Source organism: Dryas octopetala, chromosome 3 (assembly GCF_963921425.1).
Source record: "Dryas octopetala chromosome 3, drDryOcto1.1, whole genome shotgun sequence".
Taxonomy (NCBI): Eukaryota; Viridiplantae; Streptophyta; class Magnoliopsida; order Rosales; family Rosaceae; genus Dryas; species Dryas octopetala.
In genome coordinates this window covers 1,573,651-1,710,794 of record NC_141368.1, presented here as the reverse complement: position 1 = coordinate 1,710,794, position 137,144 = coordinate 1,573,651, and the positions used below count along the sequence as shown (strand labels likewise).

Sequence of the window (137,144 nt, the reverse complement as noted above, 5' to 3'; positions counted from 1 at the left end):
ACTCGTCTCCAACTCCACCGCCGAGATCTCAGCATACATCGCCGCCTTCTCAGCCGCCAACCCCTCCATGACCTTCCACCACCTCCCCACCATTCCCTCCCTCCCCGACCTCGACCCCCTCAACCTCTCCTTCGAGCTCGCGCGTCTCCACATCCCCAACATCCGCCACACCCTCCAAACCCTCTCCAAAACCTCCAACCTCAGAGCCTTCATCATCGACATCTTCTGCGACGCGGCGTTCGACGTCGCCAAAGAGCTCAACATCCCCATCTTCTACTTGTACACTTCAGCCGGAAACAGTCTTTGCATGTTACTAAACGTGCCCATCATTCACCGGACCACCAACCATCTGTCCGATTTCGGTGACGTCCCCGTAACCATCTCGGGCATACCGCCGATACCTGTTCCGGCCTTGCCCAAGATAATGTTCCACCGCACCGCTAAGGTCTACAGGAGCTTCGTGGACACCGCGACCCACATGGCCATATCCCATGGGATTCTTCTAAACACGTTCGAATTGCTGGAATCAAGAGCTCTCAAAGCGTTACGGGATGGACTGGTTTTGACCAATCAGCCCACTCCTCCGGTGTTCGCCGTCGGACCGTTGGTTCATTCGGCCACAAATGGTAATCGGCATGAGTGCTTGAGTTGGCTGGACAATCAGCCGAAACGCAGCGTTTTGTTCTTGTGTTTCGGAAGCATGGGCGTGTTTTCGGCTGAGCAGTTGAGCGCAATGGCTCTGGGTTTGGAGCGGAGTGGGCAAAGATTTTTGTGGGTTGTTCGGAATCCTCCAAGAGATGAAGAGTCGGAAGAGAACCAATCAGAGCCGAGTTTGGAGGATATACTGCCAAACGGTTTCTTGGGAAGGACAAAGGATAAGGGGCTTGTGGTGAGGCAGTGGGCCCCACAGGTGGATGTGCTCAGTCACGAGTCAGTGGGTGGGTTCGTGACTCATTGCGGGTGGAACTCGGTGTTGGAATCGGTGTGTGCCGGGGTGCCGATGGTGGCGTGGCCTTTGTACGCGGAGCAGAAGCTGTGTAGGGTGGTTCTGGTGGAGGAGTTGAAGGCGGCTGTGGCGGTGAACGAGTCGGAAGACGGGTTTGTGAGCGCGGACGAGTTGGAGAAGCGAGTGACAGAGTTAATGGAATCGGAGAGAGGGGCAGAAGTGAGAGAGAGGGTTTTAGCATTCAAAAATGGGGCGGTTGCGGCTATGGAAGACAGTGGGTCTTCCATCGCAGAGTTGGCAAAGTTGGTTGAGTTGTGGAAGCAAACATGAGATCATGAGTTCAATGAATGTAGCTAGCTTCATTATGATCAACTCACTCAATCACCATCACTAGTATCTAAAATTGAGGGAAAAGCCAGGAAGAAGAAACCTACGGATCCCAATGTAAACAATATAGACTTAGCAATAAGGGCCCAATAATGTAATGGACCACCAAGAACGTTGTATGGAGCCCAGCCTACTATAAGCTAAATTTTGATTTAGTTGGACACTCGTGAAACGACAAGGTATTTCCATTATTTTTTGGTTGAAACTTGAAATTGAGCATGGTAAAAGTGGCTTTTGTTTTCCCTTTGATAACTTCTCTACGGCTCTACTTACTAGTTACTACTATACACCATTCACTCAGCTAACTAGTTCAAATCAGAGAGGGGGTAAAAGGGAAAAAAGAGCGCAAATACATTTGCATATCTTAATCCACCTTTTGTACATTTTGGGAAACGTGTGATGTCGATGAGGTGGCCCACGGCAATTGCCTGTGGATTGATTGAGCTTGGAGACTTATCACTTATGTGAGGAGCCCAGCCCACAGTATATGACAATCTTCATGTTTTAATCTAAAACGACACGTCGTTTTCTATAACAAGAGGTCGTTTTCTTAGCTGATCCGTGGGTTAATATTCCTCGTGTAGCTAATAGTATTGTGTGGATGGAAGGTTGAGAGGCCAAGAATGAGTTCACGGGTAAAAACAACAAACGATGAAGAACGACCCGTGAAGATGGCGCTGATTCAAGAAAAGCAACCAAACAAACAAACAAACTGTGTTGCTGTCTGTTTTGCATGTCAACTTCTTCAACTTCACCACTACCAGACAAAGCTCTTTCTGAATAACTAGTATAAAAGCCTGATCACAGACTTTGGATTCTTCCCCTACAAAAACTCCCACTGCCCATCGATTCATTTGCTGAAGGGACCCGTGACACAAATTATTATGGGTCCCAAATTGTTCTATCCACATGCACCCTGCCCAATCAGTATCTACCAATTTAACTTTTTGCATGTGTTATGTTATATGATTTAGAGCTAGCCCAAATAATTCAAACAATTCTGACAATGATAGGTTTAGTTCTATAATTCTATCCAATTTCATGTACGTTCTTCAACATGCATTGTCAAGTTTAGATTTCTTGGTTACATTGTTCTGTTCTTCACATTAAATTTTTGCTTTTAACATGGGAATCGAGGATATGTGAACAAACCAAGGTTTCATTTTCAACATAAGAGAGGATACGTACACAAATTTAACAATATATGATCAACATATACAATATGAAGCCAATTAAGGAACTATTATCTTTTTGGCCATGCATGTATGTAGCTAGGAATATTACAGGAGCTAATTAAGTAGCTTCAGTTTATGATGAAAAGGAAAGCAAATTAATAAAATACAGTATAGCAAGACTTGAACACAATTAATACAGTTCTTATTATACAATTGTCAATTATATTTAGAATCGATGATCGATCGGTTTCCCTTGCACTACTTCTTTGATCTGGAGACCCTTCTGATCAAAACCATCAAACAGAGCACGCGATAGAAAACAAAGAAGGCAATAAGGATGTAAACGTTGGTCCATCTCTGCCTCTCATGAAGCCCTCTCTTCTGCAACACATCGCCTCCCGTCACCATGCATTCTTTACTATTTTGATCGTCGTACCATATCAAACACCTTGACACGAGACAACCATACTCGTTGATCAGAAGCGCATCCAGACCATACTTGTACATCGAAAAGAAGTGCATGAACAACCAGTACTTAGGCATGTTGTCTTTGGAGATGAAGTAGCCGGAGAAGAGAAAGAAACCCCCTAAAAGAATCGTCACGAGAGAAGTCCCGGCGATGTAGTTTGGTGCCAGAGAACTCAAGAAGAGGACGAACGAGTTGGCCATTAGAACTATGACCCAGATCACCAGAACGAAGTAAGCGAATGCTTGCCATGAAGAACAGAGACCCACCAAGAAATAGACCGAGACAGAGTATATGATCGCAATTGCGAGCAAGTAAGGCAAGAAAACAAAAGTGTTGGCTATGAGATAGGAGGACAGTCTGTAAATCCCACCTGATGTTTCTCGTAGGAGGATTGGCCTTTCGTTGATGAAGATTGGGAGGGTTTCGGTGGTGGACGAGAGGAGGAAAGTGAGAGTGAAGGCAAAGAGACCGAACCTCTTCTCGATTCCTTGCTTGTCGAATCCAATGTTTATGTAAATGGTGCCTAAAACAAGACCCACAAGAAGTGCCTCCAAGGTGTTTGTTAAAAGTAGCTGTCTAGTTCTGTAAATGATTTTCCAAAACCGGTTGTAAAGCACCAAGATCTCTTGGATTCTAGAGCTTTTGTATTTGATCGTCACTTGGGTTGACTCATTATGATTATCAGAATGAGAATTGGGTGTGGGAGGAAGTGGTAGGGGTGTAGTTGCAATGGGGTTTGACACATGGAGGCGGTTTAGGATTTCCATGGTGTACTCTAAGGCATTGAGTTGTGGAGGGACTGTGAAGCCATTGGAGAGCAGAAATGCTTCGAGAGATGAAAGTGTGCCATGGTGGACAACTGTGCCTTTTGATAGCAAGAGGATTCTATCAATGGTGGAGAGGATTTTAAAGCTCGGTTGGTGAATGGACAAAACCACAGTGCGGTGACGCGAGGTGCAGATGGTTTTGAGGGTCTGTATTACGTTGAAAGCAGAGGAACTGTCAAGACCCGAAGTGGGTTCGTCGAGAAGTAACACAGCTGGGTCAGGGAGAAGGCTTAGGCCTATCGAAACACGTCTGCGTTCGCCACCCGATAGGCCATGGCCGAGTCGGGTGTTGGCCAGATGTGTGAGCCTGAGCTCGGAGAGAAGAGAGGAGACAACGGTTTTGATGTTTGATGTGTTGGGATTTGGGATGAGGAGGCGGGCTGCGAAGGCGAAGGTTTCAAAGACGGTGAGGAGGGGAAGGCATGCATCGTGTTGGGGGACGTAGGCGGAGAGCTTGCGGAATGAGGAAGGGTTGAGAGGGGAAGTGTTGAGGAGGAGAGTGCCGCTTGTGGGGGAAGTTCGGGCGGCTAAGATGTCGAGGAGAGTGGATTTTCCGGCGCCACTGGGGCCGACAATGGCGAGGATTTGAGAGGGGCAGGCCGCGAGAGAGACGTCACGGAGGATGTATGTGGGGGAAGGGATGGTGCATGGCTTGAATAGTAGGTTCAATGGGGAAAAGGTGGTGGTTGTGGTGGTGGTTGATTTGGTGTAGGTGATTAGAGAGGCTGTTAATTCATAGGTTTTGGATAGTGGTGGTGGTGGTGATGCTTCTGCTACTTCCATGGAGTTTTGGTGGTGGGTTTGATGGTGAAAGAGAACTTGGGAGTTGATGAAGTGGAGTGAGACTGTGAGAGAGATGCATGCATATGTAGTACTAGTGGAATATTGTGCTGATGATGGTTATTTCCATGAGTTTGTTGAATAATGTTGGAATATAAGTAAATAAAAGATGTGAATTAAATAGTTTGGGGATTGAAAAAATTTGCGCTCATGATCATACAAACCAAGACAAACTTTATGGATCAATCAACATTATTGCTAGAGTTAACTAATTTTTTACAAAATTTACTTATATTAGTATATATGTTATTTGTTTGGAATAAATGATATTTAAATGAAACACTTTCACATAATTTGGTAAATAAACTTAAAAATATTTTCAATTTGGTGAGTGTAACGATAGTGTTTGTGGATAAATTCACGTGGACTTAACAACCAATCATGGATCGACACGTGGCTGGTCAGGTCCAATTTCAAACTTTAACTTTTCAATGGTCAAATAGGTCAAACTTGGACCTCCATGTCACCATAACCAGCTCGGCAACGTATCCATTGTCAGTTTGGATCGGCTCATCTCAACGAATCCCCCAAATCCGATCCGAGCCGATCTTAGGATTTTCTAAGAAATTGAGTGTTCATCTTTTCTTCGATATTTCAGTTCTGTTCAGTTCGGCGCCTGGTGATCATCTTCTCATAAAGATCCAATAACCAACAAATTGCCGTCGAACGACAGTCGTTACACTATGCGTTGGACCCATCTGAACCAGTTCATCTATGACCGATTCGAACGTGGATATGTTTCATGCCTACATGTACAAAATATGTGATCAGATCGGCTCGGATACCACCGTCGTTCTAAAAAATTGGGCTCAGAACGAACCGCCTTACTCGAATATCTCTGACATAACTCTCTGACAGATAGGACATCCCAGCTCACAGCCATGACTATTAGGGCATCCCACTTGATCTTCTATACTTGCATTTAATGCAACATTAAATGTAAAGGAGATAGGTAGCTGTGCATGCTACTATTCATGGCCGAACGTGTAGCCTTTTCTCAACCTTTCATCCTCATGCAGGTAACTTAACCTTCACAACTTCCTTTGTCTATATAAACTCACTTATATGCACAAAAGAAGGAGACGGAGAATTTGCTCCCAATAGCCCACCCAAATACATACAACCAACTGAGAATATCCCAGAAGATTTTGCATTGTTCTTCTATATTCTCTCAAGTTCATCATTTGTTCTCCCTTGTTTTTACTCAAATACATTCAAATACATTTCAGTGACTTCATCATCGGAGCGTATTTGGTTGGTACCATACGAGTCCTTCTCCTTTGATCTTGTGTTCGTGCAGGAAGATCTCATCAGCTTCAACCAGCAATCCAACAAATCTTGATAATCTCAAGTCAACATCCACCTCATCACCCAACAAAGCTTCCAATCAACCACCTTAAGTTGTTGCATCTCTCTTATGAATTTTTGCATCAACAAATAGTTATCATCAGTTCATCCAAGAAGGATGTGAATTGTGATCAAAATGACGTATTTGACTTTGGAGTAATTAATTAATTTTCCTCTTGATATAAGCACTTCAATTTCTAAAGTTTATTATTATAAATTGAAATAATATTCTTATTTGTACCCTATTACAGTACTACTAGCTAGGTATTGATAATTGATCTCCACCCCTACGAATCATCGACCAGACTTTCTTTTTTCTTGTAAATGATGATCATATTTACATCTAGTACCCACATGGCTGATGGAGTAAGATCACACGTTGATGTACTTGAAATCATGATCATACAACTTGTACGTGGGAGAAATTTGAGTAGTTGAGAAAGTGGAGTTGGCAAATTGGCCAATGTGTACGTTGCGTGAAGAAGCATGTGATCAACAATCCATTTTTTTTGTATACTTTATTCTGCATTAGATGGCCAAAAACAAAAAAGCTATGAAAATAGGAGGAATTTATATGATAAAGATATTGAAAATGACCAATATATAATGTTCTGTCTCTCCGAAGTCGGACTTCACGAGTGTAGTACTGTTGATCGATCCATGTCTGTCATATGCTTTAGTTTGTCGTAGCCTTTGGAGTTTGGATAAAGCATTAAGCTGAGGCCTCCACTTGACGACATGCTTTACATTAAATTGCTGCACGTCCGTGATTCCTACATTAATCCTACCTACGTGCATTTTGCATTTGCATTTGCATTTGCATAGTTGTTAATAACTTAATATGCATGAGAATGGATCCATATGCATATAAACAACTGACACACACGGGTCTGAGGGCAGGCCAACGCACTATTTGGTGCATTAATACATGTGACTTGTGCATGATGAGTGAATCCTACACACTTACAGAGTTACAGGTTAATGTAAGTTTTCTTTTTTGGTGATGTGGGGGCATAGGTAAGTTCTTTTACTGACGAATAGCCTAATATTACCATTTGGTCTAGTGGTGTTATTCAGTCACCTTTTTGTTGAAAGAAAGTTCTTCAAATCTCATAAATGCCAGTTGTTGATATTAATAAAAATCTATATATATTTCTCTAAATTATTTTGTATTGTCAAATTCCTAATCAGAATTTGTTTTAAACAAAAATCATTTAATCAATGACCCATATTAATAATTTCACGATATAGTATGCGCTATATGGTTTGATCATATTACACAGCCTTTTTAATACCAATTTAATTTCAGTCCAATTACAAGCCCAATACAAAAAGTATGTGGCGCAACTGAAACCATGGGGTAGTCAATGTTACAAGCCCAATAACATATTATGAAAACAGTAACTGTGGCCCATTCAAACTGTTACTCCGTGAGCTATTGCCAGACCAGAATGCGATGGGCCTGCTATAAAGTATAAATTGATTTTTTTTTTTTGCAAGAAAATTATAGACTGATTAAAGTCAAGCACATGCGAATAAACAACCATATAAACAATTTCATTCACAGGTATCATATTAAATTATTAACCAATTAATCAATAAAAGAGGAAATGATGTTTTGAAATGTGATACGCATATACTTATTGAATAATGCTATATTTACCACATTCTTATACCACATATTTATACCATCTGACGTGTCATTACTTTATTGGACAATGTTTTTCTTTTTCTTTTTGGGTTTTATTTTTTATTTTTTAGTATCCAATGTATGAATGCAATGTAAGTTGCCACATAAGGTGGTATGAAATTATGGTATAAAAATGTGGTATATGTAGCACTACTGATACTTATTATATTAGACAGCACATCATGAATTTATGGTCATATTTTTGTCAGTTTTCTCCAGAATTGATTCATTAAATTATTTGAGATCATGGTTTTTGGACTTTAATCTTTTGTTTTATTGATGGAAACAGATTTAATACAAACAAACAAACCATGCACCTTAATCTAATTAACCAAGTTAGATTAAAAGACTTGATTGGACTTAAAAGACTTAATTGGATTTGGACCTTCCTCGTAATACACACATAATATATGATGATTTATTTCTGGCATTGGTTAATTTAGAGATTAAGAAATTAATAAGTTTGACAAGGTCAATTTTAAATAAGTAGCGTAATTAAGAATTTCATACACTAATCATATTTAGTCTGAAAGCGAAAGCACATGGCCACATGGGCGTGTTCTACCACGTAAGGCATCGGAAGAGTTGCTTGGACTCCGAAGAGTTGGGACCACCTCAAAAGAGAACAAAAATAACATAAATTTCCCATGAATTAGATTCATTCATTTTATTTTCCAACCGTTGCAATAATAATTATGAATATATATATATTTTTTTTGTATAAACTGCATTTGTCTGTGGACGGGATCGCATGCTATCCACCATTGATTCAATGTATAGTTGACCTGAAACTTGACCTTGTAGAGTTGTAGGCCAATTGTTAGCAACCAACTGAACTTTCAGTATGATAATAAGATATGATAATTTTACTGGCTTCCTCCTCTCTACAATTTTGAAACTAGATCGCCTTCAAAATCTGAAACAAGCAAATTAAAGACCAGAAAAATGGAAGTGAAAATTACACCACATCAACAATTATGATATTTATGATCATAATTTAATACCAGTCACATACACGTTTTGGATCTCTTTTTTCGTTATTGCAAAAGTTTAATCAGCATGTATATACACGTACGTCTTGGATCTCAAGAAACAAAGACCCCATGGTCGTATTCTATTGTGGAAAAATGTCAACCTGATTCATTTTTAAATGATAACTGTCCAGTACTGATACTTGATTAATGTCATGAAGCTAGCATCGAATATTACGTTGATGATGGTAGGGCCAAATTAATTATAGCCGCCGTAGAAGACCAGTCACCCAAATGCCCAATTAAATCATCACAGTGACATAATATTAATGAATGAAAATAACAAATTAACAACTAGCTAGGTTTTGTACATACAAAGCATATATATATATATATATATGATTATGATCTACAATATGTTGATATATATTCTTTAAATATATTGCTTCATCATATATTCATAGGCAATTCCAATTTTATATAATTGTTTAGCCTTTAATTATCTAACACTGGCAAGTGATACTCAACTATCTAAGTTCCCTTCATTAAGTATGACCTTGTTGACGATTATGATGGATTTTGGACATAAAGGACAACTCAGTTGCTTGCATCGATGGTAGGATTTAATAATTAATACCCAATAAAGACTTTAATTCATATTTGTAACTCGCTTTGATAGTTTATATCAAACACATATTTATCTCAATAAGATGGGTACGTAAAATTGATAAAATGACTTTTGATTAACCATCGAGTTTGGAATTTCATGACAGTTTATGACGTCGTATGAGAGCCACCCAATTAAGTCTTTCTATGATCCTATCTGGATGCATGGCAAGCAAATCCTGAATTACGTGTAAAATGAGTTGGGGATCTCTCTGCTTCCCCTATATCACGGGAAGCTTGTCTTTCCCACAAACTGCGAATAGATTTCAAACTTGTGCCACTCAATTTCGTCCTCGCATTTGTTTCCCCTATATCATGCCTTCTGCGTGAAATATTCTATATGTGATTGAAATTTGTTCAAACTCATCATTTAATTCTCTGATCCTCTCTCCCAACCTCAACTCATTACTTAATTAACTTTATATATAATATGTACCTCAACACAGTCTGTCATTTGGCTTAGTTGGCCCATAGGATTAAGGTTAGGTCATTACTATAATTTTGCATCCTAACTCAGCCCATAACTCACTAAGAAAAACCCTAATCCTTGTATTAATAGATAAAACCCTCATTTTGATTCTACTCATATAATTAACTTACTTTGTATTGGGTAATATTTTTTTACCAAATAGTTTGGCAATATAAGTATCTTATGCTACTAGATATATTGTAACTTTAACTGAGTCAAACATATATTCATAATTATAAAAACCAATCTACTCAAAAGTTTAGATTCGATTTCATAGAGATTGATATTATGCTCTCAACATAAAATTTCCACTTATATACCAACTTTCAATTAAGAAACTCCTATAATTGTAATTTGTGTTATAAAGTCATCATCTTATTCCAAACCTAACGGCTAAACATATTAAGCCAATTCACAATTTCACATGAGCTGGAAAGGTATAACAACTAGCATTAGTGTGTAGGGCCACTATTCGAAAATTATAGCAAAAAACCACAAACCCTTACATATATAAACACACTTTCCCTTCTTGCACTACCACACCATCCATATACCACATTGAAACTAAAGCACTCAAAGCCCTTCCTTAATTACCAACCTCAACCTGACCCTGAAAACAAAGAAGCCTTAGAGATCAATCAAGCATGACCACCGATGTGGGCCGTAGGAAGCGAACCAGGTGCTTGGCATGCATAGCTGCCGGGATCATAGCCCAAACCGTAATCATAGTCCTGTTTGTAGTGCTAGTGATGCGTGTCAAAACCCCCAAAGTCCGTTTAGAGTCGGTTTCAGTCTCCTCTCTAACTGCAAACTCTACCTTGAAAGGTTCACTCACTGCTCTTGTCACCGTCAAGAACAGCAACTTCGGCCACTACAAGTTCGATGCCAGCAAGGCAGTTTTGTCGTACAAAGGCACCGAGGTCGGAGAGGGCACCATAGTTAAGGACAAAGCCAAGTCTAAGAAGACCAAGAAATTCAATGTCACGGTGTCCTTGGACTCCAACAAGGTGCCCAGCAATTCTCAGTTGGGTACCGATCTCAGCGCCGGAAGCGTCACGTTGACCGCCTCCGCCAAGTTGGACGGGAAGGTTCATCTCTTGAACATTATCAAGAAGAAAAAGTCCGCCAACATGAACTGCACCATACGTCTTGATACCAAGGCCAAAACGGTCCGCATTGAGTCTTGCAAGTGACCAAATTATTATTAATCTTTATTCTTTTTTTGTTTTTTTTTTTGTTTTGGTTTCATTTTTCTGGGTTTGCAGTTTGGTTGTTGTTGAACTCGACTATTAATTTGTATTTTTAATTTTCCATGGAGGGACAGTTGAAGTCTATCTGTATTCTGTAGTAGTTTAATTTCTCTTTTCATCTTTTTTTGCATATTAATTCTTTGTAGTTTCAGTTTGTAACTTTGTATTGTGTGCTTTACAGTTTACAATATTGGTTTGACTTTCTGAAGTGTACTATATTTGCTTGCAACGAGATCCTTATATATTCATTACCTTCTTCAATTGCTTCAAGCCTTCAAATCTTGGTTGTTTAATTTCCTGCAGTTTTTTTCTTTTTCTTTTTGGAGAGAATTTGCTCAATTTATTAGGTCCAGAAATTTCAGTGACTTTACAGGGAAGATGCTTACAATCTAGGAAGTATTCAGTCAATTCTAATCTATAAATTTTTGAATAATTTTTCAAATAATTTTACGCAACTCTTCCCTCACATTTTTAATTAATTAATTGAGTACCTGCGCTGCAATATTTTTGTTTGCTCCTCCAATCCTCCGGCAACTAAAATTCTTTGTATTTTATGTAACTGAAAATTAAGTACTGTGATTGATAGTGCCACGTTTTGGATAAGTATTGCAATCTAAAATTCGAATAACAAAGTTGCAAATTGAAGCTTGACGTTGATACTAAAGCTTACAATTAACTAAGAGAAAATATAATATTGGCCACCGGTTGAATATGAAAGATATAACATGTAATATCAAAAGGCCCACTGACAGCGATGCTTATGAATGTGGCGCAAAAGTTCATATTCTTGAGGGCTAAATTCATTTCATTACAATCTTAGCCTGTCTTTTGAGACATATCAACATGCATTATGCATATACTATAAGATAAAGGAAGAGATAAACTTTTCTATTCAAAATTTGTACGGTGACAAAGATAAGACTAAATTACACAATAGTACTTCAATTATATCATTTTTCTGAAGTCAGTACCTTAATTTTAAAAAATTGCCAAAATATTTTTCAACTTTTAATTTGTGTTCACTTCATATCTCCATTATGTTTTTCATTATCAATGCGGCGGTTATCTGTTGATGACAATGACATGTTACATATACATGCCCGCAAAATGCTAAGTTGCTAACATTCCACAAAAAAAAAAAAAAAAACTAATAAAACCTTTAAAAATGAAATACAATAACAAATTAAAAAAGACAAAAAAAACTCTCATATTCCCTACATCCCCGCAGCCCCAACCCCATCAACCCCTCCGCCCTCTCCAGTCATCAACAACCCCCCTTCCCATCTTTATTGGTGAGTCTTTTTTCCGGCAACATCTCCTCGCCGGTCAGATCTTTTCTCTCTCTCTCTCTCTCTCTCTCTCTCTCTCTCTCTCTCTCTCTCTCTCTCTCTTTTAACAATGGGTGTCGGTGATCCCAAAAATAGATCGAACGAAACAAACACATATTCAACACCAGAAAGGGTCCATATCAGATTTTGCACAAGCCAATCCAGATCGGACTGAAAATGGCGGCATCGCGGAGGCTCCAGAACCTCTAATCGCAGCCAATGGAAACTATACGGGGTGAGGTGTTGCAGAAGAAGAGGAAGAAAAGTAGTGGGGTCCGTTGGGTGTTGCAGAAGAGAAGAAGGAAAAAGAAGGAAAAAGAAAAAGAAAGCTGGTGGAGTGGGTCCGTTGGGTGGGGGGCTGTTGAGATTTTTTTATAATTATTTATTTTATTTTATTTTAAAGGCTTTATTAGTCTTTTTTATTATGTTTTATCCAAGGAGTAAAATTTCGGTTTCGAGGAAATTTTCGATAGAAATTTCGACGGAAATTTTCATGGAAATTTCGATTAAAATTTCGATTTCGACAAAATTAGACAAAAACGACAAAAATTACTATTAAAATACGGAAATTTTGAATGAAACTTTATTATATGTTTATTTAACATATTATCTACTACATTAATAAAAAAATATTCAAAAAATTAAATTATATAATAGGTTTCATATAATATAAGATGATATAGACTGAATTGTCAAAAATAATGTATCAAATTCTGTCTTTTTTATTTTACTACTTTGATTTTGCCCAGTCGTTTAAACATTAAAAAAAAAAAATAATAAACAAAACCAACTGTTTTGTTACTTTTGTACCTAAGCTTGTAAGCCAAAAATTTGATAATTTTGAGATTTCTAATTTTTATTATTACAAAAAATATGTCTTTTTTTTTTTTTTTTGAAAAAATCACACATGGACAGTACACTTCAATTAATTGGGACCACACACTCTCTACCAAAAATGTATTAGAAGTTAATCACCCGTCCATACATGAATGCTTCTAATTTTAATGGTAATTACTTTCCAAAAAAAACCCATCGTGGTTGCTTTGCTGCTGGTAAGCAACTAAATATATATACACAGTTTAGTGATCTAATTCTCTTACCTAAATGTTGGCATGTTGCAATACATAAATCATCATCAATTCACGCCTACCTACCCCTTACCCCATGATGGCATGACACACTCATTCTCTCTCTTCTCTGTCTTCTCTATCCTCCCTCTCTCTTTCTTTCTTCTTCTTCTTCTCCTTCTTCTTTCTGGCGAATCTAGCTTTCTCTTTCAGCCTCTTTTTTTTTTTTTTTCTTCTTCTTCTCCTTTCTCGCTTTCTGTTTTAGCCTTCTTCTTTTTTTCTTCATCTCCTTTCTTTCACTTATCTCAATTAGTCCATCCCCCGTGGTTCTCTCTCTCTCTCGGCATCTCAATCCCAGCCCACCCTCATGTCGCCCCTGCTGCCAAAATCCAGTCTCTCTTTTCTTCCTCCCTCCTCCACGGCCTCAGCCTCCCCAAAACCCAGAAATCCCACCCAGCGAAAATTTCGCCGAAATTTTAAGGTTTTCGGCGAAATATTTCGAAATCAAAACGAAAATTATATGGTATTGTGATAAAATTTCGCCCTCTCCAAAAAACGAAATTTTCCTCCTTGGTTTTATCTATGTGCCTATTTTTAAAAGCCATGTCAATTAGGGCTGGCATTTTGAACCGCATATCGACAATATCGACCAACTTCAGTTTGTTAGTATTCGTGGTTTTCGGTGGACGTACGATTGACAGTTGGATTTCCTATCTACTGACCTCAGTCGGTATCGAATCTAGTTCTGGTTTCTAGCACTGGCATTCTGATCGAACTGATCGACCGACATCTTCTTCTTCATCTTCTTCTTCTTTGTGTCTCTATTTGCATCTCTCTCAATTAAGTCTCATTCATACATTTTTCATACATTTTTCTCTCTAGTCTATGCATCTCTCTCATCTCCCTTAAACCCTTATGTTTCTACATCTCTTTCACTCTCAGCCTTTCAGGTCTCTCTTACCGAGCACCACCAGGCAGTCAGGCACCACCTGCGAATCTGCGATCTCCACCGCCGAGAGCACCACCACCTGAGGCCCCCCCAAACTTCCCCCATCACCACCACCCGATCGAGACTCCCCTTCAGTCGCCTCCCCCATCGACTCTGACTGCCTCTGACACAGTCAAAAACCGACCACCTTCAAATCAACTGTGATTGGCAGTTTGGTGATTCCGACTGGCCTCGGTAGATTATCGGTTGGGAGCTCTCAGTTCGATCACCGATCCGATGGCAGACCTAAGGTCAATGCTTAATGGTGGGATTCATGTATGCCACCTCAACATATAACATCAATTTTAACGGAAAATGTACCAGATGTATGAAATTGACACGAAATATAAGTTAAGAAATGTTTGTGCAATTTTTTAAAGTTGGAGTACTGGCTTAAAAAAAAAATGGTATAATTGAAGTGCTATTGTATAATTTACTCTAAAGATAATAATGATTGCGAAAAAGTTGCGTGAATTTGATATTTCTAGGTTCTGATTAAACCAAATTTACACATCTGGATTTCTTCGGCTATTGTAAAAGAAAACCAATTAATGGAGGGGTCACCAGCACACTATTGGGCCTTCTGGGCCTACACTCATGAATAATTTACTTTTAAGAATAGATCCAGAGTGGAAGAAATCAAATCAAGCATTGTACATGGCCCCAACTATAAGGTACTTTGTCACCAAACCCATATGGCATCCATGTGGATAACTTTGTTTTGTCACCCGCAAATTAAATTCCCTACATATAGGTTATGCCTAATTTTACTTATAGGTAATCTTTACAATCTTAGTTTAAACAAATTTATACTTATATTTTGCTAAAGTTTTCTATATAACTTGAATTTACATCTTTTATCATATTGGTTACGAAAATGATTGAAAGTGAATACAATTATCATTCATCATATATGATATATATTTTTCTGTCTTTGAAAAAAAAAAAAGCAAACTCTTAATATATGCCAATTCACTCATTTATTCGTAAAAATGTTCTGTGTATGGATAACTGTCATTTTTTTCCTTCATCTAATTATCTAGATTTGGTAAGGCCGTAAGGGAGAATATACACTTTAATTCGTTGTTTCTATAAATAAGCCTTCCTATAATTGCACTCATGCTTTAGGAGGATAACATTTCTCAGATGAATGCTTTTTAATTTCATGTTAAAATTTGATCACTTTCAAGTTTCAACTGAAAAAAGTTCATGCTATGTCAGAGTAGCTAGCAAGCTGGCTTATGGGTCATGGCTGGCCATACCTTGCTTGTTCATCACCTCAAAGCATCTTCATAAAGGCATTGCTTCATGAAGACAAAAGGCCAAAAGGGAACAGTCGGGTCTTGTACTCTACACGACCTTAACGTTTCATCAAGGCTTAGATTTGACTGCTTCATCTTTGATTTTCTTTTTTCCCATTAATTTGAAAATTATTTCCGGCATAGTTTTCTGAATTTTTAAACAATGCCACGTATATGAACAATGGTTTGACTATTCTTCAATCTGGTTATTGACGTTTGCCACGCGTCCAGATAAAAAAGTAGCAGACTTTTGATTTTTCTTTGACTTTGCTTCTGCAGACGACACCGTTTGACCCTCCCAAAACCCCTGACCCTATGCTTTGGCTCTCTCTCCCTCCCATGGAGGCCAAGCTTTCCTGCTCTGCCTTCCTTCCCCTGATATTCAGAAAATCAAAAGCTCCTCCCCACCTCAAATTCGAACCCAATTCATAAATTCCAAATAAATTGAACACAAAAAATTTGTATACAACCATATACTTTATTTATGTGACAAACCACGTACACAAATAAATAAATACATCTGTATCAAAACCAAAATCACATATCTACCGGAGTACTGACACACAAACGAAAGAAAAAGGCACCTAAGTAATACATCCCAAAATCGATCACGAACCACTGGCTTTCAACCCTTGGACAGCTATCCTTGTCATGAGCAAAGCATATAAATTGCATGCATGTATGTGTGTGGATTCATATATATGAATATTTCTACTTGCATACGATATCCCGCACGACCTTGTCGTTGACATTAAGGGTCATGGTGCAGTTCATCTTTGCAGACTTGTTCTTCTTGATCATGTTCATCAAGTACACCTTCCCCTTCAACGTGGATGTGGTGCTCAGCGTCACATTCCCTGAACTTAAATCACTCCCCAAGTTCGAACTGGCCGTACTCACAACCCCTGTCACATTAGCTTTTCTCGTAGCTCGAGTCCTGGCCGTTTCCTTTGGAACAACAGCGTTGCCGACTTGGGTGCCCATGTACACAAAGCTGATGGTGGTCGGCTCGTATTTGTATCGGCCGAAATTGGGGTTCTTGACAGTGACTTCAGCATTGAAGTTGAAATTCAGAGATGGGTTGGTCGTGAGCCCTTCAACTGTGACAGAGCGAATACGAAACTTTGGGCTTTTTATACGCATTACAGTGAGTGCAGCCACGGTTATGACTATGATCTGGAAGATGATGAAAATGCCAACATAAATCAGGCATTTAGTGCGTTTCTGTTTCTGGGATCGAACGGTGGAGGACTCTGCATCGCTTCTGGCCATGGCTTGCCCATTGGCGTATGGTGCAAAAGGGTAAGCCTCTTGGTTCCTCGCTGCCATATTAATAATTAATGCTCTGAGCCTCTGAGACACTTGTATATATGCTTCTCAATTTTTTAAGCCGAACGCTCAATATTTCTGTAAGAATTGGTGTGGAGGATTATGATTCTGGGAAGTGAAGGCTCAAATGAGCTTCTAGTGTATATATACACAAATAGTTTATAGTATTATATGATAAATGTTGGCTTGGTCAAGACGAACACTTTCCTTGAAGATGTGCCAAGCGACCCGTATTGATATAGTTCAGCACTCCATATCTGACGCTTTCAAACGCGTTGGAGGGAATTGGTGAGTTTATTTCACTTTTTTTCTTCTTTTCTTTTTTCTATAGAAATTTCAATAATACTTGAGCCAGATACTCTGAGCCCAATACCCAAATGGGCTGGATATATACCATGTTCTTCTCCCACCATTTTGGTTCGATGTTTTTCTGATCCAAAGTTCCAAAAAATGGATGGGTTCTAACTTCTAACCCACTCAGGCTCAAATTCATGACTTTGAGTTCTTTGTTTTTCTTTTTGACCTAAACCGGGGGAATTCATTTTACATCAGTAGTATACTAGTAGCACTACTCCCGAGTGAGTTTTCATCCCATATCATATTGTAGTAAAAATTGAGAAAGAAGTATTTTTCTTTCCAACATTAAAAAAAATAAAGTATTTCTTATCATTTATGCTGTACGTAGCTAGTAGCTCCCATGTTTTTGCGTGATATTTTGACAGAAAATGATAATAAATTGGAACTTGACAAAAACGACCCAGTTTCCTTGAAGGAGTCCTTTTTTTTTTTTGGCCACGAAATAACATCATTTATTTCCTTGAAGGAGTCAAACGACATATATCCTTATGCGTTATGACTTTGTGTTGTCCGTACACATGAAAATACGCGGCTGAACGTGGAAAGAAAAGTATCCCAATTTTGGCTTTTTTGCCAGCCCTCATTTCCTAATTAAGGTCCAACCTTTTCCAATTGAAGGCTGCATTTACCTAATCAGCTGCCTCTCACGGTGAAAGCCACATACATCAATTACGGTCGATAATTTTTAGAAAGATTTTTGATGAGATGATATATTCTCGGAATTCAACCAGAAGGAAACATAAATGATATTAATCCATGCAAATTAATTATATATTATGAGTATTCCAAGCCGTCAATCATGTTTAAGACTTATATTGGAGGGAGAGGAGCTTCTGCCCATGAATTGTTTTGTTTATATGTAAATTATGCCTCTTAGAGCAAGGCAAAATGAACCATTCGTCATGCCGTTTAATTAATTTCTGTTAATAAAATGAATAGTTTTCCTACTTCCAGAAGTAATAACCGTGTGTTACCAACCTACCGCGTAGCTAATGGGTGTGATTAAAGGCTTGAAACTGTCACTTAAGGAGGCTAACACACCATGGCCTGTTGCAACAATTCAACAAATTTATTATAGTATGTGTAAAGACAAAAACCAAATCCAAAATTTATAAAGAAAATAATTTATTCAGTCCAGAAACAAATAGGACATATAGTACCATCAATTATAACTTTTCTAGAAAACAGTAATGGACAAGTCAGCTTCAACTAATAAAAAAATGACAAGTCAGCATCACAATAGGTCTTGAGAAGTCAAAATTCAAAGCCGCCGTCCGCGTTTGAAATAAGAAAAGCACAAGAAAACAGACCTGCTGGTAGAACATATTTTCAAACTAAATACACTCTTTATTCTCACAAGTCACAACAACTTGCAAATTGAAATGTCTACATTATGCCATTATCTATAAATAATTGCTCAAACCCACCTCCATTTCCACCACCATCCTAGCATTTACTCCTTCACACCCAAATAAAAACCCCAACAAAAAAAAAAAAAAAATACTTTGTGAAGAAGAAGAAGAAGAAGTTGAAATTAAGAAAAATGGAAGCTGAGAAAGAAGCAACATCACCCTATCCTTTGGTGCCATCAAACGGCTACATTCGTAGCGATCAGCAAACGGCATCAGCCCCGCAAGCACATGATCATGAGCTCCGTAAAAAGAAGCGCATGAAGTGCTTATTATATGTTTCTGTTTTTGCTGTGTTCCAAGTCGTAGTCATAACGGTGTTTGCACTCACCGTTATGCGCATCAAGAGCCCTAAGTTCCGCGTTCGATCGGCCTCGCTTAGTGGTTTTAAAGCTGGTAGCTCCACCACAAACCCTTCATTTGATTTCCAAATGGATGTTGAGTTTGGAGTGAGGAACACCAACTTTGGGCACTTCAAGTACGAGGACAGCATCGTTGTGTTTAAGTACAAGGGGGACATCATCGGTCAGACCAATGTGGACGAGGCACGTGCCAAGGCTCGATCGACTCGGAAGGAGGATGCTTCAGTGGAGCTGCGTTCGAACGGGTTGCCTGCTAACTCTGAATTAGGAAGTGATATTAGTAAGGGTGTCATACCAATTACTGTCTCTTCTAAGTTGGATGGGAAGATCCATTTGATGAAGTTGATCAAGAAGAACAAGTCTGCTCAAATGCATTGCACCATGGATATTAATCTTGCAGATCGGTCGGTCCAAAATATAAAGTGCAAGTGATCATATTACTCTAAATATTTATTTATTTTTTGGATATATTTCTGCCCCTGATTTTCTTTTATATGTGTAATTAGCTATATATGGGGTGATAGAGGTTATATTACAAGTGGTTATTAATTAGCATTAATTGTAATTAGTTCAGTTAGTTAGTTTGCTGAGCTGTCAAGTTGATTAGTTTAGCTGTTAGCTTTGTTATAACAGTAACAGTTATGCCTTTCATTATGCAGTGTATATAAGTCCTGCACTAGTCACTGTACGAACATATACTGAAATACATAAAACACTTTCCTCTTCCTTCTTTACTTTCTCTCTCAAATTCTTTGCTTTCTCTGTTCGCTTTCTTCATCATCTTTAACAGTACAAGCTTTGTATCATGGGGCATCTTGTTTCAATATTATAGTCCCTAATTAAGGCATGTTTCATATTTGATTAAACTCTTTCCATTAGTTTGATGCTCCAAAATCAATTATCATGTCCCACTTAACTGGCTCTCCAATCTAACGCTGACTAGTAAGTGGTAACTCACTAGCTGTTGTCTAGTAATATTTTTCTTTACAAAGGTTTGAGATGTGTCAAATTGAAATTCCCGCCCTAAATATTAAAAGAAAAAGAAATATATTTAAATATCAGAAAGGTTGGATTTACCCTCAGCTAGAAAACAGAGAGGAAACCGGAAATGGCCCTTCAAAATGGGATGTCCTTCTGAAATATTGTTGAGGAATTGGGCCTAAGGTAGAGACATAGCAAGGGCATTGACGTAGCCCAATTATATTGTGACATAGTAGGCCTATTATACCTAATCCTTCGTCTTGAGGGCCCATTTTCTTGATGAGCCCAAGAACACAATAGTGATGCTAGAATTTTTTTATTAGTTTGTTAGAATTTTGACACGCTGGAGAATTCAACTTAATTTTTTCATTAATTAAAACGTCCCCGAAAACTTGGCCGATGATTGAGAGTCGAGACGGATCCAATGAACAGCAGCAAAAAATTCTAATTCCAATCTTAATGTTTCCTAAAACTGTTGTTTTTCCCTAAAAAGAAAGCTAACATTGGAAAATGTGCTCACATGATGCCATATACTAGTAGCATATTCTACTGTGCCATAATATGAATGAATCATGATGCAATTGACACAAATTCTGATTGTTACATTTACCTTGCCACCCACCAGACACAATATCAGTGGAGGAAACACAACAAATCTATGGTTCTCGGAGAAAAATATGGTGTCGGGTCTTTGTTTGTGTGGTGTTTCTTTGTGGTGCATTGCATTCATCTAATCAAACAATTTGTGTAACACTTATAATGTTGTCCTTGTACTGTTCCAACTGGTGCAGTGAATGTCAACCTCGTTTCAACTTATATCAATTCATTTTTGTTTTGATTTAGGAGCAATATATTGTTGAAAAATTATAAGTCCACCCAATGAATTAATCCTAAACAGCATTCCTCGCATCCTGTCTCTAGAAATGAACACCCTTAAGCAATCCCAAGAGTCAATGGGACTTAAAGGAAGGGGTTGACAATAGAATTGTGTTGTGTTATGTTTTCGTCTAGCTTGATAATCAATCTTAAATTAAAATCCGATATAATTATTATTCCTATTGTCTTCTAAACAAAACCACACAAGAATTTCTCATAGATCATTTCTATACTTAGGTTTGCCTATTCTCGTCTTAGTTAAAAAGTAAATAGATTATCAAGCAATCCTTAAATTTTAACTATCTACATGAATTAGCTCTAAAGCCAATATGATTTTTATCCTCCTTTGCACATGCATGTAAGTATGTAACATGTTCAATGTTTATTTGGAAATTGAAATCGATTACACAGCGCAATGTTTGTGGAACAAGTTTGGTGAGTTGAAAGACAACTTAACCCAAAGATATTTGGTCCAAAATTGATGTGATAAAGCAGGGCTGCCGCTCACCAAAATTGGCCAGCTACTTTCAATTTCTAGATTATTTCAGCCAGGTTCATAGAAAAGCCAAAATCTCCCTTCCATTTCAAGCAAGCTAGCCTACACTCATTCGTACAGTAATTGCTGATGGTCTTAATTGTGAAGTTGAAACTTAGAACCCCAATTGCTCCCTAGTCTCTAGCTTCTTGTCTAGTAGTGGTGGTGTGCCCCGAGATGCCTGAAATGTGATGTTGTTTGTCTTTTTCATCGAAAAATAGGGTTTCTTTCTCAGCTCTGCAAAATGTGGCTCACCGTGAAGTTTGCATTGGTGTCTGAAATGGGATAAAACCCCAAGCCCCAGGGGCCACAAGTTTTTTGGGGTCTTCTTGAGTTCTTGGCATTTCTTGTCATCATAATGATGTGTCGGAAATACAGTGCTGTAGCAGTGCATGCCTTATTGGAAAATTAGGCTGCATCAAAAACTCGTATAAAAGGAAGGGCAGTTTGTGTAAATTAGAAATTTTGAAGGAGACCCATGTAATAATATCAAAACTGATGGGGGTCAGTATAATTTGAAGAGGGAAAAAAATGTATGACTTTATGGCAGTTCCCAGCTGCAACAAGCAGTCAAAATTGAATTGAATCTCCAACCTACCATCAGCTGATGGGATGGGTGGGCAGAGAGACTAGGAGAGAGCATCTGCTACTATGAAATGAATGCTTTTTTACTTTGGAAGAAAATCAAATTTTTAACAAAAGTAAATAAAATACTTCTTTCACCGTTCAAAAGTACTTTATGAAAAGCAAGAATGCCCTCCAGGTAGGTCGGAATATCGGATAGTGAATTTAAATCCTCTCATAAACACTGTTACAAATTTATGTAAAACAAAATCTATTGGCATAAAAGACTGAAGCAGAAGTTATTTAGTAATCCCTCAAAATTGATTTCCAAACAGCCAGTTTCTCTAAGCTTTTGCCCTGTCATTTTCTCTCCTGGAAAGCAGAAGCCCCAAGAAAAATTAAAGATGCAAACTTGTTGAGTCAAATCAATCTGTGAATGCAGAAAGAAAATATTGTCACATAGCTTTGAATCTTTGATGATGATATAATCAGACTTCTTATACATTTCAAAAGCAACATAATGCTTGAGAGCAGAGACAAAGGGCACACTGATAGATACACAAAACAAAAAAGATCCCAAATCAGAGTTTCTTCAATTTCTCATAATGACACATTGACACATCACTTTACAGACAACAACAAGTGAACGGCATTCACTGGTATCATTGGCTAAGCTAAAATATCAAAGACAACCCTACCCTATCTCAAATTCTTTCTTCTTCTTCTCCTTTTTTTTTCTTCCCTCTGTTTTTACAATAGCACATATCGTAACAGCAACCAAAAAAAAAAAAGACAGTCCTCCAGGCTCCAGCTCTGTTTTCCCGCGTTTTATCTCTCAAAATCCACAAAGCAAAGCTTCAAATTTCAACACCATGGCCTTCCTCAATGGAGCTTCTTGCTGATTTATCATGGGATTCACTTGAAAACCGTGGTAACAGAGAAGAATCTGCAAGTAAATTCCAAATAAATGTGATTTTTTTTTTGTGTGTTACAATCAACTAATCAAGCAATATTGGAGGTTAAAATTCAAAGATAGGTTAACAAGCAGAGTGATTCATACCACTATAATAAGAGTTCAATGACGAAGAATCACTGGTCGATCGTGATAACGAAGAAGAATCTGAAATCAAAATAAAAAACCCAAATTAATATTTGAACTTAACTCCAAAGTAGGCTTCAAAATTCAAGAAAAAAAAAACTAATTTAGCAAAATTTAAGATAATTTTTTAATTTTAGCACCTCTAGAAGAATTGAATGATCTCTTGCAATGCAGAATGGCGCTCTGAATTCCATCATTATGCAGCAACAGCGAATCGTCTTTCCGGTTCACCGGTGGCGCCACAGGGATCGCTGACGTGGCCGATTTGCTCTTCCCCAGATGCTTACACACCACCCGAATTCCCGCCGGAATATTCCCCTGCTTCTCCTTCTTCGGCGAGTACATAGACACCACCCGCTTGCATGGAGACGATGCTGGAGACGCCATTGGTGAGTCCCCAGAAGCCTTCCCCTTCTCACTGTACTTTTTGGAAACCTTCAGGTAAAGAGGTTTGATTAGCTTCAGGTACTTTTGCAACACATCCTTTGAGAATCGCTCTGTTTTTGGGTCTTCTGAGCTCTGGCTTTGTAGTCTGCTTCCGGTTGTTCTCGAACTGTTTTCTCTGGTGAGCTTAGAAGGGTTTGGTGCTTCTCCATCATACTTTTTCAGCTTCTGGTTCTCCATCAAAATGTTGGACTTGGAGTTGGACTCTGCTTCTTGTCCTGTTTTCTTTGTTGCTGTTGCTTTGGGTTTTTTGAACATGAAAGCTCCAAACTTTGGAGCTGATTTAAGGAGAGCAATGGGGGACTGTGGCTTGGAAAAGGGTTCAATGGGGAGGATTTTTCTTTTGGAAATTGGATCAGAAGGAGACAGAGAAAGGGTTGGTTTGGGGGAGTTGTTTGGTTTTGGTGTTGTTTGTTTGGTGTCGACAAGCCTGTTGCTTTCTTGGGTGGTTTTGTCATCTGGGTAAGGCTTGTTTTCGGTGGTGTTGTTTTTGTTGTTGTCAAAATCTGGAACAGTACTGAGCTCCAAGTCGAAGAATGAGTCATCCTCCTCTTCTTCTTCAACCTCATTGTGTGTTTCCACTAAAGGACTAGGAACTGTGAAGGTGGAGCTACTGGGTTTCCAGAACTTGAGAAAGTAGAGAGTTTCCATGATGCAGCGAGAGAGAGAGAGAGAGAGAGAGAGAGAGGGTTAGCACTTAGCTATTTGAGCAAAGGGTTTTGATGGGTTTTATACCAGAAGAGTGAGAGAGGGAAAGAGAGGGGTAACGTGAGGATATGAGTGAAATAAAGAGGGCTTTATTAAAAATTTCACTTCGTTTTATGGTTGCGTTTGCAGCATTGAAAGTGGTGTTAGGGGAAAGAGAGAAAGAGAGTGAGGCAGGCAACAAGCTTTTCTTTTGCTTTAGAGAGAGAGAGAGAGAGAGAGAGATGCTTTTTGTATTTGTAGGTTCGCTGTTTTTAACTACATGACTGATTACGTGGTTGTAAGTAACAGTGGGCATGTGAAAGTATTACTCGCACAGTCGCACACACCTAAGGCAATGGGATACTCTATAGGACTATGAATTAGGCTACACATAACAAATGAATACAGAGACCCTCTTGCAATTTCAGAATTTCTGGTGATATATGCCAGAGCTTTACTCTCTTTCAATTGTTTGGGCCCCACGCGCGGTCCCCTTACGCTCCCTCATGACTTCGAAGTTTGAATTGCAGAATTTGCAACCACCACAACGTGTCGTATACGCACAAGTGGACCAAAAATTTCCTCCTCTATTTAATTTCCATAAGTCAAATTATAATTGTTCATTTGTATACGTGCTTCTCTTTTTTCCTTCTTTGATGAAAAACTTAAATGTGGATCAGAATAGTTTTTGAATTCTGTGGTTTAAAGTAAATTTCATGGAAGAAAATGAACCATTTGCTTTGAAAGTTATAAGTTCATTGGTCAAATGATCTTTATGTCTTTGATAAACATGGCATTATAGGCTTTGGTCCATTTGGATGTTTAAGGAGGAGCGCGTGATAGTGAAATGAGTATTGGGTAGTTCCCAATCTAAGAGATGGATATGGCTATGGAGTAGAGAAGACGTAGGGGGATGCTGAAGAGAAACTTCCAAAAAGAATAGAGAAAGAGAAAGAAAAATTGAAAGAGAAAAGGCCAAAAAGAAAAGCCTCCCACAAAAGAGAATAGCAAAGCAAATGTTACACATGAGAGAGAGAGAGAGAGAGAGAGAGAGGGAGTGAGCTTTAACTTTTTTTTGGGGGGAGTCCTTTAAAAAGATCTGATAAGTCAGAAAATTGGGTTCTTTACAAGGCAAGACATTGGTGCAGCTGGGGCACGCTTCTTCTGCTCTAGGGACCCTCCAGAGCTTTAAAGAGTTCTTTAGTTTTCATGGTAGAAGCAAAGTGAGTCTTCTGTCTTTGCAGTAAAAGGTTTGACTTGTAAACTTGGGTTTGTGTGATCTTGGACTCTTGGCCCTTCTTTTGAATGGGCTGCATTCTGCAGACTCATACACAGAAAGCTCCTTCTGCACTAAATTTATCAAAACCCTCAAACTAATGGGATGAATATTAGACTCTCTCTAGCCACATGAAGAAAAGCTTCTCACTGTGATTGCATATTAATGTACCCGTTACATAAAAGTTTGACTTGTTGTATAAGAGAGTAGGCCAACCCTAAAACAGATTCGTTAAGAGCTAAATTATTTGTCGTGCATGATGAGGACTTGAGAGGCTACCTCTTAATTGCCTATTAAAAGTGGTCCTCAAACTCTAGCTTTTAAGTATGGAATTCATGAATGATGCTTATGCTAGCTGTGGTCCTAAACAGTTTCAGTGAATCAGTCTTTCTCTGAACCGTTAGCTTTTAGGTATGCAAATTTATTCTCTCTTCAACAATAAGCAAACATTAATTTTTTCCTAGTTTATTGTACGCACGACACTGTTTTCAGACCTTCAGCAGTACCCACTTACAAGTTACAGCAGACTTTGCCTTGGTTTTTAAATTCTTGTTTATTTTCTCATCTTGTTTTTGCTTGCCCTTTAACATGCAAAAGGGCTTAATCTGACTCTACACATCATATACAATATTCTGTACATACTAATCATATATTATATATCATCACATCAATCCGTGACAGCATTTTTTGTCATTTACATAATTACACGACGCATATATAGTTTATTAGATTCTTATTCTAATCATGCTGCAGACTGTCCTAACTTGTGAGATTCTGCACCCCCAAATTACCCTCTTTGTGTTTTTTAATTTTAATTTTTCTTTTTGGTGTTTGCTTTTTATTTATTTAAAAGTAGGAGGGGACCCCATCATCATCACTTCATTTTTCTTGTTGTCATCTCAGGTGGATCAAACTAGTCCCCATCTAAATTCCTTTTTCACTCAAGAGCTTACTATGACTTTTTTTGTACTTCTTATGGCTTTGGTAGTTGGGTTTGAGAGTTTAGCTCTTTGTCTGTAAAACATTTCATGAAGGGTTGGCCGGTCAAATTATTCCCCAATGAATTTTGTTACTGGTGGGGTCTTCATGTTTGGAACCAAAATGCTGGTGATGTCAACTCACAAACTTGTTTAGTCTGTGAATCACCAACCTTGTAATAGCATATGAAATTCAGTGAAACCCATGTAACTTGAAGATTTGATGATCCCGTTATCAAATTGCATGAGCTTATAACCATTGGATCATTACTTATTAACCAGTTGATATAAAATACCAATATTCAAGAAATTAAGCAAATAAATAGCTTTTGGTGGGAATGTGGGATAGCAAATACTGGGCCAAGAACATCTATTGAACTTTGAATTTTATTGATAGGCTAGGAAGATTATCTGTAAGCCCAGTCAAAAATGCAAAGCAGTAAATCCATGGGCCTAGCATGCTATTTTGCACAAGCTCCTCAAAGCCATAGAGCCCAACTACTTTAATGGGCTTGGGCCATTGAGACTCGTTGTCAACATATTTTGGAGTAATGAAAAGAAAAAGTGTAGCCCATTTTCAAAAAAAATAAAACTGAAATCCTTCTAAAAACATAAAATTTTTTTTTCCCTAAATTAAGAAATTTGGTTTTTGGTAAAATGTAGCAACCAAATGAACAAGTGGACTAGCTTAGCTAGTAGTGGAGGCTGCAGGGGCAAGAAGGCATATTCTTGTATGAGGTTCTGTTATCCTCTTGACAATTACAATTTATAGGATATTCTGATATCCAGTCCATTTCTCCTACCCCAAAATACAAATGACTCACAGGGAACCAACTCATCCTCAACGCTTTTCCTTCTCAAAGCAAGAAGCCCTGCAGTGGTTTCAAAGCAAGTATTATATGCTTGGCCTACCAGTCATTTGCATTCTTCATCATTTCTTTGCCATGTCACGGTAATTCAACTCTGATCCCTCTTCATCTAGCTTTGCAACTATCTATGTTACAATCTGTAGATGAATTGTTGCATGATTTTCAATTTTTTTTGCACTTGGGATTGAAACTGAAGCACCAGTAATTAATTCAACTGCATGCTAATCTTCTTGTATTTATATATAGGTATTCCATTGCTATATCAAACAAAAATTTGTATATATAGGAATGAATAGTTTGTTTTACCCAGTTGTAGCCTATTGATTCTGAAAGGACTAATTTCTATTAGATAGCATAAGTTTTGGGTCTTGTCCTTGTAATTGAATTGAATTGAATTGAATTGAAAAACGTTGTTAATCTTTTAATACAAATCACATAAAAAAATTGAGATGATTTAAACATGGCGAGTGTGTTTAATTGAGAAAAGTTTGTTGGGCAAGCAAGCAAATTCCTTCCTGGCCCAGATGGTTGTACAGTTCTACGTGTCCACCAAATATGAAATGAGAAGCGGAGTGCAAATAACATTTCCTGCAAACAAATTTTTTAATATTTATATTATTTATGGCCGTATCCCGTTATGCCAACAGCATCAAGTTTGACGTGACGTCCCGTTGGTCTCCATCATGATTTTTTTCCTGGAGCACCGGAACATTGCTTGGATATGGAGCCTTTTTATTGTCACAGGCTCACAGCCGGTGCCTAACAGCTTTTTAATTCATTATTCTTTTCCCCAAAATATATGCACCAAATGGTCCAAATATACACAAATATCCAATTACTAATTTTATTCAAAAAATTTAGTACACGTTTAGGACACACTTAACGTAAGTTCTTCACGTTAGCTCAAATTAATGAAAGAGGGTAAAATATTTTTATTTTACGTCATATACTCATAAATTGAAACTAACAATCCTACATGGCCAAAAAAAGAAACTAACAATCCTACTACCAATACCCACAAAAGTTTTAGGTAAAACATCTAATATTCTTGCCTATTATGGTTATTTAGATTTTTTTGGTATAATTATGGTAATTTAGTTGGGACATCTCATCTTCATTTACCTTTCATGAAACTTTATGGTTATTTGCCATTATTCATCCATTTCTTATTCAGATCTAAGGTGTATTTTCTCTTTTTCCTACAATTTTTTCTCTTTATTATGGTAGGTTGGTTGTTCATTTTTCAAATTTTAGAATGATTTGAAGTACTTCTCAATTAAGATTTTTGAATGGAGCATGCATTGATTTAATACAACCAATTAAAATTTTTGAATTTTAAAGGAAAATTTGTTGGCGCTGAAGATCTTATTCCATCTTAATTCATTTATAATTGGAAAAATAGTAAATAAATTTGAAAAATTAAAAGGAAATAAGGCAAGAGGTTTAAATGTTCAATGAGTTAATTACACTTACACTCCCTGAGGTTTATAGTATTTTTACATACACTCCATGAGATTTTAACAATTACACATACACCTCTTGAGATTTCAAAACTGTTGTATATAACTGCTTATAGTGAGACAAAAAATACTGAGAAATTATACAAAAATGCATGCTAAAAAGTTAAATAGCCTAATAAAATTACTCAAGGTGTAAGGTTCAACCTCAATACAAATATTTTTTTTTTTTCTTTTTTTATTTATTTATTTTTTCTCTTGTAGATGATTATATACAATAATTTTAAAACCTCAAGAAATATATATATATAATTTTTAAAATTTTAGAGTATATGTAAAAAGATGATAAATCTTAAGGTGTAAATATAATTATCTCAATATTTAATCCACAGTGATATAAACAGCATCGTAAGCACCGTAACCCGAGATATTCCCGCCCCGTACTCTTTTCTCCAGACGCCTACGCCCAAGGAACTTTCCTTGATTTCTGTTATTTTCCCAAACCAGTCGGCTCGTAGCATCCGAACCTCAGCCTCGGTCACACCATCACCAATTAAACGGCTGAGATATCATCTCCCCACTTCTCGCTCTTTAAACCCCAGACTCTGATATTAACGCTCAAGCGCAAGTGCAACATTTCTCTCCATTTCTCTCTCTCTCCCTCTCTCTTTCTATTCCATCGGTTGTAGCGGAGCGGATTTCCATGGCGGAGCTTGAGGAAAAAGCAGATTCACTGATGGAAAAGATCCACGCTCACCGCAGCTCGTCGTCATCGTCATCGTCATCGGACTCCGACGACAACAAGCCGGCTAAGCATGATGCCGTCGAAGCCAAGATTGTCGACGACAAGCCGTCTACCCACGATTCCGTCAAATCGAAGATTTTCAGGCTCTTTGGTAGAGAACAACCTGTTCACAAGGTCTTGGGCGGTGGCAAACGTACTGTATTCCATTTCCCCCCTCTGTTTCTTCACATTTATATATGCATATTATTTACATTTATTTTTGCATGCATTCAGTCTATTATATTTGCTTCATCGAAAAAGTTTCGAAAATGTATGAAACTGAATTCGAAATTTAATTTTTGGATCTGATCGAATAAGCACTTTGCTAAATCAATATAATTTTAAAAAAGAAAAGAAAAATTTTCATGTGAATGTTAATCTTCGTATGAACAAGCTGATCGTCGTTTAGTTTTAGTGCATAGATTCCTAATGGTTATGCAATCATGATTTGAATATAATAAGGGGTTTGGAAAGAAATGGTGGGCATTATTCAGATTGTTGATTTCAAATCCTAGTTACTGTTAGTCGTGCTTGTGTTTTCTGATTTGTGTATATGTTGCCAAATGATTTAAGGAAACAGATATTGACAATATTTCTTTGTTGTTCTCCTGATTTCTGATACGTGGTGAATTTTTCATATGGCTATAGGATGTGTTTGTTTCTGTGTTTCTTGTTTTCTTTTGGTTTGTTACTGTGCTGTTAGCTTGTCATCCGCTTCCAATTTTATTGCGTAGCTTTTAAGGTCGGAGTCACTCAAGGCTGTTCGGTTAATTGAATTTGATTTTACCGTTAGCTGTAGTTTCCTTGTTTTGATGATGTGCATGCTGTAATTCTATATTTCTTATGTTGTGTTATGTGCACACGAGTGTGTGTGCGTGCCCCGGTGTTTTTTTAATATTCATTTATGCCTGTGTAGCACCATGCACATGCCTGATTTGGAATTTGGGAAATGGCGATTTGTTTCTAACTACGCCTTAAAAGAACAATATTTTAAACCTCGTTTCAATAATTTCTGGAGTTGATTTCCATTTGTCAATTTCTGAACTATGCCTGAGAGAAGGAACTTGGGAAGAAAATCCCTTTAATAATGATCTAATGTCACTCTGTCATTGCAGCTGCTGATGTCCTCCTATGGAAGAACAAGAAAATATCTGCAAGCGTGCTTGGTGGTGCCAGTGTTGTATGGATTTTCTTTGAGTTGCTTGAATACCATTTAATCACTCTGGTGTGCCATTTATTGATACTTTCTCTGGCTGTCTTTTTCCTGTGGTCGAATGCATCCACCTTTATCAACAAGTAAGGTGTTGGGTATTCATGCTATTTTTTGCATGTTTAGTTTTTTGGTTTAACATCATATGGTATTGAGTCATTGACTTCATTATGTTATGTTATCAGGTCTCCACCACAAATCCCAAAAGTTCAAATTCCTGAGCAGTCTGTCCTTGAGCTTGCCTCTGCACTAAGAATTGAACTCAACAAAGGATTTCATGTTTTGCGGGATATTGCATCTGGAAAAGATTTGAAGACATTTCTTGGTGTAAGTTGATCTCTCCTTTGTAGTTGTTCTGTATGTGTAGGCAGGTTTTGGGATTATGCTCACTGATTACGTGTTTCTCTTCTGGTTATCAGGTTATAGCCGTCTTGTGGGTTGTATCGGTGATTGGGAAATGGTTCAACTTCCTGACCTTGTTCTACTTAAGTAAGGATTTCTTTTATGTTCTTAACTTTGTTACCGTCAGCATTCAGCTTTAAGATACTTTCGAATCTATCGATGACATCGTCTCTAATTTTGAATGACAGGTTTTGTGTTGCTGCACACCCTGCCGGTTATTTATGAGAAATATGATGACCACATTGATGCCTATGCTGAGAAAGCATGGATTGAAATTAAGAAGCAGTATGCAGTGTTTGATGCCAAGGTTTTAAGTCAAATCCCCAAGGGTCCATTGAAAGAGAAGAAGAAGGATTAGAGACACCGTGATAATGTTAAGTGTTTACTGGGCTTGACGTTAAGTACTGTGTTTTTAGTCAACGAGCAACGTGGTGTCGAAATTTTTTTCCATTAGATTACATTTCTCTGCGTTATGTTTTAGAACTGGTTGGGTGCACACAGTTTAATGAATATATGCTTTTCTATATATATTTATCTGGATCCCTGGATTTTTTTTGCTAAAAGGATTGATCTTAAGACCGTAATTTAGATAATATCGACTTGGATTGGTAGATTGGATCCATCGCTTTTAAAGTTTGATAAATAAGTAGTCCGAAAAAGAAGTGTTCTAAAATTGTATGTTCATTAATGAAGAATTTGAGTTTGATTTCCTATCGACAAAGAATTTTGTTTGATTTGAAAATTTGATGTTATATTATTGAAATTCTTATTACTTGCCAGCCATAATCTTGTCCAAGTCAATTTTGAATTTGACTGTTTTTGTATATAATAAAATAAGAAAATTTTGTTTAGGTCTGAACTTCGAAGTTCTTTTCACTTATAAAAAAATAAAAGTTTGATGTATTGCTAATCTTAGTTGAGGAAGCTATGCATATTTGAAGAATTGGATTGAATATTTTTTATGATCAAATCAACGATGCTGATTCCATAAACTCGCGATGTCTCCCAAATGAGCCAAATCACAATAATAATGTGGGCTTGTATCTTCAGTGGTTAGGAACATTTACTCATACTCCAAAGCCAGAGTTGGAATCCCCCTTAAGCCTTTACTTATAACCAAAAAAAAAAAATAGTGGAACATGAAGAATATTATTAATTTTTCTCTTTTTATACGATTAAAAAAAAAAAAAATCCAATTTGGGTGATGTGCTAAAGTTTTACTCCACTGAGCGGAACTATACATTAATAACGAAAGGGTTTTCCTGGCTTCTGCCTAAGGGGCTTGGATAGGCCCATAACCTGGAATTTGAACCTTCATCTGAATCACTATCACTGTCTGAAGAAGATGGTGAAAAATCATCCAACAGATACATTTTTTTTAAGGTGAGATCACCCAACAGATACTCAATCACCTGAAACAGATGAAAATATGTGATAGATATAAGCTCACCAGTTTTGAAAATTCAAAGAGTTACAGTCATGATAAGATGAAAACGAAAACCAATAGAAGTGAAGATATTTTCATTCTTTAAACAAAGGTCTCATTTTGGCAATATTATCGACACTTCACAGTGAGGATAGAGGAAGAGGCCAGTTTACTCTTTATGCGATGCCTAGAGAATGGACGTGGTAATTAACTTTAACTGAACCAATTGAAAATGATTTCTGCTATTATGTTATGCTTGCAGGCTGTAGAGAAGGTTACGACAGCTTAGCATTCAGCGAACCCCTACCAGTATTACAATAACTAAAATGGAAAAACTAGAACAAAGACTAAGATAGAAAATGATAGAATTAGAGCATCCAACCCAAAACTAATTGGCTATGGGTGGAGAGGCCCAAGACTTATAAGCACATATCCTAAGCCTTAGTTTTCCGATGTGGGACATTGCTCCACATTACTCTCAACACGCCCCCGCACGTGTGGCGATATTTTGAGCCTTACACGTGAACAAATTATATTGGGTGACGTGGGAGCACGTGTGGCCGTTTGGCCTTACACGCAAATAACCAAGCTCTGATACTATGATAGAATTAGAGCATCCAACCCAAAACCAATTGGCAATGAGTGGAGAGGCCCAAGACTTATAAGCACATATGTTAAACTCTAGTTTTCCGATGTGGGACATTGCTCCACATTACTCTCAACACGCCCCCGCACGTGTGGCGAGATTTTGAGCCTTACACGTGAACAAATTGTATTGGGTGACGTGGGAGCACGTGTGGCCGTTGGGCCTTACACGCGGATAACCAAGCTCTGATACCATGATAGAATTAGAGCATCCAACCCAAAACCAATTGGCAATGGGTGGAGAGGCCCAAGACTTATAAGCACATATGTTAAGCTCTAGTTTTCCGATGTGGGACATTGTTCCACATTACTCTCAACACGCCCCCGCACGTGTGACGATATTTTGAGCCTTACACGTGAACAAATTGTATTGGGTGACGTGGGAGAACGTGTGGCCGTTTGGCCTTACACGCAAATAACCAAGCTCTGATACCATGATAGAATTAGAGCATCCAACCCAAAACCAATTGGCAATGAGTGGAGAGGCCCAAGACTTATAAGCACATATGTTAAACTCTAGTTTTCCGATGTGGGACATTGCTCCACATTACTCTCAACAGAAAATACCTGACTAGGTGACATAGGCTTGACTTGATGATTTTCAGAATTTAGTCCACTATGTTCATTTGAACATTTCATGTTATCGAGCCAAACAATCATGTTGCAATATCTACAGTATCCCCTGCCGGATTTGAATTTCTCTAATGAATTCCCTGAAATCCAAGCAGACTTTGCAATGGTAAGAATTGAGGACTTTGAATTTGAAATCTGACAGGAAGCAGAAATATAATCTATATTACACATGCGCTTGAACACTGTGCATATATGTGTGTGTATTTACTACATAAAGAGAATTCTTATAGCCTAATTCTTCTGGGAGGATTATGTGCAACATATATTTTCTAGTGACAGTGCATTTTAAGACAGATCCGGAAAAAGCATATATCTAATAAAATACCTATGTAGGCTCTTTTGAAGGCTTCTCTCCAAAATAGCGTATTCCCTTCATCTTCAACCACTCTACTAATTTGCCGCCCCTTAATCTCCAAATCATTAGAAGAATTCCCAAAGAAAGTAGTGTATTGCATCTGCCACAGATGGTTTTCGCTTGCCGCTAAATTCCACAACCTTCATCAAAACAAGCAAGAAGCATTAGAGGTAAATACAGACTAAATGCAGTTTACTAGGATCACAACAAAATTGAATTTGAAGGGAAGAGGGGATTACCAGCAGACAAGTCCAACAGAGACTAAAGATTGCATATCCAAGAAGCTGAATATGTGAACAAGAACATCTTGTGGCAGCTGGGTAGAACCTGGAAAGGAAACAAAAAGTTAAAATGGGTTGCTTGCAGCCCTAAACAATCTAGCAAATTTCAGATGATCCCTGACTTGGAACATGGAAAAATGGTCAGGTATGAGCAAGCATACAGTAAAATGATGTCTACCCTTTTCTTCTTGGCGGGCTTTAGTTCGCCTCTTATGAGCAACTATTGCATTCTTATACTCTGTAACAGCCAAATTCTTCTTTTGCTTCGGCAACGTGGCCTCGACGCTCTGAAGGAGGAGATGGGCTGCCAATACAGCATTGCGGGTCTGCATTCTAGTTTTGTAATAGCCATCATAAGAATCATGGCAAGAAAGAGATCTCAACTGTGACAAGCAGTTCAAAAACCCCATTTGAAATCCCAGAAAGTATAAAATTGACAGATTTTTAACCCAATTCATACCAAATAAAGTTTCATCACCATCATCAGGTTATCTTATACCCAAATTAAACAGGAATTTCAATATGATGGAAGTTCTCAACGAATTAAAGTAAAAAAATCTTAACCTTTCATCCAAACTTTGGGGTTTAGAGCTTCAATCTTGAAAACAAAATGTTCCAGAATTCAAAAAACAGAAACAACCCAGATATCAGAAATATGTTCTTCTTTTTTGTTTGTTTAGTAGTATTCATCAAAATTATGAAATGGGCAGAAATAACAAACCATGATCAAACGAAATTTATAAAATCCGATAAACGAGAGAAAACATACTCAGGAAGGAGGCGAAAGGCGGTGAGGGTATCTTGGAAGATGAGAGATTGGAGGTTCTTGGGAAATTCTTTGTAAACTCTTCTGAGAATTAAGCTCAGCGTTTTGCAGGCAAATGGGTATCTCTGAATTCTTGGTAAAGACTCCTTTAGGCCTAGCTCTTGGTATCTCTCTAATGGTTTTGACATTCTTCATGTGATTCAAAGGGAGACGGCACAGCACAGCGAGAGACCATAATTCTTGATTTCTTTCTGATATACCATAATTCTGATGGGCCATGGCTAATTGGGCTGCTTAAGTCCATATAAGTTACACTTGCCTACCAATACATGATGGGCTACGTACTTATATGATTGGGCAAATTTACTTACCTATTTAGATGACGTGTATGTACCGTGATAGGAATTGTTTATTTATTTATTTTTTGAGTGGAGATTTTATTTTGATAAATTTGCTTGCAAATTAAGTAATTTCGCTAATTGCATTGGAATTATAATTAAACCAAGAAATTTAGACTTGTAATCTAATATTCTCACACGTCTTCTCATTTGAAATGTTGAAATCAAGTTAAACATGTGTACAACTTAAATTAAGTGACTTAAGAAGTGTACAATTTAAATTAGATGACCTAAGACATATACAATTTAAACGGGACAACTTAACATGTTAATACCTTGAATCTGATACCATAAAATTTTTTAGAGAAATTATGTTTCAAACCACAATAATTTGAGAAGTAGTTTTAATATATTTATAACACCATATAGCTGGTAATACAGTCACACACAATTCTCGTGATATAAGAGTACTAATCTAGTTACAACATATAATATTTACAAACTATGGATAATAATATGATTTATTCTCAAAAAGAAAAGTTATTAATCTGATTTGTTTTCCCCTATAAATTGATGTATCAATTGTAAAGTAACATACATGAATACCTAGATCGGAAAAAAGGCTGATTCTGCCCAAGAGATAAGATGGGTTCCCTAGAGTTGGGTCTAGAAGTCGACAGGGATGAAACGGAGGCTCGGATTCTGGAGCTAGCCGGGTCCATACTCATTACTCTCTGCAGCAAAGAAGCAAAACGAGTTGCAGAACGAGTTGCAGAAGTTGATGGCTTCCAAACAAGATCACTACCACGAACGAATTCTAGAAGAACTCCGGCAACTGAGGCTTTCTGGGCCCAAGAACAACAACAAGAAGAACGAGCAGCAGCAGCAGCCATAGATGTCGAGTCTGTATTCCAGCATGAAGTTCCCTGTGTTTCGTGGAGGAGAAGAAAACGCCCTCCCTTCACTTGAAGGGCGATGCGATTCCATGGATAACCTTTCACTCTTTGAAAGACAGCTTCGAGTCGCGGTTTGGGGATGGAGGGAAGTTTGATATCAACAAGGACCTGTGTACGTGGTGTTGTGCAGGAAGAGGAACGAGGATGAATCGTTTGATGACTTCGAGAATGAGTTCCTGAGATTGGCTTGCCGAGCACAGACTTGGGGTTGGACCGATGATCTGTTAACAGCAACCTTTATTGGCGGTTTAAATGAAAAACTCATCCACGAGGTCTTACCCTTTCGCCCCACCTCCTTAGCCTCTGCCATGCACTTGGCTCGCTTGCAGAACCAGAAGCTCCAAGCCAAACTTGAATCGACCACTACCAACAAGGTTTAGAATTTAGGTTATCAAAAAGCCGACCGTACTGAATCGATCAGTTTGTCGGTTTTTGTTGTTTTCAGTGGAAGCTCGGCTAACGGTCGGATTTCCATACCAACGACCTCAATCGGTGTTGAGCCAGTTTTGGTTTCCAGAACTGGCATTCCGACCAAACCGACCGACTTCCCCATCTATGCACTTCTCAGCTTGCATCTCTCTCTCTCTCATTTCTGTCAAACCTATTTGTGTATCTGCATCTCTCTCACTCACACTATCTCTCACAGCTTTCACATTCTTTCTCGTTCTCTGTCGGGTGATCACTAGTCACCACCACATGTGATCTCCACCGCTAAGCACCACCACCCAAGACCTCTCCAGCCCACTTCGATCAACACTCCCTCTAGACCTGCCCATCACCACCACCACCACCCGAGACACCCCTCCAAACCTCTACCTCACTCTATTTCGACCGCCTTCAACACAGTCGATAGTTGACCACCACCACCGTTGGATCGATTGCAGTTGACATTTTGGTATTTCGATTGGCCTCGGTCGGTTGGTCAGTTGGCAAGTTGGGAGCTTTCGGTTTGGTTACCGAGCCGATACCAACCCTAGTATTAATTTACAAGGATAAAAATACATAAAAAGAGATAATACAAATTGATTAAATGATAAGGAAAATAAGTCCTCTAAGATTATGAATGATAATATTCGTGTATCATTAAATTCTAAATTAATAATTTACGTGCAAGTCAAGTACTTGATTCGATTTGCTTTATATAGACCTAATTAACGATCGACGTACGCCTTAAAAAAAGATGTGTTATATATATTGTGGGCAATTTGATTTTGCTTGATTCCGATCGAGATGGGCAAAAAGTGCCATTCCGGCCAAGAAATGGGTTCCCTAGGGTTTGATGAAGAAGTCGAGAACGATCAAACGGAGGCTCGATCGGATTGAGGAGCTAGTGGGGTCCATGCTCTCTTTAGCAAAGAAGCAAAACGAGTTGCAGAAGGAGTTGCACGGATTGATGAACTCCATGGCCTCCAGAGAAGCTCACTTCCAGAGTTCCAGGAAGTAATTCTAGAACAACTCCAGCAACTGAGACTTGCAGGGCCCAAGCCCAAGCCCAACAATAACGAAGCAGAGTTCCTGAGTTGGGCTAGCCGAGCAGTTCCACCCACTTGGACCGAGGAAATGCGAGCAATTCAAACTGCTTTATCAAAGGTTTAAAGGAAGAGCTGCAACTCGAGATCGCATCACCTCCCTAGCCACTGCCATCGACTTGGCTCGCATGCTCCAGGACAGGCTCGATCAAAGCCCACTCCTCAACTCGACAAGGTTAATTTCGACCACCATTTTGCTCCCCGTCTTCTTTTAATTTCCTCCATATTTCAAACTTTTATAATTAAATCCTCGTGTAGTTATTTAATTCGCTCCTAATGACCATCTTGCCATTTGCAAACGATATGAAATATAATATAATAAAGCAAAAGCTCAATCTACATGTGTAGAGCAAAATGCTCTAACCGTACGTATGCGAATGTTGTTGTCCATAAGCTATCTTATCTATACAGCAAATCAAACAAATTCAGTGCATTTTCCTCCCACTACTCTCTGAAATCTCACATGGATTTCCAAATACCACACTCTCCACAGAATGATTCAAATCCCAATAAAACCTGTGGCAATGGGTTTGTAAGATGGCCTAATAAATACCCAGAACCCTCGCTTACATACAAATGCCAAACAGATACATGAGCAGATGTATTGAACACCCATATATATACTTTCATTGGGTTCTAAAGCTTTTCCTTGGGCATGGATCAGAGCCAAGAGCTTTTAATTGATTGTCACCTTGTCGCTTGCCATCAAAAGTTTGTGTTTGATCAGGTGGACCTTCCAGCTTTCCTCAAAACTCTTTCATATCTTTTCTCACAGAACGGAGCTGATGACTGTCTAAGATGCCTGCTTCCCTTCCCTTAGAGGAAATAAGTTAGTTGTTGCTTCTTCCTTGAGCCGCCCTCTCCGTACAATTCATTCCACTGTTTCAGCTCACTCATCACCGATCCCTCTGCAGCGAAACTTGCAGCAACCTGCATCGCACCATACACATGCATAAGCATAGAGAAAACCAAAAAAAAGGTAGTTTCTGTTGGCAAAACATAGAAAAGAAGGTGAAGCTACCTGATTCTTCGCCTGTCTCATGTCTTCCATGTTTAATGGCCTCAGGGTAATTACGCGGTCCTCTTTTTCTTCTTCTTTTGGCTCTGAAGCATCTTCTGTGCTCTTGCCTGCTGCTTCTCTCTTCTTCTTTTCCTGTATTTTGAAGTTTTTGAAAATCATTAAGCATTACTGTCGATGAAAAAAGTTGAAAAACATGAATATGCATGCTGAGACAGAGGAAGAGTGTAAGAGGTACGAAATTACCATATCCTTTAATCTCTCCTGTTGTATAAGCTCCCTCACAGGTCGATAAGCTGCTGTCACACACAAGTTCTGTTTTTCCAGTAGTAAAGTTTCATGAGCTCATCATACTGATCACAACTTTAAATTACTAACGCTATCAATTAGAAAACTAACCTTAAGATCACTTCCACTGTATCCCTCTGTCATGGTTGCAAGCTCCTTAAAGTCTAGATTTTCGACCTTTTCTTTTGAAAGAAGAGTTCTCATGATCTTTTCCCTGTTCTCAACGGAGGGAAGGCCAACCATGACTCTTTTCAACACAAAAAATAGTCAGTTAGCAGACATGAAGCTAAGTCACAATTTGTACTATCATATAAGAGTCACCGATCAATATAAATTCTAAGAAAAAAGAAAAAGAATTATGAGAATCCTGAATGTAACAAAATATGCATTTATACCTGCGCTCAAACCGCCTGATGATTGCTTCATCAAGGTCAAATGGCCTGTTGGTTGCAGCGAGAACAAGAATTCGCTCTCCAGATTTAGTCAACAGCCCATCCCAGTGTGTCATGAACTCATTTTTAATCTTCCTCATGGCCTCATGCTCCCCAACTCTAGTCCGCTGCCCAAGCATGCTGTCAACCTCATCCACAAAGATAATAGTTGGGGAGACCTTTGCTGCAAGTGTGAACAGAGCTCGAACATTCTTTTCATCTTCCCCAAACCATTTTGAAGTGATGGTGGACATTGAGACATTGATAAAACTTGCTCCGGCTTCACTTGCGATGGCCTTTGCCAGCATTGTTTTTCCAGTACCAGGAGGACCAAAAAGCAATATGCCTCTACAGGGCTTAAGAAGCCCACCTTTGAAAAGGTCGGGTCTTCGAAGAGGGAGCATGACCAACTCCTGAAGTGATTCTTTAATGTCATCCAATGCACCAATATCTGCAAATGTTACTCCAATCTCATTTGCAGGGATAACCTCTGGCCTTATGCGCTTTTCAAATTCATTGTCAGGGGGAACTTCCTGCACAAACACCATGATACTTCTATAAGACAAAGAAGATCTGAAGAAAACAGGTACTGTCAACCAGCTGGGTTTTATGCATAGTATTGAAGGATTTGAACTTACAACTTTTGGCGGAGGTGGACTCTCGTTGGCCTTCTTCACTGCAGAACCAGATTTCTCTGCTTCACTTTTGTTTTCAGATGCCCCAGTTTCAGACTTTGATTCAGTCTTTGCACCAACAGCCTCTTCCCCTTCAGATCTCTAAAATTGGAGAGAAATGATAAACCATTGAGACATTAAACTTTAGTGCTAGTTCCATTTTAATCCAATTGTTGAAATGTAAATATGAAGAGGTGAAAACAAATATAAGAAGAAAAACCTTGGTGGAATCAGCATTAGTGTCCAGTCTCAGAGAATCTCTCCCGCCACTTTTTCCCTCCTGGAATATACTCAACCCATGCGACAAACTGTTCCAGGTCAAGAATAGTGATCAGATAAAACTGTATTTTGCAATAAAATATAACCAAAAAACGATCTAATTGAGAAATCATGCATACAGAAACTTGGTATCTACCTCTTTGATGATATAACAAGCTTTCCATTTCGATATTCTGGATCCTTGTTATGCATCAAATGATAAGATATTGCCGACACCACGATTTCTTCTATATAGTTGCTGAGGACCATTGTGTCTGCATGACAAATTGAACCTAGATCATCACATTCAAGATCATTTGCCGCAAGTACCTCAGCTATGTGGTTTTTGTTATCTTGAAACTGGATCATCTTCATGTCCTCTTCCAGTTGGGCTTTCCATCCAAGAAGATGAGTCTCATCTTCAGGGGGTTTGATCTCAATATTGTAAGGGAACAAAACAGCAAGCCTCTCATCAACTTCTTTGCAATCATCTTCTTCGTCTAACATCCGGGAACCAAGTATTAGCACCGACCCTGAAAGTTTCTTCAACATTTTGTTGAACAAATCGTATAACCGTTGTGATTGGAGAAAAAGCTTCTCAACGTCCCTGAGGTATAAAATGATCGAACCAGTTTCTGATATGGAAGCTAAGACCTGTAAGAAAACAAATATTCTTGCCTGTTAGTACTAAACTACCATTTTTAGATCTTCTGAAGCTACAAACTATCTAGTCTATACTGACCAAAGTTCTGCATTCTACGGACAAAAAGAAAAAAGAAAAAAGAAACTTAAAAACTGGTATTTATAGAATGAATTCTGCATCTGGTGGGTAAAATGGCATGGGGTTGAGACACCACTTATATCAAAAGGAAGAAAAGGCCATAAGCCTGCAATTGAGAATTGTACCTCTAGCCACATCAACTAGTATGTATCATTATTCACATCAACTGAAAGTATTATCGAATTATATGTGACGACATTACCTTGTAAAGTGACTGTAGAAAAAGTTTCTCATCAAAACACCAGCTGCTAATGCGCTTGAGAGGAACTGAAAAAACAAAAGAATCACAGAATAGTAAGTATAAATTTAAAGCACTTCCCTACGTAGCTAATGCAAAACAGGTAGATATTTAAACAGCCAATATTTGGCTGTCTGAATAAACCTGAATTTGTGGGAGCAGATTTGGAAGAGATGCTACTCATATCAGATGCAGAGGAGGCATTTCTGTGAAGTGTTTTAGGATTATTTAGTCCTTCAGTGCTCCTGCAGGTATAAGACAGTGACAATTGAGAAACAAAACACTACATATAACCACTGTGGCACATTTAATTCAACAATCAAAACTGATCCATTACTATACCTTGATCTGAGATCTGTAGTACTGCTTTTCCGACGTAATGTGCCTGTAAGAAAATAATTGATTTTAACAACAGTGAAGTGTGGAAATTACCACTTGTCGCTAAACTGAGGACATGAACATGTGATAGGATTCAATAAGAGGAGCTTTAACAAAAAGATTTAGCTTTACTTCCTTTCATACCATTAGTTTCCCCACTCGAAGGGAGGATTGAGAAGGAACCAAACAAACTGGACATTCGCTCCAATGTCACCTCTGAGAAGGACCTCTTAAGATGCTACAAACAGAAACCAATGAATCAGGAAAGATTTGACTTGAGCTAATTGGTCAACTTTTCCATTCAACATAATTTACAATGTGACAGAGATAGATGAAGTGCAGAAATATAAAACATTGAGCTCAAACAATAAAAGCAACCCACTACATTTGGGTTCAGGGATTCATCACTCACTAAATCTAATGTTTCCACTACGAAGTCAGCAAAGATTAAAACATTCTTAATTTCTCATTATGAAGCAGAGAAAGCTTACAGATTCTTTTTTGGCACACCCATATTTACTCTGCACCTGTAACATGTAAAAATGACAGGTATAAGTATTACTATATGACGAAACAAATGTAATGAAGATTAAAGTTGCACATAGTTACCTTGATAGAAAAATCAGTAACATCCAACAACAGCAACTTTGATTCAAAGTAATGTGCTAAGGCCTTGGCAAGCATTTGATGATAAAGTTCTTCGTGAAATAAAACATGCAAAGAGATTAGCTCAAAGCAATGTTAAGGAATAAGTATATCAATGCAAAACTCCAAAAATCAGATATCATTTCCAAATAGCATACCTGCAGGTCCTGAGAGCAAAATAGCTCTACTTGCTGGTGAAAGGTTCCGGGTGTGCTTGGATAAGTCGGAGTGCTTCAGATGAACATATGCAGCACTTGTTAATAACAGCCGAGTTCTCTCTCTGTCATTGCCATCATTACAAAAAAACAAAAAAAAAATTGTAAATATAATGAGAGCAGTAAGATGTTGCATCAACACAAGTTCAAGTATATGGATCATATAAGTAGGAAGATATGGCAGTACTTTGGACTTTCAAAGATGGTCCATCTTGGACCTCCAAAGTACACATGATCACATAACTTTCTTCAAGGGTGTATGGCATGAAAATCAGAAAAGATGCTCCCCATGAACTGAGGTTTTCACAGAAAAATGATATGCCTCCCCTTGCACAAAGGTTTAAGGTTGTTTCACCAGAACTAGGGTTTAGGGTTTACAGTTTGCTGTCATCCATAACAATGCCTTCTTATAAGAATATACATAAGGGTGCCAAGTTTCAGGACAAGAAAGAGCACTTATGATATGCTTTACAAAAAAAGTACTTGTGATTCTACTCTGTAATAGATCTAATATCCAATATGAAACTACAGCTATAGTATATGAAACATGAGATAGCATATAATAGATATCTTATAATTTGGGATGAAGCTTGGATTTAAAAATAGTATATCAATCAAGAGAAAAAAAAAAAAAAAAAGATTTATCCTGGCAATATTTAGAGGATGACAAAACGATTTATGGCATAAATGAACATCTACATCATGATTCTACCTTAGAGGTATGGTCCCAGAATTATCCATAGCTGAAAAAACTCAACGCTAAAAAACCTATTGAGCAAGGCAAAGTATTAATAAAGACAGAGAAAACTACCGAACAAATTGACAAAGCCATCAGATTAAGAGAAAAAAAAAAATCAAACTAATTGGTCACAACTGAAAGGAGCAGAAGATCTTAGCATGGTTAATCATTTGTTTATGAATTGACTTATCACAAAATTGGTTAAAACACTCAACTTTATTAACATTCTACAAAGATAATTAGATATACAACAACAGACCCATCTTCCATGTGCTTGCCTAAATGATTGATAAACAAAAAACTATGTTATTGAACTTATTGGGTAAGAAATTCCCCAATCACCTTAGGTAATAAGGAAAGTCCTCAAATGTAACCTTGCTGTCTCTCCCATCCACCACCTGCCTCATCAACTCCTGTTCAATCTGCTCCGCCGTGACCTCATCCGCCGAGCAATTGCCGCCTACCCATTTGCTCATTGCCTGCCCAGAACTCAATCCCAGCCCCACCCCAACTCCAACCCCAACACTCAGAGCAGACAAGAAAATGTGCTTCTGCTCCATCACCTCAACCAATCCTTTAACCGATCTTGAATATGACTCAAAGCTCTTCTCAAACCCAACTCTTTGAAGAAAAGCTCTGTTTTTTCTCAGACTTCCTGGGAAGATATCAACCAAAATGCGATGAGATTCAACCAACGGTGCAGAGACTCGTGAACTTTGAGAGAAACCAGAAGATGGGTTGGTTTTGGTGTTGGTGGGATTTCTTTTTAGACAATAGGGGTATGACTTGCTTATGATGATGGCCCTCTGCAACTATTTATAGCATGCCATACTAATGGACGTTAATTGAACCCCAAGAAAAGCAAAAACATGAAAACGATAGATTCTTTATTACCTCTATCTAGAGCTGTTTTTTGACTAACTGGTGACCTCCAAATCTAGGGGCCTTTTCTAGTTATCTCTTTGCTTTATTATTATTTTAACCTAATTATTATTTTGTGTTTTGCTTAATTTTACTATTTTTGTATTAAAAATGAATTTTTTTTTGTTATATATTGAACTGTTTTAGGCTGTAGTACCCAGCCTTTTTTTTTTTTTTTTTGTTCTTTTTCTGTATGTTTTCGGCCCTGTTTTGATGGGCAAGGACGCAAGTTCCATTAACAAGGTCCATCTTGTTGTTGTTTGCTTTACTTATTTGCTTTTAAGGATATACCAAATGCACAAAATGGTAATATTATGTGGTATGCTAAAATTGTGTCAAGAATTTATTTAAATTATAGCATGTGTATGATTATTATTGATACAACATAAATTTTAGGACTTATCAGAAATTGAATCATGAACCCATTCAAATTAGAGCATATATAAATTATTAATACAATATAAAGTTTAGAATTTATTAGGGTATAGACAATAAATAGTTATACACCTTATTATTTGGGTGTTATTGTCGTGACTCCTGAATAATTTAGAGCTAGCATGGCCTCAATTTGCAATCAAGGATATATAGCTGTGAGTTGTATTTTGGTTGGCAACAAACAACTACCAAAATTTAGAAGCATTTTTTATTTATTATTTTCTTGGCCATATACAACTGTGCCTACCTTGGTGGGCTCATGTTGTCAAAGTTATAATTGTCAATCGACATTTTGTTATGCATTAATTAGCACTATTAATTAAGGTTGTCAATCAAGTATAGCAAGTTGATGGACTTTTTTTTTTTTTCGGTACAAGCAAGTTGATGGACTTTAGCTCAACGGCCAATATTTTTTTGGAAATATTCATTGAGATATTGAATGGTTTATATATTCTTTCTAACTTATAATTTATGGTAGTTTATTTCTTCTTATGTTTAGCCCGCTTTGATAATTTTTGGGTGTTTCGTTGAAAAACCACTCGATTTTGTATTCTATTATTTAGAAATGTAACTTACACATCAATTCCAAATATATTAAGAAAATAATACACAAAATGCCAAGATGGTAGTTGAGAGTTGAGACTGTCAAAATAACAATACTCAATAAGTAATTAGTTTTTTAGGAGCCTAATTACAGTTTATAATTTGAATTTTTCGTGGTGTTCTAGACAGCCAAAGACGCAAACTTCCAAGAATTACCGAACAATAAACTGTGGTTAGGCCCGTAAGGAACTGAAAGTATAATAATATAATTCTTATCCAAAAGAAATATTATTTATGTTAGACATGGAAAATTTTAAAATTGATATACTTTTTGTAGGGTTGAATTTTATATTTATTTACTTTCGGTCATTACTTTAGAAGTTTAGAGAGCACATGACTCAAAAAGGTATTTTGCACGTTTCTTGTTTCTTTTGAAGAAGTTGGATGGGTTTGCACAGTATCCAAAAAAAAAAAGAGTTGCCACTACTGAAAGACTGAAAGTGCTACAAGACTAAAAAGAGGCGGCTGCACAATAAAGAAAGCTTTTACGTTTTCTCAACTTCATATCCACACACACCAATTAATATCTTGCATTACACGGTGTCACCGCCTAATTATTGTATCAATATGATCAACTTTTATGGAGAATTTGGTTTTTTTTTTATGCTTAGTTGGAAGTTGGAACCCAAACAATTCTTTTGTAATTTTTCTATTATATTCATTGCACTCTTAGTAGCTAGGAATTGAAGTTATCTTCACAAGGTCCAAGATTATACTTGTGAATAGAGTAATAAACTAATCAGTTACTACAAGAAATATGAGTAAAGCACACTCTTTATTAGTGGCACAAAAAAAGATGACAATTGGAAACTTTAGTCCTCATTGTCCAATTGTCACCAATTTTTGTTAAAATCGAAACACTTTAATTTCTATTGCCTAATTGTCACTTCATTTTATGCCACAAATGAGTGTGAATTTTGTTCACATTTCTTATAGTGAGTCCTCTCATAATTTCATCCTTCTTGCTACATTTTTCTCATATAATTATAATCTGTTTTAGAAATTTGTTTAATTTTAACAAAACAACAAAAATATTAAAATAGGCTCAATAATTTGTGCAATATATACCTTCCACGCAAACTATATAATTGACAAAAGTTTTGGCCAAGACAAACTCCAAAAAGAGGGACAATGTTCAATTTTTTATTTTCCAGACGGTAACCCACAAAAATATATATACAAACTTTCCATTTTTCCAACCTTTAGGCAAAATAATTAAAATCGATTGGTTTTGGGTTTTTTTAACATATATTATTAAGGGAAAACAATCTCGAATAAAATAAAAGAATTTTGGTCACCTAGGCTCCTACTTTACTTGTTGGACACTACACAACTTTATTTTGTTGGTTTTTGTGTGATGACTGATGGGTGAGCGGGGATCTACCCATATGTATGCACTATGCAGTGTAGTCAGCATGTATAGATGCATGTCACAAATGGAAGAATTTGTGGTGTGAAAGTGAGACTCAAAGTTTCAAAGGCATGCAAAGAAAGGCAGGCAGTGAGTGTAGGAAAGACTAAACTCTCTATAAAGTGGTGGGTGCATGGCTTTTGGGGTTTACCAATTAGGCAATTAGAGTCGGCGATCGAAAAGGAGTACGTTTATTGAAGAAAGATGAAGTGTGAGCAGTCGGAGCTCTTATCAACTTAATTATCAAGTGGCATAATAAGAGAATCTTCCATCAATCTTTTCTTTTGTGGGTCTCAGAGAATCTTCTATATATCAATATGTGCTTCAGATTTTTCTTTGGTGAAATATTCAGAGAGAAATTGGGCGCAGAGAGATTCCTTAATTTGATGGATCAAATCCACGTATGTTGCTTGTTCTTTGAGTTCTTTTACACCTCAGCAGCACATGCTTTGGTTCACAAATCTTTTGGCATCATTTTGATTGGTGGGCTACACGCAATGCCACTTTCCTAGCTAGCTAGCTAGCTTGTCACTAACTCACTTAGTCACACTCCACACTCCGCACCAAAACCTTCTTTCCATTTGTTAATAATAATCAGGTTAACACTTGATAATATGATTAATTAAATTTAATCTTGGGCAATATATAGGGGAAATAAATATATAAACAGTAGTACTTATGGTGGTCCTGGTCATGGTCAACAGACATTCTTTCCTTCTTTTTATTAATTTAGGAATTGAGAATTGAGACTCTCACTCTCTCTCTCTCTCCCCCTCATTATTGTGCAATTTGTATAGAGAATTATTGAAATAATCATAAGTATACAGAAGTGCATATATGCTATGGAGTCATGACTCATGAATTCATGATTGTGTGTGGAGAATTTTCAATCATGTGCAAATTACTAAACTACTCCTATATATATGATATGTTACAAACGGATATATATGGTTCTTGTCCTCTTTGGGGACAGAGTATTCAAAATCTTGCCGGCCATACCTCACTATTGATCGATCACTTGTGTGTACTTAAATGCTTGCCCCCAAACAGCATCTAATACTTTAGTGTTTTTTTTTTTTTTTTTTTTGCCTTGATGTATGAAAGTTTAATTCCATTACAAATTCACTATAACAAGATGATTTGATTAATTACAAAGTCACTTATAACAAGATGAAAAGGGATAACTTGATTTGGACCTGTCCAATAACTTTCTAAGAAATCCCAAATGATGACACTTTTTAATTATTACTAATTAAAAAAAAAATCATTTTGCCATTCAACATGTACCTTTTATTGCTTATGTCCCTAATTTTTGCTAATGGAGTCTTTTTACCTTTCGAATTAGTTCATACACATTAATTACATGCATCCACAATATTTCACTTTTGCGCGCCAAAAGCATCGATCCTTCCTTTTTCATTGTTGATGTTTTGTTGCATGTCACCCTTGCCAATTGGCTAAGTAAGTATGGTGCTACCCAACCAAAAAGCCAAAAATTAAAATTATAAAAAAAAGTAATAAAAGCTTTCGCTTTGTTAAAGGCCTTTTTGACTAAAAAGAATATATAGTTTCCGTTTACAGAAAGTTTGGATCTTTGCAGATGTGGACGTAAACCGGAAGTTTAACCAACATCAGCCAATGAAGTTGCAGATCTGTCAGCTGTGTGTACCAATATATAAGGAACCCATTAATTCTGGCCTTCCATTGAGATTAGTTCTAGTTAAACAAAAACTACAAAAATCATAATATAGCATTAAAAGAGTCATTGGGTTTGTATGAGTGTATGACACAAAACTAACTTGGAAACTTGGAAAGTATTGGAGATGATAAGGACTACTTTTTGCTCGAGGCCCAAGCTGGCTTTTGGGTGGTAAAGCATATCTTACAATACAATGGTATATGTAGGACTTCATGAGGTCCATCACATGGTTGGTTTAATGTATAAGACATCAACTTTAGAGGGACAATTGTGGAGATTTGACATGTTCTCAAGCATATATATATATATAAGTTATAACCATATATAACTACATAGTCAATACTAAATTTAATAATTATCACATAAAAATTCATACAATTTTATTTTTTGACTCACCGAATATGAAAATTTGGGCATACATACATAAACCCTAACCCTAATTTGTAAGTATATCTCGCACATCTATCTCTTTAAAAAACATAGTCTTAACATTGAGATTAGCAACAATAATACAAATAACATTACTCGATCCTTTCCAAAAATAGACTTATGTGTGCAAGAGAGAAAAACCAGTGCATATATACAAGATACCTAAACATGTATTAATGATTTAATGTGTTATGCATGTGGGTGGAGAAGCCACAAATTAAAACCGACACACAGGCTGTAAGACCTAATTAATCTTAATTAATTGAATAATTAACAAAAAAATTCCAGACCACAATGGTTTGGCCAGGTTGGGCCAGCCAGGAAATGCCGAGTGGCTCTTTTGTTGTTTGTGGTGGTAAGTGACACATCAAATGATCAAAATCCATAGAAAGGGGCTCACTCTAAGACCTAGCTAGGTAGGTCTAAAGGGAGGCAACCAACAATATGACAACAACTATCTCACTTTTATAACACATTGATTCAACTTCAATTCCTAAAAGGTGTATGCAGAGCAAAGCTCTCTCTAATTGAAGAATTGAAGAAAGCCATGTATATATAAATTATAATAATAAGTTTCTTCAAGTATATCAATTTTTATTAGGTCCGTTGATTTTAGGTACCAAATTATAATGTTTTTTCATTTTAACTACCAAAACATTTATGTCATTTTACTTTAGGTACTAAATTTCAGTTTAGGTACCAATTTTAAAAAACATGGTTATATCGAGCTGTGACTATCTAACAGTCATAACTTTTTTATTGATTTGTTGTTTTTTCAATATTTGCAAGGCTTAAACTTTACTGTTTAGTCTTTGAGTTATATGACTTCATCCCCCAAGCCTAAATCAAAAGTATTAAACTCTTAAAAATTTTAAATTTTTATAAATTTGAAACAGTCACAGTTTAATCACAACTGTGATTGTTCGACAGTCACAACTATATAACAAACTAATTTGTGACCTAATCCAAAATGTTTTACTCTAGGTTAGTACCTAAACTAAAAAAAATTAGTGACTTACTGCTTTATTGAAAAATTATTGATATTTGGTATTTAATCCTAATTTTCTAATTTTTATTTTGTTTTTCAATATATACTTACCCATTAATTTAAAAACTTGCCTTTTCAGACTGTGCGCGCGTGCGTATCTGCATGTTATGTGTTCAAAATATAGACCCCACCATACTACATTACGACTACACATCTAAGCAAAGTGGTCATGGCCAAAAAAAAAAAAAAGCAAAGTAGTCGACCCATGCAGTAGACCCGTCCTTGTCACGCTAAACAATTGCACATTAGTCCATGCCAACTTGCTGCTGTGGTAGCTTTCAGTTAGGACAAACTTTAATCTTTATACTTTCAACCCTTTCACACTCCTTAGATCTAGCTATCATTCTCTTTCTAAGATTTTGCTTTGTTTTTGTTTTCATATATTATTAGTGCTTGAGTTATGAATATTTATGTTTGTTTCGGTGAGGAGAAAATTTTTTGTTAATCAATCGTACAGCGTTCAAAACATGCAAAGTATGCGTATATATAATAGTGGATCTCGCATTTAGTATTTACAATATTAGTATTCAAGAGTCCAATACAATTCGTGGATCGGGTGCTTAAAAAACTTTTTTTTTTTTTTTTCCAACTGAGAGGTTATATCAATTAATCATCAATATATTAACATTTTGAATTAATATATTGACCATTTCCTTGGGACAAGTTGCCTTGTTGGTACCCCTTGGATCGATGCAGCTTCACTGAAAATCTTGTCCCACTCTCCCAGTTGTGTGTTGCATTGCATGATTGAACTCTAAGACCCTGTTTTAATTAGGTCATGATAATATACATTATTATGAGTGGTAAGAAAGATGGATGTGACAGCATTGTGGTTGGAACTTGGAAGCACATTATTTATAATACTTTCTTTGTGTAGGGCTTAGTGGCTTACATATTGGGCATGCTCGAACTCAGAAATTGTGTCGTACGTTTCATGTTGGCTTCTTCTTATTTAGTGCTAACTAGGAGAAAAAATAAAACAAGAAAAGACCGACTCCTTGTAGTTCTTAGTGGGGAATTGAAGAAATGATTTGTTTTAGAAAAAATAATGGTAAAGATGCAATTTGACAATTTTGACTAGTAAACTTAGGCCAAGTGCAAATGCAATAGTCCAGTAGTACTAGTCCCACAAATTATGCCAATAATTTTTTGGTTACAGATGTCCACGAAGCCTTGACTCCAAAAAAGTAGGGCCAAGCATGAAATAAATAGAGAATTTAATTATTTATTAAAAAGATTATGCAGCATGTTCCACTCAAGGTGTTAAATTTCGAAGTTTTCGGCGAAATTTCGCCGAAAATTTCGATTTTTTGGGGTGTCGAAATCGAAACCCATTTTTGTTAAGTTTTCGGGATAATTTCGACGAAATTGTCGAAAATTTCGGCGAAATTTCGGCGGTGAGAGGAAAGCTGGGTTTCTGGAAAAAAATGGAAGCCGAGACTGGGGGGGGGGAAGCTGGGCGACAGGCGGTGGGAAGCTGGGCGACAGATCTCCCCCGACTGAGATATGGGTTTTTGGACGGCGGGGGGCGACGGCAGGAGGGCGACAGCGGGAGGGCGACAGCGGGGGGGCGATCGCGGGGGGGCGACGGCAGGGGGGCGACAGCGGGTGGGCGACGGCGGGGGAGCGATGGCGGGAGGCGACGGCAGAGGGGGAGGGAGGGAGGGAGGGAGGGAGAGAGAGAGAGAGAGAGAGAGAGAGAGAGAGAGAGAGAGAGAGAGAGAGAGAGAAAAAAAAAACAGTAGCTGCGTTCAGGAGACTCGGGGGAGAAGAAAGGAAAGGAAAGGAAGGGAAAAAAAAGAAGAAAAAAAAAAAGAAAAGGGAGGAAAAAAAAAGAAGAAAAAAAAAAAGAAAAGGGAGGAAAAAAAAAGAAGAAAAAAAAAAGAAAAAAAAAAGAGAAAAAAATTAAAAAGTTTAGGATTGATTGGAGTTTGCCGGTTTGGGGCCTTTGGACAATTGTAAAGAAAAGAAATGGTTTGGAGTTTTATTTGGCCGTTTTGGAGTTTCGTTTAGTTGTTTTTAAACCATAAACTAGCAAACTATAATATATTTCTATATAAAAAATAATTTAAAATATCCTAAAAGGCCTAAACCCTAATATCATATACCATATTCTAAACAATATAGAATATTGATTATAAAATACATAAGGTTTAGTATACAGATTATAGAGTATAAATAATATACTAATTTTATTTAACAGTATTTGCCTCCAGCGCGCATTATATTCATCACATATCACATGAAACCTACCATATAATTTGGTTTTTTTCAATGTTTTTTATCAATGTAGTAGATAATATGTTAAATAAACATATTGTGAAGTTTCATTTAAAATTTCCGTATTTTGATAATAATTTCCATCGTTTCCGTCGAAATTTAAAAATCTTCGAAATTTCCGTCGAAATTTCCATCGAAATTTCCATCGAAATTTCCTCGAAACCCGAAATTTTATTCCTTGGTTCCACTTGCCTTTTTCCTAATTATTGAAGAAGAAAGTTGGAGGAAGATCCTCAATTCCTCACTGTCACTGAGTGCATATGTAATTCGCCCTACCAAATGGGTTTGGTGCACCCATATTTTGGAGGCACATGTGGCTGTACTGACCATTATTATAACTGTATAATTTTATTTTTTCTTTGGGGTTTTTTTGGGTCCTTTTTATATCAAATAGAACATAATTGGCAAACTTTAATTAGTTAAGAAACCAGAATCTTTTCTATAGAAAAAAAAAAAAAGTCCTTTAACATATATGTATTGGTATCTAAATTTATTAACCAAAACCACCTAAAGCCCCATTCTTTTTTTGCGGGCCAACTACCACAATCTTATTATTCATTTGCAGACACCACACTCACTAGATCCCAAAATACCATCCGAAAATAGACTATACAAAAACATAACATGCAGACATCTTCCAAAATACCAGCATCAACGCATCACCAAAAAACAGAAACTGAAACTGCAAGTTCGCAACTCCAATAAACTGCAGTTTCAACTCTAATAAATTGCAGTTTCTGCAGTTTCAGTTCACTTACAGTTTCATAAACTGCAGAAACTGCAATTTAGGGTAAACCCAAAAAACTGAAACTGAAACTGCAAGTCCGCAAGTCCAATAAACTGCAGTTTCAACTCTAATAAATTGCAGTTTCTGCACTTTCAGTTCACTTGCAGTTTCAGAAACTGCAGAAAGTTCACTTGCAGAAACTGAAACTGCAAGTCCGCAACTCCAATAAACTGCAGTTTCAACTCTAATAAATTGCAGTTTCTGCAGTTTCAGTTCACTTGCAGTTCCAGAAACTGCAGAAACTGAACTAAACAAAAAAAATCAAGAACCTAAACATACTCATGCACAGACCTTGATAAGAAGAGAGAAAAGTCGGGATCTGAATGATTTGATTAATTGATAAATTGGATCGAAATTAGTGGCGGGCAGCGGCAAAATGGCAAAGCTGGATGACGAACAGATTGCGGAGCTGCTCATGGTGGTGGTGTTTGTCCTGGAGGTGCTTGCTCTGCGAAGAAGAAGAACAAGAAGATGATGAAGAAGAAAGAGAAAAGAGACATAATGGGGGGATAAAGAGAGAAGATGAGCGTGAAGAGAGAAGAGAGAAGAAAGAGAATGACAAAAAGGAAATAAAATGGCAATTGACCAGATTTTAAGATAGCAACTTACCTTGTTATTAAAAAAAATTAATTGGTGCACTAGAGAGTAAAAACAATAATTAAAAGGTAGCTTAGGGTAATTAATTCAAAAAAAAATTCAAAATCTTTGGGGTAGGGCTGGACCGGATTTGATGATAAATGGACTGTAATTGGATTGCGCAATATTTCAGGTGGCCCAATATGTAATCCTGGTGAGTGATGAGTGGTGACTTTAACAATATTTGCTGAATAAAAGAAAAAAAGTTGACTAAATGTGACCAACAAAGGATAAAAGGACAAAGGTCCTCGCAATATTCTTATGAGTCTGTCACGTTGAGAATCAATGGAACAGAAGGGCCACACTCCACACCAGCGACACGACTAATCGGATAATCTTTATTAACCTTCTAATTAATCTTAGGGGGTGTCCCCGACTTAGATTTCATTGGATTTTAAAAGTCCAATGAAATCTAGGTGTCCTCAACTTAGATTTTAATAGATTTTAATGAACTTTAGGTGTCCTCAACTCAGATCTTAATGGATTCCAATGAAATCCAGGTGTCCTAAAAAAGTCATAGATTTCATTGTGCATCATCTTATTTATTGAGAATTTAAAAGAGGTTCCTTGCCAAAAAGAAAAAAAGAACAAGATGATTGGGAATCTTTTTGTTCTTGCCTTTTTTTTTTTGTTATTTAGTAGCTACGATATACGAGTCACAAAATCGAAGTTATAGATTTTTATTTGAGGGCTTATATTTCCACTCTTCTGTCCTATTTTTCTACCCACCTTATTTTTGCACTCACCATTAAATTTTAAAAAAAATATAAAAACACTCTTTCCACCTCCAATTATTCCTATAATACTCTTTGATATACAAACTCAAACACCCACCAATCTTTTTCCAACAAGAAGAAAAAGAATCTTATACCCATCCTATAATCAATCATAAATTTCAAATTAAATCCCTAAGATTAATATTCAATTTCTAAATCAAAATAAACATTAAAATATAATGAATTCTTAATCTAAACTATAAACAAACAAAAAGGGTTTATGGTATCGAATAATTATACGTTTTAATAGATGTATGGGCATCAACCAAATAATATCAACGATTTTAAGTTTTGGTGACAAAATAGAATTAGGATTTATGAAAAAAAAAAAAAAGAATTATGAAAAAAGATGGATGAGTGAGAAGATAGTTAAGGGGGTTAGGAATAGTATTTGAGTTGGTATATCAAAGGTTATTATAGGAATAATGGGAAGTAAGAAGAGTGTTTTTATATTTTTTTCAAATTTAATAGTGGGTGTAAAAATAAAGTGGATGAAGAAATAAGATAAGGAGGTGAGAATATAAACACTTTTTTTATTTTTATTATTATACTTTCACAATCCATGGCTAATCCATGTGGCCCATTAGCTCACATTCTAAAGACACAATATCCATTTCAAGTTTTTGGGCTTAAATTGACCCAAAATATATGCAATTAATTGGGCTAAGCAAGGACATAGATTCTAGAAATAATTACTCTATACTACATCTTTGCTATAGCTTTTAACTTCTAATACCATAATTATTAATATATAACAATCAGGTTAGTTTTATTAACAATCAGGTAAGTTTGACTCCACCTTATTCTGTTGACTCTACATGAGTGGGCTGCAATTACCATTTATTTCTTATTTTTGGTATTTCTTTTTCTTCTCGCTTTCTCCTCGAGTCTCTCTCTTCTCTTTCCTCTGCTCTCTCTCTTCCCGCGATGTCTCTGAAGATCGGACTCTCGCCGTCCGGCAAGAGTAGTCGGCGGTGTGGGTCCCATCCCCTTCCTCTCTCTTCCCTCTCCCTTCCCCAACCTCTGATGTCTAGCTCCAAGCAGATCCAGCAGATGGTGTGGTTCATTCGATCTTCTCCTTCTGGAGCTTAAGTGCGTTTCAATTTCTAGCTTGGTCGCGCGGGCAGCTTTGAGAGCCCGAACCTGGTTGCCTTGGCTCTCCACCTCCACGAGCTTATCAGTAGAAAGTTCTTGATTTTTTTTTTTTTTTTTAAGCTCAGTTTCTGAAACTGCAATTTCTAGAACATTACAAGTAAACTGAAACTGCAGTTTATTGGAGTTGCAGTTCCTAACTGCAAGTGAAACTGCACTGCAAATGAACTGAAACTGCAGTTTATTTGAGTTGCAAGCTTACAGTTGCAGTTACTAACTGTAAGTGAAACTGCAGTTTATTGGAGCTGCAGGCTTGCAGTTGCAGTTCTTAACTGCAAGCGAAACTGTAGATTCTGAAACTGCATTGCAAATGAACTGAAATTGTAGTTTATTTGAGTTGCAAGCTTGCAATTGCAGTTACTAACTGTAAGTGAAACTGCAGTTTTTTGGAGCTGCAGGCTTGCAGTTGCAGTTACTAACTGCAAGTGAAAACTGTAGTTTTTGAAACTGCAAAGTGAACTGAAACTGCAGTTTATTTGGAGTTGCAGGCTTGCAATTGCAGAACAATGCTTGTGAGTGAAGATGAACAATTGTCGATTTGGTAAAGTTGAAGAAAGAGATCGATTTGGCAAAGAAAAGAAGAAGATCAGTTTTGGACTGTTTATGTAATTGGTTTGGTTGTGATGCGTTTCTTTGGGAAGGTGTCCGCATGTTATATTTTGGGCTGGTAGATAGTGTCCACAAGTTAATAAAAATAGATTGAGTAGTTTTGGTTAATATTTGCTTTGTTAGTACCTTATAATTAATGGACTCTAGATTCTATTGTCTAACGTACCTATGTAATGTACTCAGAGAGTATGCATTTTAAGTTTTTTTCTTTTGGTCATATTGGAAGAAAGACAACTCTTAATTTATCTTAATTTTGTCAAGTATTCACTTAAACCCAATCCCACTTCTCCTCTACTTTTTCATTTCCAAATATTCATTTTCGGTCCTCTTAAAAAAAAAAAAAAAAAAAAAAAATTTCGCAGCTACAATGTCATTCGCGGGCATTGATTTTGAACAACAATTTATATAATGTAGATGAACACTAATTCCCAGAATAATAGCATTAATTTTGGGACCCTAACAACAAGGCATTTATGAGTCACCAAAGTTTAAGGAGCCATAGTAGACCTTGTACAATCAACTTTATTGTATGACTAATTACTAAATTAATTAATTAATGATATATATCCAGCTACTTGTTGTAGACTTGTAGCTGTATGTGGGGACTACCCTTAAACCTGTACGGTCCCTTTTTTTGCAGAATTTGCAATTTGCATTGCATATTTGACTCATAAATACTGTGGTTTTTGTCATTTTGGCTTCAATATAGATATATAGTCCAGAGGACCAGATCAGAGCAGTTGAAAATTGACGGCCCATGAATCAAGTTGCCCCCCAAATCCGATAGGATATGAGTTTTTCTTAATCAAAATTTTTTGTAAAATTATTTATTGATTTGCGGTTGATCTCAATTTCATACTTATCACTACATGACCATTCGGTCCATTCTAATATATATATATATATATATATATATGAATAATATAGATTACCACTCTACGTTTCCATTCATATAGTTTTCAGTTTGGGTTGACCGTATTTTTTCTTCGTGGTGCAATTTAAGTAATTATTAAAATATCTGTTATATAGTGACATCTTTCATTGTCCTATGTATTTGTTCAATAATACAAAAGATTTAATTGTCACATTGAAAGCAAACCGTGTGTCATGCATGTCCCAATCAGAATTGCCTATATATGAAAAATTTGACAATGTGCCTGACTTTTTTGGCAGCTTCTGATGTACATGTACTTAATATTTTGTTCTGTTTTCAGAACTCTATAATTTAAAAAGCAGTGTCAACCTAAGTGCTTTACGTGCAAGGTATATACTATTGTAATATATCGGATCAATATCTCTATACCGAAGAATATTAGGCATCAAAGACCTTTAATAACTCTTGTTTTCATTCATGAAATAGAGCCATAATAGAGGACAAGAATCAAACTCTTACTATGAGTGTAGTAAATAAGTGTTGATTTGTAACCGGAAAGATAAGTACCCTTTTTGCGTTCCCTAGACTATTAATTTACAGAATGAATTGTAAACTGGTGGTTCTGTGTTCAATATAAATTAATTGCTAGCTGATCAAACTGAAAGGTGGCACTTGTAATTGTTGCCTATATATCTAGCAAGTCAAACCCTAAAGTATAATGTAAGATTCAATTTGAGGGTGATGACAAATCATTCAAGCCTGTCTTAGGCTTGTGCTAGGTTGTCTAGCTATTTTGCATGAGATTACTGTATTCTCAAATAAACTAATTAAGCAGCCGTACTTATTAAAGAGGATGAAGTGCATCTGATATGTAATTGTCTGCAATTTGATTGCCTGCTTAGACGAAAGTGCTGCTTGGCATAGCTGAAAGACGTGTGCTAGTTGTGCTCCTCGTTCTTCTTCTTCATCACCCATATATTTTCTTGTCTCTATATGTATGGTCCTATTCTGAGTTTACTTTCATAGCTAGTCATACTGATCATCTGCTCCAAAGAGTGTACACTAGCTGAACTTGGATTTTGATCTATCAGCAGCCTGAGAAGTATTGAACAAATTTGCTTCCGGTATTATTCATACATATCTTTCGAGGTTAGTATTCATATTCTTTGCATTTGAACTTCAATTTTCAAGATAACATATCCTTACCAAGTGATTTTGTAGTTCAGATTATATGGATTACCAATTATCTTCAGTGCTGAATGCTGATGCATGGCCAATGTCGCTGGGACATCTCAACTGATCAAAATACTTTTTTTAATTTTAAAACTACCTTTAATTAGCAATATTTAAGTTATTTACAAACTATGATTTAGAAGGGATTCATACTTCCTAGTTTATTTAATGAAGGTTGAAATGTGTATAATGCCTGCATCAGAAAAGTTTCAGAGCCTCATATAGTTGAACTGTTCTTTTAATGCTTTTCAGCTGCAAATTTTACTGATGGAAAACAGAAGAAATCTGGATTCTGTGGAACATGATTCCCTTGAACTGCCATCTCTCATCAGATATATATCATCCAATGAAATGGTTGGCTTTGATAATGTTGAGGAGAATAGATTTCTCAATGATAAGTATCAATTACCAAGGGGCCTTCAACCTATCATCAATTCATCAGCTCAAGTAAGTTTATACATCTTCATGTTTCATGCTTGTGAAATTAACAAAAAAACAGCAGTACAGTACATTTCATGTTGAAACTGATCTCCATAACATGTTTGCTTTGTCGTTGATACAAAAAAGGAGAAGAAAAAGGGAAGTTTATAATGGTTCGCATATATTAACTTTTTGTTATGCATTTTTATACCAGGGAATTGAGATAGCTACTTCAGAAAGCGCATATGATGCATCTGAACCCCCAATTCATCAAAGGGTGCATTCCATTTCTATTAGCATGCCACCTTCACCAGTGGAAGTTCATTTACAAAACATCAAGAGAGTTCCCTTCGGTGGTGAACCAATTTTCAACAATGGAATTCCAGATTTTTCTGCCACAACTAATAGTGCTAGCAGCAGCAAACTGCCCAAAGCAGCAAAATTTCACTCTCAGCCAATGCCAACAAAGGAGGCAAATAACACTGGACATTTCCCTTATAATCCAAGCATTGAAAGGCTGAAAGATACGAGGTTTGATTATTTCAAAACATGGTCCAGGAAACTCGAAAGGCAGATAACACTACTGCGTGGAAAGACACCGAGGAAAACTGATGAACAAGAGGATGTTAATCTGCAAAATGCAGAAGTTTTACCTGCAGACCGATACTTCGATGCACTGGAAGGGCCAGAATTAGAAACCCTCAAGGTAATGTGTCTGTCATTCTATGTTCTGTTTCGATATTTACAAGTGTTTGATATTATCTTATAAATTATTTTGGTTTTCTCTCTCAACATTTGAACAGGCTTCAGAGGAAATACTGCTTCCAGAAGACAAGCAGTGGCCATTTCTTCTCCGGTACCCAGTTTCTTCATTTAGTATCTGCCTTGGTGTTAGCAGCCAAGCTATTTTGTGGAAAACCCTGCCCACCTCTGCCTCCATGAAATTTCTCCACTTGAGCTTGACAATAAATATGGTTCTATGGTGCATTTCTGTTGCTCTGGTAGCTATTATTGGTTGCATCTACCTTCTGAAACTGATCTTTTACTTCGAAGCAGTTTGTCGCGAGTACTTCCACCCAATCCGAATCAACTTCTTCTTTGCCCCATGGCTAGCCCTCTTGTTCTTAGCTCTTGGAGTGCCACCTTCATTTGCTGATCAACTGCATCCAGCTCTTTGGTATATCCTCATGACCCCAATTCTATGCCTTGAGCTCAAAATCTATGGACAGTGGATGTCAGGAGGGCAGCGCAGGCTTTCGAAGGTGGCCAATCCTTGTAACCATCTCTCCATTGTTGGGAACTTTGTTGGGGCATTGCTAGGTGCATCAATGGGACTAAAAGAAGGACCAATATTCTTCTTTGCTGTTGGTTTGGCTCACTACATGGTCTTATTTGTAACTCTCTACCAGAGACTTCCAACAATTGAGACAGTAATCCCAAAGGAACTCCATCCTGTATTCTTTCTGTTTGTTGCAGCACCTAGCGTAGCTTCCATGGCATGGGCAAAAATCCAAGGCTCATTCGACTACGGGTCACGGATTGGTTACTTCATTGCCTTGTTCCTCTATCTCTCACTGGCAAGTAACCTCAACTATGTTGCACTATTTAGGGGAAAAATTTTTTTTACCAGACAATCTGTATGATATGTTAGAATGTGCGGTCCTGATTCACTATTTGTTTTTTACTTGTATAGGTAGTCCGGGTTAATTTTTTTCGAGGATTTAAGTAAGATGTCCCTTGAATTTATTTCTCTCTAAATTGAAAGAAATTAATGTTCCTTCATTTGTATGCTTCAATTTTCTAACAATCAATTGCATTTGGGTCTATAGGTTTTCTCTGGCATGGTGGGCATACACTTTCCCAATGACTGCTGCTGCCATTGCAACCATTAGGTACTCAAATGAAGTCACAAATGTAGTAACCCAAACTCTGGCAGTCATACTCTCTGTCACTGCCACACTCGCATTCACTGCTCTGCTCATAACCACCATCTTGCATGCCTTTGTGCTCCAAGATCTCTTCCCCAATGACATTGCAATTGCCATTAGTGACGGAAGGCAGAGCCACACAGGATGTGGTTCCACCTTAGACATGGAAGCTCCGATTCCCAAGACATCGAACATTTCTTGAAGTTGGCAACAAGCTCTGAAAACAAAGACTTAGAAGCTTGTTTTAAAGCCGCTAAGCTGTGAGACTTTTTGAGTGACATTCACTTATGATATTATGTTCACTACTCGAACATGTGAGGAGCATCATAGTTCCAGTGAACATGCGTACAGAGTGCAACATGCATGAAATTTTGTGGAGAAAATTGAAAAGACTCATGTACGTACAAATATGATTGCAGAAATTAATTATTGCATAATATTGTGAGTTTGTGAGAGATGGGTGCTGCTCTCTGCTAGTATTGTGTATGTATGCTAGTCATTATTATTATTTATTTAATTTGGGGAGGGGGACTCATATTTGGATGTCTCCAATAAAGTGAAGAAAAAAACCACTGCATCAATAGTTAATTGATGTCGGATGTGTATGCTAGTTTTTTTTTTTTGGGATCGGGGTATGTATGGCTGTATGCTAGTTAACCTTTCAGAGCCAAAGAAAAACATAAAAAAGATCCTTGATTTTGCTTAGTTCATTGCCTTCTTGAGAATTATAAGTAATTAGCTTCCTCATAAAATCCATATGTCAATTTCATCCACATTATGTAGAGCGTTGACAAAATTACACTTGTTCCGCCAAATGGACCCAAATTTGGTATCAGTTCTTAACTTCTGTGGGCTTTATTTGAACTTGGGCTTAAAATTTGGGATTCGTTTTAGATTCACAGTGGGTTTCATTTTGGGTTTTAAGGCAATGGACAAAGATTAAGCGTAAGGCCATGAAGATAATACGCAGTACGTAGTTGAAGCCCAGAGGCAGACATTGGCGTTTGAGCTGAAACAAGGATCGATATATGCAAAGGGATGAAAGCTACGGGTTTAGGGAATAATCAATGGACAAGAAGGACACTGTATGTTGATGGGTTGTTGACAAAAAGAGAGGCATATATATACTGACATCCATATGGACCATATATGCATGCATGTATGATTAGAATCATCTGTGTAGGGAATAGTGATGCCCTACTATAATCATTCCTTCAATCTTAATGAAAATAATGAGAGCCAAAGTGGTACTACTCCTTGATAAGGACACTGCCCTAGCGGCCTAGCTAGCCTAGCTAGTGCAATGAATGTATACAAACAATACCCAATTGAAGAAAACAAGGTCTCAACATATATTGGAAGTTATATATATGCATTATTCATGGACCTCAAAATTGTAACAACCATCGATCCATCTTATATATTAAGCTCATCAATAGTGTTTATACTTCCGACATACGGCATACAACAAGTTTCTGGTCCCCCGGTCTCTGTTCGCTGCTCAGTTTAGGTTTTCGGTTCCAGCAATATATGCTTAATTTTGTTTCTTTTTATATAATTAAATACGCTAGCTGTCTGCAGTTGCAGTACTATTTCATAGCCACAATTAATTGTTGTTGGTCGGAGCCCATTTTGTTAATTGCTATGGCTACTAATTATCACTGTCCTAGCCTTGATCAGGAGCACTCAGTGACAAATGTGATATACAATACATGTATATTAATTCTAGTTTTGATGACTGTCTTGCATGTCTCTAACATCGATCCATCTCCTATATCTGGCTTAATTAAATGATCAACTCATGGTCTAAGTTTGCTTTAATTTCCACATTGAGACCCCGGGCCCGTTTCTACTAAATATTTTGAGAAATAAAGGCATAAATCATTACCAACTAGTTTTTAATTTAGTAATATTTCTTCTATTTCATTAGAAAATCAATATTCCAAATTCGAATATCTCATCTTTTATTAAAAAAAAAAAAACTGTATAAACATTAATCCATACGGAAATTCTCACATGAGCACTTGGGTCGTGTGGATTTAGTCCAAACTCAGATATTATACGTCCATACATGATACTTATTCTATATAAGAATGTCTATATACAGCAATACATGATGTTCATTTTATTGTTGAGAGTAATGTGGAGCAATGTCCTATATCGGAAAACTAGAGTTTAGTATATGTGCTTATAAGTCATGGGCATCTCCACCCATTGCCAATTGGTTTTGGGTTGGATGCTTTAATTCTATCATGGTATCAGAGCTTGGTTATCCGCGTGTAAGGCCAAACGGTCACACGTGCTCCCACGTCACCCAATACAATTTGTTCATGTGTAAGGCTCAAAAATCTCGCCACACGTGCGGGGGCGTGTTGAGAGTAATGTGGAGCAATGTCCCACATCGGAAAACTAGAGCTTAGTATAAGTCATGGGTCTCTCCACCCATTGCCAATTGGTTTTGGGTTGGATGTTCTAATTCTATTACTTATACATGTATAAAAACGTTCTTGTATAATATTTGTATCACCATATAAAAAAAAATCAGATATGAGAATGTATATAATGTATTGTCATATTGTATCTTGATCCAAACCAAATTTGACGACATGGGTGGTCATGAGAGAACGCCCCTTAATCCATATATATATATATATATATATATATTCTCACAGTGACTATTATGAAACATATTGATGACAAGCGCTGTAGTCATGACTTGGCTAGCTAGTGATATGTCTTGCTAGTTGCTACAGTGTCTAATTAAAGGGCCCAATAGCAGGGACAAGTAGGATGTATGAAGTTTTGGTCCCCACAGACTAGCTAGGCAACCTGCATATGCATATGATACATCATCATGCAAGCTAGCTAGAGTTACCAAAACAAGATAATAAAGCTAGCCACTCTCAGTCTCTCTATATATCTTGTGCTTCATTGGCCACGAAAGGAGAAGATCCAGAAAGGAGGACAAAAGGAAGTAGAAAGATGCACAAATTAAAAGCAATGTCATCCAATTTTGTCATTTCTGCCAACACATTTTGTCCATGTCTCCCTATCCTGATTGTTCACATGTGACAATTAAACAAACTTCTCTAGTACGTAGCTCTGTCTTAGCCAATTTTCTTACCATTCCCAATGGCTAATATTAGGCCACCGAATTGAAATGCATGCCTAGAGCTAGCTAGGCTTGTGAAGTCGCATCTATATGAATAAATGGATCATCGATCTTCAAGATTGAGAGAATGGGCATGCATGTGCTTAAAGCTAGGTAGCTAGGGCAAGACGTACACAGATCACACACAATACATTAATTGGGCTCCCTCTGCTTCATTTGGGGGACCAGCTCATCCAAGTTTTACTGCATGTGGCTATGGCTAGCCATTCACTCTTCACTACGTACTTCTCTGTCTTATACCCAACTCATCTGTCTTTCATAAATACTCAACACATCACTAGAACAGAAGAGACCTAGAGATCCTTAAAGCTTTTGTTTGCATGGTTCATAAATACCCAACTCATCTGTTTTTCGTAAATACCCAACTCAACGCCGATTTTTTCACTTTGCATGATTTCATTCTTAAAAAGATTTTATATTTTAGAATATAAAATCGTAGATCGAGATCGACCTATTTCTTTGTTAAAAAAAGGACAAAAAAATCATATATAAAAGTCTTTATCTATTTGTAAATAAAGAACGGGGGAAATTTCTGGGGAATTAATTAATACTATTTTCTTCAGTTATAAAACTCAGTAAATGTGGATATATATTAAACTGTGTAACATGGCTGTACTTGTTGCTTATTTTTTGGGGTCCGTGTCAATGACAACCTCCAGTTTCAAAATAACAATCCATCAAATTTAAAGCATGAAAATGCAGGGGCAATTTGGTCCGTTTCTGGGCCTGCATCGATCAATCGAATAATTTTTTTTTTATTTTTTTATTTTTACAGTAGCATCAATCGAATAATTAATGTAATTAATTTATAGTTGAGTAGATCGATATGAACAAAATATAAGCTACAATATTGGTACAAAGAGAGAGGTGTATAACATAAATGGGCACAAAGGGAGCCCATAGACATGATTATGTTGCAAACAAAACAATCCATCGGGTTTGGTGTGAACTGTGGAGGGTGTGTACCGATGGGTCGAACATACATAATCGAGCTACGTACTGATTATTACTCAAATTAGGCTAAAAATACATTTTATATCTCCATCTCTAATCAACACATGCACTATATTTCTACGCTATGTTAGATACAAATTTTCTACTTTTTTTTTTAAATTTATTTTTGCTTGGCTTTTAATCCAAATGCCTATATATTACCTTTTCTTTCTGCTAATTAATTCTTTACCTCTATTACACGTTACTTATGGTACCTGGAAATAATAGAGGAAGAGAAAGAATCTTTTGCTTTTGCAATCTTGTGGAAGCTTATTATAACTAAAATATATTCTTAACATTAATGAATATTAAGTTGACAACCAAATAAAAAAAAATATTAAGGTGACAAGAATGTGATAATCTCTAAACTACTTTCTCGTATAATATATATTGCAGGCCTTTTTTTTTCTCTGTTTTTTGGTGGGAAAGGATAAGACAAATAGTCAAATAGCTGATTCTCGACAAGAGTCAATGTATTGGCCGGGAGAATTAAATTGATTTATCTTATTTTATCGCAAGAGGGTCTCTCCCTGTCTCTCTACGGATATATATATTTATACATGTATATAACAAGATTATACCTTCTCAAAAAAAAAAAAAAAGATTATAAAACAAAGGATCGATCTATCTTGATCACCCACCTCTACGGCTCTACCCTAGCCTCATAAGTATTATTAAAGGTTCCTAATAAAAAATTCGTTGGCTAGCTTTTCCAACTTTATATTTATATATACAAATTTTATTGTGGAAATTAATCAAAGTTGTCACGATGAAACATTATGAACATGCAGGCAGGGACCAGTTGTTATAGCCAATCAATTATTCTCATATCAAAGTTTCCATTCGTTAATCGTTACAAATGAAATGGCCCGATAAAGATAATAATCTGCTTGTTGGTTTTTTTTTTTTTTTAATGTGTCCTGTAGCACGTGGAGAATGAGAAGGAGAGAATCAGAGAAAGGTCGACTGACGAGGCACTGAAAGGGAAACAATTAATTGGTTAGAAATGAAGTAGATGGTTTGCCATATCAAATATTGTTATTTGTTAATTAGTCTCTTGGTTCAAAAGGGTACTGCTGGTCTGCTCCATTTTTTAAAGGGTACAAATTAATGCATGCACAGTTGCACACCATGGGAGTCCAGAACTTGGCTCATACATACATACATATATATATATATATATATGTATATATATAATGCAGAATGGAAGTGATCATTTAAATTAATATTACAGGAATAAGGAGGGAGATTCTCTATTGCAGGTGGCAAATTCCCTACCAAAAAGAAAAAGACAATAAGAAAAATTACCCAAGTCTCTACTTTCTCCTCTTCCTAAAGGTCAGAATTTTCATGTTGACCATATTTCCACACAAGTTCTAAGACAAAATTAATTTACATTATCATCCAAGAAAGATACATATATAGAGAGAGAGGAAGATGACAAATTGAGAACAAGTGGCTGATAATCTTCTAGTCATGACCTCTCATTAATTTCCTCTGATCTTCCCATGTGTTTTCCTCTTCGCTAGCTACCTCCTTTATTCTTCTCCCTCTCCCTTTCTTCTATTCTCTGCTTTGTAGCACCACATCCTCATCATCAATCCATTTAATTTCCTGAAATTAACAAAGTTTCAACAAATTAATTAATGTTAGCTAGCAAGCTAAATCTTTTTTCTTTTTCTCAGATTATCAGAGTACTAATGTAATTAATAATGATCATGACCAAGTGAAAATAGCATACCTATGGATCTTTTGCAATGGAGAACTGCCTCATAAATTGAGCTCTCAGAGTCACAAGACCTTCGCCAATCATCGGCAGAGACTGCAGAGTAGGCTACACTTATTCGTGGAGATGTTTCTGATGAATACACCCTGCAGTTCTTCACTGAATGGACCCTTTTGTCAACATGATGATTTCCACCTTTAGAATTTGCTTTGTGATGAGTACCTCTGATCCTTTTGTACAGCGGCCTAAGGAAATTCAAGTACTTCTCAAGTATTCGCTTTGATAATCTTCTGCATCTTCTCAAGGAATTAGAGCTATCGGAATCATTCTCTGTTGGCCGAGCAACATGAGGATCTTTTGATGAATGTGAAGAGTCTGGAAGGTTTGAAGCAGCACTGGAATTTGAGGCCTCATGATGATCTTGACATGCCTCCATGTTCTTCAATGGGTCAAGAGAAAGCGGCAAAAGGTAACCATTGGAGATGAGCTCATCAGCATGAACAAGAGCACTGAGAGAAGATTGTGAGATGGGGAAATCAAATTTGAAGTCCTGCTGGGAATTCGTAAAGAATCTCTGAGAGGGTGACATTGTTGGGTCCATCTCAATGAAGGAAGCTTCATCGGATGCATCAAGTGAGGCCCTGAGAGAGTTGTCAAGGCTTTCCAAAGATGAAGGTTTCAGGTTCACTAACCAACTGTATGAAAAGCTTTCAATGGAAAGAGGCTGCTGAGATGTTTCCATGGCTTCCACCTTGTTATCAAATTTAGGCTTAGCTAGGTAGTGTATATATATATATATATGAGGAAGATATGATATACAGATGTGTACACGGTAGCTACAAAGGAAACTGGGAAAGAGATATACAAAGTGGGCAATTGCTATTTGCTAGCATATCATGAGGCCCTCTTGCATGTGGAACATATATCTACTGCATATATATACCTTAATATCCTCTCTCTCCAACAATTAGGTATGTGGCTGTCTGGCAAGAGACACTGAATTTTGATAATTGGAAAAGAGAAAAGGAGAAAACAAACAGAGAAATGTGAGCCCCCACAAGCATCCATAATGTACTGTTGCAACACCAGTTAACCCCACTTTTCCTTTTAATCATTTTTCTTCCTAAAAAGTTCACAAAGCAGACGGTTTCTTTTTACCTACACTTACTTTGTTTTCTATTAAAAAAAATAATTGCAAACACAACAGAAACAGGTTCATGCATATTCCATTAATTTAATTGCAAATCCAGCCTTAGAAACTTAATTCAAATGAGGAAATATAAATGAAAACGACTCATGCATTTGATTTTCTTTCGAGCATTCTATAAATAGAAGAAAGTAACAATAAGAAATTAGTGTTTAAGGGAAGCAGATTCATGCAAGCTCCATTATAAATCCAACAACTACTGTTCCAAAATGGAGTACGTGCAGTCTTAATTAACAATTCCAAATATTCTATCATAAGTCATAACCTATATAAATATGTATCTTGGCATGGAAAATGCAGTCGATATGCTTACCTTGCTATGGTTTGTCATTGTCTTGTGATGTTAGTTTGTATTTATCAAAAAATTTGGGAGGGGTTAGACCAGTTTGAAAGGGTGATTTCACCATTTGATGCTCACTTCCTAATTACCTCAGCACAAGGCTCAACCTAGATGACATAATATTATTCTATTAAATACGTCAAAATCATTACATGCTGTATGCAAGTGGTCTTCTGAATACAAAAATAATTTTGTGCAGAAGCTATGATTAATGTTGCAAAACTGGAATTAGGTTCAGAGGCTGCAGAGCAAGCATTATGAATGGTACATGAGTCCTCATACTCTGGTGTAATTTGGGCATTAAGATGATCTTACCCTCTTTCAAAAAGAGTAATTTGAAACAATGAATCCAAGTAAACAAATAAAGGGAAAAGTTACAGAACTATTGCAGGGCTGAAATTTCTTGTGACTATATATCTATATATTTATTAGTCTATCATTACTGACTAGTTATCAGACTCATGGTCCTGCAAGCCTATGCATAGATAGATACCTTGGACCATGACTTTGAGCATGAAGAAAGAGAAACCAGAACTTGGAGTGTTTCCTATGTTAGGTTCAATAGGCCACACCTAGCTAGTAAAAAGGAAAAGGAAAGAAAATAAAAGCTCAAACATCATGATTACTTTGACATTTAAAACAAAATGGTTTTCATTTTTATACATTATTAAGTGTAAAGTCACGCCTTTTATGGTTTATTATGATATTATATGGCTTACAAAAATTAAACATTTGGAATCCCGATATTATTATGGCACATGCCTTACATTTGTATGGCATATTATGATACTTTAAGAATGTATGATTTTTTTGTTCAAACTTTAAGAATGTATGATAAAGATAGAAATTGTAATACAAAGAGATTGATTATAATGGTTTTTAAACTTGATTATCAAACCATTTGAATTTTATACATGACATGTAAAAAGATTTTACTCTGACTGTGCATAAAAAACAGAAACAATATTTTACGATGTCAGTCCAGGCAAGGATCCTCATGGTCCTCTAATACAGTACAACGTCAGAACAAACATAACAGAAGACAATGAACATAAATTCTCCAGTTCAGAACACAAATGGATAGAATCAAATAAGGCCCACCGTCATAAATAGCTCTATTTTGTCCTGGGATCAGTTAAACAGTGGTATCTAAAATATGGACTGGAAGAAAAGGAATAAGAAAATATCACGAAGTTTTATTGGTAAGGAAATTTCAGGCTTTCTCATCCACCATCTTCCCAAGCCCAAACTAAATGTTAGAGAAAGTTACATCCTTTTCATTCAAGAAAACTAATTATAGATAGCCTTTAGTACAGAAACAATTCACAAACACAACAAATAGCAGAGACAGGGGTCCCCAGGGTTGTCGGAGAAAGGAATTGACATGAACCCAGGTTTTTGTGACAACCCAGAAAAGGAGAGTGACTTGAAACCAATTGGTCCCCGCTCCTGTCCCCCTTTAAGACAATAAGCAAATGCCATAGATTCCAAACATTCATAATGCACTTCAATTACGTAAAGAATGTTCTTCATCATTCAAAACTTATTTATTATAATATATATATGTTATTATTGAGGACCTATATGCACATCAAGAAATCAACTTGCTTCAATGATATGGACAAAGAAAGAGAGGGGCCTGGTACGGTCGAATATATATAACAGATGACTTCCACAATCAATCAAGAGGCTGTAAAAGGCTTACCCATTGTTTCTAAACCCTGTTATGTGGGCCAAAAATGGAATTATCCAAAACCTTACTAACGAAAATGAGGCAGCAATTCAGAGGAGCATAGAGCTCTTACTTTGCAATAAATTCCATTGCATTTTATGCACATCCATCTTGAGCTCTAACAGCAGAGCGATCAACTAGTTATTTTCTAGGTGGATGTCAAAAAGCAACAGAAACTGTAATTAAGATTTCCTTTTTCAATCATAAACATAACTAGTTCAGGACTTTGTTGAATTTGTTATATACGCAACGCATCCCATACATTCAAATAGTGCCCCTGTCACAGGTTCAGCTAGAAAGCATAGATACTATGGTCTCAACTGAAAGAGGGGCAAAGAATATATCGTGCTCAACCATATAATAGGATATCAGTAGCTGATCTTTCATTCCCAAAACAACTAATAATATATCTGTGATATAAGAATAATGCTTCACCTGTAAAGTGGTCCTTGCTATCCATGGCAATTCTGCTCCAAAAAGTGCATCTAAAAATCACAAAGAAAAGAATTAATTAATCGTGAGAAAAATGACAAAGGGAATATTTAAAAATGGGTATGTATTCTGGAAAAAGCCACTTAGTAATGACTGTAATGCAAAATCTAGCAATGGGGTCATGTACTTCATTATTAAAAACAGACTAAACAATGAGAAGTAGTTTAGTCCTAAAGGCATGAGCTTTAGGTCTGTAAATCATGTTCCACCAGTACACACTAATCAATACTATTAGCTTAGACTACCTCTTTTATGTATGTATGTAAGTAAAAGAAATTACATTGGATCGATAGATTGGGTGAAAATCTGAGGCTTCAGAAAAACCCTAACCCTAAAATTGGGAGGGTGGAAGAGAAAGTGGAAAATTGCAAGAAGGGATTGATCGGAATCCGGAGAATAAACCAGCTTGGGTTACGCATCATCCTCCTGGAGTTACGACGTCGTTTCATTGGCTTCAAAATCGTAGCGGAGAAAAGAGCGCCAAAATGACTGCGTCTTTGGGCCTAAGTGGCCACTTTGGGTCGCTTGTGTCTAAGAGCCCACATTAGCAAGCCCAAGTATTCACTTTTTCATTTTAATAGCCCAAGTGACAACTTGGCCCACTTAAATTAATTGTTGCTTCTTTTGCTAATGGTTTGACTTTTTTTTGGAACATGAGTTACATGATCGACATTCGACACAATAAGAAAGGAGATTTTCCACGTAGTGATGATGTCAATACTTAGAAATCATGTCAAGTAGCTACGAGCCTACGACTACATTATATTTGTCAATTTGGAGTTAATGTGCCTTAAATACAAGGTCCCCCACAAACTCATATAATTCATCAAAGTACAGCCTATTTCAACAGGTGATTTACTTCTCTGTCCATGAAACGTTGAAACCTGATCATATACATATAATCATACATTGCAAAGTGGATAAGATGTTGAAAACAGTTGCATCGAAACTTTCAATATCAATTTAAGCCCATTTACATATATATGAATTACCACTTTATGACTTTAAGGAATTCATCTAATTAAGTTGCAAAGATTATTAAAGCAAATGAACTTTAGCTAGGCTAACTAGTCACATCTATTTTCTCATAAGGATATAGAATCAAAATGGCAAAAGCCCTTATCTTGACCCCATGTGATGTTAATATCACAATGTGAAAGTCTGAATTATTCTCATGCAAATAGTTGGTACTACGTGTCAATGGGCTAGCGCTTATGCCTTTCGGTTGGTCATGAACTCACAGTCCATTGAAAACCACAAGGCATTAAACACGTGGCCCAGTATCCAAATGCACCTCTCAGCCGACCCATTTGATGCAAGTTTTTTCAAAATTTAGCTCACCCACCATTGTTTACACGTGTCATGATCTTTCAATTTTCTCCCCCACATCAAAGTCTCACTCCCTCTCAAATTCTCCTTCTTAAATAAGACACAGCTAGCCAACCTTTTTTGTTAGCTGAATTAGCTCTTCAGCAATAGCACACTGACACTGGCCAGTTTAATTATTAGCTTCCAATGGCCTCTTCTTATTTTTCTACTTGTTTGGTGTTGTTGTTCTTGGTTCTAGTTGGGTTTGATGCATATGCCTGCACGGCTAGACGGATTGGTTTGGGCTCGAGGTTGTTGGCTACAAAGAACCAAACACTGGTCTCAGATAACGGCACATTTGCTTTTGGGTTCACCCCAACGGATGAACATGACAGATTTCAACTGGCAATTTGGTTTGCAGAGCTTCCCGGAGACCGAACCATAGTATGGTCGGCTAACAGGTACTTCACAAAAAATATAGTCGTTTTAGTCCCTTGAGAAACTATATATGGCAATGTACTTGGTGCATGCATGAGCTTGTTAATCTTAATTAGTTTCACCTATGTAACTAGTGGCAGCATACATAATGAGTTTAATTAGTAGGATCATGCATTGATAATTTGACACAAGGAAAATACAGCACACCAATTGTCCATCAATATGGCTAGCTGAGTAGCTGACAATAAATATGATTAATTCTTTTTGTGTTTTATTTTCATTGAATTGTATTGATTTAATGATTTTGGTGTATAATTAATCAAACCTATTTAATATGTTGTTCTTCCATGAAAAGTCTTAATAAGATGCATGAAAATGTTTTGGTTTCTGACTTAAAGAAGAAAGCAAATGAAGTAGTCCATCTCTCTACTTTTCTCTGTTGCATACTTTACTGGAGTTAGAGTGGATGGTTACTGGTTTTTTGACTTAGAAAAGAAAAAGATCACAAACCAATTCCCCATCTCTAGTCTTTCCAAAAGCTTTTGCAGGTAAATATGATCATCAATGTCACCTAAGCCAACAAATTTCATTTTCTCTCAATCATCTAAATTTAGAAACTCTGCTGTCACCAACAATGCAATCCTGGAGCTGGACACCACCGGAAACCTTGTTCTCATGGACGGCGACACCACCACGTGGACCTCAAACACCTCTGGCGCCGGTGTTGAAGGCGCAACCATGTCAGAATCCGGCAACTTAATTCTATACGACGATGCCAACCGCCCTGTGTGGCAGAGTTTCTCACACCCATCTGACACTCTCCTCCCTAACCAACCTCTCTCAGTCTCTTTGGAGCTCTCAACATCTAAATCACCCTCACATGGTGGCTACTATGCTCTCAAAATGCTTCAACAGCGTACTTCTTTAAGCCTTGCTCTGACTTACAACATGCCAGAAACTTACAACGCCTCACCAGAATCATACTATAACTATTCTTACTGGACTGGACCAGACATATCAAATGTTACAGGGGATGTTGTTGCAGTTTTAGATGAGGCAGGAAGCTTTGGAATTGTATATGGGGAGTCATCAGATGGAGCTGTGTATGTGTACAAGAATGATGGAGATGATGGAGGACTATCAGCACCCTCAAACAGATCGAACGGATCAGCTAAACTTCGGAGATTGACACTTGAAAGTAATGGGAATTTGCGTTTGTATCTTTGGGATGATGATGTCAATGGGTCAAGGCAATGGGTGCCAGAGTGGGCTGCAGTTTCAACACCATGTGAGATTGCTGGGATTTGTGGCAATGGGATATGTAATTTGGATAGGACTAAGGCTAATGCTTCTTGTACATGCTTGCCAGGGACTTATAAGGCAAATGGGGAAAGTCAGTGTTCGGAGAATTCATCATTGATTGGAAAATGTGATTCAAGACATGATTATCAGTCATCCCAGTTTCGAATTTCAATGGTGCAGCAAACCAATTACTATTTTCCAGAATTTTCAGTCATAGCAAACTACAGTGATTTTGAGAATGTATCAAAATGTGGAGATGCTTGTCTAGCTGATTGTGAATGTGTTGCTTCAATTTATGGGCTCGATGAGGAAAAGCCTTATTGTTGGGTTTTGAGGAGCATGGATTTTGGTGGGTATGAGGACCCTGGCTCAACCCTGTTTGTGAAGATTAGGTCTAATGGCTCAGTGGAGGGCAATGCAAGAGGATCTAGTAGTCGGCGAGAAAAGGTTTTGGTTATTCCTATTATTCTCAGCATAACCATTCTTATAGCCCTCCTCTGTCTGTTACTATATTACAATGTGCATAGGAAGAAATCCTTAAAGAGAGCCATGGAACGTTCTTTAATCTTGCCTGGTGCTCCAGTGAATCTTAATTACCGTGAGTTGCAACTTCGTACTTGGAATTTTTCACAGCTGCTTGGAACTGGTAAGCATGGACTATAATGGTAATTTATTAAATTTTCTTGTTTTTTTGGTTGAAACAGAGAAAACATTTACAGGGGATATAGCTCTAGTTAAACACCTTTGGGATTTGATTACTAATTTTGTGTAGTCATCCAATGTTGGTTGTACATATATAGTAATGATATGTTACTTTTCAGGGGGCTTTGGGAGTGTGTACAAGGGAAGCCTTGCAGATGGCACTTTGGTTGCAGTGAAGAAACTTGAAAGGGTTTTGCCACATGGGGAGAAGGAGTTTATAACTGAAGTCAACACCATTGGCTCCATGCATCACATGAACTTGGTTCGTCTATGTGGCTACTGCTCTGAGGCCTCACACAGGTAAGCAATAATTCTTGGAAGTCATTTTGATCTAACAATTTGACACTCCCATTTTTAAAAACTGAACATATTTTCTTGTGCTGGCAGGCTTTTAGTTTATGAATTCATGAAAAATGGGTCATTGGACAAATGGATATTTCCCTCAAAATATTCAAGAGATAAACTGCTGGATTGGTCAACTCGATTTAATATAGCTGCGGGTACTGCACAAGGGATTGCATATTTTCATGAGCAATGCCGAGATCGAATTATACACTGTGACATCAAACCAGAAAATATTCTGCTAGATGAAAATTTCTGTCCTAAAGTTTCTGATTTTGGACTAGCTAAGTTGATGGGAAGAGAGCACTCACATGTTGTTACCATGGTGAGAGGAACTAGAGGCTATTTGGCCCCAGAATGGGTGAGTAACCGGCCTATAACTGTGAAGGCTGATGTTTATAGTTATGGCATGCTTCTTCTAGAGATCGTTGGTGGTCGAAGGAACCTTGACATGTCTTTTGATCCAGAGGACTTCTTCTATCCGGGATGGGCTTTTAAGGTATCCTAGTAAAGCAAAATCCTTTATTTTCATTATTTTTGGAAAACTCTATCTACTTATGGAAAATTTTGATTTTCTAACAAATTTCAATCATGCTTGTAGGAAATGACAAGTGGAAACCCCATGAAAGTTGCAGATAGGAGACTAGAAGGAGCAGTGGAAGCAGAAGAGCTCATGAGAGCCTTGAAAGTTGCCTTTTGGTGCATTCAAGATGAGGTTATCATGAGACCTACGATGGGGGATGTGGTGAGAATGTTGGAAGGATCAGTTGACATCAACATGCCACCAATGCCCCAGACAGTTTTGGAGCTAATTGAGGAAGGGCTAGATCATGTATACAAGGCCATGAAGAGAGAGTTCAATCACTTCAGCTCCTTCACCATCAATACACATCCTTCATCTCAAGCTACATGTAGTTATTCCACAATGTCCCCTAGATAGTCAAAACAAATGTAGATAGAAATCGGGTTATAACCGGGCCATAGAAAATCCTAGAGCTAGTTGGTCAATCTTGTATGATCCATAAGCTGCAGAATTCATCAAAGTTGGCATCCGATTGTTGCATTCTTTTAAACTAGATAGATTATATCATTTATAAACTCAAAATAAGATATGTATTTAATTATATAGTCAAGGTACAATGGTACATAAGGATCCTTTTATATTAAAAACTAGACATCATTCTTGATGGAGGAGCTGTATCCAGTGTCATAATACTTGGACCAAAGCATAACACCTCCATACTTAGCCGAATTTTTTATGGCTGGAAGGACTTGTGAGTTTAGATCAGCTGCAGGAATAAACCCACTACCAGCAGCTTCAGGTGCAGCAGGTAGTCCTAAGAAAATCTTAGCTGCAGGAATGGCTGAAGTCCATTGCTTCCAAGAATCTTCAAGATTGACCACATCACCAGAAGTGTACTGACATGGAGGGTTGTTGTAGAATTGAACCCAAACATAGTCAAAGAGCCCTGTCTGAAGGGCTTTTCCAACCCAAGCATCAGGAAAGGGACACTGTGGGGCAGCAGTTAAGTAAACCTTCTTGCCATTCTTGCTATACCCTGAAAGGTACCTTGCAAGGTCATCCCAGTGTTGGCCATTCCCTTGTTCAATGTCAAAGTCAATCCCATCCAAAACAGCATCTCCCAATGGCCTTGAAGAGGACTGTCCTCCCAAGAAGTTGTTCCACAGATAAGTGGCAACTTGCTTGGCATCATCAGATGAAGTTAGAGAGTAGCTCCCAGCACCTCCTCCTATGGAGAGTATGACCTTGATGCCTTTGGCTTGACATGACTTGATTTCTGGGCTCAACTTGGTGCATTGGTTGGAGTACGGGTCACAGTGACCGGCGAGGTTGATGGTGGGCTTGTTGCCATTGCCAAATGATGAGAGAAAAGCTATGTTTACAAATTTGTAATTCCCTGAAGCACATGTTTCTGTTAATGTGCCTTCATTTCCATTCTGACCCCAATAGATAGCAATTCCACCTGCATTAGACCCCACAGCCAGAAGTAGTACTATCACTAAAGATAGAAATGCTACTGAAATTGTGGACTTGGAAGCCATATATCAAAAGCAGTGGTTTGAGAGGCCTTTTGTGGAACTTTTGGTAAGGAATGTTGTGTATGCAATGATATGAAAGACTGGGAGTTGGGATTCTTTTATAGAAGAAGAGGCCTTAAATGAATCCTATTCATATTGCCACAGCTTATATATTGTGCTTAGTTCATTGATCCGTGGCATAACAGTCACGCAGCCCTTTCTTTGTAGTGTAACTATTTTCCATTTGTAAGTTGAAGGTACGCTTGAACTGATATGGAAAACACTGTCAATATGCAGTTGTCCATTTGCATGGTCTAAATTGCTAAAATTCCAAATATTTTTGGAACTATTTGAATGTGGCTTCTTTATGAAGATTATTATATATTTAATTTCTCAAATCTAGAAATGGATTGCGGCCATAAGCTTAAAAGCATATACCTCCAAGAAAAAAAGGCCTTTGGATTAGGGACACAAATGCTCCAAATTTGTGTTCTATAGGAATGAAGATACATGAAAACACTGAATTCACATTCAAAACTCCTCCTTTGACAGTTGCTATGAATTGAATGCACGCCTCAGTTTGGGTACTAGTTTGCCAAAGTTAACTCGATTAATTTATTTCCTGTAGCATTCCTCAAGTCAAATTAATCTAGAATTCCAGTTTCATGAAAAAACGGCACGACTACTTTGAAAGAAAATTAAGTTTAAATAATTCATTAAAATAGGCCTGGTGGGTGAGAGAATTTGCTTGGAAGCCACATATGTCCATACACTGCAATAATACTAAATTTTATACAATAAAAAGGCCATAAATTTTATTAAAAGAAGTCACGAAACCGCGTCGCTCGGACAATTGCGAGGAAGCAGGATTTATAGTTTATAATCTTTCTATGATTCTATATAACTGTAGTTCATCAACAAACTTTAATTGACAAGTACATACGTACGTAGAAATTAATGAAATTCTAACTAGCTGGTGACGATGAATTTAGAAGAGCTCCAGGAGAAGTTCAAGGGATTGAAAGCCATCAATGAAAAACAAGAGAAACGCGTTCGTTACCACGAGACAAGAGCTCAGAATTTAACAATCGCTTACGTTGTATTGCAAGCCCTATTTTTCGTAGGGATTGTACGTTTTGGCTCGTCGTCGTCGAGTAGTCAATGGTGGGTTCCCTTCAGTATGGTACTAATTTCTTGTATAATCTTCTTCATGGCTTTCATAGATGCGGTGAGTATGTTTTATAGGACCCAGTATCAGCTAGATATCAACTATATCCAGCAGGAACTGATATTCAAGAAGATACACGAAGCTAAGCACTCGGCAACTGCAACTTCAGCTAAGACGTCTAAGAGTCATTTCGTACAGATCATGGAACAAAAATTACCTAGTGATCATGATGATCAGCATGAAATTTTAACACCTGATGTTGTTCAGCTCTTGAAGCGCAAGGTCTATATTTACTTCACAACTTTGGCTTTGCTTGCTTTCACAGTAATTCAGTTGTATGCGTGCCGCTTGTTCTTTGTGGGATGATGGTTCGGAGTTCGGACCAAATTATATATGCACAAACTTTGTGTGCTTCAACTTTTTACAAAGTCCATCGATCTCCATCTTTGGTATTCAACGGACCCTTCATCAGAGAGTGAGTTGTGTACACATTGGTTGTGGATATATAAGTTCATCTATACCAAATTAATCAAGGTTCAGAAGGATTTATATAGTCTTCTGAGTATAACATATTTATATATATATAGTAAAGTGTATTTTCATCAGTTTTGAGGGATTTATATATGTATACAAGGTTAGGGAAGGGCTTTTTCAGTTATGTAATCTATCTATTGTCAACACCATCTCAATAAAATTGCAATTTGATTTTGAGCAAGGCTAGGTGAGCAAAATTTCCTAGTTTGTCATTATTTACTATCTAAAATACTGATATTCCAATGAGCAAGAGTAGACTTCTCTTTTCAACGAAAATAAAAACAAATAAGAAACTGCTTTGAAGCATCGTGGCCGGCCTCTAGCAATTTTAATTTTTTGATTTGTTTAATTTTTAAAGAAATTAAAAATCTAAAATGGAGGAGGGTAAAATTGGTAGGAAAAAAATTTAGAAGCTGGATTTGGATAGGGTGATTTTACCGTTAGGAAAGCCTTGGTATTTATCGGCTTATCGCAATGGCGGTGAATGGCCCAATAAGGCAGTAAGAAAACGAACGCGGGCTGATCCCAACCCAACCCAACAACTACAGCAACAGCTAAAAGCTGCTACAACAATAGTTTGTTGGTAATTTAAGCGCGAATCTTATGTCTCTTTGTATTTGTTGCTCCATCCACCTGGGAAAGCTAAATCCAACTTCCCACAGTTCCCTGTAAATTGTAATCACAAAGGACAAGTAATCGATCCTCTGCAATTCCACAAGGTACAATTCTTTCTCACAATTCCTCAAACTTCAATTCCTGTAAAACCCTAGATCTCTTTAAACCCCTTCGTTGTCTGTCTTCTTAAGCTGCCAACTCGATATCATGTGCCCTGGGTGACTCATCACCTTTGTTTGTTTCTCAGGAAAATGTGAGATAAACAAAAGAAAATAGACTTTTTGGGACTCTTGTTTTTATTCATTGTTAAATTAATTCAAGTGATAAATAGTGAAATGCAATTTTTAGTATCCATTATGTGATCTCGTGTAAGACCATGAGATCTTATAGATGTGCTTTTTTATAGGCTATAACCTTGTTTACATTTGAAGAAGGTGAGCACTAATCTTTGTAGGTGTAGTTGGACTTGGACAAGATGGAGAACATGCTGTATGCTGAGGAGCTTGTGAGGGAGTTTCTTGTTTTTAGAGGATTCGCTAACACTTTGCAAGCTTTTGATTCCGAATTATCCACGGATATCGGAAAAGGTTTTCAAGTCGATAAGATAATGGATTTGATCTTCTTGGTATACATACCTAAGTTGCAGGCAGAAAAATTAGTTGGTCTGCTGAGTTTTTTCAAGCAATGTCTCTCTTCGTCATCTGATACAGTACTTTTGACTACTCTTTCCAAACTGGAGGTGTCTATACTTCGCTACTATGTTGTTAATGCCATACAGTCAGGAAGGAGGGACAAAGTATTAGAGTTCTTTGGAATGAATGGGAATGATTTGTTGCAAAGGGGCCAGGACTGGACTCCATGGTTTGGTGGGTTTGTCTTTTCATCTTTCCATTTTGGCATAGTGAACTACTTTCTCCTTGATTTATCTTTTTGTGTGTGTGTGATGCATGCAGCCATTCCCTATGTAAAGAAACCAAGCTCTGATCCAGAGTTTCACATATATTTCTCAAAGGAATGGTACGAGGCCTTGCGTTTATCTGTGAGGAATTTCTTTAGTGAGATCTTCAACGGTACTCATATCCTTCAGAATAAAGTTTCTATATATATTATGTATGTTGTCATTTGAGAGCGGGATGCTTAAGTTTGATATTTTGTTGTCACCTGTCACCAAACACTGTAAATTTCTGATATTATCAGAACTTCACAACTACCATATGAAAACCAGTTTTGCTTAGGTGAACCTTACTCTATTTTATAGTGGGGTTCTGTATTTCAAGTTGAACCAACTAACCACCACCCTCTTCTGCTATTGGTTAGTTTGTCAATTGTTTTTCCCCTTTTATGGCACAATATGACTAAGATTTAAGAATATGCCCTTAACTAAACCACGCATGCCAGCCCTATTGAAAATCAGTTCTGAGAAGACTACTGTCAACCGTCTAAAAAGAGACATAAAGCAACTCAATCTCAAGTTGTCAGAACTTCAGGCTTTATTGGAGGAAAAAGATGGTCAGTTATGCCAGTTAAGAAGGTATAAGTTTTTCATTGTGTCATCTCTTGAGACTATCATGATTTATATATTGTACAGATTTGGTGCAGGCTTTCTTTTCTCTCTTTATCTTTTTGTAATTTTTTTTTTTTTGGAACTCAGTAATACTTCATCAGTAGCGGATGCAAGCACAGAACAAACCAAGAGTTCATCAAGTTTAGTACATGAGGAAAATCATCTTATATTTAAAGAGACTCATGAAACTTGCCCTCGTGCTACTTTTCAAATGGGGGAAATAGAGGTGGACCGAGATTGGGTTGTTGCTGGACCCATGGGAATTCAACCGGAGCTTAACATATCCAAGTCCAATCACGATTTAAATACTCCATCAAGACTTCATGTGGGAGATGGTGGAATTGGTGATACGGATGGTTCCTATTGTGGTAGATAACTGCTATATATCTTACTTCTTTTTCCTTTATGTATTAAGGACAGTGCAGTAGCTGTATCTCACATTGTCTGTTGAATAACTATTGAATGTGATATGGCAGAAAATGGCAGGGAAAGCCATGTAGAAGACTTTCCTGAAGTTAAAGTTGACTTTCAGGTAAATTGCTTCCAAGGCATAATTGGTTCTTGATGTTACAAGCTCATATTCAATTCTGTGTGCTTCTGCATCTTTAGAGCTCCCCTTCTATCTGGGGTTTTCTTTACCTTCACCACTTTATCTTTTATTGGAGACTCCATAACTTTCAGATCATCATGGTTTCTAGGAGACATTTTTGGGCCACACAAGTCCAATCACTCGCTGCCGCTTCTCTGCATCTGGAAACAATATAGCCAGCGCATCTGAAGATGGCACAGTGAGGTATTATTTTCGAAGTAGTAAAATGGTAAACATAAATTGATAGCCTTGGGTATCAAGCCTACTTAATCCCATTTCCTTTTATTTTGTATCACATATCAGCTGCCTAGGTGACCTTTTCACTGTGGCCCTATACATGTTCATGTATCTGCCTATGCCTAGGTGTCACATTCCTTGGGATGCCTATGTTATTGTGTGTACTACGTTTATTGTTCAAGTCCTTGACTATTGGCTGATTTCAAATTTACAATCTGTATTGGTTCATGCATATTTAACATAGGATATGGACATATGACTCATCAACTCCAGCATCTAGAAATGCAACCATCTATTGTGGAGCCAAGATTATGTCACTTGACTGGGAGTGCAAATCTGATCGATTGGTATGTAGATTAGAGTTTTTATAATGAATTTATATATTGTTCGGCATCAAATTATAATCTGATTATTTGAGTTTGGAAATATCTACTTTTAAGTGTTTTTGTTCTTTTGACAAAAGCTTCTCATAGGCACCGCTGATGGAGGCATTAAAGCATGGAATGTTGATGCTAAGAGAGTTGTCTGTGATCTTAGAACAAGTGAAGCATTTCCAAGGTTCTTCCTACTATTACTGTTACAATTGTGTACTTCTTGGTGCTGCTAAATACCTTTGTTTTTTTCCCTGCTGCAGTGTCTTGGATATAAAATGCAGCCCTGTAGAGCCAATTTTTGTTTCTGCAGCAGCATCCAAGGGGTATGGTGTTTCTGAACTCTTATCATATTTTTCATATACCAGACTCTGTTTTTTACGAAATCTTGCCCCTAATGTAACACTCCTATTCAACTGAAGTATGCACCATGCTGTTGAATCGGTTATAGTTTGGTCAATAAAAGATTCTTCTGACAGTTCATGTACTTTACGTTCATGATTATAGTTAAAGTTTCTCATGAATGTCAGAATTAGGAGTTTATTTTCTTTGTAGGCATGGATCGAGTTATGTTGATAGTATGGGGTTTGCTTCGTTAACTGTGTGGAACATGAAGACATGGAAGGCTATGGTATGTGCTTGTTTGTACCAAAACCTCATATATGCATGCAATTGCCACTTTTATTTTTATGCCTTGATAACCTTTTGGGTTTCATGAAGACAGTCCTTCCTCTTGGTAAAGATCCACCTGCAATTACATCTCTTAGTTTCAATCACAATGGTAAGATTTTAGCAGCCGCTGCAACTGATGGAATGATTCACATGTTTGGTATCCTCACAACTATGTTAGGGCTTGATTTAAATTGTCTGGAATTTGGTGGTAACTGATTTTCTTATCAATAGAAAACACCTATTTAACACTTTAGCATTACTGGTAAGGCTTTTTGCGTGGGTGCCCCATTCTGCATAGCTTAGGTTGCCTGCACCTGTACATGCACGTAGATATATGAACACCTTAACAAGCCAAAGATATGTCTGCCTGTCTACAAATAACTGGGTGGCCTGCACATGACTCTGCCATAAGCTCCATTCTTTTTGGGCCTGATGAGACAAGCATATTCAGTTTGGGAGCAGATGGAAAGGCAAGTAATTTACCTTCATTTTTTCATGAAGTTTTATTAGTGCATTTGAAATGTTGTTCACTTTATTATTTGAAGTGCAGATGGTATTATAATTTTATCATCTTAAAAGTATGCGCCTAACAGAATTGGTTTTGTGGTGTCAGATTTTTGAATGGAGCTTGCAAAACCAAGGTCAAATCCTTTGGTCAAGGAACTGTAGCAGGTACTTTATTCTTTGGCACTGCAATATTAACAGTAGAATATTGGTTACACATCAGTCATATCAAACAAAAATATTTGTTCATACATGGTGCACCAGATCAACTAACCAAACTCTGTTACATACTGTAGGTTCTGTGATCCTGAGAGCTCAAAAAATTGCAGACATGAAATGGCTTTAGATGCTAATGGGAGGAGACTATTGGTAACATCTGGCTCAGTAAGAGCGCCCATATATCAGGTTACTCTCCCTACCAATCTTTAATCACACTTGGATTATTGACTTGGAAACCGAGATGAATATATTGGTGGCCTTGGATTTCCCTGATTGCCATGTTTTGAGGATGTTGGTGATGCTACTCTTTTAATACAAATTTTTGTTTGATGAACTTGCTTCAGGTTCAAGGTCATACGAATGGGTTGAGAACTCTCCCACACAGTGCTGCTGTAACTACTGTAGATTGGCACCCGACTTTGCCCATTTTCTTAACTGGATCAGCGGATAACTCTGTCCGAGTAACATCTATTTTATAAAGGTTTCTGATTATATATTTGTTCTTGACTTCTTGGTGCGCTTGAGGTTGAATGAAGTTCACTCCAGGTTTGTTTGAACAGGTTTCACTTGGGCTTCCATATGAGCAGGTTGTCCTGTATTCTTATGTAGGTATAAATTATTGAACATGTTTTGTTTAATTTATAGAGCATAGCCATTTTTTGAGTTAGTGATGATGTCTTGCCTTTTGTGGCAGCGTGAGCTGATAGAATATGTTGTTGAAAGTTTGAGATCTCCATGTCGTGGCTTTCTGTCTGCTTTACTCATCACAGAAAAGTAAAAGATAAAAAACTTTAGGCTTGTATCGGTATATGACACTATGACCTTATAGAATTCAGTTAAAGTTCACGGGAACGGTCCACAAATTAAGAATATGATTTAGTTTCATTAGCTGCAGAAACCCTGTTTCTTGAATTTTATATGATCTTTTCTGGTAACCTCTGCATTATTTATCCCAAAGAACTAAACGTTACGGAACAAGCTGAGAAACATCATGATTCTGACCCATAGGCGATTTCCTTGCAATTTAACTCTTGGAAAACAAATTCACATAAACCAACTTGAAACATATTTAAAATATTATAGAAAATTATAAATGATGCCTCACCAGATTAGCAAAAATATATATTAGAAGAAACAACTCTTCTACACCTTGACGAACAGCCCTGCTTTTAAGACATTCTCATCTTAGCATGTATATAGCCAGAAGAATAGTTCATTAGTCCATTATACATAACCCTTATGACGAACGGTTCATACTAGATGACATTTTGTATTTACACCCACAAAGCTGAAGGAGAAAGCAAAGACGTCTTGCATTCGAAAGACTGAAACCTCCTACACTACCGCTCGAACATTCAGGACCAAGCTTATGCCCCCTCACGCCAACAGCTTCTGAGATCATGGTAAAATAAGATGATGGTCAAATGTTTCCAAGCAAGATATGATAATAAGCTTTGAATTTCTAAAGGCTTAATTATCGATTTACCACCCAAAACTGTAACTCATTCCCATTTTACCACCTGAAAGTTTTTTGTCCCAGATTACCACCTGTAACTTCCATCTGTGTTCCATTTTACCTTGTGCCGTCAACAATTTCGTTAATGCTGACAATCTGGCCGTTAATGCTGACGTGGCGCGCTAGATGTGCGCCACGTGTCACATCTTTTATTATTTTTATAAACTTTGAAAATTAATTAAAAATAGCTCCGAACTCAGAAAAATACACGAAAAATTTCTACGAACTCGTCTTGACTAGCACTAATTTACTATAAGGTTAAATTACCAATCTGGCCTCTAAAAATTTCCAAAAAAATTAGAAAGTCCAAATTTATTTCTAAAAAATTAAAATAAATTTTCTTCTATTAAATAAATTCTAGAAAAAATTCTAGAATTTTCGTAAACTCTTGGACAAATTCTCAAAAATATTTTGAAAAATTACCAAAAGCCTGTTTTAGAGAATTATTTTGAGACTTTACAGAAATTCTAGAATTTTTCTAGAATTTATTTTATAGGAAATTTTATTTTCCTCTAAGACCGAGAGGTCTTTTGGGTAGCAAGTGTTCACGAGAAAGGTATTGTTAGTTTATAGAAGACTAACGGTGCAGACCTCATATTTTTTGGAGTTTGGGAGATTATTCTATGAATTTCCAAAGAGTCTAGAGTATTTTAATTTTCTAGAAATAAATTTAGACTTTCTAAATTTTTTGGAAATTTTTAGAGGGAAAATTGGCATTTTGACCCCATAGTAAATTAGTACTAGTCAAGACAAGTCAATAGGAATTTTCCGTGTATTTTTCTAAGCTCGGAGCTATTTTTAATTAATTTTCAATGTTTATAAAAATAGAAAAAAAAAATCAAAAAAGATGTGACACGTGGCGCACATCCAGCGCGCCACGTCACGTCAGCATTAACGGAATTATTGACGGAACAAGGTAAAATGGGACACGGGTGTAAGTTACAGGTGGTAATCTGGGACAAAAAAACTTTCAGGTGGTAAAGTGAGAATGAGTTACAATTTTGGATGGTAAATCGATAATTAAGCCTTTCTAAAATGCATATTGAACCCAGAAATAAATAAGAAAAAATAAAAGAAATAACAGAACTATACCATTTATCTTTAATGTCTCCCTCTAACAGCAACCTTAATATTATCCAGGAACCGAAAATAGGCGTATCTCCACGAACTCTTAAGCAGTAAAGTACCGCAGACTCCCCAGAATCCTACGATGAACCCAAGCGCCATGCTAACATAAAATCCTAAGCTTATGAGACCATCATTATCTTGTCCCAGCTCATCACCTTCACCACCACTAGTGGAAGCAGGACCTTGAGTGGTTCCATCTCCTGGACATTCTTGTGTTAGCGGCGGTCCGCAGAGTCCCAGATTTCCCATAAACACAGAAGCATTAAAACTCTGGAGTTGGGTGCTTAGCGGAATTCTTCCTGACAAGTTGTTGTATGATAAGTCTAAGACACTCAGATAATTCAACTGCGACAAGCTTGGAGGAATTCTACCAGATATCTTGTTTCTTGACAAATCAAGAGATTCTAACATCTTCAACTGACCAAAGTTGTTAGGAAGCAACCCTGTAAAACTGTTTCTTGATAGGTTTAGAGAAATCAACTTCAGCATACTTGTTATATTCTCTGGAATATCCCCAGTTAAGTAATTGCTTGAAATGTCAATGCTTCTCAAATGCTTAAGATTTTCTCCAAACTCAATCTCTATTCCTTTCCACACCAGTTGTACAAAGCCAAGAATTATGAAATCCTCTACCTCAGAAGACATAGAAGTATAAGCTGTTATATTGTTGAGGCAATGTGGCAAGGCACCAGATATATTGTTTCTAGAGAGGTCCAAAACATGTATAACAGGTAGACTGCATAGACTTAAGGGTATGCTTCCATAGAACTCATTGGACTGAATGCGTAGAACCAGCAACTTTGTTAGGCTTTGGCCTACCCAGGTTGGTATTTTCCCATATAATTTATTGGCTCCGAGATCAACAACCCTTAATTCTGTACAATTCTCTAGAGAAGGCAATTCTCCCGAAAGATTGTTATCATGTAAACGTAATAACACAATATTCCTTAAATTGCCTAAGGAGCTCGGTATTTCTCCGGAGAAATTATTCTTTGCCAAATTCAATGACTGCAATTGTTGAAATTGCATCCAACAATTAGGAAGTTCCCCTGACAGTAGGTTTTCAGAAAGGTCGAGAATATACAAATCTGGAGCCTGTGTTGCACAGAAGGAAAATAGAACTCCTGAAAACATGTTTTTGGAGAGAAACACATTGCTTGTGTTTGGAGGAAGTGGTGGGAGTGGACCAGACAAGTGATTAGATCTCAAGTCAATTGAATAAATGGTGCAGTTTTTTGATGACAGATTTGGAAATTTCCCAGAGATTTGGTTCATAGAGAGATTTAAGTCAAGTATGTTGGAAGACAGATCCCAAAACTTATTAGGTACTGAACCTGATATCCCAGCATTAGACAAATCAATAGCAGTAAGTTTTTTCTGTGTTTGAATCCATTTGGGAAAAGCAGGGCCTACCTTACAAGAACTCATGCCTAATGAAAGAAGTTGAAAAGGTGGATTTCAGTCTGAGCCCAAATTGAAAGACAAAGGATTATAAGAAACATCCAAGGACTTTAAATGAGAGAGGTTCAAGAAGTGGGATTCAGTTATGACACCATTCAAAGAATTCCAAGAAAGATCCAAATATTCAAGGCTAGAAAGTTGCCCGATGCTCTCAGGTAGAGATCCATTTAGTTTATTTTTGGAAAGAAATAATTGTCTTAACGATGAAAGACCTGTAAAATCTGGCAATGACCCGCTCAACTGGTTTAGAACTAGGCTCAAGGATCTTAGCTGGGAAAGTTGATGAAAACTCTTTGGGAGAGACCCACTCACATTGGTACCGTCAATGTGTAATTCTTTCAAGAATAAAAATCTTGTAAGATCATCAGGAAATGACCCCCAAAACTGGTTCCCACTTAAGTACAGAGATTTGAGGGTACCCTCAGCACAAGACAAGTTCTCTATAGAGTCTTGAAGTCTGTCAGAAAAATTGTTTTCCCCTAAGTTCAATGCTTCTAAGTTGCAAAGGTTTCGAAAGGATTTTGGTATACCACCTTCAAGATGATTAAAAGAGAGATCAAGAGATACTAGAGAAACCATGTTTGTGAAAACATCTGGGATGGGACCTTGTAATTGATTTCCCAATAATCCAATATGGACAAGGTTGGTGCTGGCATTGGCTATCCAATAAAATATTGAAGAATTAAGGAGATGATTATCAGAGAGTTCAAGGACTTCAAGAGATTTTGAAGAATTAATAAAGGAAAGTGGTCTCAGATCAACATCAGGAAGATTACATGAAGATAACTGAAGCTCTCTCAGTGAAGGTAGCTTGCTTATTGATTGTGGCCATTTTACAATCTCTGAAAAATTTAGACCTGACATGTTCAGGTATTTCAAGGAAGAAAGATGAGATAACCACTCAAGATTTTCAAAGGTTACAAAAATGTTCTGTGCAAGATCAAGAGTATGCAAATTAGAGAGATTTCCAAGTTGGGGAGGAATGGGTCCTGTAAAACTGTTACCTGCAAGTTTTAGTACTTCCAACTGACTCAAAGAATCAATGAACTTGGGCATCATTCCATCAAAATTATTAAAACTGAGGTCCAAGTAATTTAGATATCTCAGTTGAAGTAGTGAAGGAGTAATCACACCTCTTAAAGGATCTTCATAATTGTAAGTATCGGAATAATTATGGTAGAGATCTAGCATGATGACATGACCTATTTGGTTGTTGCATGTTATTCCTCTCCACTCGCAACAGTCTTTCATGCTTTCCCAAGAGGCAAGGACATTGGAGTCATCCACTAGGCCTTGTTTGAACTGAAGAAGAGCATGTTTCTCTCTCTCTATGCACCTAAGATTGTTGGAACTCCCAGCACTTAAACAACATATAGCAGAGGTAATGACCAGGCATAGAAGCCTAACCAAGACAGAGAGTATGGACCTACCACTTAAGATGGTAAATAACATGATTATGATCGTGCAGGGAGCTGAGATGATGTGTAGGTAGTATCTGAATTCGGAAGTGAGGTGTCTTTAAAGATTGAGAGCTATCATGTGTATTTCCGCAAACTTTTCCTCTTTTGGGAATGGGTTTTTATGCTGAGTGGACTGCTGAAATACAATATGTTGATAGTTTTAGCAGAGCTTATGTATGGACGTACCATTTATTGGAAGTTTGACAACTTGTCATGGATGGGAAGAGGAAAGAACCTTTCAAATAATTTGTTTTAATACTTTTGCTATTACTACTACGAAAAGTGAAGAGCCATTTTTTCCTTTATAATTTTAAATGGCTCACAAAGTCACAGTACAGTATACTTTCAGCTAACAAGCACAACTTTAGTGGCAAACCTAAGAAAAGCGTTTCAGAACTTTTCCACGTACTTTCATTATATAAATTGAGTGTGGGTCGTTATATCGATTGTGGGGCAAGAATATTTTATCAAGATGAAAATACTTGATTTGATGTCTAGTTAATCACTGCTTAGAAAACTTGTAAACCAGTGAAAGTTGTTGACTCGAGGAAGAAAAATCTAAATTGCAGCTTAATCAAGGGTTGAGTTCCTAGAAAGGGTTGATTATATAATAATCTGCACAATAATTATGTGATCGGGTTTTTGTTTTTAAATTCCGGATTATCCAAAGATCGGGTTGAACTGTCAAAGAGGCAATTGTTTCTAACCCAATTTATAATGAGCGGTTTTGCCAAGGCGCGTGAAGACATCGTCCACGCTGCACCCAAGCCGCTTGTGCGTGCAGACACCAGACGGGCAGCACTTGAGATATGTAGTAGACATTTTAAGGAAAATCCAAACAAGTTGATATGCATTGGTAATTTGGTATATATAACTATAGACGCACGACAGCATGAATGTGATAATATGAATCTAAATTTCATCTGTGCATAGTTGTCCAACCTGTACAATCTTTTTTCCCATCCATGCATACTAAACATGTCCCTTACACAATCTACACTCATAGATCAATAACTTGCAAGCAAAATTTAAGACCCAATAATTCAATCAGAGAGATGCAATGACATATTATCATGCTATACATACATTAATCTCTGACCTGCAAGCCGGAATGAATAATGGTATAACAACTCCAGCAGAGACCAAGCCATCCTTCCATGCTCCAGCAGATTGAACCTGGCCATGCTGCCATCTCAGTCATCATCTTCATCCTCAAGTACCATCCTCAGCTTCCTTCTGTTTGCACCGCTCTTTGGAGATACACTATGAGCCACTTCATCCCCTGAATCTGCCAACTCAATGTCCATTTGTTGATCTTGCACATCCTCTAAATTTTTCACAGGTGTAACATCTAACAGATTACCACTGCCAGTGCCTGTGACTTCAGCTTCTGCGGTGCCATTCAAACTGACATGGTTGAGAGCAGCACCTTCATCAATTTCTGCAAGTCCCAACCCAGTCGATTGGTTGCTAACATCCCTGAGGAGAAATGTACATTAAGTTAACAAATACTAAAGATATTAAAGCTCCGATGAAGCAGATATCATTCTTTAGACAGTTATTAGTCAGACTTAACACTCCCAGACTTCAGTCTAAATTTTCTGAGTAAATCTACTATAGTTGAAAGATGTTCCATTACCGGCAAGATGATTTAACACCTTCCTCAACCTCATTTCTCAAAGCATTGCCGCTTACTGTTCCCTGAATTGAGATGGCTGTGAGGTTCTGGTCCTTTGACTTGGAAAGGGATCCCCTAGTTTTCCTATATCCAACAAAAAAATAAACAAATTAATTAAGAGAAATAGTTGCCTTGAGTCCTTGAAAATCAGAATTCTGTCTTAATCATTCTTCTTTCTCTTTCTTTTTTTTTTTTTTTTTTCTTTTGGAGGGGGTTGAGGGGGAAGAGATTTACTTGAGAACAGAGCATAAGATTTCATTATCAGAATCATCTTCTGACACTTTCCGTCCAGTAGTCTCTTCTGCTAACTCCTCATTGAATCTGCTATTATCCTTTTTGCCCCTAAAAGTTCAAAAAATATAGTCATGTTAAGTATTATCAAGTTTGACGTCTGCAGTGCAAATGCCCAAACATTGAAAACTAAGTTGAGAAACTAGTCATGGTGAAATAAAACTTAATAACCAAAAAATGGAACAAGCAATCATGAGCATATATAACCTGTTCATTAATGATAACAATGTTTCATCATCAGAGTCATGCACTTTGTTTGTATCAAAGTCATTAAGATCCTCATCCCTCAACTGCATCTGGGGTGCAGACCTCTTCTTCTGAGGAATATGTAAGCCAAGCTGCTTAAGCTTACGAGAAACTTGAGAAGCTGTGAAGTTGCCATCCCCGTCCATTGCATTTGCAATCATGTGGCTGCACCTTTTATGGTCTTTAAATCTGGGTAGTTCAAAGAAAGGTAATTTTTTCTTTAAGACTAAAGAAAAGAAATTAAATAAATGGATTCCAGCATCTATTTTTCTTCTTTAATTTCTTCAGCATCTATAAGTCGAAGGAGATCAAATCTAATATTTCTACCAAGTAACACTCACTGTTCATACAGAGCTCTAATACTAGCTTCCTGATCTTCATTGAAGGCACGGACTCTTTTTCTTGTGTGCCTATAAAAACATCAAGTTGAAATTAACTAACAGCAGGAGTAGTGAAGCAACAACATAAAACAGCAAGCATGAAAACCAATGGACAAAAATTATAGACTAAAGCGTACGTAATCTATAATATTCAAACATACATTTATTGATACCCATATATACAAATGCCTAGAAAACTAAAAAATTATATAGAAAAAAAAAAAACAAAAAGTATACAGTCTGTAATACTCAGAAGTTAACATTCATCTACAAATACTTACAAAGGCTGACTGTTTGATTCATGGTGAGTATTAGTTGTTCCCTCTACTCTTCCAACTCCATCAGTTTGACTAGGCTCAGTGGAAACAGATTCCTGAGTATGGCGCATCCTTTTCCTTCGTGCAACTTTCAAACCAAGCTGTTTAAGCTTGTTGGAAATTTGAGCTGGTGAAACTTTACCATCAGGATCAAGAACTTCCGCAATAAGATGACTACAAGTCTGGTCATCCTTGAACCTAAATTGGCCATATTTTTCAGGAAAGATTACAGTAAGCTGGATGAAAAATTAAGTAGGCCTACACAGCTAAAAACTAAAGCACAACTCAAAATTATGGTAAACACTGATCATGGCCAATATATATATTTTATGTTTCCGATGACAATAGATATACATATGGCATATTAAAGGCCCAAATAAGAAAAAGATAAAAGGTTTTTCAGAATGAAAAAGTTCAATCACAGCTCCATACTTCTCATACAGTTCCTTAATTTTCATCTCCAGTTCAGCCCCAATAACAAGTCTTTTCTTTTTTCTAGGAACCTTTCCGGCTTCATTTTCCATGGACTGGCCCACACTGAAACAGCCAAATGCACCAAGGTTATAAACATATGAAAATTTAAGTATAATATTAATCATTCAGAGTTGTAAGTATGAAGGACATACTTGTCATAATCTTTTTGCCCATCAATCTCATAATCTGAAATAAATGCAGCACCTCCCTTCACTTTGCCAAAATTTTCTTCATTACTGTACAAAAAGAAGGCATATTTCTTAACTCCTCTTGCAGTATCTTTAATCAGTAAGAGAATTCCCTTCTCATTTTTTTTGGCAACGGGGTATACCAGTGAAGTAAGAAACAAATCAACAAAAATAAACTTCACGACTATCCACTATCAAGCAAGGCCAGACAACCAAAGGGTGGTCTTAGACTCTACAGTAACTTGCTATAGAAAATTCATAAATATATCAATAATTTCACTTAGTATAAAACTGATACCATCACAAAGTAATGAAGACAAAGTGAACATTCAGGTTTCAGAAACATGTCTTACTTCTCATACCCACGCTCGTGAGAGATCACAACATCAGCTTCATCTTCACCAAGTGCATCAGCTATGTTTCTACTAGTCCATCCATTGTCCAGTGATGGACCAATTTCTTCATCCCCTAAAATATTTCCCCAGTTTCTAGTTTCTTTCTTCAAATGGCCAAGCTCATGCAATAAATATTCAGCATTAATGTAATGGCATTCTTTGCGAGTCTTCCAGAAGAGAACTTCCACAAAAAGTAGGGGTTGATTTTTCATTTTTTTTAGCATTTTTCTGACCAAATTTGTCAAAAAATCAACAATATTTTTATATGCCTTGCATGGACATGACTTCTGCTCAACTAGTATGTCATAGTATGTGGTGAGGAGTGATAACTGCAAAAAATTAACCATCAAAACATTAGATGAGAAAAGAAATGTAAATGGCTACTGAAAATGTGATTATGTTATTAAGCTTGACCTGATACAGCATTGGAGAGAGCTCCAGTTCATCACTGATCCTTCGCAAAATGCATACTATGTAGTGATTTGTACTGGTCAAATTACCCTTATAAAACTTTAGCAACCAACACAATTTCTGGATGATGTTGTTGTTTGCAAAAGCAGAAACCAAAGTTGAAACCTTAAAATCAACTTCATCAGTGGCAGCTACCTGCTCATCAGCAGAAGAATCACCTGTGCTATAACAAAGATCACCATTGGCATAGCCAGAATTTTTGCAATCTATCTGTTCCAGACTGCCTTGGAGGTTTTCTGTCTCGAACAAAGATATTTTGCATTCATCAGGCTGAGCAGGGATAATGATATCTTTTATCCCATCAGAACTTGTATTTAGGCTTCTGTTCTCTGTCACACTCATATCTGTTGATTGCTCACTATTGGAGATGCCAATCTCTTTTTGAATGGTAGCATGTTCTCCTAAGGGTTCATTTTCTGTTTCCTTCTTACTCAACATTCTCTTCTTCCTCCCCTTCCTTGATTTTCTAGAAACCTTAACCACAAAAAATAAAACATGGTTTTAGTAAGGATACTCTTATTACTAGAGATCATGCATATACATATGCTTTGACCAATAATCCCAATTAGAAAAATGCGGCAGACTGGCTGGCTCTAACTAAGGCCACTTTGAACAAAATATGTCTCTATTTTATGGCGGTGCCTGTCCAACTAATGTAAAGCATAATACCAAAATCCCTCACTTAAAAAATAAAATTCAATTAGTACAAAACCAAAAACCTTCCCCATCCAAAATTATCAATGCAACATACCCTCAAAGTTCCACATGCTTGAAGTTTTTCCATGAGCTGTAAAACTTTATAAACCATCTCCACAAGATCTGCAAGATCACTGATAAGGAACACTTGTGAACATGGTAACAAGATAAAGACATACAAACAAGGAAAGAAATGTAATTAGTTTTAGAACTTCCTTTCAATCAAGGCCAAAATGGATATTAAATCTTTTTTCCCTGGTATGTATTTTACCAATAGTATGTTAATGTTAAGGAGAAGTGTTGCTTGATGATCAGTTAACATGATGCCCTGCAGAAGGCTGAATCATCTCCCTTTTCTGAAGATTGCATTACTAAAATAATGACAAACAACTTTGACAATATTCCTATAATTGATTCTCTTCCAAATTTTCATTATAACTCTGATAATGGATTATGCTAAGAGAGAGAACCTCTCCACAGCATCTGAAAGATGAAAAAAAAAATTCACCTTCTGGGTTGTTTGTGAGTGTCAAATGATTTGAGCAAATTTAAGAGGAATTGAGTCATCCCCTCATCAGTCTGATCATAAAACAACTTGTACAGAAGTATGCGAACTGTTTGAGGCTCCTTGGTGTCTTCTGGCAATAACTTAAGCACCAAATCTAGCATGCGAATCTGAAAGCAAGAGAAACTGGTTAAGAAATGTGAAGAACTTAAGGCCATAATTATTAATACAGTTCTAGTCTTGACTTCAAATGTGAAGAACTTGCATAGAAGCATAGATTCACTGTTGTCAATCATGTGAAATCAATGCATATTTACCAAGATTTTTTATTTTGGGTCAGATATTTACCAAGATGTCTATGCATTTAATGTGCAGGCACATATGACTTAGGCAACCAGATAGTGTTACTGATTTGTAATTTGTATATTAACGAAGCATTCATTTATTAACATAAGCAAATAATGCACTAAAAACACCAAACTCGTGAAAGAGTGTGATCACCATATTTTTCATAAGAGAACCAGCTGCAGACAGAAACTTGTAGTCATGTGTTTCCTTCAACCCATCAAATGCATAACGCCACTTTGAAATGACTAGTCGGAACATCGACTCATTCATTGATGCCGCAATGGGTCCACATATATCACCTCTAAAGAATGTGCTATCAGTACTTTTATGGGTGGGAACTTCACTTGTGTCTGATTCTGCTCCCATGCTTGGCTGTTAAAGCATAGAAGATTCAGATGAACAATTAAAATTCTCCAAACAAGAAAAGACACTTTTACTAATAATCAGCTGACAACAATAAGTATGACACACAAGTAATATAGAAGCAAAACAGAATTATTTACAATTCATTGGATGTGTAAGTCCCTAACCAAAGCCTAGCAATTTGGTTTTCCTCATCGTGCAGATCACAGAATAGGTTTAACTCTTAAAATTTGGCATAGATGGGCAAAACCATTATTGAGGAAATAAATCATATATGAAATGATGGAATAAAATAAGGATTCAGTGACCTACATAAAGGAAGAATTCAATCAATGGAGGCAAGGAATAAAGATAACATAAATTCATGTGTTCCCTCAGGCTAAAGTTCAAGGCATTAGGGCTACAAAAACCATTCCATACCATGAAAGTCTTTTGTGTTATATGTTCTTTGAACAATATCAACAAAATTAAAAATGCATGCATTTATACATGGGCCATAAGCATCCATAATGAATTCTAAAAAAGTTTGTAAATCTAGAAGCCTTGTGATTCCAAACAAGACCATAACAACATTAGAAAAGATTATGTACCAATGAAAACCAATTAACACAAAAGCCATGTCCATTTAGAAAACAACTAGAATATTTAGGAAAATAAAAATAGTTATCTCAGATATCATATCTCACCTTTGAAATTGAAAACTTGTGATATTGGAAAGAAGTAACAAACTGAGCAACCTGAAAGAAGACATTGACATCACTCTTCTGAATTGTGTGGTGTTCCTTTTCAATATCCTCACGAATTGACTGCATCAGATCTGATACACATGTGGATTACTTTGTAATTATGCAATCTCATGATAATGAAACATCAAAGAAAACCAATTACACAAATGTAAAAGAGAACCCAACAAAGAAAAGACATACCATTGTAACCCCCTGATAGAAACTGGTTCACAAAATCATGAAGCAGTTCCAAAATCTTATCCTTTGTTGGAGGTAATCTCCCATGATCCCAAGCAATCGTTTTTACTGGACCCCGACAATTAAGTGGTTTAAGTAGGGTATTACAAGAAGCAGAGGTAGGTCTTCCCTTGAAAACTGCCTTAGAACCATCCTGCCAAGGAAATCCCACTGGCATTAGAGAAAGATTTAATAGAAACCCTCGCCAGTATCAACCCATAGTGAAACTCCCTACCATTGTAAGTCGGGTAAATGTTCCACCAAAATGTGAATGACGACTCACGTTGTGTAGTCTAGAAATTTTTTTTTTCTCTTCTTCTTCTTCCTCCATAATAGACTTGAGACTATGTACCGAATCTATGGTGTCTTCATCCACCTAATAAATGCATGTTATCAGTAGACTATCAGAAAACAAATTTTAACCTACTGTGTAACTATATGAAAGATCACATCAGCGGACAAACAATTCAAGGCTCATAAGTTAATATAAAAAGGATAATAGTTTCCATGTTGCACTAGTGTCATCAAAACGAAAATAAAACCTACTTCCAGTGGCTCTATCTATGTCTCGTATCAAAGCTTCTTATTTGAGCCTTAAATTTAATTTCCCCCATCATATTTATTTACATTTTTTTTTTTGCTAGCTTCACATAAATTATATTTCTACAAGAAAAATGTCCGAAAGAGATGAAGGGAAACCAACCTTAGGACTTTTTGAACGTGACCTTGCAATCAACTCTGGCTCTTGACCCATAAATATGTAATGAAAAATTTCCAATAAAAGCAAGTTATCATGACAGAGATAGCTACCGGAATCACCGATATGCTGGGTTATGACTAAAACTAAGTCCATCACATTCTCATGAAACAAAAGTTCCAGAAATCTATCTCTGAGTGATACAAAGTGACTGGCAGTTCCCCTAGCCTTCTGCTCCAGTGAAATTTCTTGAATGGCTAAAATGTTTCGGAATAAAGTAAGTACCAGCTGCACCAATTTCCAGTCATCCTCTGTGAACGCATCACTGTCTAGCATAGAATTAGTCAGGAAACCAATGACACATGATTGATTAACCATAATATCAACACAAACCTTACTTGTAACGGAAAACAATTTGGTAGCTTGGCAACAATTTCAATTTACACAAGTATTCAAAGGAATTTGGACATACGAAAAAGCAAAAGAAACCATGAGTGAAGTTTAGTTGCTTTTGAAACTTAAGAAAACAAATGAAATTCATTTCACCCTTTTTTGTTACAGTAAAGGAAATGTCCCACCTATACTAGAAATGAAGTATTATCATCATCAAATGAAATAAAGTAATTTCCCCTCACCGTTCCAAATTTTCTAGTGGGCTTTCCAGAAGCGATACTATAACTGCAACAATGTCACTGCACGTAATTGAAGTCTTCAACTGCCATAGATACTCTAGTTGTTGTAAAATGTCGTTTGATGAAGGCTCGATTGGCATAGTTAGGAACACCAGAACCTTCACTGCAAATTCAAAACAATGAATAATTATACTAATCATTTGGCAGTACTTTTTCAAAAACATGTGGTGAATATATAAAAAGAACTAACCTGCATTCAAAACCAAGTTACGATCATCCTGGCAGTGTTCAATAATAGGGATCAAATCCTTAGATACAATATTCCATTTGCATACTTGCTTAAACACATCTCGATTCTGCGGGTCATCGCGCCTCAAAAACCTCAACAAATCCTTCAAATTATCTGTCAATATATAATAGAAAAGAAAAATCAATATTTCTCATGGTTTCGTTATCATTCCAATTCAGAAATTTTCTTGGCAACCAAACGGAGAGTTCTCGAAGGAATAGGTAATGTACCTAAGCAGTAGTCGTCCTTTAAGTACCCAACGATGTTGCCTTTCTTATCCTCGTCGACAACTCCAAGACTGGAGCAGATCACCGATAAGCCTTGCATGTCCATCTTCTTGGTAACGTTGTGGTTTTCAAATTGGGGTTCAAGAGTTTGGGATTTCTGGAAAGAATGAGGGATAGGGATTTGGAGAGAGCGATCAGATCTCGGGAGAGAGAGGGTTTAATGTTGGGGCAGTGGTGGCGCCAATTTAGATGTGAATTTCCCGCGCTCTTCAGTGCTGGGTTCAGGCCCAAGCTTTTATAGCCGTTATGCCGATTCAGATCAACTTTTTCTTTTAAATGGAATAAGGCCCAAAATACAAAATAACTGACCCAAAACGTTTTTGGGCCTCGCACTCCTAGTAGTGAGTGCATATGGAATTTCTGAAAATTATTTGCAAACCAATCCAATTGCAATGTGTCGACCATGCGAGTGACCCAACACCGATTCCCTTGACAAGCACTCGCATTTCGTGCGAAGATCTCCGCTTGCTTTGAATAAAGTTAGCAACTTAGCGCTACACTATATTTCTTCGATACGACCAAAGCAAAGCCCTGCTGCCAAACTCTCCCTCACTCTTTTGTCTCCTCAAAACCTCCGCCAAAATTAGCGGCGACGTCTACAACCCTCCATATTTAGATTACACCGCACGCTTTTAAACCCTCGCAACTCACAATCTCCCTCTCTCTAAAACTTTGCATTTCAAGACCTCTATCTCTCTCAAACAAACAATGGCTCAGGTGGTGGCTATGCGAACGATTCAGAGCTCGATCCTGTGTCCTAGCTCTGGATCCGTACAAGGCCGAGTCGAGAAGCTGAAGCCTCCGGGCTTCGCTTCGAGAGTACTGGCTTCTGAGGAAAAGAAGAGCTGGAAAGCGTTTGGCAATAGGAGGTCTGAGATCACAGCAAAGCGGCCCTTACAGACTGAGGTCGTTCCGGTGTCACCTGAGGACTTACCGAAGGTTCGTGCTACTTCAGCCTCTTTTTTGTTTTGTTTTGTTTGGTTTGATTTGTTTGGTTGCTGAGAAATTGTAGGAAATCAGAAGGAAAGCATTTTGTTTGTCTTCTATGTATTATTTTTCATTTGTGGTGTTGAAAGCCAATGAAAAGTGAATTTTTGTTTTTGAATGTTAAATTGATGGTAGATAAGCTGACTGCTAGGTGTTTTTGCTTGTTTGAGTACAGTGAGGCTGCTTTTGGTTCTAAATACAACTTAGAATGTCTCCTTACTATATTTGAAGTTGTGTTCTTGATCAGATAGAGGAGCATTTTCAGCACTTACGGGCAATTCAACAATATGATGACAAATCCGTGGGTATGTGGTCAAAGCCAACAGTCAAACGTAAGACAAAGATTGTTTGCACAATTGGTCCTTCCACCAACACACGTGAAATGATCTGGAAGTTGGCTGAGAATGGAATGAATGTTGCTCGACTTAACATGTCTCACGGAGATCATGCATCTCATCAGAAAGTTATTGACTTGGTTAAAGAATATAATGCGCAATCCAAAGACAATGTCATTGCAATCATGCTTGATACCAAGGTAAAGTTTCCCCTATTGTTTTCATTATTCCTTCTATATTAAATCATTACACTAAATTAACTAAGTCAGCAAATTGTTCCCCCATCTTGGGTATATTTGGAATATGTCCGGGTTATTCAATTGATGATGTGTTCTTCTGTATCAGGGTCCTGAGGTTAGGAGTGGTGACCTGCCTCAGCCAATCAATTTGGCAAGTGGACAGGAATTTACTTTTACGATTCGTAGAGGGGTTGGCACAGCAGATTGTGTTAGTGTGAACTATGATGATTTTGTTAATGATGTAGAAGTCGGTGACATGCTTCTGGTTGATGGTATGCAAATTTTACATGTATTTTAAACAGTGAATTTATTATTATATATTTGCACACTGACCCTTGATTTGTACTGTAGGTGGTATGATGTCATTTCTGGTGAAATCCAAGACAGCAGATTCAGTGACATGTGAAGTTGTTGATGGAGGGGAGCTTAAGTCTAGGCGACATTTGAATGTGCGAGGGAAGAGCGCAACATTGCCTTCCATCACTGGTTGGGTTTCTAAATTATTGATTATGTCCTTTTTAGTTCTCTTGTTATGCTTTTTTTATTTTCTTTATAAATTTTTTAAATTAAAGGTGCTGCTGGAGTTATCTATTTTGCTAATGGACTTAATTGTTTAAACTAATTTGTTGCAGAGAAAGACTGGGAAGATATTAAATTTGGAGTGGATAATAAAGTTGACTTCTATGCAGTTTCGTTTGTTAAAGATGCACAAGTTGTTCATGAATTGAAGAATTATCTGCAAAGTAACTGTCCAAATATTATTATCTTACATTCAGAAAATACATTTGAATACCATGTTTTTTACTTAAAGCTTACAAATAATTGTATTTTCTCCTTTTAATATTGCAGGCTATGGTGCAGATATACATGTTATTGTAAAAATAGAAAGTGCAGACTCTATACCAAATTTGCATTCCATTATCACAGCATCCGATGGGGTGATTTTCTGAATCAATGAATATAAACTTGCTGCTCAATCAATGATTTGCATGCTCTTATCCTGATTATTTGTTTATTAAAAACAAATTATAGATAAAATCAATAAATTTCAATAGCCTTTTCTTTTAATATACAGTAAATTACATTAAAACTTATTTGAGCAACAAAATAATATATAATAAACATATTCTACAAATAAAAAACTTAATATATTTATATATTAATCAATTAATTAATGAATTTTAAACTTACCTGATTAAACCAACACATGCTTATCTTATTTTAGGCAATGGTTGCAAGAGGAGATCTTGGTGCAGAGCTCCCCGTTGAAGAGGTTCCACTTCTGCAGGTAGTTAACGACAAACACATGTTAAACAGGGTTGATTTTAACATTTAGTTGAGTCAATTTATTACATTCTCAACTTCGCTTTTTATTTCAAAATGCAGGAAGAGATAATCAGGTTATGCCGCAGCATGGGGAAGGCTGTTATTGTGGCAACAAATATGCTGGAAAGCATGATTGTTCACCCAACCCCAACCAGAGCTGAGGTATCAGACATTGCAATTGCTGTTCGAGAGGGTGCTGATGCCGTTATGCTTTCTGGAGAAACTGCTCATGGAAAGTAAGTTGTTGTGCATGTCAGAATTATGCAATAGCAACCAGTTTTGGACTATACTGTAATCATTTAGATCGTAGCATATTTTAACAAAGTGATTTCATATTCATGTAGGTTTCCACTGAAAGCCGTGAAAGTTATGCACACTGTTGCACTTCGGACAGAGGCAACCATCTTAGGTGGTGAAATGCCAGCTAATCTTGGTAAAGCTTTCAAGGTTAGGGAACATATATGCTGTCATCTGAACTTTTTTATTTTCCCTTATGATTGTTGGAACTGAAGCTGATTCAAAGTCTTGATTTCTGCAGAACCATATGAGTGAGATGTTTGCTTACCATGCAACCATGATGTCCAATACTCTTGGTACCTCAATTGTTGTCTTTACCAGAACTGGTTTTATGGCTATTTTATTGAGCCATTATCGTCCTTCTGGGACTGTATTTGCCTTTACAAATGAGTGAGTTTTCATGTTATTTGTCGCACAGGCATTATTTGTGATACTGTTACTAGAGTTTTCTTTGAGCATAACTTTGCCCTTGATAGATTTTCCTCCCCCCTTACATGCATGTTGATATATTTTTTATGTTAATTTGTTACTATCAGTTAAAAATGTGATGTAGATTCTATTCACTAGCAATATGAATTTTATTATTTGACTGATCAAATACTTGGATCACCGTGCAGTAAGAGGATACAACAGAGACTAGCTTTGTATCAAGGTGTATGTCCCATATTCATGGAGTTCTCAGATGAGGCTGAAAAGACCTTCACTAATGCCTTGACTGTGCTGCAGGTGAGGTTTTGCTGGATATTTCTTTAATATAATTTGAGATGAAGCGATTTAAATTGGCATTTGTTTATATAATGTTTTCAAGTTGGTCATGTTTATATTGGGTGTCTTTTCCTTGAAGGGTCCATTCTTGGATCTACCTTGGCAGGGTCCGAATTTTCCTTTATTTTTGCTTATAGGACATATTTTTGCTGTAGTTTTGGACTACCCAGCAATGTCAACCATTTGAAAGCCCTTGTCAAATGGATTTATAGTTAACCATTTGATCATGTCTCATTGATAATGTATGGTATATCTTATACAGACGCAAGGGTTGGTGAAGGAAGGCGAAGAGGTAGCACTTGTTCAGAGTGGCAGACAACCCATTTGGCGGCTCCAGTCTACTCACAATATTCAAGTGCGGAAAGTTTAAATGCAATTCGAGATGGGAGAGCTCGCATAACTTAGTTTATCTGCCCTTTGCCGCACCATAATATCAAATGGTTAATAGGGTTTTTGTTGTACTTCCAGTGGAATTGACGTGATTTCTTCTTGCTTCGTTTTTTTCAGTCTGTCTTCTATGCTATTTTTGTACTACGATTTTTTCCCCTTTTAATTAATTTGTATGTTTTAACGTTTTATAACTTGTTATTATAAATTTGGCAGTCCAAATGAAACGTAGAGCTTTACTAATCTGTCCGATTCCTTGCTGGTAAGAACTAGTTGCCAACTTGGCGTCATGGTGTCTCAATTTTAAAATAGGGGTTGGAATTCTAACTCTATTTCTTAATGTTATCTTGGTGATAACTTGAAATGGTTGGACTTGAGCTGGACCAATGAATTAAGTAGACCTTTCTTATTTATAATGAAAGTCGAACAAAATGTCCACTGGTGTCTTCACCTGAATTACCAACCCCATAATTCATCGAACCCTAAGGTCCCTAACTAGTGAAATTCCAACATTCCTAATTCCACCAATAATCATAAACAATCATTGACTTTTGACCATGAACAGTAATCAAGTCCACAAGTATCTTGAAAGGATAACGATGTCCGATTTATTTATTATTATTATTTGGAATTTACCAAAGCATGGAACTACAAGGAAAGTCATACACTTTGGATAATGGAGGAACTATAGCCATTTTTATCATCATAATACTTGGACCATAACATCACACCTCCATACTTTGATGACTTCTTTATCACCGGAAGGATCTGAGAATTCAGCACCGTAGCCGGAACATACCCGCTTCCAGCCGCCGCAGGAGCCGCCGGCAACCCCAAAAGTATCTGCCCTGCATTTATTGATGTAGTCCATGTATTCCAAGACTTAATAAGGTTATCAGTATTACCTGAACTATATTGGCATGGAGGATTGTTGTAGAACTGTACCCAAACATAGTCGAAAAGCCCTGTATTAAGGGCACCCCCAAGAAACTTATCAGGAAATGGGCATTGAGGAGCTGCAGCTAAATACACAGTTTTGCCATATGCCTTGAGGGCACGTGCAAGGTTATCCCAATATTGAGTTGAGCCAAGCTCTATGTCAAAATCTACACCATCCAAAACGGCATCACCTAATGGCCGTGAAGCTGATTTCCCACCCAAGAAATTGTTCCACAAATAGTCTGCTACATTTTTAGCATCAGCAGCAGAAGCTAGAGAGTAGCTTCCAACCCCACCTCCAATGGAGAGCAACACCTTGATACCTCTGCTTTGGCAACTTCTGATGCCATTGCTGACAATTTTGCAACCATTGGATGCTGGGTTGCAGTGGCCTGCGAGGTTGATTTCTGGGGTTCTGCCATTGCCAAACTTGTTGAGGAAGGCTATGTTTACGTACTTGTACCTTCCTGTGGCACATGTTTCGGCTAGAGTACCTTCATTCCCGTTTTGCCCCCAGTAGATGGCAATGCCACTGGCGTCACAGACTTTGATTAGAACCAGTGCTGGAATGACGACAAGGAGTACAAGTACTGAGCCTTGGGGATTAATAATTGTAGCCATTTTTTCTACAGATCGATATCAATACAGGACTAGTGTTTTTGTGCTTTTTTGTTATTAAGACTCATCCAGCGGTTGCTCCTTTTATAAGGGTTGGAGTGCTCACGGACTTGAAAATTCGACCAATCACAAGGTTTGCCTCACATTCCGTTCACCTATAATATAAAGACAAGATTAAAGCTGGTCCACTATGTACACTATTTCGGAGAAATTCTTTGTTTTGTGTTAACTGGAATAGGTTTTACTTTGGGAGCTAATTTGAGTGCTCTACTGCTCTTTAATTAGGCCGTCTTGCATATATATAGATATATATATATATACAGGCTCCTTCTGTTGAGGTATACCTCAATTTATTTATGTTGAGGTATACCCTATTAGGGCCCACACGAGTCGTTTTGTGTCGATCCGAACCGTTCAATTTTTACATCTCCGTAGATAGATCATCCTTGCAAAAAATTAGCCAAATCGGAAATCATTTGCCTATCTAATTTTGATCAAATAAATGGACGAACCAAATATTTTCGATGAAACCGTCCATTTGTTTTATCAAAGTTAGATAGGCAAATGATTTCCGATTTGGCTAATTTTTTGCAAAGATGATCTATCAATGAAGATGATCCTTGCGAATGGTTCGGATCGACACAAAACGACTTGTGTGGGCCACAACAAGATCATACCTCAACATAAATAAGTTGAGGTATACCTCAACAGAAGGAACCTGTATATATATATATAAAAAGAGAAAAAAAGGCGTTCTTGATTTACTTTTGCTCTAAAATATTGCTCCATCACAAAGGCAATAGCCAATAGTTGTTCGAGCATAACTTTGTTTGGTACATTAGGGGGCCAAAGGCCCAACACAAATAAACGAACCTAACACAACGTGGGGAAAAGCAAGTACAACATCTGCAAGCCCAAATCAACGCTGAGCCCAAAACTAGCTAAACCCTCAGCCACCCTTAGGGGTGGGCATCAACCCGTCCGACCCGCGACTCCAACCCCACCGCCGGCCGTTTAGCCTCAAGCCGACCCACCCCGATAGAGGCGGTTCGGATGGCGGGTTCCGTCCTCTACCGCCCGCCGAAGCCGAGCCGAGCCACGAGAGAGAGTGACAAGCGAGAGACAGAGAGTTGCAGGAGAGGGTGAGTTGCAGGAGGTTTGAACTTAGGGAAACCTCTCTCTTCTCTCTTCTCTTTTCTCCCTTCTCTCCTCTCTTCTCCTCAGTCTTCTCCTCTTTCTCGGCCAAGCCGTTTCCGACTACTTCCAACTCGTCCCCAACAAAGACCCGAGCAGACTCTCACCGACCCGTTTAGTCGAAGATGGGTTGGGCTCCAAGCCGACCGACCTGCCCGATGCTCAGGCCTAGCCATCCCATTCCATTCCTTATACGCATGTCCCATATACATGTATATGGACCTCTCAAATGACTCATTAAAATGCCTTAACTATGCTGCAGGTGAGGTTTTGCTGGACATTTCTTAAATATACATTGACACGAAGTTATTTATTTTGGGTAGTTGTTACTTGTTAGGGTATGGTAATGTAGTTGTTACTTGTTAGGGTAGCTCAATTAGAAAAATCGTTAAATTGTCCTTCTACACTCAAGTTGGATCATCTTTTCTTAATAATAATAATAAATAAAAAAATGACATTATTTATATGATGTTTTCAAGTTGACCATATTTATATTGGGTGCCTTTCCTTGAAGGGTACCATTTCTTGGAAATCTTGCTCTATTTATTAATGTTAATATGTTATTATTATATATCTAGCTTGGATTCTTGATGATCATCTGTAATGGTGGGGACTGGAACAGGACAAATGGTCTATCGAAGTAAACCTTTTTTTAGTTATTGATAATGAAAGTCAAATAAACATTGTCCAGCAGAATGCCCTACCCCGTCCAGCATTCATAATTACACCAATGATTATAAACAAATTACATTAATTGACTCTCCTAAACAATAACAAATTCACAAAATAAATTTTTGGAACAATAACGATATCCAATCAAAACACCCAAATTATAGGGATAAAATGATCACTTCTGGATCCCCTTTATTTATAGTGCCTAATTTTAAACACTCTACTCACCAAAAAAATTTGTCTAAACCCCCACCCATCTAGAAACTCTTTCAAAACCCCCTAAAACTTATAATTCTAAATTACCCTTCTGACGCGCGCTGACGCATACTGACACATGCTGACGTCACTGTAACTATATTTTGGTGAAACTGTTTTTTTTTTTTTTTTTTTTTTGAATTGAAGTTTTTGCTAAAACTCAATATTTCACTAAAACTAAAATCAAACACTGAAATTGAATTTCATTACACTAAAACTGAATTTCAAAAATTCAGTTACACTGAAACTGAATTTCAAAAATTTTCAAGAATTCAATTACACTGAAATTGAATTTCAGAAATTCAGTTACACTAAATTGAAGAATTCAGTTATGAATTCACTTACTGAAACTGAATAAAGTGATGAAATAATTACACCTCGACTAAAATGCAATTACACCTTAATTAAAAAACAATTACACATTTACTAAAACAATTACACTTCACTAAAACAGTTACACCTTTACTGAATTCTGTTTCACTAAAAAGAACACAGCAACCTTATCAAAAAAAAACCAACAATACAATAAGTCATTGAGATGAGAGGAGTAGCCAACAATACAACGTCGTCCGATCACCTCACGCGCGACGAGTACACGACAGTCGCCACTGCCTCGATCTGTTTCTACCTGCAAATTTGATTCATCATATTTCATAACCATAATTTCATTCAAAGTTCATTTAAAACTCATGTTTCACGAACTGAAACTGTTTCAAGAACTGAAACTGTTTTACGAACTGAAACTGTTTATCAATAAATTAAGTAAATTTGTATATACTTATAAATCAATTAAAAAACCCACATTTCTATCCGATTAACATAATTAAGCTAGAACTGAATTTGGGGTGAAACTGAATTTTCAGAAAGTAAAACTAAATTTTCTAGAACTGAAACTGAATTTACACAGTTACACTAATTAAGCTAGAAACTGAAACTGAATTTGTTGAATTTAGTTGCACTTTTTAATCGCCGAGGTACCTGTTTAAGACCAGACAGTTCAACAAATCAAACAGGGTTCATAAAATTGATCGTTCAACGGCCGAGTCGGGCGGTGACCACCACACACGGTGGCTGCCCAGCCCCAATCAACACACAGAAAATTACATAACTCACCCAAAAATATTCTCGGACCTCGAATTGAGCTTTTAGGATTCGGGGGAGGCTGAACAGCAAAAAAAAACACCCAACCCGCTGCCACAAGTGGTGGATCTAGCGGTTGCAGCGGCAAACCAACCTGAAAACCAAGATTTGAGTTAAAACAACCCAACCAATAGCAAGAGCAGGTCGAAGGGACAAAGATTGATACCTGGATCGACAGAAAACACCACCGAAATCGGCCCAAAAACCGTCGGAGAAGCCGCAGCTTTGTAGCTTCGCAAAAGCCGTGCCCAGTGGTGGTCGGAGTGAGGAAATGGCATGGAGAGACTGAAGAGGAAGAGGCGAGAAGAACCCAACCGGTCCGACACCTCGTCGCCGCCGGAATTGACGGATCGCCGGCGAGAGAGCTCAGATCTGCTTAGACCCAATCTGGCGTCGACGTTTAGTTTCACGGCACGTGGAGGGCATAGGGAAGAAGAGGAAGGAGAGGCGAGTGTGATGGGACCGGTCTCGCCGGCAACCGTCGCCAGACGGCGGCGCACGCGCCGGCGACAGCAGCGGGGAGAGAGAGAGAGAGACGCAGAGGGGAGAGAGGCAACAGATATGAGAGACCGAGAGAGAGAGAGAGAGAGAGAGAGAGAGTATTAGTTGGCTGAAAATGAAAATAAAACAAAAGGGGTAAAACTGGAAAATTAAAATATGGGGAGTCAAAGTTGACTGGGTATTAGTTGACTAGGGGGTTTAGGAAAATATTAAGTGTAAGATTGGGGGTTATAAGAGAGTTAGATTTTGGGTGGAGGTTATGAGAGATTTTATCTCTAACTAGGGGGTTTATAATTATTAACATCTTTATTTATTACTATTATCAAAAGTCATACACTTCTGATAATGGAGTACGTAAAACGACTTTTATTAGCATATACTTATTACATGACATATTCATATTATACTTCCATCTCAACTTATCATCTGTTATTAAAAAGATACATAATTATTTAAAATGGTACAAATTAATAATGGATAACATAATATCCAATTTATTCATTACTATAGTTATTTATAGTTGGCCAAAGCATGGAACTACGACAGAGTCACACACTGTTGATGATAGAGGAGCTATAATGACTTATGTTATCGTAATACCTGTTCCATAACATCACACCTCCATACTTTCTCGATTTCTTTATCACCGGAAGGATTTTAGATTTCAGCACCGTAGGTGGAATATACCCGCTTCCGGCCGCCTTAGGAGCTGCCGGCAGCCCCAAAAGTATCTGCCCTGCATTTATTGATGTAGTCCATGTATTCCAAGACTTAATAAGGTTATCAGTATTACCTGAACTATATTGGCATTGAGGATTGTTATAAAACTGTACCCAAACATAGTCGAAAAGCCCTGTATTAAGGGCACGCCCAAGAAACCTGTCAGGAAATGGGCACTGAGGAGCTGCGCCCAAACGCACACCTCTTCCTGGACGCTTGGCATATGCCTTCAGGGCACGTGCAAGGCTATCCCAGTACAGAGTTGAGCCAAGTTCTATGTCGAAATCTATACCATCCAAAACGGCGTCGCCTAAGGGCCGTGAAGATGACTTGCCACCCAAGAAATTGTTCCACAAATAAGCTGCTACTTTTTTAGCATCTGCAGGAGAAGCTAGAGAGTAGCTTCCGATTCCACCTCCAATGGAGAGGAATACCTTGACTCCGCGGCGTTGGCAACTTCTGATGCCATTGCTGACAATTTTGCAACCATTGGATGCAGGGTTGCAGTGTCCTGCTAGGTTGAGTTCTGGTTTTCGGCCATGACCAAACTTGTTGAGGAAGGCTATGTTTACTATCTTGTATTTTCCTGTGGCACATGTTTGGGCTAGAGTTCCCTCGTTCCCACTTTGGCCCCAGTAAGTGACGATGCCACCGGCGTCGCAGAGTTTGATTAGGAGCAGAGCAGGGACGAGGAGAAGAAGTGAGGGGGCTTGGGGTTTAGTTGTAGCCATTGCTAGTGTTTTGTGCTTTCAATTGATGTCAAAACTCATGAAGCGGTTGCTCTTTTTATAAAGAGCAATGACATGGTTTGCTTAATTCACATACAGTTGACCTAAAGACATTAAGGTAATTAATTAATGCTTATCCAGTACCTAGGAGAAATTCTTAATTTTGCGTAACTGCGGAATATATGGATCTGAATAGGTTTCTCTCCAAAGTTGATCATGAATAGGTTCTTGTACAGGAGCCAGCTAATTTGAGTGCTCTTTAAGTATACAGATAAGACGAAGTTAGCCTGTTTATATTGGATGCCTTTCCCTTGAAGGGTCCATTCTTGGATTTATCTTGGTAGGATCCGAATTTTCCTTTATTTTTTTTTATAAGACATATTTTTGCTTTTAGCCACTAGCCAATGCTGTATTTTGGGACTAACCAGCAATGTAACTATTTGAAAGCCCTTGTAAAATGGATTTATAGTTAACCATTTGATCATGTCACATTGATAATGTAATTCTTGGTATATATATCTTATACAGAAGCTAGCAAGGGTTGGTGAAGGAAGGCGAAGACGAAGAGGTAGCACTCGTTCAGAGTGGCAGACAACCTATTTGGCGGCTCCAGTCTAAATGTAATTCGAGATGGGAGAGCCCGCATAACTTAGTTTATCTGCCCTTTGCCCCACCATAATTTCAAATGGTTCATAGGGTTTCTGTTGTACTTCCAGTGGAATTGACGTGATTTCTTCTTGTTTCGTTGCTTTCTGTCGTCTTCTATGCTATTTTTGTACTGTGATTTTTTTCCCTTTTAATGAATTGGATGTATCATGTATGTTTTAATAGCACAGTGAGTGAACGTTTTATAACTTGTTATTATAAATTTGGCATCCATTGATTCATCCATTGTCTTTTTAGAATGGGAACCGATGGATTCAAAGTAGATGGACGAATGGATTCATCAAGTATAGGGGGACAATGGATTCAATAATCTACTGTTGAAAAGCCGACAATAATCTAAACAATGAACCCAAATAATCTACAGTAATCTACTTTGAATCCATAGTTTTATTGTCCTTGATTTTTTATTTATTAAGTGTGTTAATTAGATAAATTCATAAAAAAAAGTTTGTCAAATTCCATGAGCTCTATATAATTTTGCGAACGTCTATAATATGGAGTCTGTAGAATTTTATAAAAGTTTATATGAAGTCTATATATGAAAGTAAATAAAAATTCATAGCTGGACTCCATCAAAATTTATCACTTAAAAAAAATTTACAAAATTCATTGAATTATTGATTGAATACACCCTCCCTTAATGTTATCTTGGTGATAACTTGAAATGGTTGGACTTGAGATGGACCAATGAATTAAGTAGACCTTTCTTACTGTTATTGATGATGAAAGTCAAACAAAATGTCCACGGGTGTCTTCACTCTTCACCTGAAGGCCCTACCCCATAATATTCATCGAACCCTAACTAGTGAAATTCCAACATTCCTAATTAATACAACCAATGATCATAAACAATAATTGACTTTTGACCAAAAACAGTGATCAAATCCACAAGTATCTTGAAAGGATAACGATATCTGATTTATTTATTATTATTATTTGGAATTACCAAAGCATGGAACGACAAACTACAAAGAAAGTCATACACTTTGGATAATGGAGGAACTATAGCCATTTTTATCATCAAAATACTTGGACCATAACATCACACCTCCATACTTTGATGACTTCTTTATAACCGGAAGGATCTGAGAATTCAGCACCGTAGCCGGAACATACCCACTTCCAGCCGCCGCAGGAGCCGCCGGCAACCCCAAAAGTATCTGCCCTGCATTTACCGATGTAGTCCATGTATTCCAAGACTTAATAAGGTTATCAGTATTACCTGAACTATATTGGCATGGAGGATTGTTGTAGAACTGTACCCAAACATAGTCGAAAAGCCCTGTATTAAGAGCACCCCCAAGAAATTTATCAGGAAATGGGCATTGAGGAGCTGCAGCTAAATACACAGTTTTGCCATATGCCTTGAGGGCACGTGCAAGGTTATCCCAATATTGAGTTGAGCCAAGCTCTATGTCAAAATCTACACCATCCAAAACGGCATCACCTAATGGCCGTGAAGCTGATTTCCCACCCAAGAAATTGTTCCACAAATAGTCTGCTACATTTTTAGCATCAGCAGCAGAAGCTAGAGAGTAGCTTCCAACCCCACCTCCAATGGAGAGCAACACCTTGATACCTCTGCTTTGGCAACTTCTGATGCCATTGCTGACAATTTTGCAACCATTGGATGCTGGGTTGCAGTGGCCTGCGAGGTTGATTTCTGGGGTTCTGCCATTGCCAAACTTGTTGAGGAAGGCTATGTTTACGTACTTGTACCTTCCTGTGGCACATGTTTCGGCTAGAGTACCTTCATTCCCGTTTTGCCCCCAGTAGATGGCAATGCCACTGGCGTCACAGACTTTGATTAGAACCAGTGCTGGAATGACGACAAGGAGTACAAGTACTGAGCCTTGGGGATTAATAATTGTAGCCATTTTTTCTACAGATCGATATCAATACAGGACTAGTGTTTTTGTGCTTTTTTGTTCTTAAGACTCATCCAGCGGTTGCTCCTTTTATAAGGGTTGGAGTGCTCACGGACTTGAAAATTCGACCAATCACAAGGTTTGCCTCACATTCCGTTCACCTATAATATAAAGACAAGATTAATGCTGGTCCACTATGTACACTATTTCGGAGAAATTCTTTGTTTTGTGTTAACTGGAATAGGTTTTACTTTGGGAGCTAATTTGAGTGCTCTACTGCTCTTTAATTAGGCCGTCTTGCATATATATAGATATATATATATATATATATAAAAAGAGAAAAGAAGGCGTTCTTGATTTACTTTTTCTCTAAAATATTGCTCCATCACAAAGGCAATAGCCAATAGTTGTTTGAGCATAACTTTGTTTGGTACATTAGGGGACCAAAGGCCCAGCATAAATAAACGAACCTAACACAACGTGGGGAAAAGCAAGTCCAACACCTGCGCTGAGCCCAAAACTAGCCAAACCCTCAGCCACCCCATTACATTCCTTATACGCATGTCCCATATACAGGGACCTATCAAATGACTCATTAAAATGCCTTGACTACGCTGCAGGGGAGATTTTGCTGGACATTTCTTAAATATACATTGACACGAAGTTATTTATTTAAATTGGCATGGTAATGTAGTTGTTAGGGTAGCTTAATTAGAAGATATCTTCTCTTAATAAAATAAATAAATGATATTGTTTATATAATGTTTTCAAGTTGACCGTGTTTATATTGGATGCCTTTCCCTTGAAGGCTACTGTTTCTTGGAATTCTTGCTCTATTTCTTAATGTTATTATTATATATCTAGCTGGATTCTTGATGATCATCTATAATGGTGCGGACTGGAACAGGACAAATGGTCTATCGAAGTAGACCTTTTTTAGTTATTGATAATGAAAGTCAAATAAACACTGTCCGGCAGAATGCCCTACCCCGTCCAGCATTCATCGACCCCTGACTGGTCAAATATATTCCAACCTTCTTAATTACACCGATGATTATAAACGAACATTAATTGACTCCCACAAACAAACATTAATTGACTCACTTAAACAATAATCAAATTCACAAAATTTCTTGGAACAATATCGATATCCAATCAAAACACCCAAACTATAAGTATATTCACATTATACTTCTATCTCAACTTATCATCTTTTATTAAAAAGATACATAATTATTTGAGATAGTACAAATAATAATGAATAACATAATATCCAATTTATTCATTAATTACTATAGTTATTTATAGTTGGCCAAAGCATGGAAGTACAGATTGAGTCACACACTGTTGATGATACAGGAGCTATAATGACTTATATTATCGTAATACCTGTTCCATAACATCACACCTCCATACTTTCTCGATTTCTTTATCACCGGAAGGATTTCAGATTTCAGCACCGTAGCAGGAATATACCCGCTTCCGGCCGCCTTAGGAGCTGCCGGAAGCCCCATAATTATTCGCCCTGCCTTTATCGATGTAGTCCATTTGTTCCACGACCTAATAATGTCCTGGGTATTGCCTGAACGATATTGGCATTGAGGATTGTTATAGAACTGTACCCAAACATAGTCGAAAAGCCCTGTATATATTAAACGCACGCCCAAGCAACTTGTCAGGAAATGGGCACTGAGGAGCTGCGCCCAAACGCACACCACTTCCTGGACACTTGGCATACGCCTTGAGGGCACGTGCAAGGTTATCCCAGTACAGAGTTGAGCCGAGCTCTATGTTAAAATCTATACCATCCAAAACGGCGTCGCCTAGGGGCCGTGAAGATGACTTGCCACCCAAGAAATTGTTCCACAAATAAGCTGCTAGTTTTTTAGCATCTGCAGGAGAAGCTAGAGAGTAGTTTCCGATTCCACCTCCAATGGAGAGGAACACCTTGACGCCGCTGCGTTGGCAACTTGTGATGCTATTGCTGACAATTTTGCAACCATTGAATGTAGGGTTGCAGTGTCCTGCTAGGTTGAGTTCTGGTTTTCTGCCATGACCAAACTTGTTGAGGAAGGCTATGTTTACTATCTTGTATTTTCCTGTGGCACATGTTTGGGCTACGGTTCCCTCGTTCCCGCTTTGGCCCCAGTAAGTGACAATGCCACCGGCGTCGCAGAGTTTGATTAGGAGTACTAGAGCTGGGAGGACGAGGAGAAGAAGTGAGGGGACTTGGGATTTAGTTGTAGCCATTTTTAATTGCTAGAGTTTTGTGCTTAATTTCTTGATGTCAACACTCACGAAGGGGTACGTTGCTCCTTTTATAATTAAGGAGCAATGACATGGTTTGCTTAATTCACATACCGTTGACCTAAAGACATTAAGGTTAATGCGCGCTTATCCACTACCTGCTGGGAAAAATTCTTAATTTTGTGTAACTGCGGAATATATGAATCTGGATTGGCTTCTCTCCAAAGTTGATCATGATCGAATAGGTTCTTTGTACAGGAGCTAGCTAATTTGAGTGCTCTATAAGTTTATGGATAAGATGAAGTTTGCAGGAAAATAACTTTTATTTGTATCGTATTTATTAACTATATTGTTGATCATATTTCTCAAAGAGATGAGACACGTATAAAACTCATTTGTGCAAGTGGATCTCATGGTGATCAATAAATTAATAAGTCATGTGATAAATAAATCGTTAATGGTTAGATTTACTTTAATAAATTTAATTTTTTTAAATTTAACCATTAAATGTGTTGTCTCTCGTATAGTCATATTAAATACCTTAAGTATGCCTTACTGCATTTGTAATTAATCTATATAATAAAACAGAACGGTTTTTGAATTCTAAAATTTATCTCTGGGTCCGAATGGCTGAGATCATTTCGACTTTCCAATGGTACATTATCTATTTCTCAAATTTATTTTTTACATCTATGAGAATTGGTTTGCCGTCTCTCTTTTCTTAATTAATTTCCCTTTAACATTCAACTTTTTTAATTAATTTTCTCTTAATTAAGGAAATTAATTTTCCCTTTAAATGTGCCACCGGCATGGATTACCCCTAATAGTTTATAAATTGCAGTGACAGGTGTCAATTAATTACTGTAACTTAAGTACCAATTAATTAATTGCGCGCGATGTGAATTTCAAACCTAACATGTACGTAGCACACCTTATTCAATTCCTCGGCCTGCTTTTTGGTAATTAATATACTAATATCTTCAATCCTAGTACCAAACATAGGAAACTAGAGTAATTCTAGTTAATACACAATGAAAAATATTTTATTTTATTCATCTGAAAAATGAGTACATGCGGACATGTTTTATTGTCATAAATACACGCAGTGCTATAGTGTAGACAAAGCTAGCTAGCTTGGCAGCGAGTTAATTAGACACCGTCTATTATGGATGCACTATACCCATTGTCATACTGTTTGCTCCAAAGCATAACTCCTCCATACTTGGGAGAGGTCTTGATAGATGGAAGAACCTGTGACTTGAGAACATCAGCTGGAATAAACCCACCACTTGGTGCAGCTTCAGTAGCTGCTGGTAGTCCCAAGAACAGTTGGCTAATTCCTTCAACTGAGGCCCATTGGTTCCATGAATTCAAAAGATTGTCAACATTCCCATCAACATATTGGCATGGAGGGTTGTTATAGAATTGGACCCAGACATGATCAAATAGTCCAGTTTTGATGGCACCGTCTAGGTGGGCATCTGGGAATACACACTGCGGGGCTGCGGCTAAGGAGATCTCCTGGCTGTGCCCATTGAGTGATTTTGCGAGCTCATCCCAGAATTGGCCATCACCAGCCTCAATGTCAAAATCAATCCCATCCAAAACTGCATCCCCAAATGGACGAGAAGTGGATTGACCACCAAGGAAGTTATTCCAAAGGTAGTCAGCAACTTGCCTTGCATCATCAGCTGAGGTAAGAGAGTAACTCCCTGCACCACCTCCAATAGAGAGGAGGACTTTGATGTTCTTGGCTTGGCAGGCTTTGATTTCGGCGTTCAGGCCAGTGCAGCCATTGGTGGCGGGGTCACAATGGCCGGCAAGGTTTAGGGCCGGGGTTTGGCCATTGCCAAAAGTTGAGAGGAAAGCTATGTTCACATATTGGTAGTTGCCTGTGTCGCAAGTAGCTGTTAGGGTGCCTTCATTGGTGTTTTGTCCCCAGTAAATGGCAATCCCAGCAGCTTGGGAGAACTTGCATAAAGAAATGGTGATCAAGAGGGACAACAAGAAGGCTGAGGTTTGTGTTTTGGTTGCCATGTTGAATGCCTTTAATTTTAGCTGATCTTGCTTTGCTCAAAATGCTGGAGAGGGTACACATATTTATAGGTGCAGGGGCCATGTCAGTCCAGAGCTTTAGGGAAGAAAAGTAGGATAAACGTGTCTTGCTGGTTAAAAATTGTTGCCATTCTTCTGTGGAAATTAAAAATCTGGTCTGCGATGTTTAGTCCAAGTTTCACTTCACAATTTCCACAATGTATATCCCGTTAATCAAGGCAATCAAAACCAGGGACAGGACTTTATGGGAGAAGTACTTCTGGGTGTAGACTTGTATGCTTTCAAGATAAAAGTATATTCTAGCTTGTAGGAAACGTTGAAAGCTCTTTCTGGAAGAAGTTAATTCCAGAGAAGTTGTAGCTAGCATGCAAACTGGGAGATTAACTGTGTACCTCAGTCTAACTTGGTGACAACCGTAAAAGCCATCAAATTTGACAAACATGTGATGAACAGTCATATCTATACAGTCAAGTAAATGGGACAATCTAGAAATAATACGTGGAGAATCAACACTGTCTTGGTGCCTTATCATCATATGAATGTTTGGACTTTGGAAGTTTGTAAATGCATGGCGTATTCAACATTTGAAGGAAGATTTTCCCAGCATTATTCATTAAGATACCAAATTGCTAACTACTTCCTTGATAGCTGTATCTGGACTTTTGCAGATGACTAAGGACTTTGATCTAATTAATTATGAGAGAAGATTTGAGTATTTCCATTTTGTAACTTTTATTCTTATTTTTATATTTTGGTAATTGAATAAATGAAAAGAGATCAAAATCATAATTTGGGATCCTCATTAGAATTAGAGTATCATGATTATCATCAAAGTATCAAACCAGCCCAGAGATTAATAAAAAACAAAAACAAAAAAACAAAATTAGCCCACAGGACATTTCCTGACATTTACTTTTGGCCCAAATCAAGTTTATGCTGGGCAAATTTTTGTATCCCAATTGAATTGGGCCAAAAGTAAACGTCAGGAAATGTCCTCTGGGCTGGTTTACATAGTAGAACCACAAGCAGTTCTCCGGAAACAATACTGAACACCCAAATATATTGGGCCAGATAAATGAGAAAAATTGGTTGATTGGCAGTAGTAGAAATTGACAAATATCAAGAAGCAATAATATATCACTCACTGCTTTCTGCTTGCCCACTCAGAAAGAAGTTGGCCCAGATAAGCTAGAGGATCTGTTTTTGACCCATTGCTAAGCTAGAGGATCTGTTTTTGACTCATGAACAGCCTTGCAATATCCTTGCAGCCAGCAAGGGTTCTCTACAATCATCACATAATGTGCTATCATTGCAGTTCACAGTCCTTCATTTAGTTCCCTCAGAAACTACTCATGTCTTTCACCTGAAGGCTTTAAGGAGTCCCGAGGATGGCAACATGTTGCGAGTGGTGGGTGGAGGCTCACCAATAATCTCCACAAGAGCATATACCATCCTTGAAATGGTGAAAACGATTAGTATCCCTGACAAAAATTTCGCGTTCAGCTATTTTAGAGATGAGCTTAGCAGCAATATGACAATCACCACAAACACGAAGATTCTTGGTAATTCTGATTGGTGTCCCTGGCTCTGTATTCAGAATGGCAAAGACAATTGCCAACTTCTCACTGTGAACTGCAAGATGGCATTCCTTCTCCTCCTCCTCCACATCATGAAGAGCGGAATCAGTCTCGGGGACATAACCCAACTCCTTCATTTTCCCTACCAATATATCTAACTCTTCAAATATCTCTTTAGACTGAGGATGTGATCTGTCACCAGCAAGGAAAGTGTGAACCCGATCTTTGAGCTCAACATTGCTGACACCAGGTATTTTCTTGATTCCTCTGCTCTTCATTATTGATCGGACAGTTGTGACATCTTGCCATCTACCAGCTTTTGCATAAATGTTTGATAACAAGACATAATAACCTGACTGCTCTGGAGCCAATTGAAACAGGCGATCAGCGGCTATAAGTCCAACATTCATGTTAGAGTATACCCGGCAAGCACTAAGCAGAGCACCCCACACTCTTTCATTAGGCTCTAGTGGCATCTGTTTGACAAAACTATAAGCCTCTTCCACTCTCCCAGCACGCCCCAACAGATCTACCATGCAAGCACAATGCTCTATCCTAGGATCTACCCTGTACTCTTCAGTCATAAACTTAAAGTAATACTGCCCCTCCTCCCACAATCCTGCATGGCTGCAAGCAGCAAGAACTGATACAAAGGCAATTGAATCGGGACTCAGGCCCGATTCTTGCATTTTCTCAAAAAGTGCCACAGCATCATGACCTTGTCCACACCTACCGTATGCAGACATCATTGAAGTCCACGATATAACATCCTTATATTTCATTGCATCAAACACTTCTCGTGCATCTTGCAAACATCCACACTTAGCATACATGTCAATCAAAGCATTTTCCAATAACAAATTTGGCCTAAGTCTCTTCCTCTCAACATATTCATGAATTCGCTTCCCTAACAACAGAGCTGAAAGATCCCCACAAGCAGGAAGAACGCTTGCAATTGTGACTGAATCAGGTTCGATTCCACTCACCTCCATCTGAAAGAAAATATCAACTGCTTCACCCGGCATTGAATTATTAACATATACTGCTATCATCACATTCCATGAAACCAAACTCTTTTTAGCCAATTGCATAAACATCTCCTTAACATACAAAACATTGTCTGATGAAGTGTTGGTCACAGCTGGGAATAGGCTTGCCATGGTACCAGCATCTGGTTTAAGCCTGAATGCCGCCATTTCCCTACAAAATTCTAATGCATCGTTGAACCGTTCATTTTGTGCATACCCAGCAACCATAGAATTACAAGAAACCACATCTCTGCACGGCATCTCATCAAGGACGCGCCGAGCCTCTACTAAACAACCGCATTTCCCATACATAGCAATCAGACCATTCCCAACAAACAAATTCACGTCAAGCCCAGCTTTCACAACAGCACCATGGATTTGCAATCCGACCCACAAATTATCTGACCCAGAACATGCCTTTAGGACACAAGGGTATGTATAATTATCAGGATCAAACCCATTGCCAGACATAGTTTTGTAAACAACAAGAGCATCGTGGTACAAATGGTTGTTCACATAGCTTCTGATCATGACATTAAAGAAGACGACATTCTTGTCAGGAATTTTATCGAATACGTGGCGTGTGATTATGGGTTCTCCGCAAGCAGCATAAGCTCTCATGAGTTTGATACCTAGAGAAGCGTCCAGGTGGAGATTCTGATTGACAACGATGTTTGAATGGAGTTTCTTCAATGTCTTGATATCTGGGTATTGATCCAATATTTTACCAAATAATTCTCCTGCAAGAGCTGGGTCCCGAGGGGCAGATTCAGCTTTTCCAATTGATGATATAAAGGCTTGTAGCTGTTTGCCTGTCGAAAAATGGCGGGAAAGGGGAGCGATGGCCTTCATGAATTGGAGCGGTGTTCTGAAAATGGGTTTAGCTTAGACCCGCACTTGTCTAATATTAGGCGCATCTCAGGTCCGGCCTTGGCCTACTTGATGGGCCACCACTCTCTTTGATTGCAGTCTGACCCAAAAAAAGATTTAAAAAAAAAGGAACATTAAGCAGGAAAGAATAGCACATTTTTCTTATTAACTTTTTTTTCTGTTGATTTCATTGCTCAAAATTCAGAAATGTATTATGCATGGACCTGAGCAAATGAAATATTAGCTCAGTGATAGAACACCTTCATGTTACATATCACAATAAAAAAATATTGAGGACATTTTACAGAAATTTGGTAATTCAATTAGATTTACAAGAAAAATTACACTTGTGATGGTTTATCTCAGCAAGAAAGGGTGTAGCTCCATTTCACCAGTCCTGAAACAATGCTTTAGAAACCGAACGGGATGACTGACTACCATAGTCTGACTCTTGGGAGTCTTTATCATCAAAGCAGCTGCGTTTGTTTCCTGTCATTGGGGTTTCACATACTGTGTCATCAGAACAGGACCCTCTATGGTCCTTCCTTTTAGATAGCTTTCGATGAGGATTTGACTTTGGTTTCAATGGCTTTGGCTGTTTTGAGGCCCAAACTTTGTGCAAATCAGGCACCCAACTTGTAAAAGAAGCAAACCTTCGAGCCTTCTCCCTCCTCTCTTGAGCTTCAATTAACTTTCGAGCATGCTCCTCTTGTTTTATCACTTGGGCGCTTGGTCTTCCATTATCCATTTTCAGCAGATGAAGGGATTCATCTTCTGCTGATACATCTCTCTCTGGTTTTTCTCTATAGGATTGATTGCTATCCTCACTGTTGAGTAAATGACCAGGGAGTTCACCCTTATCAGAAAACAGCAACAAATCCATTTTTTTATAGATTCTGTGAACCACGTCTCCAAGAGTCTGACAGTACCTGAAAATTTGGGAATTCAGACATTAGTCTATCTGCTTAATCTTCCCCCTTCTAACAAAAATTGAGTGCTTGCACATGTACTTGGGAAAAATTAATGATAAAACAATAGATTATTTAAGCTCCGTCATTTCAAGGATCATATTGAAGACAAATATGCTATTGCAAAAGTTATATAAGTATTCCCACTCAGTCAGAAAAACATGGGTAAAATGTACATTTATTAGATGAGTAACAATATGCCACAGAAAGGTAGAACACTAGGCACAGGAAATGTGTATTTGTTGAAACATGAACCATAGATTGAATGTAGTGTGCTCTAGGCATTTACGGAAAACCATGAAGATTCAAAGCATTCATCCACTACTCAAGGGAGGAAAATCTCAACAAAACATTCCATAATCTCAGTTAGAGAAGGTTAAGATTACAATTTCAAAGGTAGGAGTTTTCAACTCTGGTGCAGACTCATTTACCTGCTTTGTATGATCTTTCCAACATAATTATCTAGGCTCCAGTCACCAAAGAAACCTCCCTCCAGATGGCACTGAATAGTCTCCAAAAACAAGCAAATATGTTTCACAAACTTCTGTTTCATAGACTCTGCAACACTTGCTCCAACCTCTGATTGTAGTATCTCCATTCGGAAAAATATCTGCAATTCATATCTTTGTGCTTATGAAGGAAAAGTGTAAAAGTAACCGGAGACGAATTGTTCACAGTATTATAGTAATAACTGGATTAATACTTAATACAAAAAAAAAGGTAAGTGATAAATGAGAAAGGATACTCTCGAACTCTTTTTTCTGATGTAAACCCTTCAGATCCTGGATCATAGCTTTTGTGTCTTGCAACCATATCCTTGGGATCTCTCAGTAAAAGTTTTAACAGCTCAGCAGCAACCGGATCAGTATCATCGGATTTAACAAGAGGAATTTGACTCTCTGAAGGGGTTTCTGTGCCACACTTTTGATTCAACCAATATATAGATGAATTCACAAGCCGATTTGCCAAAGCCCCCAGGTCCACTGCTTCAGATTCAAGTCCTTGTTGGATCTTATTGGATAGATTACTGAAAAAAGTTTCCAAGGTTTCTAGTCTTGATTCCAGAGCAGCTTCATCCTGTATTCCAGAAGCCACAGTTAAAGAATTTTCTCCAGCTGAAGCAGATGAAGGAATTGGCTGTTCACTTTCTTGCTGCAACTTATCCAACCTGTTGTCCATCTCTTTTTGATCGTCCTGGTGTGCCTCGGATTCTTTCTCCATTATTAGGCTGCGATAACTAGATTTTTTAATCTGTTTCATCCAGCATTTCAGAAATTTCAACTTTTTTGAGTTATTACTTTGCCTGGAAAAGTAGACCTGTTCCAAACCTAGCTCTGAGTGTTCAAATGCTGCCTTACAGAAGGCACTCCATGTGAGGTCCTGAAGTGAAGGTGAATTTCCTTTGCTATTCTTCTTCCTTCCATCCTTGTCTGCAGAGTGCTTATTAGATGGTGAACACCCAGTTCGGGACCCATTCAAGTGGTTCAAATCAGCAATAAGTTGGTAGACCTTATTGTCCATATTTGGATTAAATTGATCCACATTTGCACCAATTTCGTGCACTTCTTTGTGAGGGTGATATCCTTCATCCAGAATAAACAGCAGAGCTGAAGAAACCATGAAAGGCTTAAGGATTCCCATATTTGATACACCACTGTCATTTGAAAGAGACACTAAAGCCCAGTAACCCTCCCTATATAGAAAACTCAAGAAAATCTGCCAAATGGGTGCCGATTTTCTCTGCACCCACTCACCCAATTCCATTGCTAGCATTTCAAGAACCTTATCTGAAAAAATTTCACCATAACTTTCTTTTTCATCTTTTCCAGGTTTTACAGAAACTTCGCGGACAAGAAAAGGATCAGATAAGTGCTTCTTGAAGTTCAAAAACTCATTGTAGTTATGCAAAGCCTTAACCTGGAATTTTGTCACTCCATTGCCAAAACTTCCCCAGAACATTTTCTTTAGTTCATCACCTCTTGTTTGTGAATTCATGATTTCCAAGGAAAACAAAACATCATTAACTCCATTTCTAGACAACATCTTCAAATCAACCAATTCAAGATCACAAAGCTTGCATTCCAAAGGCTTCTCACTTACATCTAATATCTCAAGGTTTAATTGCGCGTTAACTTTCTTATGACAATCATTACAACTGAAAAACTTGGATGAAACCCCAATCTCTGGATAAATCAAACCAAAAGGAACAAGAGCAGAACCAAGAACAATCGAATCCGTGGAGCAAAACCCCCATCCCAAACTCCTAATCCCACTCTCAAAAAAAACAAATTTCAATTTATCCTCATCACTCCCAACCTTACCCTCACCACATTCTAATTCATACCTAACATCAACCCAACTCAATTGGATATCTCTACCAACAAATGCATCATTCACATTCTCAAAGAAACTGCGGAATCTCTGGCAAAATGCATTCGCATTTTCCATAGACTCATCATCCACTCCCACATTGAGGAATTCAGACAAACAGTTTACAGACCTACAAACCGGCGAAAACAGAACAACTAAATTAGACCTTACAGCAACAGAATCACAATTCGAAAACGTACCCGTTACCGGATCGCAGATCACAGGGTCCCAGGCATAGTCGTGCACGAGCTGGCGCATGGAGGCGGCGAGGCACGAGGCCCGGGGCAAAGAGGGTTTCGGCGATAACGGGTTGTTGTGGTGGCGAAATGCGGGGAGGGAATTGAGGGTTTGGGAGAGGGAGAGAAAAGTGGGGATGGGGAGGTGGAAGGAGAGGGAGAGAGAGGAAGTGGGGAGCTTGGAGGAGGAGAGGAGGGGAGAGAGAGAGGAGAAGAAGGTTCTGAAGGCGAAGAGAGAGGAAGAGAGAGGAGGGAAGGAGAGGAGGGTTTTGGTGGAGGAGAGGAGAGAGGTGAGAAATGGGGTTGGGTCTTGGAGGTGTAGAAGGGGGTTTAGGTCTATGAGGAGGACTATGCGCTGGGTTTGGGTGTAGTCTGTGATTGGGTCACTGAGGTATAGATCAGATGCCATCGCATTCGCACACAGTCACAAAGAAACCAGAGAGAGAGGACTTGGGTTGCAGACTTGCAGTTGTAGAGAAAAAGTGAGATTGACATGGGGATTTAAGAGAGAGGTGAAAGAAAGAAGACGATGGGAGATTGAACCGGGTATGGAAACGATGTCGTCTCCAAGGTCAAATCGACGAGAGATGTGCGTGGGCGGGAAATCGAAACTTGGCGGTATGCAAGGGCTGTTTGATATTTTATTTAAACATTTTTTTTTAAAATCAAAAAAACGTGTTTGATACACCATTTTCCAAAATAATTTTTAAAAAAAAATTCAAAAACATATTTCTTTTTAAAAATGATAAAACATTATTTTTTTCAATTTTTTTTTTTACATTTTATTTTTTCTTAGCCGCCATTATTTTTATATTTTAAAAATTGTTTTCAAATTTCATACCAAATAAGTTTTTAAATTTTTAAAATTAATTTTGAAAACTCACATTTAAAAACAAAAAATCTTAATTTTTGAAAAAAAAAAATTTGAATAGGATACCAAACAAGAATGTTTTTTTGTTTTTGGTTTTTTTTTTTTTTCAAGAGAAATTTCATTAAATTAAAGTGAAAAAATACAAAGGATTGCCCATTAAGTTAAGTTTGAAGAGAATTGGACGGTATACCTTTTAAAAAGGTAAAGAGTGCACGGTCCAGTTTCACAAGCCACACTTAATAGATCCATTCTAACACAAGTTATAAAAGTCTAGTTTTTTTGTTTTTAGTTACACATGAGAAAATTGAATTCTAGATCTAGCATAATCCTAACCTTTACCTCATCTATCCTCAACCACTTGTGTTAACCCCAAGGGCTTCTAGTTAACATTTTTAAAATCTCAAAAATGTCCTTAGTTAACTAAAGTAATAAAAAAGAAATGAGAAATTCTTAGACAAAAACGCTTTAGATGTGAGAAAAAAAACGCCTCTTTATACGAGAAAACTTCCCTTATATAAGAAAATGTCATTTATACGTGATAATATCACTTATATGAGAAAATGTAACTTATATGGAAAAGCGTTCCCTATACGGGAAAACAAACCTTATTCGAAAAAAACGCCCGTTATACAGGAATACATCCATTATATGGAAAAACGTACTTGATACGAGAAAATACCTCTTTATACGGAAAAACACCCTTATACGAGAAAATGTCCCTTATACGAAAAAGTGTCACTTATACGTGAAAATGCCCCTTACATGAGAGCATGCCCTTTATACGGGAAAACAACCCTTATATAAAAAAACCAACCCTTATACAGGAAATTGCCCCTTATATAGGAAAAACACCCATTTTATGAGAAAACCCCCTTTATATGGGAAAACACCCCGAATACAAAAAAACACCTTTTATACAAAAAACGCCCTTTATACGAGAAAATATACTTTATATGTGAAACACTCCTTATACGGAAAAACACTGTTTATATAAGAAAATGCCTTTTATACCGAAAAAAAGACGCTCCTTATACAGGAAACTCCCCATACACTACACGGGAGAACGCCCCTAATGTGCACGTAGGGAAAAACGCCCTCATACAGTCATACGGGAGAGCGAAAAATCGCCTTCCTTCTTTTATACAAAATAATCATTTTTTATCATTAAATTTTGTTTTCTTTTCTTTTTGGGCTTTTGGGTGCAAAGATTGTTTTAATTTGGTTGCATCAGCCTATTTTATTCGTGCAACACAGTATTTGATCTCTAAGCGCTCCTACTCTATACTTTCCCCAACTCAAAGTTGAAGTGTTGAAGATAATGATGAGTTTGGTCTGCTCTGGTTAAAACTCTCTCTTGAAAGTTGAAAGCTGCAACTTCTCCCTCTAAAATCTGAAGTCAAAAATTAGAGTAGAAAACATGTCCACCATTCATGTTTCTAATTTCATCTTCTCTTCCATGCCTTCTTCAAGTTTTCCAAAATACCCCACTCTTTATCCTTCACTTATACCAAAATTGACTCCATATCCCCTCACTCACTCTTTAAGAAAGCTCTCAGTCCCAGTATTTTCAAAGTCATCTGAAGCAGAAGAGCTCTCAGTCCCAGAGGACGAGTGGCTGAAGAGGCTACCAGACAAGAAGAAGCCCCTCTACTCTCACAGCCTACCTTGCATTGAGGCTTGGCTGAAAAGCTTGGGCTTTTACCAGAGCAAAGAGGACCGGGCCGTTTGGCTGATTGAAAAGCCCGAGTGGCATGCCCAGCTCTCACTCGACGTCACCGATCTCTATGTAAGGTTGGTTTTCTGTTTTCTCATCTGGGATTTTGTTATTTTGTGAATTCTTTCATCTGGGTTTTTGCTAATTTGAGTTTTGGATGCTTTTGATTGGTGTAGTTAGGGACTTTATAGAAAAAAAACCTGAATTTAATAAGATTACAAGTTAAATTTTCACAATTTACAGTTTGTTTTGTTGGGTTCTCGCCTGCTTGTTGTAACATGAGTCGGATTGAGTTATTTGAATGCCAGAAACAATTGGATTGGATATTGGATTTTAACTAAACCAGTAATTTTCGCTGTGAGCCTTGTCTGAAATGGTGTAAATGCTACCTAGTTAAAGTAGACACTGGACAATTTGTGGTTGGTGGTGGGATTGCTCTAATGCTCAGATAAAAAGCAGAGTTTATTTAGGGCTCTTTGAGACTTTCATGTGAGCTTCCAATTTCTGTGAGTGAGTGGCTTACTGGTTAACTTGACCCAGTTGGCCGATCAAATTGGAGGTGATGATGGTGGCTGCGACTGGAATTGCAGGCAATAGTGACTATTCACAGAAAAATGGGAAAGAAGCAGTCAACATGTGGTGACAAGGTTCCCTGAAACTGTAGAATAGGAATCATATAACTCTTATGTTCAATTTGTATAAAGGTTTGTTTTAAGGCTTCTTTAGGATTGGACATGCTGTTAAGTCCCCTTATCACCTCCAAAGTTCAAGGAATAGTCCATTGGTATTGTGCACTTGATTCCATTAGCTAGTTATAGAGGAGAGGAAGTGGTGGTGATGGTTGAGAGTGGGAGCTTGAGGTTATGGGCAAAGATGGAGGTGAAAATGGGGTAGAGGAATGACACTTGAAAGTGTCCTAGTTACCCTAACCCTGCATCAGCTCTAATTTTTCCCATTCACATGGCTGTTTGTCTCCTTGAGGAAAATCTCTCCCCTTTTTGTTCTTATTGATTAAAATTGATCTTTTAAGCCTTTTGTTTATATGCTGCCTTGGCCACAAAAAAAAAAAATGTTACCAATGCTGAAGATTGCACTGGTGATGTAGGTATCTAAAGACCGGACCTGGGAATCTTGAAAAGGATATGGAGAGGAGATTTAGTTATGCACTGAGCAGAGAGGACATCGAGAATGCAGTGCTTGGAGGGCCATGAGGACAACAAAGATTATTACTTCTATCATGCGGTTTGCTCCTCTGAATTTATTGACCTCCCCGAAGGCACTGATTTACCTCATGGGTTGATGGACTAGTGTGGGGCTGGTTACTTTCTAATCTTGTGAAATTGCCTAGCAGCCTATCCATAATAAGACTTTGAGATTCATAATGGGCTTTTGATTAGTTGTAAAAACTAATTGTATCATAAGAGCTGTCATCAGAATAGGTGATTTTTGGTTAGAGCTGGATGATAGGGAGGTGCTGACTGGTGCAAATGTTTGAGACAATTTTCAATTAAATGTGTACTTCTCTTTTTTTAATCTTGGATTTTTATTTTCCTTCTCTTGAGTTTGACAATCACTTCTGTAAGAAATGACTTTCAGTGGGCACAAAAATATAGAAAAAGAAATGACTCTTTCAAGTCCCCAAACCATGATACATAATATACAATCCATCATCCATATTTTAGATTACATTCATTACTGTGGCTGGTTATGAATAACTGCAAGCATATGCAACCCTGTTGTGCTACTATTGATCTCCGCTAAGGCGCTAAGTAGCCGATTATTTTTCATTGCCTTCCAGGAATAAGGAAAGCGAATAGGGATGGATTCTCATACTCAGAATATGATCTTCCAATCCTCATCTTCCTATTCCCCCCACCTTCTCACTTCTTCAGTCTAGCAATTGTTTTTAGAATTTCCATTGATCCTACTTCCTGCTTCACTATTTTTTCATCTCTTTGCTACTAGCCATAGCAAAAGGGTAACATAAGAAATACTGTTACATTCAATGTGATTCTGCAGAGTGGAGATGAGACCAGTATTCCTTGACAAGCTGCCCAAACAGTGAGCCTTCTCTTTTCATCAACTCCATTGGCTCATCATACTCCATTATTTTTCCTGAAATAGAATCAAAACATTTCCTTTAATGTCTTTTCTGAACAATTATCAATGAATAAAACTAGTTGAATATTTCCTATACTTGAATGAGAAGCATATTTAAAAGAGATGGTGGGAGTGAGAGTGAGTGCCTAGCATCAATAAAACAAAAAGCATCCCAGGAAAGAAAATAGTGTATAGAAAGATATGGGGTTTCATAATATGAGCATGTTAAGCTAATGAAACTCACCATCACTAATGGCAAGAACCATGGTGCAATCCATCACAGTCGGTATCCTGTGAGCTACTGTAATTACTGTACAATCTGCAAATTCAGTCCGTATAGTTTTCTGCAGAATCATATCAGTTGCATTGTCGATTGATGCGGTTGCTTCATCAAGCACCAATACCCGACTTCTCCTCAAAAGAGCACGCCCCAAACAGAACAATTGCCTTTGCCCCATGCTCCAGTTTGATCCATCTTCCACAACTGAATAAACGGGTCATTAGTTAATACTGCTCACCACAATTCACAAGTAAAAGTGCACACTGCATACTGATATACCAGAACCTTACCTAAGGAGTCTAAGCCTTCCTCTTTCTCCTGAACAGCTTCTCGAAGCTGACACTTCCCAAGAACCTTCAACATGCACAGATAACTCTCAGCTTAGTCCAAATTTGCAACCATGCTCAAATAAACAACCAAAAAGGAAAATTGCAGAAAACAAGCATTACAGAACTTGAGTACTACCTCCCATATTTCCTGGTCTGAATGTTGAGATAAGGGATCCAAGTTGTATCTCACAGTCCCATTAAAGAGAGTAGGATCTTGAGGTATTATTCCAAAACGTGACCTCAGATCGTGAAGTCCAATTGTAGAGATGTCAATGCCATCAACTATAATCTTCCCTCCAGCTGGCTCCACCAGACGAAACAGAGCACCTATGAGAGTAGACTTCCCACTGCCCGTACGACCAACAATACCAATCTTGTGTCCTCCTTCAAAAATGCAACTGATCCCACGAAGAACAAGTGGTGTATCGGGCCTATATCTGATCTGTTTTGACATCAAAATTCTCAGTAACCTTCTTTAACACTAACCTTGGTTAGTTTTAACACTAGAGAAACCAATATTTACCTGCAAATTTTGTATCTCCACTTTACCTACAACTGGCCAATTGGACGGGGGACGGCTTCCTTCTACTATTTCAGGGGCTTCGCTCGGTATATGCATGTATTGATTTAGCCTTTCTACAGAAATGATGTAATTTGCTATAGTGCACTGGTTCTGAATTGAAAATATCAGGGACACGTTTAATGAAAGACCATAAGAAAGTGCCATTCCAACAAATCCTGCAGGAATATGAGTAATTGATATAAGACTATATAGCTTAAAATCATACTACAATACAAGTCATCTCTAGTGAATTGAAGTACAGAGCCAAAAGTTCTGAAAATCTACCAGAGCTAAAAGTTCCAGGAGGAAGCAAAACCATGCAGAGTGCAGCAGAGGCAAGAACAGCTGCACTGATTATTTCTAACCGTTGGATCAGCCACTCATTTGCTGCAAAGCTATGAAAAAAAGGACTAGCATTTGTGTCAATGAGGTCAAAATTTTTCGCCAAGAACCGCTCTTCTTCATTGAAGGCTCTTATTGTAATGGCTCCTGAAACGGACTCCGCTAGATGGTTTGCTACGAAGGACTTAGTTGTGCCATTGATCCGCATCAACTCTTTTGCAGTGGAAAAATAATATTTCTGAAAATAAAAAATATTGTATCTAATCAAGTTATTTTCAGAAAAATGAAAATTGGTCTGCCTGGTATAACATATAAATGAACCTCATATATCACATTACCTGTAGCCGAATTGCCATATAGACCATAGGTATGGAGACAAACAGGACTTGCCAGGTAACAACAGCCAATACTCCAAGATTGGAATAAGCATTTATAGTAGCCCCACAAGCAAAGACTAGGCTGAATGGAATATCAAGATCTGTGATACTGAGATCAGATGAAACCTATACAAGAAAAACACAATGCATAAAACACTATTAGTTCCTCGAATTCCTCCTAATCTATAACCAAAGTTTTTGTTTGAAATGCATACCCGACTAAGTATCCTTCCCAGAGGAGTTGAGTCATAAAAAGACATTGGTGCACGAAAAAGGGAGTTCAATAGCTGTGAGAATATAGACTTTGATGACTCAAGACCCAAAACAACTGTTAAAACCGATCTAAACAGTAACACAAATGTTGCAGAAAATCCAATCACCAAGTAAACCGTGATCAACCGCAATGTGCTAACATCGGGATTATCAACATTAGCAGCCATCCAAGAGTTCTGTGCTATCTGACTACCAACGAAAGTCAGGTGCAAAATAAAGGCCATTGATAAGTACAAGAACCCTTTGTTCTGTTTCAGATACTGTACGAATGGCTTAAAACCCACATCTCCTATTTCTCTCTCTTCTTGTTTAATCAATTGATCACCTTTAGATGCTTTAAATTGCTTCTCCACATAAGTCTTCTTAATCTCTCGGGACGATGTTCCACTTTGGGCAGAAGGGACATCTGCAAGCCTTTCAGAACCAGCAGTTTCTTTGTGTGCATTGACAAGGTTCTGAAATTCTTGGCTTGAGGCCAAGAGCTGATGATAAGGAGCTTCTTGTAGGACTTTCCCATCTAACATCAACTGTCAACAAAATTTAACTTCAAATTATAGTGTTGGCCTAACAGCTTCTTCTAATGATAGCCTAGAGTTGAAAATAGACTAACCAAAACAGAATCAAATGCAGGCAGGAAATCAACTTGATGGGTCACAAGTAAGACTGTCTTCCCTGAAAGTGCTTCCATAACATATTCCTGCCAATGTGCAAGTTAGCTTTCACTAAAAGCCAGAAGTTAATCAAAAAACAGGCACTGCCCATGTGAGGAAAGTGTATTTACATTAAATAAGTTTGTAGCAGTGTGTGCATCAACAGCACTGAATGGATCATCCAAGAGATATATATCAGCATTCTGATAGAGAGCACGAGCAAGTTGGATTCGCTGTTTCTGACCACCACTCAGATTGACCCCTCTCTCCCCTATTTCAGTAAGGTCTCCATAGGGAAGTAGATCAAGGTCCTTTACTAGTGAACATCTCTCAAGTGTCTCTCGGTATCTCTGACTATCCATGGCAGAACCAAATAAAATATTTTCCTGTATCGTCCCTGTCTGAATCCATGCTGTTTGAGAAACATAGGCAATCTTCCCAAAAACTTGAATCTGAAAGTCAAACAAAGAGAATTATATGATGATGACGATGATGATATATATATGTTTCAACGAAAGATGGGACTAGATTGACCCCATTTAGAAACATTACTATAGTGATAGAATACAAGCCTGTGGGAATTAAGATGCAAGGTGATGTCTGTTGAGAGTTCTCACAAAATTTAATTTTATTTGGTACTAATCAAGGACAAAAGACAAATAGGAAGTTACATTTCCTTGAACATTTGGAAGTTCTCCAAGAATTGCAGCTAGAAGGCTTGATTTTCCTGAGCCTACTTCTCCACATATAGCCACCTTTTCACCAGGTCTAACCTCTAAATTTATGTTTTTCAACGTAGGCTTCGATACATTCTCTTCCCATGAAAAACTAGCCGACTTAAAAATAATGGAGTGGGCTACATTCTCCATGTTGCACTTCCGGACATTTGTAGTCTGCAGCTCCGGTGACTCAAGGAATTTTACAATACGTGTAAATGCAACCTTTGCTTGAATGACAACCCCAATAACCTCAGGAATAGATCTAATGGGGTCCTGAACAAGGCGTAAAGTTGCTACAAAAGTGAAAACGTTATTAGCATGCAATGGAACATTGAGAAAATAACATGCTCCGAAGGTTGCAGCAGAGACCAAAACAGGAGATGACCAAAAGAGATAGGAATTATATGCTTTTCTTAACTGCACTGCAGATAACCATTTGTGCTCCTCCTTCCTTAAACTTTCTATAGCATTCTTGAAATGGGTTTCCCATGCATATAATTTCAATACCTTCATGTTCACAAGAGCCTCGGAACTAGCCTTTAGTCTTTCATCTTGTGCCACCATAAGCTTACTCTGAAACTTATGCTGTAACTTAGCAAGTGGAGCATTGCAAAGCACAGTCAAAACTATCACCACCAAGGCTGCAATTGTAGCTAGGCCGACTGCACGGAAGAGAATTATCAATGCAAGACAGAGCTGGACGCTAGTCGTCCAAGTCTGATGGAACCAAAATGGAAACTCTCCAATCCTATAAGCATCCACAGTGACATAATTCATTATCTCACCACCTGAGTGTACCAACCTAGCAGCATTAGATAATCTCAATTGCTTCTTGTAAATGGCTGCTGTGAGCAAAGACCTAATTTTCAAACCAATAAGCCTACAACGGAAGTACCACTGCCTTTGTGTTAAGGACTCAATGGTCTTTGAAAGGAAAAGTGATATGGCTAGCACATAACCTTCATATCTGAAACTTTCATTTCCCTCAGCAACCAAAATGAAGGCATTAAGAAGCATAGGACCAGCAGAGATAGTGAGTATCTTAAGCAAAGCAAAGAAGCCAGACAAGAGAATCTCTTTCCAGTGACATATGATTATTGTCTTCAATACTGATGGTTGAGAAGAAGGTTCAATTTGTTTCTGCTTGTTCAGTTGCTCCAAGAACAGCAAATAACAACTTTCTGCTCGATCTGCCTCACCCAACTTGGGTATGTCTTTGTCCTCAAGAGTTTTCTCCCTACCCCTTTTCATCAATGGATTCAACCACCAAAATGATGCTTTGCTGAAAAATCCAGCTTTGGAAAATGGGGTAACATGATCACTTTTACTACTGCCATTGGACTCGCCATTCAGAGGCGTGTAAAGGCCATTTCCATTGATTCTCTCATCACCCTCTTCATATTTATACACCTTATAAACACATAACAGCAACAATGTAGCTCCTGGAAAAGACAGTACATCTAAAACTATCTTTACCGACAATTCTTTTCTTAAAATGACAGCAAACAGGGATGGAGCGCATACAATTCCAGAAAACATGAATGCAAGGATGGACAACAGTCGCGACGGTTGTTTTGGAAGTTGTTTTCCCCTGATGCTTAGAGTTAAACCCACCAACAACCATGTCAACCCTTGAAACAAAGTAAGTAACCACCGATTCACAGGCAAAGCAGAACTCATATTCCTTAGCTTCTCTTCTAAAATCCAGATTCCCAAGCCCAAGTACACCAATCCAAGACAGCCATTAACAATCGCAGAGGCTATTTGCAAGCTCGAAAAGCCTCGAAATCGTGATGGGATGTGAACTGTTTTTGATGATGACTTCTTGAACATATTGAACAAGAGCATCACTAGAAGAACTATGTCAAAGCAAATTATCAACGCGTGATTGATGCATGAAGAAGGATGAGTCAGAAACTCGAAATTTGAAGTGGGTGGCTCTCCAGCTGCAGATTCCCCACAAAACACAGTCCACAAATCCTCCATCATCCTCTTCCTTTTCTGTTGTGCTCTTCAAATTGACTAACTCTGTAAGGTATGCAATGCAAGAAGATATAATAAGAAACCTTGTCTGACAAAATTTTGAACAAAAAAAAAAAAATTAAACCACCAAACAAGACATCAACACAGATGAGACATAAAGCTTCAAAAACATGATAGGTTCCAAAAATGAAAGGGCATACCTGAACTGGCCCAAGAACAGGAGTTACAGGACGTCCTCCTCCTCCTCCTCTTAGGCCTGAGCTAGTTACCCAAAACTTCCCACAAAACACCTCAGAGAAAATGATCCTATAAAACACACAATTTCATCACTAAGCAGTTGAAGCTCAAATGCTCAGAAATTCAACCACTGCATTCATAAGAGGGATTCTGTAGGAAACTACAAAATGGGAGAGAGAAAAAACAGAGTTGTGCAACTCTATTATAAACCCACATTGGACACGTGAAAATATAAATTAAGATCCATTCTGCATTAAAATATAAGAAAACAAACAATCTCGTGTTTGTTATCTCTCTGTGCGCTCAATCTTGAACCAATAACTATAGCGACGCCAACTTAAACAATTAATAAAAACAGAGGAAGCATTCAAAAATCAAAACCAATCAAACAACTTTCCAATATAATAATATGATAAAGAAAAGAAAGAAAGAAGTAACAATGAGGTGGACTAACCAGGAAACCCACGACACCTGATGTCTTTTACGAGGCAAAATTTTCTGTCTTTTCCAAACCCGGAAATTATAATTTATAAATTTATAATTTTTTTGTTTGTTTATTTTCTAAGAAGATGAAGGTTTTTGCCGTTTTGGTGGTTTCAGTTCTCTGTTTCTTGAAAACGAAGTTGGTTTCCCATTGGTGAAAACTGAAAAGGTTCTGCTTCTGCGTTTTGGGTCCTCACTCCTGCGCTGTGTTAGAGATTGAGATTGAGAGAAACAGAGGGAGAGAGTGATGGAATGCGTTACGTTGTTCTGTCGAAGACAAAGACCGTAGGCGTGCTTGCAACTGAGACACAAATACATACATTACGTCCTTGTCCTGGTCGGAGTCGGATGTCGTCATGGCTCACGTCTCGTATCGACATCTTGTAGACACGTGGCTTTTGGTCGTCGTCTTTCTGACTTCTCCCTTCGGAAATATGTGGGCTTCGTGCATTCGTGTTTCTTTCTTGTTTTTTTTTTTTTTGTCAGAAATTCGTGTTTCTTCTCAGGTCTCTCTGACAATTTTCAGCCGTATAACTAGTAACTACACACAGGTTGCAGGCTTGCAGCCCAGAATTTAATATTTTACTTCAAATCATTAAATATAATGTACATACGTGTAAAACGTAATATAAAATCAATGTCGATAATATTTTACTCGGATCTGAAAAATACAAAAATTAAGATGATTTTTTTAGATCGATAATTTATATATTATACTTAGATCCAATTTTGAGATTTGTGAGAAATTTAAGCTTTTTTTTTTTATTGGAGCAAGTCTTAAAGCTTGCACATCTCTAAGATTGTAAAAAGAAATATTCTTATTGAAAGAGGTATCCAATGTCTAGCTATCATATGAATTTCGACAAATTTAAAATTAAACTTATGAAAACTTTTTTTTTTTTATAACTAAAAAACTCGTAGGTGAAGCATGTATTAAGATTTTATCCTAAATATAATTAAAGAATATAGATGTACCACACAAGGCTACAAATTTTAAATTTCAATTTCAAATAATATGTCAGTATTTCATTAATTTATACATATTTCATCTTAAGAATTATTTATTTCACAACAAGTAAATACTAACATATTTAATGACATATTATTTTAAATTCAAATTTAAAATTTATAGCATTATTGAATAAAATTAAATATAATTAAACATCAATTATAGTTAGTACTTGATAAGATCGAGTACTTCCTCATCAAGAGTCATACGAACATAGTTTTCCTATTGTAAAATATCTTCATATTTATATCCAGCTGTACTTTATAATTTGTTTACTCCTCTGCTTGTTTTAGTCGATCGGTTTAGGACTTGTGTACATTAGGGTTGTAATTCTTTATAAAAAGCAATACAACGGACTCCTTAAATACTAAGGTTTACAGCATAAATGTCTCTCCAAAAGGTTTTATGGTATATTATCAGTGCCGGCATTGAAGGGGGGCACCGAGTGCGACCGCCTAAGGCTCACCTTCAAGGGGGGCTCACAAATTTTTATATTATGTATATATTAAAAAAATAGCTATTTGGTCTATTTATAATGTCTTCACTATAACTAGGTTTTTTTACTTATTGTGTCAGAATTGTAATTATCTAATTTTTTTTTTTGGGCTTAGGCCCCCCCCTTTGTACCAAAAAAAAAAAAAACTAGGCCCTTATAAGATATAAAATTTGAATTCTGCAACCTATTTTTCTTTGATTATTAGTTGAAAGCTACCTTTTTATTTTTTTTTTATTTCCTTAATTTGTGTTTGGCTAACTTGCTTCATTTTTTCTTTGACTTTTCATGTGAATCACAAGAGAAGCAAGCCAACATCCTCATCTGCATAGCAGTGGGTCCTTTTTTCCCTTGGGTTTACGCTTCTTTTTTTTTTTTTTTTTCATCAAAAGTACATGTCTTCATGTACTTCTTTTTGAAAAGTTGGATTCAAATAGCATGTTTACTTTGAATTAGCAAAAACGGATCTCTATCTCTCTATATAGTCTTGTGGAAAAATAGTCCTATAAAAGAAAAAACCAATAAATAAGAACATGGTTGTAAAATACAACCATTAAAATATTTTATTTTTTAAAACAGCCCACAAAATTCTTTAATGCAAGTCGTGGAATTGTGAGCATATATGTATAGAAAAAGTAAAAAAATTAAAGTTGTAGACATCTATCTATTTGACAAAAAGATTTGAGAATTAATATATGCATGTATAAGTTGACCTGTAGTTGTGCATCCACATTTGAATATATAGCCTAGCTAGCACAAAGTTGACCCGGCAGTCGTATACTCTAAATAATTAGAGTGAGTTTGGTTCACGTCCAATTCCACCACCCAAATTATATATAGTTTAATGTACATTTGATCAGTGATATGTAAAACCTAGCTATCTGGCTGGATTGTATTAATTATTATTTTTATTATTTTTTTTTTTGTAATTGAAAGTGTCCTGGATCAGTTTTTGTGTATCAAATTAATTTCTTTAACCGATTAAAGATAGATAATTCACACTAAATATTAGAGATTCACAAAAAATTTTACATATCTTTCTGGCTCTTTTGCATTAATTAATATTAAGTGTACTTCTTGGCCAAAAAATATTAAGCCTACTTGTTCCAACATTTTGTAGTATAAGTAGAGAAGAAATAACTGTATTGTATTAAACCCAACTTTTCAGCCGCATGCAATATCTATATCACATAGCTAGGTAGGTAGCTTCAGGACCAATTCTGTTTTTCTTTTTTCTCCACCGAGTGAATAGAGTGGAAGCATATATTCTGTTTAACAATGGGATTTAGGGGTTAAATTAGTTAATTCACATTGTCGAATTTGTGAATTTTTCACATCAGAAGAGATCGATGGAGAATTTCACTTTTTTTTTTTTTTTTTGTCTTTCTGGTTTCTTTTGGAATAAAGTAAAGTAAAACTCTATTTCTTTTTTTTGGCCATGAAAAGTAAAACTCTCTTTCAAAGTCGTCATTACCTCTGATTAATAATATATATATGTGTGTCAGTATT

At 37.4% G+C, this 137,144-nt stretch overlaps 26 protein-coding genes and 1 pseudogene across 29 annotated transcripts in view; 9 read left to right on the top strand and 18 right to left on the bottom strand.

Moving 5' to 3' along the window:
• The window catches only part of LOC147289333 (anthocyanidin 5,3-O-glucosyltransferase-like), a 2,016-nt gene extending 528 nt beyond the window's left edge, over positions 1–1,488 (top strand). Inside the window, exon 1 of the mRNA XM_086235402.1 lies at positions 1–1,488. This exon is cut by the window's left edge and continues 528 nt beyond it. Coding sequence (XP_086091528.1) covers positions 1–1,276 — 1,276 coding nt within the window. The 3' untranslated portion in view covers positions 1,277–1,488.
• A 1,191-nt stretch (positions 1,489–2,679) lies between these two features.
• On the bottom strand, positions 2,680–4,697 carry ABCG8 (ABC-2 type transporter family protein). The gene has a single exon (XM_086238123.1). It carries the CDS (start codon positions 4,585–4,587, stop codon positions 2,767–2,769), a length of 1,821 nt encoding a protein of 606 aa, XP_086094249.1. The 5' UTR covers positions 4,588–4,697; the 3' UTR covers positions 2,680–2,766.
• A 5,620-nt stretch (positions 4,698–10,317) lies between these two features.
• LOC147289331 (uncharacterized) lies at positions 10,318–11,300 on the top strand. The gene has a single exon (XM_086238097.1). It carries the CDS (start codon positions 10,432–10,434, stop codon positions 10,978–10,980), a length of 549 nt encoding a protein of 182 aa, XP_086094223.1. The 5' UTR covers positions 10,318–10,431; the 3' UTR covers positions 10,981–11,300.
• A 4,879-nt stretch (positions 11,301–16,179) lies between these two features.
• On the bottom strand, positions 16,180–17,086 carry LOC147289330 (late embryogenesis abundant protein At1g64065-like). Its single transcript, XM_086237849.1, has one exon. It carries the CDS (start codon positions 17,048–17,050, stop codon positions 16,433–16,435), a length of 618 nt encoding a protein of 205 aa, XP_086093975.1. The 5' UTR covers positions 17,051–17,086; the 3' UTR covers positions 16,180–16,432.
• Positions 17,087–18,842: 1,756 nt separating this feature from the next.
• Positions 18,843–19,733, top strand: LOC147289329 (late embryogenesis abundant protein At1g64065-like). The gene has a single exon (XM_086238480.1). The coding sequence runs from the start codon at positions 18,951–18,953 to the stop codon at positions 19,608–19,610; it is 660 nt and encodes a 219-aa protein (XP_086094606.1). The 5' UTR covers positions 18,843–18,950; the 3' UTR covers positions 19,611–19,733.
• A 2,975-nt stretch (positions 19,734–22,708) lies between these two features.
• Positions 22,709–24,750, bottom strand: MAKR5 (membrane-associated kinase regulator). Its single transcript, XM_086237056.1, has 3 exons — positions 23,374–24,750; positions 23,195–23,254; positions 22,709–23,080 (listed from the first exon to the last, which is right to left on the bottom strand). Exons 1-3 carry the CDS (start codon positions 24,326–24,328, stop codon positions 22,992–22,994), a joined length of 1,104 nt encoding a protein of 367 aa, XP_086093182.1. The 5' UTR covers positions 24,329–24,750; the 3' UTR covers positions 22,709–22,991.
• A 4,807-nt stretch (positions 24,751–29,557) lies between these two features.
• Positions 29,558–32,118, top strand: LOC147289327 (reticulon-like protein B5). The gene is made up of 5 exons (XM_086235059.1): positions 29,558–29,881; positions 30,843–31,023; positions 31,123–31,264; positions 31,357–31,426; positions 31,528–32,118. Exons 1-5 carry the CDS (start codon positions 29,647–29,649, stop codon positions 31,695–31,697), a joined length of 798 nt encoding a protein of 265 aa, XP_086091185.1. The 5' UTR covers positions 29,558–29,646; the 3' UTR covers positions 31,698–32,118.
• A 341-nt stretch (positions 32,119–32,459) lies between these two features.
• On the bottom strand, positions 32,460–35,664 carry LOC147289326 (F-box family protein). The gene is made up of 6 exons (XM_086238095.1): positions 35,449–35,664; positions 34,858–35,012; positions 34,638–34,725; positions 34,369–34,538; positions 33,978–34,123; positions 32,460–32,751 (listed from the first exon to the last, which is right to left on the bottom strand). Exons 1-6 carry the CDS (start codon positions 35,631–35,633, stop codon positions 32,575–32,577), a joined length of 921 nt encoding a protein of 306 aa, XP_086094221.1. The 5' UTR covers positions 35,634–35,664; the 3' UTR covers positions 32,460–32,574.
• A 2,582-nt stretch (positions 35,665–38,246) lies between these two features.
• On the bottom strand, positions 38,247–44,725 carry LOC147289325 (P-loop containing nucleoside triphosphate hydrolases superfamily protein). Of its 3 annotated transcripts, none has more exons than XM_086236227.1 (16): positions 44,276–44,723; positions 43,138–43,259; positions 42,944–43,032; positions 42,826–42,861; positions 42,479–42,572; positions 42,299–42,341; positions 42,101–42,201; positions 41,921–41,985; positions 41,095–41,591; positions 40,900–40,987; positions 40,644–40,781; positions 39,970–40,538; positions 39,686–39,821; positions 39,533–39,601; positions 39,290–39,421; positions 38,247–39,198 (listed from the first exon to the last, which is right to left on the bottom strand). In XM_086236227.1, the coding sequence occupies exons 1-16, from the start codon at positions 44,491–44,493 to the stop codon at positions 39,085–39,087; spliced, it is 2,511 nt and encodes an 836-aa protein (XP_086092353.1). In that variant the 5' UTR covers positions 44,494–44,723; the 3' UTR covers positions 38,247–39,084. The 3 variants fall into 3 exon arrangements, with proteins under 3 accessions (XP_086092353.1, XP_086092354.1, XP_086092352.1); XM_086236228.1 differs by lacking the exon at positions 44,276–44,723 and adding an exon at positions 43,907–43,950; XM_086236226.1 differs by having other exon boundaries at positions 39,970–40,781; positions 44,276–44,725.
• A 14,368-nt stretch (positions 44,726–59,093) lies between these two features.
• Positions 59,094–61,438, top strand: LOC147289324 (S-type anion channel SLAH2-like). Its single transcript, XM_086234798.1, is given in 6 exon segments — positions 59,094–59,273; positions 59,461–59,952; positions 60,050–60,823; positions 60,940–60,971; positions 61,076–61,296; positions 61,299–61,438. Coding segments are annotated over 6 exon segments (1,839 nt in total).
• A 5,039-nt stretch (positions 61,439–66,477) lies between these two features.
• On the bottom strand, positions 66,478–67,989 carry MAKR6 (membrane-associated kinase regulator). The gene is made up of 2 exons (XM_086237529.1): positions 67,081–67,989; positions 66,478–66,953 (listed from the first exon to the last, which is right to left on the bottom strand). Exons 1-2 carry the CDS (start codon positions 67,805–67,807, stop codon positions 66,946–66,948), a joined length of 735 nt encoding a protein of 244 aa, XP_086093655.1. The 5' UTR covers positions 67,808–67,989; the 3' UTR covers positions 66,478–66,945.
• Positions 67,990–72,351: 4,362 nt separating this feature from the next.
• LOC147289322 (Protein kinase superfamily protein) lies at positions 72,352–75,975 on the top strand. Its single transcript, XM_086238102.1, has 5 exons — positions 72,352–72,605; positions 73,197–74,530; positions 74,706–74,886; positions 74,974–75,427; positions 75,530–75,975. The coding sequence occupies exons 1-5, from the start codon at positions 72,352–72,354 to the stop codon at positions 75,866–75,868; spliced, it is 2,562 nt and encodes an 853-aa protein (XP_086094228.1). The 3' UTR covers positions 75,869–75,975.
• Positions 75,976–76,098: 123 nt separating this feature from the next.
• LOC147289321 (hevamine-A-like) lies at positions 76,099–76,992 on the bottom strand. Its single transcript, XM_086235125.1, has one exon. The coding sequence runs from the start codon at positions 76,990–76,992 to the stop codon at positions 76,099–76,101; it is 894 nt and encodes a 297-aa protein (XP_086091251.1).
• Positions 76,993–79,121: 2,129 nt separating this feature from the next.
• On the top strand, positions 79,122–84,245 carry LOC147289320 (uncharacterized). Its single transcript, XM_086238772.1, has 16 exons — positions 79,122–79,389; positions 79,740–80,151; positions 80,239–80,361; positions 80,675–80,816; positions 80,937–81,217; positions 81,326–81,381; positions 81,548–81,642; positions 81,920–82,022; positions 82,139–82,233; positions 82,310–82,372; positions 82,602–82,677; positions 82,767–82,875; positions 83,076–83,188; positions 83,332–83,390; positions 83,519–83,627; positions 83,786–84,245. Exons 2-16 carry the CDS (start codon positions 79,761–79,763, stop codon positions 83,918–83,920), a joined length of 1,950 nt encoding a protein of 649 aa, XP_086094898.1. The 5' UTR covers positions 79,122–79,389; positions 79,740–79,760; the 3' UTR covers positions 83,921–84,245.
• A 1,813-nt stretch (positions 84,246–86,058) lies between these two features.
• LOC147289319 (receptor-like protein EIX2) lies at positions 86,059–87,528 on the bottom strand. The gene is made up of 3 exons (XM_086234793.1): positions 87,428–87,528; positions 86,457–87,352; positions 86,059–86,384 (listed from the first exon to the last, which is right to left on the bottom strand). The coding sequence occupies exons 1-3, from the start codon at positions 87,511–87,513 to the stop codon at positions 86,059–86,061; spliced, it is 1,308 nt and encodes a 435-aa protein (XP_086090919.1). The 5' UTR covers positions 87,514–87,528.
• Positions 87,529–87,543: 15 nt separating this feature from the next.
• Positions 87,544–88,998, bottom strand: LOC147289318 (receptor-like protein EIX1). Its single transcript, XM_086234792.1, has one exon. The coding sequence runs from the start codon at positions 88,996–88,998 to the stop codon at positions 87,544–87,546; it is 1,455 nt and encodes a 484-aa protein (XP_086090918.1).
• A 1,002-nt stretch (positions 88,999–90,000) lies between these two features.
• ATIM (timeless family protein) lies at positions 90,001–98,271 on the bottom strand. Of its 2 annotated transcripts, none has more exons than XM_086238002.1 (20): positions 98,169–98,271; positions 97,900–98,052; positions 97,653–97,812; positions 97,024–97,342; positions 96,556–96,696; positions 96,285–96,474; positions 96,045–96,175; positions 95,149–95,367; positions 94,651–94,817; positions 94,198–94,276; positions 93,390–93,920; positions 92,934–93,304; positions 92,545–92,628; positions 92,351–92,455; positions 91,883–92,116; positions 91,563–91,631; positions 91,183–91,410; positions 90,919–91,026; positions 90,646–90,768; positions 90,001–90,485 (listed from the first exon to the last, which is right to left on the bottom strand). In XM_086238002.1, the coding sequence occupies exons 1-20, from the start codon at positions 98,269–98,271 to the stop codon at positions 90,200–90,202; spliced, it is 3,801 nt and encodes a 1,266-aa protein (XP_086094128.1). In that variant the 3' UTR covers positions 90,001–90,199. The 2 variants fall into 2 exon arrangements, with proteins under 2 accessions (XP_086094128.1, XP_086094129.1); XM_086238003.1 differs by having other exon boundaries at positions 90,001–90,435; positions 90,665–90,768.
• A 426-nt stretch (positions 98,272–98,697) lies between these two features.
• Positions 98,698–102,806, top strand: PKP-BETA1 (plastidic pyruvate kinase beta subunit 1). Its single transcript, XM_086235677.1, has 12 exons — positions 98,698–99,164; positions 99,460–99,747; positions 99,893–100,058; positions 100,138–100,272; positions 100,419–100,529; positions 100,636–100,724; positions 101,012–101,074; positions 101,173–101,348; positions 101,457–101,559; positions 101,651–101,799; positions 102,027–102,135; positions 102,437–102,806. Exons 1-12 carry the CDS (start codon positions 98,934–98,936, stop codon positions 102,542–102,544), a joined length of 1,728 nt encoding a protein of 575 aa, XP_086091803.1. The 5' UTR covers positions 98,698–98,933; the 3' UTR covers positions 102,545–102,806.
• A 336-nt stretch (positions 102,807–103,142) lies between these two features.
• On the bottom strand, positions 103,143–104,165 carry LOC147289315 (hevamine-A-like). Its single transcript, XM_086234775.1, has one exon. It carries the CDS (start codon positions 104,119–104,121, stop codon positions 103,222–103,224), a length of 900 nt encoding a protein of 299 aa, XP_086090901.1. The 5' UTR covers positions 104,122–104,165; the 3' UTR covers positions 103,143–103,221.
• Positions 104,166–108,428: 4,263 nt separating this feature from the next.
• LOC147289314 (hevamine-A-like) lies at positions 108,429–109,331 on the bottom strand. The gene has a single exon (XM_086235186.1). It carries the CDS (start codon positions 109,329–109,331, stop codon positions 108,429–108,431), a length of 903 nt encoding a protein of 300 aa, XP_086091312.1.
• Positions 109,332–110,886: 1,555 nt separating this feature from the next.
• LOC147289313 (hevamine-A-like) lies at positions 110,887–112,035 on the bottom strand. Its single transcript, XM_086234723.1, has one exon. It carries the CDS (start codon positions 111,869–111,871, stop codon positions 110,972–110,974), a length of 900 nt encoding a protein of 299 aa, XP_086090849.1. The 5' UTR covers positions 111,872–112,035; the 3' UTR covers positions 110,887–110,971.
• A 1,164-nt stretch (positions 112,036–113,199) lies between these two features.
• LOC147289312 (hevamine-A-like) lies at positions 113,200–114,112 on the bottom strand (annotated as a pseudogene).
• A 1,022-nt stretch (positions 114,113–115,134) lies between these two features.
• LOC147289311 (acidic endochitinase-like) lies at positions 115,135–116,182 on the bottom strand. Its single transcript, XM_086235267.1, has one exon. The coding sequence runs from the start codon at positions 116,144–116,146 to the stop codon at positions 115,259–115,261; it is 888 nt and encodes a 295-aa protein (XP_086091393.1). The 5' UTR covers positions 116,147–116,182; the 3' UTR covers positions 115,135–115,258.
• Positions 116,183–117,276: 1,094 nt separating this feature from the next.
• LOC147289310 (Tetratricopeptide repeat (TPR)-like superfamily protein) lies at positions 117,277–119,621 on the bottom strand. Its single transcript, XM_086238302.1, has one exon. The coding sequence runs from the start codon at positions 119,619–119,621 to the stop codon at positions 117,585–117,587; it is 2,037 nt and encodes a 678-aa protein (XP_086094428.1). The 3' UTR covers positions 117,277–117,584.
• A 318-nt stretch (positions 119,622–119,939) lies between these two features.
• Positions 119,940–123,660, bottom strand: LOC147289309 (LIM domain protein). The gene is made up of 3 exons (XM_086235265.1): positions 121,353–123,660; positions 121,039–121,230; positions 119,940–120,568 (listed from the first exon to the last, which is right to left on the bottom strand). The coding sequence occupies exons 1-3, from the start codon at positions 123,620–123,622 to the stop codon at positions 120,028–120,030; spliced, it is 3,003 nt and encodes a 1,000-aa protein (XP_086091391.1). The 5' UTR covers positions 123,623–123,660; the 3' UTR covers positions 119,940–120,027.
• Positions 123,661–125,329: 1,669 nt separating this feature from the next.
• On the top strand, positions 125,330–127,349 carry LOC147289308 (tRNA dimethylallyltransferase). The gene is made up of 2 exons (XM_086234754.1): positions 125,330–125,875; positions 126,904–127,349. The coding sequence occupies exons 1-2, from the start codon at positions 125,502–125,504 to the stop codon at positions 127,007–127,009; spliced, it is 480 nt and encodes a 159-aa protein (XP_086090880.1). The 5' UTR covers positions 125,330–125,501; the 3' UTR covers positions 127,010–127,349.
• Positions 127,350–127,408: 59 nt separating this feature from the next.
• On the bottom strand, positions 127,409–134,395 carry ABCC10 (multidrug resistance-associated protein 14). Its single transcript, XM_086234753.1, has 12 exons — positions 134,105–134,395; positions 131,383–133,458; positions 130,843–131,163; positions 130,672–130,758; positions 130,004–130,588; positions 129,750–129,914; positions 129,355–129,649; positions 129,031–129,245; positions 128,644–128,949; positions 128,469–128,532; positions 128,143–128,382; positions 127,409–127,913 (listed from the first exon to the last, which is right to left on the bottom strand). Exons 2-12 carry the CDS (start codon positions 133,417–133,419, stop codon positions 127,801–127,803), a joined length of 4,428 nt encoding a protein of 1,475 aa, XP_086090879.1. The 5' UTR covers positions 133,420–133,458; positions 134,105–134,395; the 3' UTR covers positions 127,409–127,800.
• Between the last annotated feature and the right edge of the window lie 2,749 nt (positions 134,396–137,144).

Coding starts and splice junctions, on each gene's coding strand:
- ABCG8 (XM_086238123.1), bottom strand. CDS start 4,587: ATGGAAGTAGCAGAAGCATCACCACCACCACCACTATCCAAAACCTAT.
- LOC147289331 (XM_086238097.1), top strand. CDS start 10,432: ATGACCACCGATGTGGGCCGTAGGAAGCGAACCAGGTGCTTGGCATGC.
- LOC147289330 (XM_086237849.1), bottom strand. CDS start 17,050: ATGGCAGCGAGGAACCAAGAGGCTTACCCTTTTGCACCATACGCCAAT.
- LOC147289329 (XM_086238480.1), top strand. CDS start 18,951: ATGGAAGCTGAGAAAGAAGCAACATCACCCTATCCTTTGGTGCCATCA.
- MAKR5 (XM_086237056.1), bottom strand. CDS start 24,328: ATGGAAACTCTCTACTTTCTCAAGTTCTGGAAACCCAGTAGCTCCACC. Junction 23,255..23,373: donor ATCATTCAATTCTTCTAGAG/GTGCTAAAATTA, acceptor TTTTGATTTCAG/ATTCTTCTTCGTTATCACGA. Junction 23,081..23,194: donor ATTGAACTCTTATTATAGTG/GTATGAATCACT, acceptor ATTTACTTGCAG/ATTCTTCTCTGTTACCACGG.
- LOC147289327 (XM_086235059.1), top strand. CDS start 29,647: ATGGCGGAGCTTGAGGAAAAAGCAGATTCACTGATGGAAAAGATCCAC. Junction 29,882..30,842: donor GGTCTTGGGCGGTGGCAAAC/GTACTGTATTCC, acceptor CTGTCATTGCAG/CTGCTGATGTCCTCCTATGG. Junction 31,427..31,527: donor CCTGACCTTGTTCTACTTAA/GTAAGGATTTCT, acceptor TTTGAATGACAG/GTTTTGTGTTGCTGCACACC.
- LOC147289326 (XM_086238095.1), bottom strand. CDS start 35,633: ATGTCAAAACCATTAGAGAGATACCAAGAGCTAGGCCTAAAGGAGTCT. Junction 34,726..34,857: donor AGCCCGCCAAGAAGAAAAGG/GTAGACATCATT, acceptor TTTCCTTTCCAG/GTTCTACCCAGCTGCCACAA. Junction 32,752..33,977: donor AGCCTATGTCACCTAGTCAG/GTATTTTCTGTT, acceptor CATCTGTTTCAG/GTGATTGAGTATCTGTTGGG.
- LOC147289325 (XM_086236226.1), bottom strand. CDS start 44,493: ATGGAGCAGAAGCACATTTTCTTGTCTGCTCTGAGTGTTGGGGTTGGA. Junction 42,862..42,943: donor TTACTGATTTTTCTATCAAG/GTAACTATGTGC, acceptor TACATGTTACAG/GTGCAGAGTAAATATGGGTG. Junction 39,199..39,289: donor TGAGACAGGCGAAGAATCAG/GTAGCTTCACCT, acceptor GGTGCGATGCAG/GTTGCTGCAAGTTTCGCTGC.
- MAKR6 (XM_086237529.1), bottom strand. CDS start 67,807: ATGGAAACATCTCAGCAGCCTCTTTCCATTGAAAGCTTTTCATACAGT.
- LOC147289322 (XM_086238102.1), top strand. CDS start 72,352: ATGGCCTCTTCTTATTTTTCTACTTGTTTGGTGTTGTTGTTCTTGGTT. Junction 74,531..74,705: donor TTCACAGCTGCTTGGAACTG/GTAAGCATGGAC, acceptor GTTACTTTTCAG/GGGGCTTTGGGAGTGTGTAC. Junction 74,887..74,973: donor TGCTCTGAGGCCTCACACAG/GTAAGCAATAAT, acceptor TTGTGCTGGCAG/GCTTTTAGTTTATGAATTCA.
- LOC147289321 (XM_086235125.1), bottom strand. CDS start 76,992: ATGGCTTCCAAGTCCACAATTTCAGTAGCATTTCTATCTTTAGTGATA.
- LOC147289320 (XM_086238772.1), top strand. CDS start 79,761: ATGGAGAACATGCTGTATGCTGAGGAGCTTGTGAGGGAGTTTCTTGTT. Junction 80,817..80,936: donor CAGTTATGCCAGTTAAGAAG/GTATAAGTTTTT, acceptor TTTGGAACTCAG/TAATACTTCATCAGTAGCGG. Junction 82,678..82,766: donor TGAAGACATGGAAGGCTATG/GTATGTGCTTGT, acceptor GGTTTCATGAAG/ACAGTCCTTCCTCTTGGTAA.
- LOC147289319 (XM_086234793.1), bottom strand. CDS start 87,513: ATGAGTTCTTGTAAGGTAGGCCCTGCTTTTCCCAAATGGATTCAAACA. Junction 87,353..87,427: donor ATTGATTTGTCTAATGCTGG/GATATCAGGTTC, acceptor CTCTATGAACCA/AATCTCTGGGAAATTTCCAA. Junction 86,385..86,456: donor GTCAAGAAACAAGATATCTG/GTAGAATTCCTC, acceptor ACAACTTGTCAG/GAAGAATTCCGCTAAGCACC.
- LOC147289318 (XM_086234792.1), bottom strand. CDS start 88,998: ATGTTATTTACCATCTTAAGTGGTAGGTCCATACTCTCTGTCTTGGTT.
- ATIM (XM_086238002.1), bottom strand. CDS start 98,271: ATGGACATGCAAGGCTTATCGGTGATCTGCTCCAGTCTTGGAGTTGTC. Junction 98,053..98,168: donor AAAGGACGACTACTGCTTAG/GTACATTACCTA, acceptor ATATATTGACAG/ATAATTTGAAGGATTTGTTG. Junction 94,277..94,650: donor ACTCACAAACAACCCAGAAG/GTGAATTTTTTT, acceptor GTTCCTTATCAG/TGATCTTGCAGATCTTGTGG.
- PKP-BETA1 (XM_086235677.1), top strand. CDS start 98,934: ATGGCTCAGGTGGTGGCTATGCGAACGATTCAGAGCTCGATCCTGTGT. Junction 100,725..101,011: donor TTATCACAGCATCCGATGGG/GTGATTTTCTGA, acceptor ATCTTATTTTAG/GCAATGGTTGCAAGAGGAGA. Junction 102,136..102,436: donor ATGCCTTGACTGTGCTGCAG/GTGAGGTTTTGC, acceptor TATCTTATACAG/ACGCAAGGGTTGGTGAAGGA.
- LOC147289315 (XM_086234775.1), bottom strand. CDS start 104,121: ATGGCTACAATTATTAATCCCCAAGGCTCAGTACTTGTACTCCTTGTC.
- LOC147289314 (XM_086235186.1), bottom strand. CDS start 109,331: ATGGCTACAACTAAACCCCAAGCCCCCTCACTTCTTCTCCTCGTCCCT.
- LOC147289313 (XM_086234723.1), bottom strand. CDS start 111,871: ATGGCTACAATTATTAATCCCCAAGGCTCAGTACTTGTACTCCTTGTC.
- LOC147289311 (XM_086235267.1), bottom strand. CDS start 116,146: ATGGCAACCAAAACACAAACCTCAGCCTTCTTGTTGTCCCTCTTGATC.
- LOC147289310 (XM_086238302.1), bottom strand. CDS start 119,621: ATGAAGGCCATCGCTCCCCTTTCCCGCCATTTTTCGACAGGCAAACAG.
- LOC147289309 (XM_086235265.1), bottom strand. CDS start 123,622: ATGGCATCTGATCTATACCTCAGTGACCCAATCACAGACTACACCCAA. Junction 121,231..121,352: donor TCAGAAAAAAGAGTTCGAGA/GTATCCTTTCTC, acceptor ATAAGCACAAAG/ATATGAATTGCAGATATTTT. Junction 120,569..121,038: donor GGAAAGATCATACAAAGCAG/GTAAATGAGTCT, acceptor CCAAATTTTCAG/GTACTGTCAGACTCTTGGAG.
- LOC147289308 (XM_086234754.1), top strand. CDS start 125,502: ATGTCCACCATTCATGTTTCTAATTTCATCTTCTCTTCCATGCCTTCT. Junction 125,876..126,903: donor GTCACCGATCTCTATGTAAG/GTTGGTTTTCTG, acceptor CTGGTGATGTAG/GTATCTAAAGACCGGACCTG.
- ABCC10 (XM_086234753.1), bottom strand. CDS start 133,419: ATGATGGAGGATTTGTGGACTGTGTTTTGTGGGGAATCTGCAGCTGGA. Junction 129,246..129,354: donor TCCTGGAACTTTTAGCTCTG/GTAGATTTTCAG, acceptor ATATTCCTGCAG/GATTTGTTGGAATGGCACTT. Junction 128,950..129,030: donor TGGAGATACAAAATTTGCAG/GTAAATATTGGT, acceptor ATGTCAAAACAG/ATCAGATATAGGCCCGATAC.